Source organism: Prionailurus viverrinus, chromosome A2 (assembly GCF_022837055.1).
Source record: "Prionailurus viverrinus isolate Anna chromosome A2, UM_Priviv_1.0, whole genome shotgun sequence".
Classification (NCBI taxonomy): domain Eukaryota; kingdom Metazoa; phylum Chordata; class Mammalia; order Carnivora; family Felidae; genus Prionailurus; species Prionailurus viverrinus.
Window position 1 is genome coordinate 4,667,898 of NC_062562.1, and position 139,090 is coordinate 4,806,987.

Below are 139,090 nucleotides of genomic sequence, written 5' to 3' on the forward strand. Positions count from 1 at the left end.
CCTAGGACCCTAGCGTGTAGAGCCCGCTTAGTGGGCGTTGCAAATGATCACGTGGTGCTTGGCCCACCGCAGGGCTTCCGCGAAGGTGAGGCCTGCCATCATCTCCTTTCCTCTCTGTCCCCCAGCCCTGTGCTCTCAGCTCACCCACGGCCAGCTCACGGACTCCTCTCCTCACTGGCCAGTCCAGCCTCCCTGACCCCCCGAGACCCCTCTGCCATCCCTGCCCGCCACACCTTACCCGCACTCTGTCACTGGGCCCTCCGTTCGGCCAGCCGTCCCACAGCGGCTCCGAGGGGCACGGTCTGGGTTGGCTGGTCCCCAGCCCTGTCCCTCATCGGTTTCTTCTCCCCTTTACTCACCTCACTGCCCCCTCCCCGCTGAAATCTCACCAGCTCTTGGCCTGGACCCCCAAAGTGAAAAGCAGCCTGGTATGCCTCTTCCCGTTAGCAGCCAATCTGCTAACAGAGGAGACCCTTCCCTCCACAGGCCAGCACCAGCCCCCCTCTACGGCACCCGGGACCCCTTAACCCTACAGTCACCGGCCAGGCTCAGCAGCCTTGACTTCTTACAGCACCCGGCCTTGCTGACCAACTGTCTGGACTCTCTGAAATCCTTTTGTCTCAACGTGTACCCTGATTTGTTTCAACCAGGGATGGCCAGACACACAGAAACCGGAAGGAAGGGGTCCCCTAGGAGCAGGAGGTAGGGCATGGCCCCCACGGGGCCCCAGGGGGAAGCCCCAGGCTGCGGCAGGGGGCAGAGGGAGTGAGGGGAAACCATAAGAGAGAGCCTTTACTGTGGTTTCCGTGGGAAAAGCAAGACAGGGTGGGGTAAGATTTAGGACTTGGTGGTTTGAATAATTTCAGTGGACTCCAGAGGGTAGGTGTTATCCTTAGTTGGGGGTGGTTGGGCGGGGGAATATTGGCCCCAGGGCAGAGCCTGTGAGGGAGGGATTTGGGGTTTTGCACTGGCTGCTTTGTGTAAGAACATGAGTTTGTGGAAATTGTGCCCTATTTCTAGGAATTAGCTAACCCTGGGAGGGACAGTGTCTCTGGGATCAGCAACGCCCCAGGATGGTAAAGCCCCAGAAAATACAGAATATAAAGAGGCATGGTTAACACAGTCTTTCACCTCGTAACCCCACACCCCCTCTTCTCCGTATCTCTGCACTTGTCCCCCATGGCGGTCCCTCGCTGTCTGTCCCCCGGCCCTGACTCATCCATCCATCCCGTGCCTTCTGTCTCCCTCTTGTCTCTGCGTGCAGCCGGGCTTCTCAGAGCCCCCCTCGGCTCCCCCCACCCCTGCCCGCTCTCATCCACTCCATCAGCAAATGCTCTAGAGCAGGGTCCCTGCCCCAGGGAGTTCGCAGCCCCTGAGGCTTCAGACACTTGACGCGGGTTTCTAGTTTTTGAACCAGCTTCCTCCCCGGTGCTTCTGACTCAGCACCCCGTCCCGTGCCCACCTGCCACCAAGCAGCCAGGGAGAAGGCTCTGGAGGCTTCAAAAGTCGCTCATCCCTGCTTAGAATCCCCAGATCCCAGAGGCTTTCCTATAGCCCTCCAGCGAGCTCACCCTTCTCGTTCTTGTCTTTCTGGTTCTTCTTCAGCAAGCTCACCCTTCCTAGCTGGAGACGCAAAGCCCTTCTGGAGCTGAACTTGCTGGCCTTTGGGATCATTTGCTCATTTCTTCCACGTGGGCTTTTTTTTTTTTTTTTTTAATTGTGAAGGGAGGAGGGGCAGAGAGAGAGGGAGACAGAGGATCTGAAGCGGGGTCTGCTTTGTGGGGGGCGGGGGGCTTTCCTTATGGTCTTAAGCACCCGGGTTATACACGCACACACACACACACACACACACACACACACACACAAACACACGCAGTTTCTGCTTCTCAAGCACACACTGGGCACTTGTCTGTCTCAAGGTCACGCCCCCTCGTCCTCTCTGATATCAAGGAGCAAAGTTTGAAAAGACACCCCGTGGAGGCTGCTGCTGGAGACCTGCCCCCCCCCCCGCCCCCGCCCCCGCCAGCCCCTGGAAACAGCCGGCGGAGGGGGGGGGGGGCGGGCAGTTAGGCTCCAACCAGAAACCTGGGAACCACAGGCGCCTTTGGGGGAATATCTCCTGCACAAAAACTTGCATACGCGAGGGACTTCACACGAGGTGATTCCAGGCTGTGTCCTTTGTTGTAGCAAAACCTAAATGCCGGGCAAGCAAGGGCCAGCTAAATAAAAGCAGTGGCCCCCTCCGCAACAAACAGGACCCTGCTTGGCTGTCACGTGAGAGGAGGCAGGTCAACGCTGGCCAATCAAGCAGTCTATTTATGTATTTTTTTTAAGTTTATTAATTTTTATTTATTTAAAAATGTTTAAGTTTATTTATTCATTTTGAGAGCGAGGGAGAGAGAGAGAATCCCAAGCAGGCTCCATGCCCAGCAGAGCAAAGCCCGATGCGGGGCTCAATCCCGCAACCGTGAGATCATGACCCGAGCCGAAATCAAGAATCTGATGCTTAACCGACTGAGCCACCCAGGTGCCTCTAAAGACTTGACTTCATTTATTTAAGTTTTTGTTTTAATTTTTAAAAATGTTTATTTATTGTTAAGAAAGAGAGAGAGCAGGGGAGGGGCAGTGAGAGAAGGGGACAGAGGATCCAAAGCAGGCTCTGCAACAAACCCTCACAAACTGTGAGATCGTGACCTGAGCTGAAGTCCGACGCTCAACTGCCTGAGCCACCCAGGCGCCCCTAGAGATTTTATATTTATTTATTTATTTATTTATTTATTTATTACTGTTTATTTATTTCTGCAGAGAGAGAGACAGAGTGCAAGCAGGGGAGGGGCAGAGAGAGGGGGAGACACAGAATCCAAAGGAGGCTCTGGGCTCTGAGCCGTCAGCACAGAGCCCGACGTGGGGCTTGAACTCACAAATTGTGAGATCATGACTTGAGCTGAAGTCAGATGCTTAACCGACTGAGCCACCCAGGCGCCCCTCTAAAGATTTTATCTTATTTAATTTATTTATTTTAAGATTTTGAGTAATCTCTGCACCCAATGTGGGGCTCAAACTCACAATCCTGAAATCAAGAGTCAACTCTCCACCGACTGAGTGCCCCTATTTTTATTTTAATTATCTGTACACCGCGGGGCTTGAACTCAAAACCCCAAAATCAAGTCCGATGCTCTTCCGGCTGAGGCAGCCAGGAGACCCCAAAACAGTGCAGACGTACTGTGCTGTGATGAATGCACGACCGGTGTTGGCCTTTTCTCTTTGCATGTCCTGAAATGCTCATCACATTTCTACGTAGGAAGTGGGTGCTGCATTTCTCCTCACTTTAGGACAAGGAAAGAAACGGGGGTGGCATCGAAGGGTTAGATGACGAGCCTGGATTCATGGAAATAATAATGCAAATAATCCCTGTGCTAGGACATGTCGGTCTGCTGACTTGGAAGGATGTCCAACATCCGTCATTCACTTCAAAAGCAAGGAACGTGTTTGTGAAGTGTGAATTCATGTTTGGGGAAAAGCTGACTGCAGGGGATTCAGGAACTCTTCACCATCTTTGCACCTTTTCTGTAGACCGGCAACCATTCCAAAATAAAGAGTTTGTTAGGAAGAAAAAAATGTCTCTAAGAGTCGCTTGGGCGTCCACATTCAGAAGCCACCTAACAAAATGTGGTCCATCCACACAATGGACTATCACTCAGCCTTGAAAAGGAGGGGCATTCTGACACCAGCTGCGTGGATGAACTTTGAGAACGTTATGTTCCGTGAAATAAATGAAAGTCACATATGAACAAGTGCTGTATGATTCCACTTCCACGAGGTCCCTGGAGGAGTGACATCCATAGGGACAGAAAGCAGACCGTGGGAGCCAGGGGCTGGAGGAGCAGGCTGTGGTGGTCGTGTTTAATGGGGAGCGTTTCAGTGCCGCAAGATGAAAAGCATCCTGGAAATGGATGCTGGCGATCGTTCCACAACAGCATGAATGTGCTCAGTGCCATTGACCTGGACACTTAAAAAATGTTCTGCAGGGGGCACCTGGGTGGCTGAGTCAGTTGAGCGCCCGGCTTCGGTTCCGGTCATGATCTCGCGGTTCATGAGTTCGAGCCCCGCGGCGGGCTCTGTGCTGACAGCTCAGAGCCTGGAGCCGGCTTCAGATTCTGTGTCTCCCTCTCTCTCTGCCTCTCCTCCCCCACCTCTTGCAAATAAATAAATATTTAAAAAAAAAAACAAAACCCTTTTTTTTTTTTAATGTTCTTCATGCCCTAGTGCCGGCTCCATTCTAGGAGCTTGGGTCAATATTTGTCAATGCCATTATCTACCAGGGCATCAGTGGGGCCGTCCTTGGCTGAGGCTGCCAGGGGGCTGCGGGACAGATGGGGCTGACTTCCTGCCTGGGGCCACGCAGTCTCAGCACAGGGCTGTGCTCACGGCCAGACCACTTTGTAGATTTTCCATTAATCTTTCTCCCCAGGATGGTTTTGACTTCCAGGGGCCTGCGGGGGTCACTTGCTAGAACCCCCACTTTGTCCATTTTGGGGGTGGATGTTTCAGGAAGGCAACCGACATGTATCCAAAACTTTAATAAATGGCCTTTGACCCAGAAATTCTACTTTTAGGTTTCAATCTTAAGAAAAAAAAGACTCGGGGCGCCTGGGTGGCTCAGTCAGTTAGGCGTCCGACTTCAGCTCAGGTCACGGTCTCGCAGTCCGTGAGTTCAAGCCCCACGTCGGGCTCTGGGCTGATGGCTCAGAGCCTGGAGCCTGCTTCCGATTCTGTGTCTTCCTCTCTCTCTGCCCCTCCCCTGTTCATGCTCTGTCTCTCTCTGTCTCAAAAATAAATAAACGTTAAAAAAAATTTTTTTTAAAGAAAAAAAGACTTAAAGTTTTAGCAACATATATAATATATGCAAAGTAAAAGGTACACACCAAATTCTCTACAAGAATACCAATGGGATTCTCCAATGGAAGAGATAAAGCAAGTCAACCACAAGAAAAGAGCACAGTGAGCCTACCCTCTCTAGAACCCTTTTCATGGCCCCGCCTCCACCCGCTGGCCAACCTCTCTTCCCCAAACCCACCATCAATGTCAAAGGGCAATGCCTTGAATGACAGAGCCAAGAGGGAACTTGTAAACTATTTAGAACACAGTGAAAAGAGCACCATCTTTTTTTTGCCCTGAAAGATTTTATTTTTAAATCTCTACACCCAATGGGGGGCTCGAACTCACAACCTCAAGATCAAGAGTCACATGTTCTACCGGCTGCGTTAGCCGGGCACCCCTGAAAAGAACATTTTAAACAGTCAGAGTAGAAAAACAAACAAGATTAGGGAGATAAGGTCTCAGTGTAAGTGTAAACGGTTAAATATGAGAATCTACATGCAGCTCTGGGCAACATTCAGAAAAACCTAGAAGGAAATGAATGATCGCTGAGAAAAATGCACATTGGGATCACTTGCCCCAAGCGGAACATCCGATGAGGACAACCATGCTGTAGAAAAATACAGAAAACTCCCCGATGCATCTTTGACTTCATTTTATGAATTCAATTTCATGTCTCGAGTTCTAAATGACAGGACAGAAGAGCACAGATCAATCTCACTTAAGAACATAGAAAAATGTGGGGCACCCAGGTGGCTCAGTGGGTTAAGCATTGACTTTGGCTCAGGTCATGATCTCGCGGTTCGTGGGCTCGAGCCCCACATCAGGCTCTGTGCTGACCGTGCGAAGTCAGCTTGGGATTGTGTCTCTGTCTCTCGCTGCCCCTCCCCCACTCGCAATTTCCCCCTCCCTCAACATAAATAAATAAACTTAAAAAAAATAGCAAAATTCTGAAGGTTGCCAGATATTGTCATTTGATAGTAATGGACCAAAAAAAGAGTAGGAAATGGTCAGCTTTATTTCCAGATTCCAGAGAGGTCCAATAAAAAGCATTCTATCAAATGAGGAAAACCCGCATGGTCCTCTTAGTGTGTACGAAAAAGCATTTCATAAAATTCAGCAGTCATTCCTGACAAAAGTGAAGTAAAATTTAAAAAGAGAAAGAAATTGTGAGGCGTGTGGATGGCTCAGTCGGAGGAGAGAGCGAGGTCATGAGTTTGAGGCCCCACGTTGGGCACAGGGGTTACTTAAATAAATACACTTAAAAAATAAAAAATAGGGGTGCCTGGGTGGCGCAGTCGGTTAAGCGTCCGACTTCAGCTCAGGTCACGATCTCGCGGTCCGGGAGTTCGAGCCCCGCGTCGGGCTCTGGGCTGATGGCTCAGAGCCTGGAGCCTGTTTCCGATTCTGTGTCTCCCTCTCTCTCTGCCCCTCCCCCGTTCATGCTCTGTCTCTCTCTGTCCCAAAAATAAATAAACGTTGAAAAAAAAAATAAAATAAATAAAATAAAAAAATAAAAATAAAAAATAAAGAATAAAAAGGGAAAGATATTGCTTAAATGCAATAAAAGCAATTCCCTTAAGATCAACAGTAAATATTAGCCTAAATGCTAATCAGGAAAAATACCAATATGCAGTCTTTTACTGTGGTTATCTAACTCTGTCCTGGGGATTCCAACAAATGCAGGAGGATAAGAAAACAATAAGACATTTGGAAAGAAAAGGGGCACCTGGGTGGCTCAGTCAGTTAAGCATCTGACTCTTGATCTCAGCTCAGGTCTAGATCTCAGGGTCATGAGTTCAAGCCCCACATTGGGCTCTGGGCTGGGTGGAGAGCCTACTTAAAGAAAAGGACATTTGAAAAGAAGAGATAAGGTGAACTCTCTTTGTTCAAGTGCTTTTAGCAAGAATTTAGTAAGATGACTACCTAGAATAGAAATACTCAAAAGACTCAGAAATGAGCAAACACCACATTTATTTATTTATTTTTAAATTTGTTCAACGTTTATTCATTTTTTTTTTTTTAATTTTTTTTTTTTCTCCAACGTTTATTTATTTTTGGGACAGAGAGAGACAGAGCATGAATGGGCAAGGGGCAGAGAGAGAGGGAGACACAGAATCGGAAACAGGCTCCAGGCTCTGAGCCATCAGCCCAGAGCCTGACGCGGGGCTCGAACTCACAGACCTGCGAGATCGTGACCTGGCTGAAGTCGGACGCTTAACCGACTGCGCCACCCAGGCGCCCCAACGTTTATTCATTTTTGAGAGACAGAGCGTGAGCAGGGGAAGAACAGAGAGAGAGGGAGACACAGACTCGGAAGCAGGCTCCAGGCTCCGAGCCGTCAGCACAGAGCCAGATGTGGGGCTCGAAACCACAAACCGTGAGATCATGACCTGAGCTGAAGTTGGATGTTCAACCCACTGAGCCACCCACGCTTCCCGAGGGAAAATGACAAACTACCTGTGAACAAATTTAATGAAAACAGCACAGGTACAATACAAACAAAATTATAAAATCTCATTGAAGGAGGGAAAGCAAGGTCTGTAGTAATGGAAAGACAGTTTCTTGGGTTGACATAAAAAAAAAAAAACTATAAATTACCCACAATCTAACTTACAAATTAAAAAAAATTTTTTTTTCTAATATTTATCTTTTTTTGAGAGACAGAGCATGAGCAGGGGTATGGGGTGGGGGGCAAAGAGAGAGGGAGACCCAGGATCCAAAGCAGGCTCCAGACTCCAAGCTGTCAGCACAGAGCCCGACGCGGGGCTCGAACTCACGAACTGCAAGGTCATGACCTGAGCTGAAGTCGGACGTGTACCAACTGAGCCACCCAGGCACCCCCTAACTTACAAATTTAATACAATTGTACTCAGCATCCCAACAGAAAAAGAACAATTCTTTTTCTTGAGGAGCCAAGACAAACATAAAAAAGAATAGGGGGAGAATTCAATTGCTGAGGTATTAAAATGGAACTAGTTAAGTAGCCGAGTAGAAAAAGAACAGAAATCCAGAAACATAATCCAGCGTATATGAAAATCTATATATGATAAAAAGTGGTATGTTAATTCTCAGGGAATAAGGTGGTTTATTTTAAAAATAGTGTTGGCCCGGGGCGCCTGGTGGCGCAGTCGGTTAAGCGTCCGACTTCAGCCAGGTCACGATCTCGCGGTCCGTGAGTTCACGATCTCGCGAGATCTCGAGTGATCTCGCGTGAGTTCGAGCCCGCGTCGGGCTCTGGGCTGATGGCTCAGAGCCTGGAGCCTGTTTCCGAGTCTGTGTCTCCCTCTCTCTCTGCCCCTCCCCCGTTCATGCTCTGTCTCTCTCTGTCCCAAAAATAAATAAACGTTGAAAAAAAAAATTTAAAAAAAAACAGTGTTGGCCCAATTCTGAATATCCATCTGAAACACAAGTAGAGCCTTAGTAAACCCTTTGTTAATTGTTGAATACAATAAGCAAAAATATATTCCAGATAGAGTCAAAACTCAAATATAAAAGAACAAAAATCTTGCTAGGAAATCTAAGCGAATACATATGCAATCTCAGGACAAAAGAGAATTTCCTTGGCAGGAATGGGAACTCTAGGCGATAAAAGATACCACAAAATTTTGACATCAATAAATCAGATGGCAAGGGACATGTATAAATTGGAAAAAAGACAATTCAAATGAAAAAAAGGAACAAAGAATGTGAATAGCTAGTCTACAGAGAAATGAATCCAAGTTACCCAAAATCATATGAAAAGATGCTCAACAGGACTGGGGTTAGAAAATGCATATCGAGGTAACAGTGAGATAACCCTTTCTCAAACTGGGAAAAACTTTAAAAAGTGATAACACTCACAGCTGGTGAGGCTGTGGGGAAAAAGTGCACTCCTGCACGGTTAGTGGGAATGTGCTCGCCAAAAGGATTTGTTCTGTTTCTGAATTTGCTAATGCCATGATTCATTTTGGGTTCACTTTTGTGGGAGGTGGAAGGTGTGTGTCTGGACTCACTTTTGTGCCTATGACATCCAATTCTTCTGGCACCGTCTGTTGAAGGGACTGGCCTTTATCCATTGAATTGCCTCTTGCAATTCTTTGCCAGAGATCAATGGACTTTATCTGCGCAGGCTGCTTGCACGCTGTCTGTTCTGCTTCACTGATCTTCTGCCGACAGTCTCTGTCACCGTAGCTTTATAGAAAGTCTTGACATCGGGCAGAGCGTCAGTTCTCCAACTTGGTTCTTCAGTATCGTGTTGGCTCTTCTGGGTCTTTGCCTTTCTGTATAAACTGTAGAATCGGTTGGTTGATGTCTAGGACCTGACAACATCTATTAAAGTTAAAAACACACAAGCCCTTCATCTAACAGCTCTCTCCTAGAAATCGTTCCCTTAGAAATAGAATCATTAGCACATGGAGGTATAGGTATAAAAATATCGATTGCCGTGGTTTTTGTGTTTGTTTGTGTCTTTTTGGTAGCGGAGGGAATAAAACCTGTAAACAGGGGGCACCCGGGTGGCTCAGTCGGTGAACCCGTCTGACTTTGGCTCAGGTCGTGATCTCATGGTTCATGAGGTCGAGCCCTGCATGGGGCTCTCTGCTGTCAGCACAGAGCCTGCCTCAGATCCTCTGTTCCCCTCCCCCCGCCCCTCCCTCACTCACGCACACACGCTCTCTCTCTCTCAAAAATAAATAAAAACATGTTTTAAAAGAGGGTAATGTGCCCCCCTACAATAGTTAAAAAATAGTAACTTCTCTCTAAGCCGGCACTGGCCAATACGAATACAACTGCAACCCATGTAGATAGTCTTAGATCACAAGAAAGCAAAGGGATGTCTGGTTGACCCAGTGGGAAGGGCATGTGACTCTGATCTCGGAGCCATGAGTCGGAGCCCCACGTTGGGCGTAGAGATTGCTAAAAAACAAATAAATAAACTTTTTAAAAGGTTAAAAAAATACCAATGAAACTTTAATAATATAATTTATTTAGCCCGATGTGCCCCAAATCTCATCATTGCAACATGTCACGGACGTTTTAAAAGGCATTAACGAGGCACGTTGCCTTCTTTTTCGTCTCACGAAGGCTTCGCAATCTGGCACGTGTTTTGCACTTACATTTTGACTCGGACTGGCCACAGTTCAAGGGCTCACGTAGCCACCGTGTTGCACAGTGCGGCTCCGAAGAGAACCTATAGGAGGACTTGAGTGCCCCCTAGCGGCAGATATGATTAACACCGTCCTTCTCCGCAGCTCGATCGTCGAACTTAAATCAGATCGTGGGGCTCCCAGCCTGGAACCCTCCCAACCTCCCTGGCTGCCTGCTGCTTCTGGGTCCAACCCTCCGCACTTTACTGACCGTATCCTTGGGCCTCAGTCTTCACCTCTGACCCCGCTCTTCATGCCTTTGTCTAGGATCATTGGGGGAACTCAGTGTGATAATACGGTAACGCGTCTGGCCCGCCATAGATGCCTAATAGATGTTGGCTGAACTAATGGCATTCTGGAAGTCTGCGGGACAGGGCAGGAGCTGCAAGGAAAGACTCTGACAGCAGCTGGGAGGGGGCGGGGCGGGATGGGACTGTTGGGAGGAGACAGGCTGGGCAGATAGCGGAACCCCAGAGAGATGGTGGGTGCAAATGGCAGGGCTAAGGGTAGGTGCCCACGTCCTAACTCGCCTACCAGGCCTAACCCACACCTGGCCCAGTGGTCCCATCCCAATCGTGGCAGAACCCACTTGTGATCACCCTCTATGAAAAGCCCTCAATGGCTCCCTGCTGACTTTATTTTATTTTTATTTTTATTTTTTTTAACGTTTATTTATTTTTGAGACAGAGCATGAACGGGGGAGGGGCAGAGAGAGAGGGAGACACAGAATCAGAAGCATGCTCCAGGCTCTGAGCCATCAGCCCAGAGCCCGACGCGGGGCTCGAACTCACAGACCGTGAGATAGTGACCTGAGCCGAAGTCGGACGCCCAACCGACTGAGCCACCCAGGCGCCCCACCCTGCTGACTTTAAAAATAGCAAGGATGTCCCCACAGATCGCCCCTCCCTGCTTCTCTCCCTTGTTCCTCGCCCTCTGGCCATGGAAACTCACACATTTGCTCACGATGTTTCCCCTTGTTAGGATACTCTACCCTTCCTTTCTCTCAGTTTAACTCCCCCTTGTCTGGCCAACCTCAGAGCAAACGTCACTGCCATAGGGAAAGCCCCTCCTGACCCCCCACCCCAGCCTACGTCAGGTCCCGGGGCACCAGCAACCTCCCTTCTGTGGCAATTACCACTACAAGAACATGAATTCCAGAAATCTGTGCTTTGTTTGCTGCTGTCTCCCACCAACCCACGGCACCTAGAACCTTGCCTGGTATACAGCAGGCACTCAGTGAATGTCAGCGCAATGAACGTTCCCCAGGTTCTGCAGGAGGGCAGGATCTGGGTCTATTTCGGCTGGCCTTCCTGTCATCAGGGCCTGGTACACAGTAGGTGATGAGTAAATGTTGCAGAAATCAATGCCGGCCTCAGTCCCGGGTCACTGGTCACCCGTGTCTTGGCTTGCCATGTGGACACTGCATATTTCCACCTGCTTGATTTCGCCTGATCTCTGCAGGAAGATGGCTTGCAAAAGGCAAAGAAAGAGGGACTCTCTGTCCCATTTTGAAGAAGAGGGAACCGAGGTCTGCAGGATGAAAGGCACAGCTCAGGCACGCAGCTCCGAGTCTGTGTCTCACTCAGTCTTTGGAGCTAATGGTGAGGTTTGTTCTCCATCAGGGAAGCTTATTATGAGAGGTTCAATAATGCACCCCCTCCCCAAGGATGCCCACATCCTCACCCCTGGGATCTGTGAATAGGTTACCTAACACGGAAACGTATTTGCCAATGGGATTCGGTTAAGGATCTGGAGAAGGGAGTAGATCCTGGATTCCCTGGGGGTCCAGTGACATCACATGGGTCCTCAGAACAGAGGGGCAGGAGTCAGAGAGAGATAGGAAGGCACGATGCTGCTGGCTTTGAAGGTGGAGGAAGGAGCCATGGTGCAAGCAGGGCAGGCAGCTTCTAGAAGGTGGGAAATGCAAGGGAAGGGATTGTCCCCTGGTCCCTCCAGAAGGATGGCAGCCCCCAAGTTGCCTTGGTGTTCGCCCACTGAAAGACAGTGCAGACTTCTGACTTCTAGAACCGCAGGATAATAACGTTGTGTTTCTTGAAAGCCACCAAATTTGCCACAGCAGCCGCGGGAAATGTATACACACTTCAACCTCAGGGGAAGGTTCCAGCAGGTCAGCATCAGATGGCATCAGACAGGTGTTGCGTGACTGTCCCCTTGGCATTCAAAGTCCTACGTTCTGGGTATGACCAGCCCTGCTGCTCCAATGACTCCCAGAAACCAGTAGCCAAGTCAGTACCCCCCCCCCCCCGCCCCGCTCCGCTCCAGCAACAGAGAGAACGTTAGAACTTTGGAGATGTGACAGAGCCGTCAGAAGTACAAGAAACGCATGATTTGTGAAAAGGCAACCCTCACCTCTTTGTCCTACACCCGCAGAAACATCCAGACATTTCTCTCCAACGAGAGAGGAAACAAAAACCGAGAAAAACCCTGAGCCCTCGGTGAACCTGACATGACTTCACGCCTCTGGGGCCGCCGTGGGGAGCAGCGATGGCCAAGGCTGATGGCCGAGACCGAGGACCGATGGCCGAGGACTAGGACCGGCCAGCCCCACCCCTCCAGGGGCCGAGGCCGCAGGCAGGGAACGACCCTGCAGGCAGACGAGGCTTGGATGGGCCCAGAGGTGAAACTGTGGCCTCCACATTTTTTAAATATGTGGTGATAAAATTTACTCTCTTAACCATTTTATTAATTCTTAAAATTTTTTTCCAACTTCATTGGGAGATAATTGACGAATGTAATTGTATTTATTTAAAGCGTAGCATGTGATGATTTGATATACACATACATTGCAGAATGGTTGCTTAACCATTTTTTAAGGGTCCTGTTCAGTGGCGTTAAGGACACTCACGCTGTTGTATGGCCATCTCTCCTGTCCATCTCCAGAACTTTCTCATCTTCCCCAAATGGAACTCTGTCCCCATGAAACATGGACTCCGCACCCCTCCCCCAGCCCCTGGCTCCCACCATCTACTTCCTGTCTCCATGGATCTGACTCCTCTAGGGACCCCATGGAAGAGGAATCCTACAGGGGCGCCTGGGTGGCTCAGTCGGTTAAGCCTCCAACTTCAGCTCAGACCATGACCTCACAGTTTGTGAGTTCAAGCCCCGCATCGGGCTCTGTGCTGACAACTCAGAGCCTGGAGCCTGCTTCAGATTCTGCGTCTCTGTCTTTGTCCCTCCCCCACTTGTGCTCTCTCTCTCTCTCTCTCAAAAACAAATAAACATCAAAAAAGTTAAAAAGAAAAAAAAAACTGTCTCCCCCAGCAGCTGCCTGCCCGTTTTATTTTTATTATTTTTTAAAATTTTTTATTATTTTTTTAACGCTTAATTTAAAAAGTTAAGGCAGCCTGTCACTGACATTATTACCACTCCTTGTCTTTCGTAAGTGCAGAGTGGACGTCCGTGGCCTTCTAGCTTCTGGCAGTCACTGATGAGAACGCTCTCCCGGGAGGTCCCCTTCATCTTCAAAGTGATGACGTTCCAGAGGTGGCAGGCGTGTGTCCTTCTTGGGGGTGGGTGATGGGGGGGCATGGAGTCTGAGAGTCAGGAGCCCTTTCCTTCGGAGACACAGTTCTGTCTTCAGCTCGGGGAAATGCTTGCCCGTTACTGTTCCAGGGCTCTGTCTGTTTTGTCCGTCATGGGAGTGTCGGGAAGTCCGTCCCACTCAAAAGCTCCTGCCCTGGACCCCCGAGTGTCTTTGTGGGGCAGCCTTACTTCCACCTCTCCCCCGGGGCCAGCAGTCTGGCGTCAGCAATGGCCGTCCTTCCTTCCACGGGGGTGAGTGGCAGCTTGGCCACAAGATGGCTAAGCCACGTCTGCAGGCCTGAGATGACCCCTAATCCTCAGAGTCCCTGTCACGCCCTGTGGCTGTGGTCTTCCTGTTCTCTCGGGCTTCATAGCAGTCAGTCCCCTGGGACATCGGTCCCGGGTGCTTGGGTTCATCCCTGGTGGCTGATCCTGTCGGGAATTGTCATCTCCAAGGCTTCTCTACCCTGTCCATTGTCCCTTCAGCACACAGGCTGGTCGGGTGCAAGGTGACAGTGGTAAAATGATAGAAACTTAATGATGCATCCACGGGGGGTCACCACGCTGTCTACGTATTCTCTCTACTTTTGCAAATGCTTGACATTGTCCACAACAAAAAGGTTTCTAGGGGTGCCTGGGTGGCTCAGTCGGTTAAGCATCTGACTTCAACTCAGGCCATGATCTCAAGGTTCAAGGGCTCCAGCCCCGTGTCAGGCTTGGGGCCAAAAGCTCAGAGCCTGGAACCTGCCTCAGATCCTCTGTCTCTCTCTCTCTCTCTCTCTGCCCCTCCCCCACCCATGCTCTGTCTCTCTCTCTCTCTCAAAAATAAACGTTAAAAAAATAATAATAATAAAGATTTCTAAAAAGCCTGCGTGATAGCCAGTGTGCGAGGTGACTCCTGTATTAGGCTATCTCCTGAAATGCTGTCTGAAATGACGAAAGGTTCAGTGCCCACATGTCCATCAGCAGGTGACTAGGTAAATAAATGACAGTCCAGCTCATCAGTGGAGTCCCCTGTGGACATAAAAAAAGAATGAACAAGTTCTCTCCAAACGGACACAGAAAGAGATCTCAAGAAGAGGAAAGAGTAGGGGAGCCTGGCCGGTTCAGTGGGCGGAGCGTGTGGCTTTTGACCATGGCGTCGTGAGTCTGAGCCCCATGTTGGATGTAGAGATTACTTACAAATAAAATCTTTTTCAAAAGAGGTGGGAGGAGCAAGGACTTTCATTGCAGCACTATTTTCAATCATCAAAAGGTGGAAACAACCCAAACGTCTGTCAAATGGCGAACGGATGGGTCCACGGCTTGCGGTCCATCCATATGACAGAACACCATTCAGCCAAGCGTATGCTGCAGTGTGGACGAACCCCCAAATCATCACATACAGGGGAAGAAGCCAGATTAAGAGATTACATTGTGTATGATTCTATTTATTTATTTATTTATTTATTTATTTATTTATTTATTTTTTTGTTTTTAAGGACTCTCTACACCCAACATGGGGTTTGAACTCACAACCCTGAGATCAAGGGTTGCACGCCCCAGGGTCGTCTGGGTGGCTCAGTGGGTTAAGCATCCAACTCTTGGTTTTGGCTCAGGTCGTGATCTCATGGTTCAGGGGCTGGAGCCCCGAGTCGGTATCTGCACTGACAGTGTGGAGCCTGCTTGGGATTCTCTCTCTCCCTCTCTCTCTCTCTCTCTCTCTCTGCTCCTTCCCTGCTCACTCTCTGTCCCTCTCAAAAAATAAATAAATAAACTTTAAAAAAGAAAGAAGAGTTGTACATCCCACTGACTGAGCCAGGCAGATTCCCCTGTATGATTCTATTTATATAAAATGTCCAGCAATGGCAAATCCATAGAGACAGAAAGAAGTTTTGGTTGCCAGGGGCTGAGGGAGGGATGATGGGTACAAGGTTTCATCTGGGGATGATAGAAACACCTTGGAACTAGATAAGGTGTTAGGTGCACAACAGTCGGAATGTACTAAATGGCACTGAATCGCATACTTTAAAATGGTTGCTTTTTTTTTCAAAGTTAAAAAAAATTCTTTTTAATGTTTATTTTATTTTTGAGAGACAGAGACAGAGTGTGAGCGGGGGGAGGGACAGAGAGAGAGGGAGACACAGAATCCGAAGCAGGCTCCAGGCTGTCAGCACAGAGCGTGATGCGGGGCTCGAACTCCCGAACCGTGAGATCATGACCTGAGCCGAAGTCAGACGCTTAGCCAACTGAGCCCCCCAGGCGCCCCTTCGAGATGTTTTAAAAGTCATCTCTACACCCAACACGGGGCTCGAACCCACAACCCTGGGATCAAGTCACACGCTCCACTCACCGAGCCAGCCAGGTGCCCCTAACATGGTTAATTTCATGTTACATGAGTTTTACCTTAATTTAAAAGCAAAAAACAAACAAACAAAAAAACAGTAAAAAATCAGACAATCATTGCAAAGCACTTTTTAGTTTGCAAGTAAAATAAATTTTTACGGAGAGGAATGAAGCCAAGGATGGTTACACAGGTGCTAATATTGTGTTTACTGTTAAAGAAAAAAGAATGTACGTATATTTATCCGAGAGACACCCCTTGCCCGGCAGACTGAGGTCTGGGGCTTTGTGGCCTGAGTTCAGATCTGCCTGTGTTCTTTACTGGCTGTGTTCTTCAGTGACTCTGGGACTCAGTTTTCCCACCTGTGCAATGGGGAAGATACATAGCAAAGGCCCCTAAGGGGTCTGTTAGGAGGGTCTGGCCCAGCACACAGTGGGTACTCCATGAATTGGGGGGGAGGGGGCTTGTCGCGCCCAGAGAACCAGACAGGGAAGTCCTCGGGCTCCAGCTGCTCTCTCTGCCCCTCCTGGCCTGGGCCTGACCTTCTCTGGGTCTTACGGGGACCCACCACCCCCCAGCCTGATTCCCAGGCATCAGGCCAAACTCCCCGCCCAGCTGCTTCCTGTGCTCAGACAAAGAGAGCTCTGTCCTCAGGCCACCCGGCCTAGGCGGGCACAGCGCCCCACACTGCACAGATTGCAGGCAACCCCGCCCCCCCCCCCCCCGCCCATGTCTCTTTGTCTGTCTGCCCTGTCTCCATCCCTTCCTTGGGCCTGGGCTAATGGACACCAGGGAGTCTCCTAGCCCAGGGCACACACAGTGGAGTCGTGTCGGTGGGAGGGGACTTTGGGACTGCACAGAAAGTGGTGGGGAGGCGGGGGCGTGTGGGAAGAAAGAGCGGAGCTGGAGTAACTCAGACATTCCATCACGACCTCAACAGGGTGACAACAGTGCGGGGTGCTCAGCGTAGCAGGGAAGGGTGACAACTAACGGGAACCGGGGATGATGGACAGGCAGCGTGACGGTGACAGGTGACAAGGAGGAGACAGTGTGACAGCAACAGGTGACCATGAGGAGACAGGCTGACAGCGACAGATGACACCGTAATAAGAGAAAGCCCCTGGGGATCCGTGTAATGTTGGTAGGGAGGCTGGGATACGGTGATAAAGGACAATAAGGAGACAGTGTGTGAAAATGACAGGTGGCAGTGGGGAGGCAGTGTTGGGATGAGAGAGGACGACATTAAGACAGTCTCTGATGGTGATGGATGGTGGCAGGAAGATGTCAGAAGGTGTGACGGGAACAGGTTGGGAACGACACGGCATACAGGACCTTTGTCATCTATGTGGCCATCAGGTGACCCAGTGACCTTTCCCTGGGTCTGGGAAACGAGCCCCTCGCGAGACACATCCCCTGACAGAACCTCTAGATGCCAGATCCCATTTTCCTGGCTCCCTCACAGCAAGGCGGGGACACACGCCCCCACACTCCCCCAGCCAGTCACCCCTGCCCCCAACTTTGGCAGATGCCGATGTTGGAAGAAGTTGGGGCCCCCTCGGACTCCATTTTGCCGAGGTGGTGCTGATTTCTGGGGAGGAGGAGGGAACGGAAGGTATCTTTGTGGGACCAGATCTGTGGGCGACTTGGGCATCACTCTGCCGGCTGTGGAACCCCCAAGCTCGGGTCTCCGGCCTCCCCGGGGGGTCTGTGCGCGACCAAGAGCCCTTTCTGCGGAGGGTGACTTCTCCTGCTCGCAGTGTAAGGACGCCAGCCCTCTGGGTGATGGTGTGATCGTTCATGGGTCACAATGTCACAGCAACAGGGTGTAGAGATGACAGGGGAACACCATGAAGGTGACAGGCAGCAAAATCACCAGAACACAGCAAGGTGTCCCGTTGATGGGTGACAATGAGAGGGTGACAGCCCTGGGTGACAGTGACGGGAGGCCTTGGAATAGGGTATTGGTGATGTTACAACTTGGACAGGGAGACCGGGGCTGCTCTGCCCTCATGACAGACAGTGTTGGGGTGGCACCGGGATGCTTCTGGGACACCCCGTGCCTATCCCTGTGTCCGTGCAAGACACATCTGTTGGCTGAAGAGCAGCCCAGGATGCACCTTGACAAAGCAGCCTGGGAAGAGGGGACGGAAGTGTCCCCAGAAGCTGGCTCATCCCCACAGCCTCTGGGCCCTCCCACACTAGAATCCCACCCGTCAGCTGCTCTTCTGGTTAATCCTGGGGTTCCTTCCGTAGCCCCGCCCCCCGGGGACCCCATTCCCTCTGCCAGGATGTCCTGAACCTTGTCCCTGAGGTTTCCCTCTGTCTCGTGCCCCCCCTCCCCCAGCCCAGTTCTAACCCCCACAGTGCAACTCTGGGGCGATTCTCACCATGGGAGCCCACCATGTCCGGGGGGAGCCCCCTGAGGGCTCCTCTGCTTACCTGGCCAGATTCCCTCTTTCCCTTTCTCTGCTCCCCCAAAGCTCCAGCCTCATTCAATTCCTGCGTTCTCCACGCTCTCCTGTCTCCAGGCCTTTACCTAAGCTGTTTCTTCCCCTTTTCTGATCTGCCCCTTTCTACTGAGCCCCAAGCCTCCCATCCTCAAACAGAATGCCCCTTTCCTCCCCATCCCTATCCAGGGGGTCCCTCTCTCCTGCCCAGGAATGTTGGCGTCTAGGTCTGCCTCCCCGGAACCACACTGGGAGATTACGAGTATCTCCCTCATAGGGTTTTTAGTTACTGAACGAGATAATGTGTTACCACACGCTTAACACCAAGCCTGGCACGTCAGCATCCATTAAACATGAGCTCAAATTACTTTTACTATTTATTTATAACATTCTGGAAGTGCCGTGACGGAGACACGATCAGCGCAATCAGCTTTGGGAACGTAATAGGGTAAGCTAACAATTTGGGAGTAGGGAGGGGCTTTTAGAACAGGGCTCCGCCAGATGCATAGGAGTTTGCTGAGCGGCATTAACAGTTTCAGGTCCACCCAACTGCCCTGACTGGATCCCCACCTTGAGGGGCAGTGGTGGTGTCTGTTCTCAAAGCTGGAAAAGTGGTGGGTGGAACTTACAAGTTTTCACCGGGAATGTACAGCCCAAACAGGCAGCCAAAATTCTGAAGTCTGGGCCCCTTTGACAGGTAGAGAAACTGAGGCCCGGAAAGTCTAGACCTGTTGGATTCTTAAACTCTTCATTTGGAGAATCAGGTGAAAACCGTGGGCCTTCTCAGGAAGGCCACCTTTGCCCAATGGTTTGCCTACATTCTTAGGGGCCTCCGGATCTTGGTTAAGAACCCACGCTCCAGGCGCGGCCAGGTGAGTTTCCAACGTCACCCTTGGAATTCTCCTTGCCCGCCCGAGGGAAGGGGAGGTGGCTTGGGACGACGAAGGGCGGCCTCCTAGGTGAGTCCCGGGACCTCCCGGCCCTGGCTGGCTTCCCGGCCGCCCCAAATCGGAGCCCCGCCTCAGGGCTATCCAGATCAATTCCTATCCGAACACGCGGTTCCTGCAGCCCCACCCCCCCACCTCCCTCCAGAGCCCTGAGCCCCCCCCCCCTCCCATCTAGCCTCTCAGCCCCGGCAGAACTCTGGGTACCCCCCCCCCCCACTCCGGCTTCTCCAGCCTCTCCGAGTCTCCCCCCCACCCCGCCCCCCGCAGCCCCAGGCCCTCCCCCCAGCTCCAGCCCCTCCCCCCAGCCCGGATCCGAGCCCCCGGCCCCCGCCCCGGGAGCTTCGAGGTGCAAACGCACCCTCCCCCGACTCCTCCCGCCCCCAACTCCCCCCGCCCCCCCCCCCCCCCCAGTGGCGGCTCCGGGCTGCGAACGCGACGGGGTCGGCCTCTCGGTTCGCCTTCCCGCCCCGGGCCCCCGGCGCCGCGCGAGCCGGCCCTCCAGCGCGGAGCCCCCGCGTCCGCTCGCCGTGCCTGCCTCCACGCGCGCCGGCTCGCAGGTCGGTGTCGCGCGGGGCCCGCCGGGGCGCCCGCGGGGACGGCGGGGGGCGGGGGAGGCCGGGGCCGGGGAGGGGGAGGGGATTCCTTTGTTCGCGGCCGCAGCCCCGGGCCCACCCGCTCCCCTCTCCGCGCGGGACGGGGGCGCCGGGCGGCGGGAGGGCCGCGGCCCGCAGGTGAGGGCGGAGCCGAGCGCGGTCGCGGCCCGGGGGCCCTCGGTCCTCGGCCCTGCCGGGTGGAGAGCGCGGCCGGCGGGTCCCCCTCCTCGTCCGCGGAGCCCCCGACCGCTCGCTTCCCGCCCGGCGCCGTGCGCGCCTTCCCCGCTCATTCATTCGAGCACCTCCCGGACGCGGGGCGCGGAGGGCGGAGGGCGGAGGGCGGGCGGGGGGGGGGTAGGGGGGAGGAGGATGCCGGTCAGGGGTCAGGACTAGTCAGAGTCTCTACCCACCGCCCCCCCCCCCCCCAGCCCGGGGCAGAGGGGGCGGGGAGCGAGGCGGCGTGCGCCCCGAGGCTGCCTGGAGAAGGCGTCCTCCCCGCGCGGATTGAAGTGGGACAGCTTGGAGGCGAGAAAGGGGTGCCCCTCCCCAGCCAGGCTGAGGCTTCCCGACTCTCGCCACGGTTGACAAGGGTCTCTCCCTTCCCCGAGGACCTGGGGACCACCTGGTCAGGCTCTCTTGGCACCCAAGGCCCAGAGAGGGGCAGCCACCGGCTCAAGGGCACACAGCAGAGTTCCTGCACGTTCCCTACCCAGGACCAGTTCTTCTCTCTGGTCTGGAAAGTAGGAGCTGAAAGGGTCCCCCAGAAGACCACTTGGTCTGTCTGCTGTCCTCCAAGTATTCAGCTTCCTTCCTCCTAACCCGCACTTGGCCATCTCCTTCACCTCCGTCTCTAGCCTCCTGTCCTTCCAGGTTCTGGAGAGAGCCAGCCACCTCCTCAGAGGCGGGGTGCACCCATCCTCTCCCTCTCCCCGCCTCTGCCTGGGCTTCAGCACTCACCCACCCCCAGCCCCTCACTAACTGTGTGATGGCCTTGATTTGCTCGTCTGTGCATTGGGCACAACAGCTATCCCTTCTCTGCTGGGTGGAGGGAGTGCGCCACCCTAATGTGCATCCGCCACCTGTCCCCCCTGCCCTCGGGTCCCCTCCCGTCCGCCCTCCCAGCCAGGATTCCGGGAGTCTCCTCAATGCCTCCTGCCTCCTTTGGAACCAGCTTCCAACTCCTGGTGACTCATCTCCTCATTCGTCCTGGAATTCTGTCCCCTCCCATCTCTGGACCCCTGCCCCAGCCTCCTCACCTGCACGCTTCCTCCCAGGCCCCTGCAAGCCCTTCCACACCCCACCAAACACCCATTCTGCCTTTGTTCCTCCCTCTTCACGCCCTTCAGGGCTTCTCCATCGCCCTGGACCGCAAGTAGAAGTTCCACTCCACACTCCTCCCGCCTGTGCTCTCACTGCGCACTCTGCTCCCAGCACTCTTCTCTCAGCTAACTCTGAGACATCACACCTCCTCCAAGAAGCCTGCCCTGACTGTTCACCTGGTTTCGGGTCAGGGCTGGATGCCTCCCTGGGCTCTGGTACCTGTTCCCCGTCCCCTCACCCTCCATCCAGCCGTCCCAGCCTCCTGGTTCCCCTGGGTACTCTGTGGCTTCTGCTGCCGTTGACTCTGCTTCCCCTCTGCAGCCTCTGAGGGACGCACGATGGTTCTGAAAGGCCTGTGCTCGGCAAGGAGAAGGGCTGGGGCTTTCACCATGGCCTGGGGCCCCCTGGCTCGGCTCCTGCTGGCCTGGACGGCCCTGCTGTGCATGGTGGGTGTCCACGGCCGATGGGACAGGGCCTTGGAGTCTGCAGGTCCCGGACGTGTGCGGAGGCGTGGCAGCCCGGGCATCTTGCAGGGGTGCGTGGCTCCCGGCATGCTGACAGGCCCCTGGGGTGTGGGCTGGGCTGGGCTGGGCTGTCCCGCTGGGTGGGGGGAACGAGGCCCAGGGGATGTCCTGCAGGGCAGGGGCTCACCCGCTGTGCCGCGCTCTCCCAAAGGCCGAACGTGTGCGGCTCCCGCTTCCACGCCTACTGCTGTCCCGGCTGGAGGACATTGCCAGGCGGGAACCAGTGTGTCGTTCGTGAGTGCCATTGCCCCCTGGAGGTGGGGCGGGGGGAAGGGGACGCAGGGGGCGGGACGCCAGGGCAGCTCTCTAACCCCCTGGCAAGTCCAACCCTGTTTGCCAGCTGACTTGACCAGGAGCATCAGGATTGGCCCTGGCCTGTCTTCAGGCTCCCAGGCCACCCTGCTATGTTCATTTCCTTTGCCTCACTGCCTCCTTGTCTCTGTCCCTGCCTGTCTGTCTCCCTCCCGTTGTCTCTCCCCCCATCTGTCTCTATCTCTGCCAGTCTGTACCCCCCACCCCCCAGGTTCTAGAATCTGACTCTACCCCCAGGAGAGCCCTCCACCTCCACACCACAGTCACCGACCCAGCGTCTCCGGCTTCTGTCCTCTGTGCTCAGCCCTTCTGGCCCAAAGAGCCCCTCTTCTCGTGGCTCCCACAGAAACCCAGAGCCTTGCCTGGGCACTGGCGGGGTGGGGGCGGCACAGGATTCGGGTCCCAGCCCTGACTGACTGTCACCTGCTCTGCCCATGCCAGCCGTCTGTAGGCACGCATGTGGTGACGGCTTCTGCTCCCGGCCCAACCTGTGCACCTGTGCTGATGGGAAGCTGGCCCCCAGCTGCGGGGGAAGCCGAGGTGAGCGGGGAGATGGCCCCCCGGGGGCAGGAGGAGAAGGTTGGAGGCTCCCGGATGCCACTGGGGGCCCAGGCTGGTTTTGCCGGAGGACCGACCAGAGCCGGGCCGGGCCAGCCTCGTCTTGCCACCGATCTCGTGCATCTCGAGGGTTTGTCACCACTCTGCCACGTGTCCCTCCTCCCGTCCTTAGGGTGCAGCGTCAACTGCATGAATGGGGGCAGCTGCCGAGGGGAGTCCTGTCTGTGCCAGAGGGGCTACACGGGCACGGTGTGTGGGCAGCGTGAGTATCTCCCGTGAACACCTGGGCCCGGGGGGGGGGGGGGGGGGGGGGGCGGGGCCCAGAGGGCGGGTCTCTGCTGTCAGCTGCCCCACCCACCACCCGCAGGCCACTCTTCTGGGACCAGGGAAGGGAGGGACATACGTACCCATCGTCACAGTCTTCTCATTGGGTCTGGGCCACACGGTGGGGATTCCTGGGTGAAAATGGGCTTTTCGGGGCCCCAGCTCCCTCTGCTGCCAGGGGACCTCAGGCCACCCTCCTCTCTTCCTCCACAGCCGTCTGTGACCGTGGTTGCCACAACGGGGGCCGCTGCATAGGGCCGAACCGCTGCGCCTGTGCTTATGGCTTCATGGGGCCGCGGTGTGAGAGAGGTACCAAGCCGGGCGTGGGGTAGGGGCCTTGGGGGATGGCAGGGGGCTTCCCGGCAGCCCCTGAGATGTAACCAGGCCCTCGGAGGCTCCAGCTGGCCTCCTTTCTATTGTCCCTGATGCTGTGAAGGGCAGAGAAACTGCTGCTCCAGGGAAGGGCATCGGGGAGGGCTTCCTGGAAGAAGCGATAAGTCAGAGTTCATGAGATGGACAAGCCTCCCTTTAATGCACCCCCCCCCCCATTGTCAAAATACTCCCACAGCTGAGGTGGGGCGGGGGTCATCTGTTGGCAGGCAACGGTGTTTTGTGAAAAGTTGAATGCGGGGCAGGCGGAAATAGCTGGACAGCCGGGCCCGGGGCTGCCCCGTCCGTGGGCCCGAAGCCAAGCGGATGGTTGAGGTTCTGGCGGAAGACAAGTGAGGGTGACTCACAGTGCGCAGAAAGCACGGAGCCCAGGGGAAGCTGAGGAGAAAGCCAGCAGGAGTGGGCAGCGGTGGGGATGCCGGGCTGGTGAGGTTTCGGCTGCGGGAGCCACGAGGCTGCCCCGCGTGTGTGGCCCAGGAGCCCAGGCCAGCGGAGGTGGGCGGACCCCAGCATTGGGAGGTGCTGCTGGAGGAAAAGACCCATCTGTGGCCAAAGCCGGGGTGGGGACGGTGTAGCTATGAGTCAGAGGCTGGAGGGACTGGGAGGGTCACCTCGGTGCGAGCCGGGTGCTTTTGGGAACTGGAATTCGGGCTGACCGATGGGGAAGGGGAACAGCGTGGGGTGGCTGAAGGGGAGGAGGGTCGGTGGGGCGGGTGAGAGAGGGAGGCCTGAGTGGGTGGTGGCTGGTGAGGGCCCCAGAGAGAGGCAGGAGCCGGGGGGATTCCAGAGTTCTGGGTGAATTAGGTGAGAGTCTGGAACTGTTTGGGCTTAGTGGAGTCGGGACCATTGCTGGTTTCTGCGTGTCTCCTCCTCCATACGGGTCTAGGGGGCCCGGCTTTGCCTTCCCCTTCTGGGAGGGGCTTCCCTTGGTCTGTCGCCAGCCCCTTGATTGGAACCATCTGGAGGATGGAACCAGGAAGCCCATATCTGAGCCCGTGTACAGAGGTGGGGGCACTCAAGAGACCACCTTTGGCCGGGCTCAGGGGTCAGGGGTGTGGTGCTGTGCTGGGTCCCTCCTCGAGTCTGGGAGATCTGGCAGGGCCTGGCCTGCACTCAGGGGTGAGACAGGCTGTCCTGCTGGGTATCTATGGTCTCTGCCCAGGCCTGAGGGGAGGGTGGGCCAGGGGGAGTGGTCGGCTTCTCTGACATGCTCTGGTCTTTGTGGACTTGGAGGTCCTGGCCTCTCTTTTGGAGGTTGGTTGGGGAATGCTTTGGGGAGAAAGGGTTTTGAAGGGTGAATAGGAGTTCGTCTGATAGGGCTGGGGTACAGCATGAGTAAAGGCTGCTTGCTGTATTGGTAAAGGAGGCCACAGCAGTGGTCCGAGTAAGAGAGGTAAGGGCCCGAGCTGGGGCTGCAGGGATGACAAGTTCTGGGGCGGGGGCAGCTGAAGTAGCCAGCTACCCTGTCTCACAGACTATCGGACGGGCCCCTGCTTCGGTCAAGTGGGCCCTGAGGGGTGCCGGCACCAGCTGATCGGCCTCGTGTGCACCAAAGCACTCTGCTGTGCCACCGTGGGCCAGGCCTGGGGTGTCCCTTGTGAGCTCTGTCCTGCACAGCCTCACCCCTGTCGCCGAGGCTTCATCCCCAATATCCACACGGGGGCCTGTCAAGGTAAGGGAGTCAGCGAGTAGGGAGGACGGTCCTGGGGGCCAGAGCTGAATGGGATCCCTTGCAGCCTTGGTTCTTCCCTCTGACGGGCCTCTCATTCCCTTGCAGATGTGGATGAGTGTCAGGCCGTCCCGGGCCTGTGCCAGGGGGGCAGCTGCATCAATACCGTGGGTTCCTTCGAGTGCCGCTGCCCGACTGGACACCGGCTCAGTGAGAACAGTGCCAAGTGTGAAGGTGGGCGATGGGGAGGGTGACGACTGGGGGCCTCCTTTGGCTCCGGGCAGCTCAGGCTCCCCTGCAAGGAGGAGGAAGAGGAGGGGTACAGCTGGTGGCAGACCTGCTTCTGACTAGGCGCCCGTCTACACAGATGTGGATGAGTGTGTCAGCGTGCTGGGCCTCTGCTCCGGGGGCAGTTGCACCAACACAGCTGGCAGTTTTGTGTGCACCTGTCCCCGTGGGTTTGCCAGCAGCCTGGATGGCTCCCGCTGCCTGGGTGAGCTGGGGCCTGGGGGGTGCTGGAGGGACAGGGGGCGGTTAGGAGACAGGCCCCGTGCTCAAATATATTTGCAACCCTTCGGCCCTTGGGCTCCTCTAGCCCTCGGGTCTCTATGTCCTTCTGTCGTTTCTGGAACAGGGTTCCCTCCCCTCTGGCTTCCTGGCTCCCTACCCATTAGCCCTTGTGCTCTCTGGACCCCGGTCTTTAAGCCCCTCACTTCCGCCCCGCGCCTCACTTCCGCCCCGCCCCTCTCCCGCCGCCCCGCCCCTTGCCCCGCCCCTCTGCCCCTCGGACGCAGGACTCCGTGCCCTTCTGGCTCCCTGTCTCTATGCCTCCTGACCCTCTGGCCTCAGTCTCTGTGCCCATCTACCCATTGCTTTGTCTTCTAAAGAGACTTCCCAGAGACTTCTAAAGAGTTCCCCATCTTCCCCCACACCCTGTGTCTGAGAGAGGGAAACAGACCCAGAGGGGGAGGTTTGCTTGAGCCAACTCAGTAAGTCCAGAATATATGGCCATACCCAGCTCCCCAGACCGCCCCTCCCCATCCCCCAGCCAGGATGAGGTCCTCTGGGCCATGCCTCCCACCGAGGCCCACACTCCTGTAAGCCCCCACCCCCACCCTGGACCCCCTCCTGGGAGGCGGGGGACCTTTGGGCTCTCACTCCCTGTCCTGCTGTCCTGCTGAGCTGGTCATTAGACTTTAGACATTGCCGGTGGTTAATGAGGTTGGCCAGGAATATGGCCACTTGTGGCGGGGGATGGGCAGAGCCCTGGTTTGGGGAGGAGCGAAGGGGCTTGGCAGTTCCCCAGCATCACCAGGGCCCCTCTGGCTGGGCCTCTACCAGGCAGGGTTGGGAGTATTGTGTTTGGAGTTCTGCCAGTGTGCTGTGGCCAACACCAGACCTTCTATGCCTCTACCTCTGGGGGCCATCATGGCCAGCGTAGACGACACCTCTGGGCAAGTCCCCTGGAATAAAGGGTGGAAAAAGGGGGTCTCTCCCAGCCACTAAACAGTAGAGCCTAGATTTGAGCCAATGTCCTGGGTGCCAACTGCTACCTGAGCTGCTCACAAACTCTGTGATCTCAGGCAAGTGTCTTAACCTCTCTGTCCCTCAGCTTCCTTATCTGTGAAATGGGGATGGTGGCGATACCTACCTCTTGGAGTCGTGGGGAGGATTAAATACAATTTTGGAGTGATTTGCCCAGAGCTGGATGTGGCGGGCATGCAATACACATTCACAAAGACGAGAGAGCGGTGTAGATGGGGAGCTTGGCTGGGCCCGATCACCGTGGGTGCTCTGTGAGCCGAAGCAGCATCGTTTTTGTTAAAATCCTCACATTCTGTCTCTGTCTTCCCTACTTGAGAGGCGGCTGCTTGGTCAGATCCCCTGGGGTTTGGGTATCTGCGCTCCCATCCCTCCTCCCTCTTTAGTGGCTGTGTGACCTTGAGCGAGTCTGTTGACCTCTCCTCCTCTGGGCAGGCCTTGTCCCCCTCAACCCACCTTTCAAGGGCTGGGATGGTACCCCAGCTGTCACACGTGCACCTGGGGGTCCAGCTGGGGAGGTAGAAATGTTTGCTTGTTTTCTCAGCCCTGGGCGGGGCAGGACAGGGGCTGCTGTCCGGGGCCCTCCCTGCTGGTGGGAGAAATTTCACTGTGGGCCACTGGCCAGGATTTGTGCGCTTTTAAGCCAAAAATACTCTTGGGGCCTGAGAAATCTGATCACTGCATAAAGCTGTCAGCCCAAGAACAGAGTGGGATGTGGAAGAGTGGCCGTGGTTCTCGTGTCTGGGGAGCCTCTGGTTCAGTCCCCCTGGGGCTGCAGTCCGTGGTCATGAACCCAGCAGTCTCCTCCTTGGGCCTCTTCTCAAATCCACAGCCTCTTAGGTTTCCCCAGATTCTCAGGGCTGGCCGGTGAGGGCACACGGCCGCAGATCCTGGCGTCCTCGCTTGAGCATTCAGCCTGACCTCCCAACCCGGGCAGCCCCCCCCAAAATAAAGGGTCTTCCTCGGTGTGGTTGAATGCCCGCAGGGACGGGGAGCTTACTGCCAACGCCAGCGGTAGGCATCAGAATGCTTTTACTTGGAATGAGCCCAAATCTATCTCTCTGGGATCATTTGGAAATCTTGGCAATAAGATTCTCATTCAGTGACGATCGGTCATGTGCCCCACAGGGCGCCCTCCACTTTTCCATCCCGGCGACTTTCTTCTGAGGTGAGGTGGATGGTCTGAGCACCCCCATTCGATGGATGGGGAAACCGAGGCACAGAGCGGCAAGGAAAGCTGTTCTGCAGGTTCTGCAGTGTTGGTGGAGCTGGGATTTGAACCCAGGGCTGGTAACAGATCCTTCCCGTCCCCGTTGCAGACCACCGGGCTGGCACCTGCTTCTCGGTGCTGATTGTAGGCCGCTGTGCCGGAGACCTTGCTGGCCGTTACACTCAGAGGCAGTGTTGCTGTGACAGGGGCAGGTGCTGGGCTCCCGGCCCAGCCCCAGAGCCGTGTCCTCCGAGGGGCTCTGGTGAGTGGCCTGGGGTTGCCCCCCTCCTTCCTCTGCCCCCCCCCCCCCAGAGCTCCTGCCTGAAGACTGCGGCCCCTGGGGCACGACTGAGGGCCTGGCCTCAAACTCTGCTTCCTTGCAGATGAGTTCCAGCGACTGTGCGTGCAGGGGCTCCCGCTGCTGCCCTCCTATCCCGGCCCCTTCCCTGGTCTCCCTGGCTTTGGATCCAACGGCATGGGTCCTGGCCTTGGGCCTGCGTGGCACAGCCCCCATGGCCCCAATGGGCGTGGCGTTCCCAGCCTGGGCCTTGGCAACGCCCATATTGGTGAGGCCTGGGGCTTGGGAAGAGGCATCCAAGACCCAGGGGAGGGGGTCCAGGCCTCAGGGGGAGGGTCAGGGCCTTGGAGTGGGCGTCCTGGCCTGGGCAGTAGAAATGAAAGTACCGACAGCGGTCTGGGGGTGCGGGTAGATGTGGGATCTGGGCCTCAAAGTCAGGGTTCAGGCCTTGGGTAGGGGTCTGGCACCGGGTGCGGGGCGGGGGGGGGCAGGTCTCACTCCATGGTGAGGGTCTGGGCCCACAGTGGGGTGTCAGCGGGTGTCTGCGGCTAGGGCGGGACTCCAGGCTGAAGTGGGCGGGGTTCCAGCCTCCGCGTGGGCGTCCACACGCAGAGGCCCGGCCTAGACTCAGGTGCGCCTGCTGTCCCCGCCCTCAGGCACAGCCACCCTGAACCAGACCATCGACATCTGCCGGCATTTCACCAATCTGTGTCTCAATGGCCGCTGCCTGCCCACCCCTTCAAGCTACCGCTGCGAGTGCAACGCGGGCTACGCACAGGACGTTCGCGGGGAGTGCATCGGTGAGCGGCGGCCGGGTTGTTGGGGGGGGGGGGCGCACCCCGCCGGGCGGGGGCTCAGGGTCCTCTGCCCGCAGACGTGGACGAATGCGCCAGCAGCCCCTGTCACCACGGAGACTGCGTCAACACCCCCGGCTCCTACCGCTGCCGGTGCCACGAGGGCTTCCAGGCGGCGGTGGCCAAGCAGGCGTGCGTGGGTACGGCCGTCGGTCGGAGAGCGGGGGCGCTGGGGTTGCCCTGCCGGCGGGAGCCTGCTTGGGCGGCCTGAGCCCGAGTCTGACCGCCTGCCACCTCCCCCCGCGTCCCCACCCCCACCCAGACGTGGACGAGTGCCTTGTGGGCAGCAACCTGTGCCACCGCGGCCGCTGCGTCAACACAGACGGCAGCTTCCGGTGTGCCTGCAACGCGGGCTTCGAGCTCGGCCCGGGGGGCAAGAACTGTGTGGGTGAGTTGGGGGTGGGCAGGTGGGTAGGGGGGCTTGGGGGCCCCGGTGGCTGCCGGCGGGGCCCACCTTGCAGGTCTCCTCTGTGGCACCACCCACCTCCGTCCCTAAGGCAGAGAGAGAGAGCCCCCGCTCCCACTCCTGAACCCAGCCAGCCTGCTCGAGATCCTTCTTGCGCCGCGGCCCTGCCGCCCTTCGGAGTCGCCGCGGGGGCCCTCCCCGGCCGCAGCGACCAGGCTGGCTGGCCTGGGGCCATCCCAAAGTCCACCTGGGTCCTCGGGGTGGTCCTGCACCACCCTGGTGCGGCACCTGCCAGTGCCTCGGGGGTGGCCTGCCACATGTCCGTTCCCCCCCCCCCCCCCCCCCCCCCCCCGCCCTTGCAACCCATCACCGACACTTCTCAGAGCGAGGGGCCAGCCTGGTGCCGCCACCACCCCCGGGAAGCCCTCAGCCAACTAACTGACTCCTTCGTTCCCTCCCTCCTGCGTTCGCTCCCCGAATCCCAGCAGGGGCTGTCCGACCCCGGTCCTGTCCTGTCCTGTCGCAGTCTGGCTGAGAGCGTGGGATCAGGGCCATGGGGTTCGGGGAGCGTGTGTGAGCGCCTCGCCCCTGCTGGTGGCTGAGGGATGTGCCCGTGGGTGGAGGGGCACATCGTTTCTTCACCCCTCAGCTGGTGGACGTTGGGGCTGTTTCCTCTTTTCCCGATTATGGGTATACTGCGATTGACATTCCGCGCAGATTGTTGTGTGCATCGCTCATTCATTCATTCATTCGTTCCTTTCTGCTTTTTTAAAAATTTACATCCAAGTTAGTTAGCATATAGTGCAACAGTGATTTCAGGACTGGATTCCTTAGTGCCCCTGACCCATTTAGCCCATCCCCCCTCCCCCACCCCCTCCAGTAACCCTCAGTTTGTTCTCCATATTTATGAGTCTCTTCTGTTTTGTCCCCCTCCCTGTTTCTATGTTATTTTTGTTTCCTTTCCCTTATGTTCATCTGTTTTGTGTCTTAAAGTTCTCATATGAGTGAAGTCATATGATTTTTGTCTTTCTCTGACTAATTTTGGTTCGCATAATCCCCTCCAGTTCCACCCAGGTAGTTGCAAATGGCAAGATTGCATTCTTTTTGATTGCCAAGTAATACTCCATTGTGTATATGTACCACATCTTCTTTATCCATTCATCCAGCAATGGACATTTGGGCTCTTTCCATACTTTGGCTATTGTTGATAGTGCTGCTATAAACACTGGGGTGCATGTGCCCCTTCAAAACAACACACCTGTATCCCTTGGATAAATGCCTAGTAGTTCAATTGCTGGGTCGTAGGGTAGTTCTATTTTTAGGGTTTTTTTTTTTAATTTTTTTTTAACGTTTTTATTTATTTTTGAGACAGAGAGAGACAGAGCATGAACAGGGGAGGGTCAGCAAGAGGGAGACACAGAATCCGAAACAGGCTCCAGGCTCTGAGCTGTCAGCACAGAGCCCGACGCGGGGCTCGAACTCACGGACCGCGAGATCGCGACCTGAGCCGAAGTCGGGCTCTCAACCGACTGAGCCACCCAGGCACCCCACCCCTTTTCTTTTCTTTTTTCAAAAATTCTTTTAACGTTTATCTTTGAGAGAGAGAGTACGAGTGGGGGAGGGGCAGAGGGAGGAGGGGACAGAGGATCTAAAGTGGGCCCCCGAGCTGACAGCCCAGAGCCCGACGCAGGGCTCAAACCCACGAACCGCGAGGTCATGACCTGAGATGAAGTCAGTCGCTCAACCACCCGAGCCACCCAGGCGCCCCTGTTCTCCCCTTTTCTTTGTTTGAATTGAGGGGAGAGTCACACCACCACCTCCTTTATTAAAGACAAAAATTGCAGCAAAACATACATAGCCTCAAACCATTTTGACCATTTTTAGAGGGACGATTTGGTGGCGTTTCGTACAGGCTGGTGCAGCCACCACTCTGCCTTTGAACAAATATTTATGGAGCACCGACCTGTAGGTGGAGCCAAAGACCCCCTGCCCCCACCCGAGCGTGGCCCAGGAGCGCTCACGTTCCAGCAGACAGACTGACAGCCAAGCGGACAGAGCCAGTTGCCTGGTGGGGCTCCCAGCCCCTGGGTGGGGTCCTGGGGGCTCAGCCCTCACTCTGCTATGCAGAGGAGAAGTGAGAGGGGGGGCCGGTCTGCGAGCAGGGCCGGCAGAGCCAGGGGCCGGGGCGGGGCTCCAGCCTCTCCGGTGTCCCTAGATCACAACGAATGTGCCACCACCACCATGTGCACCAACGGAGTGTGCCTCAACGAGGATGGCAGCTTCACGTGTCTCTGCAAATCCGGCTTCCTACTGGCGCCTGGTGGCCGTGACTGCGTGGGTGAGGCCCGGTGGCCGGACAGACGGGCTGGGCAGGGGGTGGGGTGCGGTGGGGCCCGCTGGGACCCGTTGCAGAGCCTCCCCGTGCCCCCCCCCACCCCCTGCAGACATTGACGAGTGCCAGACTCCGGGCATCTGCGTGAACGGCCGCTGCACCAACACCGAGGGCTCCTTCCGCTGCCACTGCTTGGGGGGGCTGGCGGTGGGTGCGGACGGCCGCGTGTGCGTGGACACCCACGTGCGCAGCACCTGCTACGGGGCCCTGGAGCGGGGCTCCTGCGCACGCCCCTTCCCCGGGGCGGTCACCAAATCTGAGTGCTGCTGTGCTAGCCCAGACCACGGATTCGGGGAGCCCTGCGAGCTCTGCCCTGCCAAGAACTCCGGTGAGCGTCCTGCTGCCTGGCCCAGCCTGCCTTTGTGTCCCCGTAGACCTTCCAGTTCATCACCCTGGGGGTGGGCGGGGACAGGCGTCTTGGTTCCTATGGGGTGTTGGGGGGGACATCTCTCTGCTGGTCACTCTTCCCAAGAAGACACCGCAGGAAGTTGCTGTCTCTGTTGGGGGAGGCAATCGGGTCCCAGACTCTTGCTCCACACCAAGGGGTCACGTCCTTGGGAGTGGTTTGGGTGCAGCGATGACCACTGCCCCCTCTCCCCCTGTCTCTGCCACCCCAGCTGAGTTTCAGGTTCTGTGCGGCAGCGGTCTGGGCATCACCACGGATGGTAGAGGTGAGTGGCAGCGGGTGTCGGGAGAGGGCAGGGGGGCAGGGTGCTGGATGGGCACCGTGTCAGTTTGCGGAGGCTGTCGTAGCCCGGCACCACGGGCTGGGGGAGGCTGGGGGAGGCTGGGGGAGGCTGGGGGGCTTCAAGCACAGAAATTTATTCCTCCAGAGCTATGGAGCCTCCAAGTCTGAGATCAACGTGTAGACAGGGTTGGGAGAACCTGTTCCTTGCTTGTATTCCCAGCTGCCTGTGGTCACTGGAGTTTTGGTGTTCCTTAACTTGCAGAAGGAGCCCCAATTTCCGCCTCCGTCTCTACGTGGGGTCCTCCCTGCGTGTCTGAGTCCGAATTTCCCCCTTTTATGGGTTTGCAATCATCCTGGAATGGATGGGGGGGTCCACCCTAACGACCACGTTTTACCTGGATCACCTCTGCAAAGACCCCGTTTTGCCATAAGGTCCAATGCTGAGGTCCTGGGGGTTTAGGATTTTAACGTATGGATTTGGGGAAGACGCGACTCAACCCACAGAGCCGGAGATGGTGGGTGTGCAAAGCTGTGCTTTCTCCCACACCTTTCCCTCCTGAGCTGTGATTTGTTTTGCCCCAGTCGCTCTCCAACCTCCCTGATTCTTGTCATTCCCCCCACGACCGACAGTCCCTACCCTGGGATCCGTGGCTGATCTCCCGTGGCCACAGCAGGTCTCAGCCCAAGGGGCCTTATCTGTACAGGTGAAACCTGAAAGCAAAGGAAATTGCCCATGTGTGTGTCTCCTCATTGGTTTGCTGAATACACACACACACACACACACACACACACACACACACACACACACACACAGAAACAGCCTTTCTGCCTGAGTGGTAACCAAAGGACTTAGGATACAGTTGATTCTCCCTTGACCGCTGGGCCATTGGGGGAGGACAGACATCTGGACCACTACCGCCTCATCCAGTTAAAGGCACTGGCTCTGGAGCCAGATGCCTGGGTTCGAATCCCAGCCCTACTGTTTACGGGCTGAATAACCTGGGGCAGGTTACTTACCTTGTCTGTGCTTCAGTTTCCTTGTCTGTGAAGTGGGCACGATAATAGGACCTGTTTCGGGGCTGTTGTGAGGGTCAGTCGAGTTAATATGCACAGAATGGTAAGCCCTCCGCGACGGTAGCAAGTAGGACTGCCTTTGTTCTGATCGTGTCGCCGCGGTACAAGGGTTTGCTCCAGGGGCGCCAGACTGAGGACGGCTCTGCCCCCAGGAACATTTGGCACTGTTTGCAGAAATATTGGGAAGGGTGCCCTTGGCGTTTCGTGGGCGGAGGCCAGGGACGCTGTTCAGCGTCCTACAGTGCCCAGGACGGCCCCACAGCCAAGAACGGCCCCGAAGGGCCACCGCGCCGAGAAACGCTGGTTTAGAGGGAAATGAGGCGGGGTCTGGGCTGAAGCTCGGGCCTCCGCGGGGGGACCTGGCTTCTTGGAGCTCCTAGGAGCCCGAGCAGCCGCTCTGTCGTCTTCCTGCTGCAGACATCAATGAGTGTGCCCTCGACCCCGACGTCTGCACCAACGGCATGTGTGAGAACCTTCGCGGCAGCTACCGCTGCGTCTGCAACCTGGGCTACGAGCCGGGCGCGGCCGGCAAGCAGTGCGTGGGTGAGCATGCGCGGCGGGCGGCGGGCGGGTGCGCGGGCCTCCCCCCTCCGCAGACGCCCTCACCGCGCCCTCCCGCCCCCACCCCTGCCCCTAGACGTGGATGAGTGCGCGCGCAACAGCCTCCTGTGCGACAACGGGCGGTGCCGGAACAGCCCCGGCAGCTACAGCTGCTCCTGCCCCCAGGGCTTCAGCTTCCGGCAGGACACGGAGACCTGTGAAGGTACAGCCTCCGGGCACACTGCGTGCAGCGTGCACGCACACAGACGCACACGCGCTCGAACACTTACGCGTGCTGCGTGCGCCGTGTACACACGCACACACACTGTCAGACGCTCGTGCATGCTGTGTGTGCACACGGACACGCCCAGGCACGTGCTGCATGTGCTGTGTGCACGCACACACTCTCAGACACTTCTGCATGCTGCGTGTGCCTACATGCATGCACTCGGGCACACACGCTGCATGACACGCACACACTTACACATTGCATGTGGCGTGTACACACAGGCGTACATGCTCAGGCACTTGCACGCGCTGCATGTGGTGCGTGCACACAGACATGCTGAAAGACGCATGTATGCTCGTTACACACACATTTGCACTCACATAACTCGAAGACCAGTATATTCACGACTCGGTCTCACACAGTTATACACACTCATGGGTGCGTGCACTCAAACACACGCGTACCCCCATGCACACACTCACTTCTCACGTTTTACACACTTGAACTCACAGCCACACACAGTCACACCCTGAGAGGCACACACTTGTGCGTGCAGTCACTCAGTTACGCAGACTGGTACTCACTCAGGACACACACACCCATGTTCACACTCACAGACGTGCCCATGTAGCTACACACACTCAGGTGCACGCTCTCAGATGCGTGTGCCCACATCCTTATGCTTTCACACACTTAGATGTGTGTTCATATGCATGCACTTGTGCTCACACACACATGCTCACATGCATGTTCAAGCACGCGCACACTTCGTATCGATGTCCTTATTCCCTAGCAGTTGTGTGGCCGTGCCCCCTCTGCATGACCCCACCTCTCCCTGGGCCTTCTGTCTCCCCCCCCCCCCCCCAGCAGCCCTGCTCGCCCTACTCCGGAGCGACTTCTTTTTTTTTTTTTTTTAAGTGTTTATTTATTTTGAGATTGGAAGAGAGAGAGAAAGCAAGCCGAGGGACAGAGAGAGAGAGAGAGAGAGAGAGAGAGAGATGGAGGGAGAGAATCCCAAGCAGGACCCTTGCTGTCAGCACAGAGCCTGACATGGGGCTCGAACTCACAAACTGTGAGATCATGACCTGAGCCGAAATCAAGAGTCAGACGCTCAACTGACTGAGCCACCCAGGCGCCCCTGGAGCGACTTCTGTCCCCCACCCTGTCCCACCAGCTGCCTGCTACCCACTCCCCGGCCACATCCAGGCCTCTCCTCCCTGGGCTTTCCTCCTGCCCCTCAGTCGCGTCCTCTCTTGTGCGGTGACTCCCTTGAGGGCCACTGTTCCCATCGTGTCTGTCCCTCCACGGTGACATGTGCGTGCTCCTGGGACCCCGCGTGTCACCGTGCTTGTCTGAGCGCACAGCACGATTCGGTGCAAGCACTCGGGCGTGCGTGCCTGTGCGTTTCCGTTCCTGTGCACCCTGCCTGCGTGTGTGTGCCTCCTCCAAGTACATGTGTGGCCACGTGTGTACCTGGGTGCATCCTATGTCACTGGACCCTGGCAGCCCCTGGGGAGACGGGAGTCCTGGTCAGCCGGGGCTTCCCCTCCCAGAGCTCAGGACCTGGTGGGGGACTGTCCTTGCAGACATCAATGAGTGCCTGTCCAACCCGTGTGTAAATGGTGTGTGCCGGAACCTGGCCGGTTCCTATGCCTGTGAATGCGCCCCCGGCAGCCGGCTGGGGCCGTCTGGCACCGTGTGTCTAGGTGAGAGGCCCCGAGTCCCGTGGAGCAGCCGCGACCCTGCTGCCCGGCCCCGCGTCCCACCCTGGGGAAGGCCGGGCTTCTGTGGGTCGGTGTGCAGGTGTGGGCTGGCAGGTGACATGGGTGGCCACCTCCCCCGCAGACAGCACCAGGGGCACCTGCTGGCTCCAGGTCCAGGACGGCCGCTGTGAAGCGAACCTGCGCGGAGCCTCCCTGCGGTCCCAGTGCTGCGCCACCCTGGGGGCTGCCTGGGGGAGCCCATGCGAACGCTGCGAGCCCGGTAATGCCCTGGGAGCCCCCCCGGGGGGGGGCTCTTGGGGTCCTCCCGGGCGTGGCCACTGTGGTCACCTGGGTGCCCGTTGAGAGAACAGGGGTCTGGATAGAGAAAGTGACTCCTGTGCCCACTCTGGTTCTCCCAACCACAGACCCCGCCTGCGCCCATGGCTTTGCCCGCATGATGGGGCTCACCTGCGAAGGTAACTCCCTGCCCCTCTGTGGTTCACCCCTCCCCGCAAGCTGCACATGGGCCGGTGCCTGTCGTGGGGGATGCCTGGGGTCCTGAAGTCTTTTGAGATCAAGGCAGAGATTGCCCTTCCTTGGGGTCTTCCCCGAGATTCCCCAGCCCCCGAAGCTGGCACTGTCCCCTTTCCGCCTCCCCGAGGACAGCCTGGGTGTCCTGAACCCCCAGCGGGGGAGCTCCAGCCCTTGCCTCTCCCCCTTTTCCACCCCCGCCCAGATGTGAATGAATGCGAAGTCTTCCCCGGGGTCTGTCCCAACGGGCGCTGCCTCAACACTGCCGGCTCCTTCCGCTGTGAGTGCCCCAGCGGCCTGACTCTGGACACCACTGGACGCCTCTGCGTGGGTGAGTCCACGTGGGACTGTGCGGGGCTGCCTGCCCTCCCTCCGTGGCCCCCATGCCGGGGCCTGGAGACCCCTCCTAGGGACAGAAGGGACTGGGGAGGGGGTCCTCTGGGACCCTCTGCTCCCTGCTCCTCTCTCGTTGACGTGTCTTGAAAGACATTTGTTTGGGGGTTTCACCCTTTCACTTACCTGCCCTTTAACAAGCCTCCTTGCTAATGGTAAGCTCTCGTAAAATACCATCTGCAACTTTTATTTATTCTTTCTTATTACCAAAAAGGTTTACACGGGGCGGGGGGGGGGGCACCTCTAGCATGCCCAGGAATCTCCCTCAGCATCCAGGGCTCAAACACTCACTCTGAATGGTTCCCCGTCAGGCTCAGAGATCTGAGACGTTTTCCCCCGGGGTGAGGGTTTCTCAATGTTGCCACTGTCCACATCTTTAAATAAAAAAAATTTTTTTTCAGCGTATTTATTTTTGAGAGAGAGACGGCATGAGCAGGGGAGGGGCAGAGAGAGATAGAGAGGGAGAGAGAGAATCCCAAGTGGGCTCCTTGCTGTCAGCACAGAGCCTGATACGGGGCCCGAACTCACGAAACTGTGAGATCATGACCCGAGCCAAAACCAGGAGTCACACGCTTAATCAGCTGAGCCCCCCAGGCACCCGCCACTCTCCACATCTTGAAGCGGACATTTCTTGGCCAAAAGCATGCCAAGCAAACAGGGCTCTGCCCGGTTTCTCCCCACAGTTGGCTAATAGCCTCCTGGTAGGTGCCTTCTCAACTTTGCTTGGCTTCTGAACCGAGTTTTAGGGGGGTCCTCCCACTGGCCCCCAAATCTAACCAAGGAAAGAAAGGAATCGAGGAAAGAGGAAAAAGCCATCGCATTACAGGACCCGTGTGCTGAATTCGGGGCCAGGTGAACAGGGAGGTGCTGACTCCGGCCCGGTCTGCTCAGACGTGACCATTAGCCCCGGGACAGGGCACCTGTCCCTGTGTGCGTCACAGGGTTCCCAGAGGTTCTCGAGGTTCTAAAACAAGGTCTCATCTTCAAACTGACCTGCCCGATCATGCATTCCTTCGGGAAACAGAAGTTTTCCTAGACCAGGGGTTCAGCAAACGTTTTCTGCAAAGGGCCAGGGGTAAATATTTTTGGCTTTGCGGACCACACAGTCCCTGTTGAAACTACAGAGGTCTGTCGTGTAGCGCAAAAGCAGCCACAGGCAATTTGGAAACAAAGGATGTGGCTGCGTGTCAATAAAACTTTATTTACAAAAACAAGCAGCCGACCCCCAGGCTTGCAGTTAGGCTCTCTTGGACTCTTGTCTCTCGTCTTGATGGAGGCTTATCTGGCATCAGATTGTTCTGAGGGCATCTTGCAGATCAGACACACACTCTGGAGCCAGATGGCCTGGCGTGAACATGGTTCTGCCTTTCACCGTGTGGCCGCGGACAAGCTACCTAACCCTTCTGTACCTCAATTTTCTTGCCTGTAAAATGAACACGATGCTAACATTTTCATCTTGATGTCTATTTTGAGGATTGCATGGGTTGGGGAGCTTAGAACAGTGCCCTGCCCATGGCAAGCACCTTAACACAGCAAGGTATTGCCACTAAAATGTTGCATGACGTTGTTAAGGAAGCGTTACCGCTGGTGATGTAGAATGTCGATAATGGCACTCCCCTTGAGCCCTTCCTGTTGGGGAGGGAGTTTCAGACAGGTGCTGCTGAGGGAGACCTTATCGGCCATGTGACAGCAGGCACACCGTGGCAGGGGTGGGACCCAGTGACCGTCCCTCTGTGTAGACGTGCGCCTGGAGCCTTGTTTCCTGCATTGGGAGGAGGACGCGTGTGGGGCCGCCCTGCCCGGCAAGTACCGGATGGACGTCTGCTGCTGCTCCGTGGGGGCCGCCTGGGGGGATGAGTGTGAAGCGTGCCCAGAGCCGGAGTCCCCGGCATTTGCCAGCCTATGTCCCCGGGGACTAGGCTTCGCCAGCCGGGACTTCCTGTCAGGCCGGCCCTTCTATAAAGGTGTGTTCGGGCGCGGGGAGCCTGGAGGATGGGGAGAGGGCACAGCACAGGCAAAGGCCCTGTGGTGGGAAGTGTGTTTGGGGGAGAGCGACGCGTCTGCAGTCAGACGTGTGAAATCTCGGGGGCAGACCCAGGGACCCTGGAGGGGTTTGACTGACATTTCGTGCCCCCGCACCGCAGACGTGAACGAGTGCAAGGCGTTCCCCGGCCTCTGCGTGCACGGCACCTGCCGCAACACCGTGGGCAGCTTCCGCTGCTCCTGTGCCGGGGGCTTCGCCCTGGATGCTCGGGGAAGGAACTGTACCGGTATGTGCCCACCCCGGGGGCGCCTGCAGGAGTGGGGGCTTCAGATCACACATGGGGTCCAGACCCACTCTCGGTCCTGCTGCCTTCTCTGGCCCTTGGGGATTCTGACTGTGAAAGGAGGGGCTGACAAAGGTGACCTCCGGGGTGGGGGGAGTTCCCTGCCCTTCTCTGATGTGCAGCCGCCACACCTCCGTCCCCATCCCTGGCTCAGCTCGGCAGCTCGGGGCTCCCGGGCAGCCTCCTTGTCTACAGACACGGAGGCCAGCCTTGCCCCTCTCTCCCCAGACATCGACGAGTGCCACATCTCCCCTGACCTCTGCGGCCGGGGCACCTGTGTCAACACCCCGGGCAGCTTCGAGTGTGAGTGTTTCCGTGGCTACGAGAGCGGCTTCATGCTGATGAAGAGCTGCATGGGTAGGTGGCCGCAGGGCCATTGCGCGGGTGGCCCCGGGCAGGGTGATGCCTGTAGGGTCTCGGGGCTGAGGGGAGGGATGGCGAGGGCGTTGTTGTGATGGGCGAGGTGGGAGGCGCAGGTGTGGGGAAAAGCTGACACCCAGCAAATCTGGGCGCCAGGTGGTGGCATCCCCAAAGGCAGCCGGATGTCGGGTCTGTCATGCAGAGTTGAGTCCTAGGGACCCAGATTTGGGTGAGTTCTCCCAGAGCAGGTGTAGCGTGAGAAGAGGGGGAGGGCCCTGGAGAGAGGAGTTCCCCCCTTCCTTCCCTCCTTCCCTCCCTCCTTCCTTCCTTCCTTCCTTCCTTCCTTCCTTCCTTCCTTCCCTCCCTCCCTCCCTCCCTCCCTCTTTCCTTCCCTCCTTCTCTCCTTCCCTCCCTCCTTCCCTCCCTCCTTCCTTACTTCCTCCCTCCCTGCTGCCTTCCTGCCTGCCTTCCGCTTTTTTCTTCATTCAGTGAACATTTCATGCACCTCTACTGAGGGGAGCCACAAGGAGCTCAGTAGCAGACAGCCAGGCTCTCGGAGCTCATGACCCGATGGGGAGACAGATGTTGATAAAATTAATCCCTGGAGAAATGCAAAATGGCCACTGTGAGAAGCACTTGAGAGGGCCACGCAGTAGGGTAGAGTGTGGTCCCCAGGGACATGTCCTGTTCTGTGGGCCTTGAGGTTGTGGCTGAGAGTGGGAGTAAATGTGGTGAAGAGGGGCTGCAAGAGCAGCCTGAAGGGAGAACAGCAGGTGCAAAGGCCCTGGGGTGGGCCTGAGGGATGGAAGGGGTTTCTGTGCGGTGAGCCAGGAGGAGGAAACAGCAGGTGCAAAGGCCCTGGGGTGGGCCTGAGGGGTGGAAGGAGGTACTCGAGACTGGAGTTCGAGGCGGGGGGTGGCACAGCCTGCTCCTGCTGATGCCTGCACCTTGCCTCCCTGCGGAGTCCTACAGCGTTGCTTCTCAGGGCCTCCTTCAGTGACTCGAGGAGTGTCGGCCTCATGGCCCTGATTCTCCTGAGGATTCCAGCTTCCTTCTTGGGCTGACCTGCCCCTGCTCCTCTCAGCGCACACCCCGCTCCCTGGGTCATCAAGCCCAAGCCTCCAGGCTCTCCCGGCCGTGGCCAGGGTGACGGGGCTGGGGACCGCAGGGAGAAGCTTCCCACGAGCCACGCCGCGCCCACCCTGGTCGGTGCCTTCACACCCGCTCTCTCTTGCACACGCGCAGACGTGGACGAGTGTGCGCGGGACCCGCTGCTGTGCCGGGGAGGTACCTGCTCCAACACGGACGGGGGCTACCAGTGTCAGTGCCCCCCCGGACATGCGCTGACGGCCAAGGGCACTGCCTGTGAGGGTGAGTGTGCAGCAGGCATGCGAGCGAGAGTGGTGTGGTGTGAGTGAATGGTGGGCGTGTGCACTTGTGCGTGCCTGAAGTACCCCTGTGAGAGTGTGTGCGTGTGTCCGAGTGTCTCAGGGACCCCACACTAGGTCATCGCCTCCGCTCACACTGGGCCTCCGCCGGCCACGTGCCCCCCCCCCCCCAGATGTCGATGAGTGTTCCCTGAGTGACGGCCTGTGTCCCCATGGCCACTGTGTCAACGTCATCGGGGCCTTCCAGTGCTCCTGCCACGCTGGCTTCCAGAGCACAGCTGACCGCCTCGGCTGCACGGGTGAGACTGCGCCCACCAGCCCCCAGCCCCCAGCCCCAGCCACCGTGGCGGTCCTTCCTGGCCTCAGTTCCAGACCCCACTCCTGCCCTCCCCCCCCATCAGCCCTGTGCTCGAGCCTGCCCTGCCTCCCACAGATATCAACGAATGCCGCACTGGGAACGGTGGCTGTGACATGCACTGCACAAACACCAAGGGCAGCTACCGGTGTGGCTGTGGACACGGCTACTCGCTGATGCCCGACGGGAGGGCGTGTGCAGGTGCGTGGGATAGGGGATCCAACCTAGCTTGGCCCAGGCGAAGCCGGCCAGACCTGGGATAAGCCGCTGACCCCGTGGCCAGGTCCCCGGGGGCTGCTCCTCCGTCCCTGCCCGCCTACAGCCCAGCCCCCACCTCTGCTCCCCCAGACGTGGATGAGTGTGCGGAGAACCCGGACATCTGCGACGGAGGCCAGTGCGTCAACGTGCCGGGGGGTCACCACTGCCTGTGCTATGAGGGCTTCGTGGCCACGCTGGACGCGAGGGCGTGTGTCGGTGAGGAGCCAGGACCGTGGGGCGGAGGAGACAGCATCCGACCTCACACACCAGGCCTTCCCCAGGGGGGCGCGTGGGCAAGACAGACAGCGGGTCCCGTCCCCGTCACGTGCAGGCGAGGGAGACAGGCTCTGGAGCAGCACGTGGCAGTCTGCGCGTGGCCACCAGTGCCCAGGGCCGACCGCCACGCGCCAGGGCCTGGGGGCTCGGATTCACAGCAGCAGATACCCTGAACCTTGCTCTTGAAGTACATCTATCGAGCACCACTGTGTACCTGATGCACACCCCGCTCCCGGGGCTACGTCTCAAGATTGTCACACGCCGAGGCGTTTTATGCAGAGGGGGGGCCAGCTCGATGGGAAAGGGCGCTCAGAACTGTGTTTTCTGAGACCCGCTCGGGGACCACGGGCTGTTCAGGCCGTGGTTACTGCCCTCCCCTGGCTGCGGGGTGTCGCGGGGCCCCGGGAGCAGATGCGTTCTGGGTGCCCCATCAGGGCAGCGCTGGGGCCCGAGCGGGGAAGTTCCAGGAAGGGAAGGTGTAATTCTCTCCGAGGAAAGACGTGTGTGCAGCCCCAGTGCAGCTCAGCGTTCCCGATCCCGGGAGTCTTAGGAAGCCCTGAAGCACCTCGGCTCAAATGACACAGGGAACTGTTTACTGCTCCACGCCCTTCTTGCTGCTCCCTGTTGGCGTAAAGGCTCTGAAAAGGCCCGTAGGAGAAAAACCCTAACTCTGTGCGCTCTAACTGTCCTCAGCTACAAAATCCTTTTGGGAACCTGTGCCCAGTGTGTCCCACAGGGTACGCGCTGGAAAACGCGGACAAGACAGCGGTCCGGTGGCGGAACCAGAAACGGCGTGCAGTCCCGGAGACGGGCACCCAGAGCCTCCACGCGGGGGAGCGGCATGGCAGGGCACCCGGCAACGCTCGGGCACCCCCTCCGCCCTCACCTGCTTGCCCTCCTGTCACCCCGCAGACTTGAACGAGTGTGAACTGAAGCCCCACCTTTGCCTCCACGGGGACTGTGAGAACACAAAAGGCTCCTTTGTCTGCCACTGCCATCTGGGTTACATCATCAGGAAGGGGGCCACGGGCTGCTCCGGTGAGCTGGCGGTCGGTGGGGTGTGGCACGGGGGGCTCCGAGGGGCCAGCTCGGGGGTTGTGGGGTCCCTGCCCCGTCCCCCGGGGCTGAGCATGGCCAGAGTTCATTCTCCCACATTTCCGCGGGTAGGGCCTCATGTTCAAGCGGGAACAGGACCCAGTCGGGTGCCCCTGGGGCTCCCCTCTAGCCCCCAGCTCTGCGGGCCCCAGGTGTCCGTGGCAGCGTTCCCAAAGCATGCCAGCCTGATGACGCGACACCCTACGGGGGCGAACGTTTCCACGGTTCATTAGTCAACTGACTCAGGCTCCTAGCGCTGTCGTAACAAATTCCTACCAGTCTCAGGGCTCAGAACCGCGGAAACGTATTCTCTGTCCGGAACGGTTCCCGGGCCCAGAAATCTGAAATCAGCACGTCTGCAGGGCTGCGGGGGCTCAGAGGGGGAGTCTGTCCCACGCCTCTACTGCCTTCTGGCGGTGGCCAGGAGTCCCCCATGTGCCTCGTCAGCGTGTTGCTCTACTCTCTGAGTCTGTCTTCACGTGGGTTGTCTCTGTGTCTGGGTCCAAATTTCCCTCTTATGAGAATGCCAGTCGCTGGATTAGGGCCACCAGAATCCAGGATGACCCCATCCTAACCTGGTTACATCCACAAAGACCCTGTTTCCAAATAACGTCCTGTGCACAGCTTCCGGGCATTAGGACAACGCGAACGTATCTTTCTGGAGATACACTGATGCGGTTATTTTAACGCGTGTTAGAATCCGACGTTATGTAGCAGCCTCAAATCCATGACTCTTTAGAGCCTGTTGTTGATGTAAAGTTGGCTTTTAAAATACATTTACCGGGGCGCCTGGGTGGCGCAGTCGGTTAAGCGTCCGACTTCAGCCAGGTCACGATCTCGCGGTCCGTGAGTTCACGATCTCGCGAGATCTCGAGTGATCTCGCGTGAGTTCGAGCCCCGCGTCGGGCTCTGGGCTGATGGCTCAGAGCCTGGAGCCTGTTTCCGATTCTGTGTCTCCCTCTCTCTCTGCCCCTCCCCCGTTCATGCTCTGTCTCTCTCTGTCCCAAAAATAAATAAACGTTGAAAAAAAAATTTTTTTTAAATAAAAAAATAAAATACATTTACCTAAGTAACAGTGAGGAAGCATGGGAAGCAATGTTTGGGAACCAGGAGCTCACTTGGGTGGTGGGTGGACATTGCAGAGTTACAAGGGTGAGGCTGACTTGGCTGAGGGTCCGAGACGCCGGTTTAGAAGGAAATCCTGCTTTAGGGCGAGGACGAATGCGTTAGGACGGCTACTCTTCAAGTCTACCCTGAGACTCTTACGTTCCTGTTTCAGATCACTTCAGAGGGCTGCTGGGAGTCGTGCCTTTGGGGTTTGGGAATTTTCCTCCTGGGCTCTGGGTGATGGGGGATGCTCCTGAGGTGGGTGGGGGGCTTTCTGGGCCAGCCCTCCCCCAGGAGGGTCCTTGCCCTTTCCCTGTTGCTGTAGTATCTCCCTACTCTGGACCCGAAGCCCTATTTCTACAAAGCCCAGGCCTTGTGGGGGTGCCGTGTCCTTCCTCTCCTCTCCTGGTCCAGACCCTCCCGTGACCGGGTCCCTCTCCTTGCAGATGTGGACGAGTGTGAGCTTGGGGGACACAGCTGTGACAGTCACGCTTCCTGCCTCAACGTCCCTGGGAGTTTCAGCTGCAGGTGCCAGCCAGGCTGGGTGGGGGATGGCTTCGCATGCCACGGTGAGTGCCTGGGGGCAGGCGGTCTGGGCAGAGCAGCTGAGGTAGGTGGGGGGCAGGAGGGAGACGGGGCGGTGGGGGTGGGGGTCTGGGCCCAGGGGTGTCTGTGGGGGTCGGACAGGGCCGAGCTTGGAGGGTCCGCCTCCCTGCAGCCCCCCCAATGCGCACACTGGGGGGCCCCGGGCTCCGTGTCCTGCAGACCTGGACGAGTGCACTTCCCGGGAGCACCAGTGCAGCCTGAGGGCCGACTGCCTGAATGTTCCCGGCTCCTACCGCTGTGCCTGCCACCAGGGCTTCACCGGGGACGGCTTCTCCTGTGAAGGTGAGAGTGGGGTGGGGCCCGAGGGGACAGCCACAGGGGCTGGGTTCCAACTCAAACCGATCTCACCCGGTGCACGGCGCCGGGGTGCTGGAGATGCTGTGACTTCATCCCCGCGGGGCCACGGGCCAGGCTGAGTCACGGGGTGGGCCGTCTTCTCCCCTGGACTCTGAATGCACGGAGCCTTCTGGACGTGGAGCACAGGAACACTAGCTTACTTCCCGGTGGCCCTCCACCCGGGTCCCGCGTGACCAGGTCTCCTGTCTCCCCGAGTCGGGGTCTGAGTTCCCGGTACTCCCTGGAACCCTGGGTGACCGTGAAGGGTTTGACCGGGGCCCCCTGCCCCCGCCCTGCATGGGTCCCGGCCAGCTGGCCCCCAGCCCTCTGCCTCTCGGGGTCCCGCAGACAGGGACGAATGTGCTGAGGACGTGGACCTCTGTGAGAACGGGCAGTGCCTCAATGTCCCCGGCGGGTACCGCTGTGAATGTGAGATGGGCTTCAGCCCCACGGAGGACCACCGCGCCTGTCGGGGTGAGACCTGGGGCTGCCAGGCTGGGGGACACAGCAGGAGCAGGCTGCCAGGCAAGGCGGGCTGACCTGGGGTCCCCACAGACGTGGACGAGTGCGTTCTCGGGAACCTCTGTGTGTTCGGGAGCTGCGAGAACCTGCCCGGAATGTTCCGCTGCATCTGCAGTGAGGGCTATGAGCTGGACCGCGGTGGTGGCAATTGCACAGGTGTGGGGTCAGCCGGGCTGTGGGGGTGGGAGGAGGGGCAGGGCTTACTGCCTCCCTGCCCTCAGATCTCTTCTTGAATGTCCTATTCTGGAGGGGGGGGCTTGTCTGACCCCTATCTCCAGCAGTGCCCCCATTGATCCGTGTTCCCATCAACCTCTTCCGTTGGCATCTATCGTCTTCTGAATCAATGCAGTGAATGAATGAAGGTGTACTCCCTCCACTACTACCGTCAAAATGACCTCCCACTTATGTATTTAAAACGGGGGTCAGCAAACTTTTCTGGCAAACGACCAGATGGGAAATATTTTTGGCTTTCCAGCCATACAGTCTCTGTCACAGCTACTCAACTGCCTCGTAGCTCAGAAGCAGACACACACAGGCAGTATGTAAATGAGTGGGCGTGGGTGTGTGCCAATAAAACTTTATTTACACAAACAGGCAGGGGGCTCTGGCCCACCGATAATAGCCTGCCAACCTGTGGCTTGAAAGCATGTTCTAAATGTTGGGCTTTGTAGGTTGGCTGCGTGGAACTCATGACACAGGAAACTTTAAAGGGGCAAACCTCCATCCCAAGTGGAACAGAACAGGGAGGAGAGGGGGTTAGACAGGCCAGGGCAGACCCTGGAGGCTGCTGTCCCTTCAGGCTTTCTTCCCAGGGGAGGACATGGCCTCACTCCACAGCCCACATCCAACATTGAGGGCTTCAGCTTCCCAGGAGGAAGGTGGGAGGGAAGTGGATTGAGGGAGGGCTCCCGCTGACAGCATTCCCCACCCCTCCACCAGATGTCAATGAGTGTGCAGACCCTGTGAACTGCATCAATGGCCTGTGTGTCAACACCCCCGGCAGCTACCTCTGCAATTGTCCCCAGGATTTTGAGCTGAACCCCAGCGGGGTGGGCTGTGTGGGTGAGTAAGCCCTTGGCTCCAGCTGGGGATCTGATGGCAGGTGAGCTGGGCGGAGCTCAGATTTACCTGTTCTTGACAAACAGGACCTTTGCCAGCCCCTGATAAGGGCCACTGAGGATGTGTTCTTGCACACCCTTCCACTCCTGGGGTGTGCGCGCGCACGCGCGCACACACACACACACACACACACACACACACACACACAGCTCCCTGCCCAGGGACAGTGTCCCTGTCCATTTGTTCAGACCCCCCCTTCTGTCCCTGTGCTCTACACATTCATACATACATGTACACACACAGTCACATGTGTGCACATATACACGTATGCAGAGGCACAGCCATGCACACGGGCACATGTGTACACGCAGCCGCGAGGCAGAGCCAGGCACGCATGCGCACACGGCCGCGAATCAGGGCCAGGCACACAGGCACGCATGCGCACACGGCCACACGCACAGTTACGCAGAGAGGGGCAAACGCGCGTGCCCTCGTCTCTCCTGCCCCGTGCTAACCACCCCTTTCTCTGTTCAGACACCCGGGTCGGGAACTGTTTCCTGGACACGCATGACCGAGGGGATGGTGGTATCTTCTGCGCTGCTGAGATCGGGGTTGGCGTCACCCGGGCTTCTTGCTGTTGCTCCCTGGGACGGGCCTGGGGTAACCCATGTGAACTGTGCCCGCTGGCCAACACCAGTGAGTCTCCGGGTGGTAGTGGGGGACACAGGCGAGCACTCCCCAGGACTTCGGGGGTCATCTGTGCTAAGGGAGGGACACTGAGAACCAGAGAGGGAGAGGGGCTCGCCCTGGGTCACACAGCATACCTTTAGCAGTTCATCGGCTGTGCCTCCTCGCTCCACGTCTCTCTCTGCCCTCCCTTCCTGCAAATTCTCTGTGTGTTTCTATTCGCTTGCTTCCTCAGTCTGTCAGCCAGCAATCATTGAGAGTTCCTCCATGCCCTGTGCAAGGGGCTGGGGACCCAGAGCAGGATGAACCACAGCACGGCACACTGCCCCTCACCCATATACCAGTGGTCCCCGGACTGTGGGAGTAGAGCTATCCTGAGGGTTTGTCTGAGACACAGTGGTGGCCAAGGACAGGAAGTGGATAAGGGAAGACTTCTCAGGACAAAAGGCTTAAATGAGGTTTTGAAGGATGAGTAGGAGTTTTCTAGGCAGAGTAGGGGGAAGGGTCTGTGATGCTGTGGGAACAGCATGTGCAAAGGCCTCAGGTTCACACACCTGTCCACCTATTCAGGTGTGTGTGTGTGTCTGTGTGTGTCTGTGTCCATGTGTATATGTGATATCCGGGGTCTTTCTTTCAATGGGGAAGATTTGCAGTCACACTGGTCTGGTTTTAGATCAGAAGAAATCACCCCTTTTCACCCCCAGCTGTTAGCACACAGTCCATCTGTTCATATGTTGAATGTGAACACACGTTCTCACACACACACACACACACACACACACACACACACACACGCACACACACACACTGCCCCATCTTCCCAGATTGGCTGAAGTCTCTCGGTGCCGAGAGGCTGAGGAGGTAAGGGGATGGAATTGGTGTGGTAGAGAGATGTGGGACCCATTCTGGAGCCCTTTTTGGGAGACCTCAATTCCCATGCCTCCCTTGGGCTTCACCCCACAGCCCCTCAGAAGAACCTGTTTCCTTTGCAGCCGAGTATAGAACCTTGTGCCCAGGGGGCGAGGGCTTCCGACCCAACCCCATCACTGTCATTCTGGAAGGTGAGCTCCGGGCAGACTATCCACTTGCGTACTCAGTGAGCTTTTTCTCATCCCTGCCTCGCCAAAATGCACAGTTGCGGGACAGGGGCACATCCTCCCTCCCCAAGGTCAAGCAGTGAGGCTAAACTGTTCTGTTTTTGGTGAAGTTTTTGTTTTTTCTTTCATCCGTCTCTTCTTCCAACTGTTGGTTTATTGATCCGTCCTTCCAACAACCTATCCATCCACCCATCCCCCATCCAGCCACTCACCCACCCATCCATCCACCCATCCATCCATCCACCCATCCAACCACTCACCCAACCATCCATCCATCCATCCCCCATCCAACCACTCACCCACCCCATCCATCCACCCATCCATCCATCCACTCACCCATCCCCCCCATCCATCCATTCATTCATGCATCCCCCATCCACCCATCCATACATACATTTCTCATTCACACACACACCTGTCCACTTACCCATCCTTCTTTCCCTCCTCCATCCACACATATATACTCCCCCATTCACCCATCTACTCATCTACCCATCCACCCACTTCCCACTCATAAATTCCCCATCCTTAATCCTTCCCCCTTTCCTTCCTTTCTCCCACTATTCTCCCTCCCTTCCTTAATTCCTTCCTGTCTTCTGTGCATACATACATCATCCATCTACTCACCTACCCACCCACCCATCTGTCCATCCATCCATCCATCCATCCATGCACTTATTCATCTTGTTGATTCACTTCTTATTCATCCACTATTTTTTATATCCATCCATCCATCCATCCATCCATCCATCCATCCATCCATCCTTTTTTAAAAAGTAAGCTCTATGCCAATGTGGGGCTTAAACTCATGACTCCCAAGATCAAGAGTCACATGCTCTACTGACTGAGCCAGTCAGGCATCCTTCATCCATCCATCCTTTTATAAACAGGGGGTGATAAGATTGGAGAATTCCATCCAGAGGGAACTATGTGATGGATGGATAGATGGATGGATGGATGGATGGTTGGATGGATGGGAGTGTGGAGTAGGAACTGAAGAAAAAGGGGATGAATTCAGGGTGACCTTGACTCAAGAGAGTCTAGGTGCAGCCTCCAAGGTGGACCCTGGCCTGAACGCTCCAAATAGCCCACACCTCTCAGGTATTCTTGAAGAGGCAGGACTGGCTCCTCCAGGGCCTTGGAGAACCCAAGGCAGGGTGTGGGTGTCCCCAAGGCCTCTGCTTGGGTTTAGCAGCCAAGCATGGCTTCTTCACTTCTTGACAGACATTGATGAGTGCCAGGAGCTGCCCGGGCTGTGCCAGGGGGGAACCTGTGGCAATACCTTTGGCAGCTTCCAGTGTGCATGCCCACCCGGCTACCACCTCAATGAGGACACCCGCATCTGTGAGGGTGAGTATACACCTTCCTCTCTAGCCTCAGCTCCTCCTCAGGTGCCGGGGCCTGAAGTGCCTTTAGGGGCTCGACTCACCTGCCTTGCTGCCTGGGGCCCACTGGGAGGGTGGAAAAGGCTTCATCAGAATCCCCCAGCCTGCCCTCTGCTCTGCTCCCTCCCTCTCACTTCCTGCCCACTTGGAAATGGCCTGGCTTTTCTATGGCAACCACTCCCTTCCTCCTTCGGGCAAAAGCTGACCAAGTCCCAAAGCTGAGAGTGGGAAGGGACAGACACAGAAGGAATAGCCACACCATTCCTTCAAACAGCGCTCTACCTGTCTCCTTCCTCCCCTCCTTTGGGCATCACAGTAATGACCAACAGGAAACTAGTGTTTGTGACTGTGTGTCACCCTCGCACTGAGCATCTTCAGTTGTCATTTGTTCAGTCACCACAACAGCCCCGTGAGGGGGATGTTCCATTTAGGATCCCATTTTTCAGATGTAGAAACTAAGGTTCAGGGAGATGAAGTAACTTGTCCAGCTAGTAAGTGAGCAAAACCCAGCCATTCTGGTCCTTGAGACTGAGCTCTTCTAATGCAGTATACTAAGTCGGTCTGTCGACCCACCCACCCATCCACCATCCACCCATCCATCCATCCATCCATCCATCCATCCATCCATCTATCCACTACCCACCTATCCATCCATCCACCCACCCATCTATCCACCATCCACCTATCCATCCATCCATCCATCCATCCACCATCCATCCATCTATCCACCATCCACCCATCCATCCATCCATCCATCCACCATCCATCCATCTATCCACCATCCACCTATCCATCTATCCATCCATCCATCCATCCACCAATTCATTCTTTCTTTTCCTTTTAATGATATTAATTGAACACCTACATGTAGCCAGACACCAACACCAACACACAAGGACAGAATACGTATCTTTTCCCTCAGAGCAGTGCTGTTTAGAAACTCAAGGAAATAGGGAAGGAAGGAAGAGGTCTAAGATCAAAACACCAACCTCCATTGTACGTGGAAGTGGAAGCTGTCACAGCAGAATCAGAACCTAAATACTTGAAGAATGTTTTATTCCTTACTGTCTCCCCGTCTCTCGGGACATCAAGGAAGAAAGAGAAAGGTCCAATCAACAAATAAAAGTCACAGGGCAGGGAGCCTTTAACCGGATCACTGACCTTGGATGTGCAGCCTTGCCGGGCTAGAGGTGCACTTGAGGGCTGCAGTTCTGTGCGGTAGCATAGAATCCTATTCTCCAAAGGGCCCACACTTGGCTTAATGCTTTGCTGTCGCCACCTTGAAACTCTTCGTGGGTCTTGAACAAGGAAGCCCCAGTGTTCATTTTCCACTGGGCAAATTCTGTAGCTGGTCCTTGTCAGATAGTTTGTCTCACACCCGGAATCGCTGGGCTATATGGTGATTCTGTTGACTACTCTGTTGTGTTTGAGGAACTGCCCAACGGTTTTCTGCAGCAGCTACAGCTTTTTACATTCTCACCAGCAATGTACAAGGGCCCCGGTTTCTCCACATCCTCACCAACACTGGTATTTTCCATTGCTCAAAGTTACACCGTCTAGTGGGTGCAAAGTGGCATCTCATTGTGGTTTGGATTTGCATTTTTCCCCGATGACTGATGACTATGGAGCATCTCTCCACGTGCTTACTGGTCATTTGTATGTCTTTGGAGTAGTGTCTGTTCAGGTCTTTTGCCCATTTTTAAACGGGGGTTGTCTTTTTGTTGTTGAGCTGTGAGAGCTCTTTCTGTATTCTGGATATAAGACCCGTATCCGATACATAGTTTGCAAATAGCTTCTCCCATTTTGTAGTTTCTTTTTGCTTTCTTGATGGTGTCCTTCGATGCACACCAGGCTTTAATTCCGATGAAGCCAAATTTATCTTTTTTTTTTTTTCCTTCTGCAGCTGTGTTTTGGTGGCCTCTAAGAATCCATTGCCAAATACAAGGTCATTAAAATTTACCCCTATGTCTTTTTTGTTTGTTTGTTTATTTTTGAGGGAGAGACAGAGTGCGAGTAAGGAAGGGACAGAGAGAAAGGGAGACACAGAATCTGAAGCAGGCTCCAGGCTCTGAGCTGTCAGCACAGAGCCTGACGCGGGGCTCGAACTCATGAGGTGCAATATCATGACCTGAGCTGAAGTCAGACGCTCAACTGACTGAGCCACCCAGGCGCCCCGACCCCTATGTCTTTTTTCTGAGAGTTTTATCATTTTGGCTCTTACATATTTAGGTTTTCCACTTATTTTGAGTTATTTTTTGCCTGTGGTGTCAGAGAGAGGTCTGACTTCGTTCTTTTGCCTGTGGAGATCCAGTTGTGCCTGCACCACTCGTTGAAGACACCCTTTTTTCCCCATTGAGTGGTCTTGGCTCCCGTGTCAAAAGTCACGTGACACATAGTTTCCTTCTGGACTCTCCGTTCTATTCTGTTGATGTAGATGTCTATCTTTAGCCCGTACCACACTGTCCTGATGACTGGAGCACTGTAAGTTTCAAAATTGGGAAGTGTGAGTCCTCTGACTTTGTTTTTCTTTTTCCAAGATGGTTTTGGCTGGGGGGGGGGGGGGGTCCTATGTAATTGCACGTGCATTTAAGACTAACTTTTCCATTTCTTCAAAAATGAAGGCATTGGGGTTTTGATGGGGATTGCATGGCAATTCTAAATTGCCGTGGGGAGTATTGCTGTGTTAACAGTATTAAATCTTCTGATCCATGTACACAGGAGGTCTTTCCGTTCCTCTCAGTCTTCTTTAGTTGTTTTTCCGTGATGTTTTGTAGTTTTCAGTGTTCAACTCTTGTGTCTCTTTGCTTAAATTCATTCCTAAGCATTGCATTTTTTTGGACGCTGTTAGAAGCAGATTTATTTATTTATTTATTTATTTTAATTTTATTTTTTAAAAGTTTTTTTAATATTTATTTACTTTTTAATTTTTTTAATCTTTATTTATTTTTGAGAGAGAGAGAGAGAGAGAGAGAGAGAGAGAGAGAGAGAGAGAGTGCGAGCAGGGGAAGGGGAGACACAGAATCCAAAGCAGGCTCCAGGCTCTGAGCTGTCAGCGCAGAGCCCGACGCGGGACTCAAACCCATGAAACGTCAGTTCATGACCTGAGCCAAAGTCGGACGCTTAATCAACTGAGCCATCCAGGCACCCCGAATATTTATTTATTTTTCAGACAGAGAGACAGAGTGCGAGCAGGGAAGAGGCAAAGAGAGAGGGAGACACAGAATCGGAAGCAGGCTCCAGGCTCTAGGCTCTGAGCTATCAGCACAGAAGCTGATAAGTAGGGCTTGAACTCGTGAACTGCGAGATCATGACCTGAACTGAAGTCAGATGCTTAATTGACTAAGCCACCCAGGCAACCCCCCCACCAAATTTTGTTTAATATTTGTTTTTGAGAGAGAGACAGCATGAGCAGGAGAGAGGGAGACACAGAACTCAAAGTAGGCTCCAGGCTCCACGCTGTCCGCACAGAGCCCAATGAAGGGCTTGAACCCACAAACTGTGAGATTATGACATGAGCCAAAGTCAGATGCTCAACCAACTGAGCCACCCAAGTGCCCCAATATTTATTTATTTTTGAGAGAGAGAGAAAGCGTGAGCAGGGGAGGGGCAGAGAGAGAGGGAGACACAGAATCTGAAGCAGGCTCCAGGCTCCGAGCTTCAGTACAGAGCCTGATGCAGGGCTTGAACCCACAAACCATGAGATCATGACCTGAGTCAAAGTTGGACCCTTAACTGACTGAGCCACGCAGGTGCCCCATTAAGACTTTATTCTTAAGTGGGGCACTTGGGTGGCTCAGTCAATTGAGTCTCCAACTTTGGCCTGGGCCATGATCTCACCTTCTGCGGGTTTGAGCCGCACGTCGGACCCACTGCTATCAGGCAGAGCCCATTTCTGATCCTCTGTCCCCCTCTCACTGTGCTTCCCCCACCGGTGCTCTCTCTCTCTCTCTCAAAATGAAGTAAAACTTCTACTCGTTTTAAAAAAATGATTTTATTTTTAAGTAATCTCTACACCCAACATGGGGTTGAACTCACAACCCTGGGATCAAGAATCGCACACTGCACAGATTGAGCCTGCCCGGCGCCCCTTTGTTCTGTAGATTTTTTAGGATAGCTTACATATCAGATTCCATGGTTGTTGTAAGTTTTTGACTGGATTCCAGACTCCTGCAAAAGTCGATTTTGTCAGTTTTCGCCAGCTTGATAGTTTTGTGCAGGAGTGGAGGCTGATGTCCCATACTCTGCCGTTTTTGGTGATAATGCTAATATTCTGCTATCTGTTTTTATATATCTCACTAGCTGAGAATGCTTGTTACACTTAAAAAAAAAATTCTTAATGTTTATTCATTTTTGAGAGACAGAGCATGAGCAGGGGAGGGGCAGAGAGAGGAGACACAGAGTCTGAAGCAGGCTCCAGGCTCTGAGCTCTCAGCACAGAACCCGACGCGGGGCCAGAACTCATGAACCCCGAGATCATGACCTGAGCTGAAGTCGGACGCTTAACCGACTGAGCCACCCAGGCACCCCAGGTCATATTTTTTTCTTAATAGAAGTGAGGTCAGGAGCGCCTGGGGTGGCTCAGTTGCTTGAGCATCCGACTCTGGATTTTGGCTCGGGTCATAATCCCAGGGTCATGGGATCAAGCCCCACACTGGGTTCCATGGTCAATGTGGAACCTGCTTAAGATTCTCTCTCTCTCTCCCTCTCTCCCTCTCTCCCTCTCTCCCTCTGGCTCTCTTCCATGCTCACACACGTGCTCTCTCTCTCTCTCTCTCTCTCTCTCTCAAAAACAAAAAAAAGTGAGATCATAGTAAGCTTTTTCTTTTTTTTTCATTTAACACCATGTCGGATCTTTCCCTGTCACTGAAATGCCTGTGCTTTTTAAGCTAATCTTGACATTGAGCTCAAGCCCATAATGAAGTGACTCTACCAGGTCTGGGGTTGGGAGTTACCCAGACAACTGCTAGATGCTGTCCCTCCTTCCCCTGCAGACATCGACGAATGCTATGCACACCCGGGCATCTGTGGCCCCGGTACCTGCTACAACACCCTGGGGAACTACACTTGTGTCTGTCCTGCGGAGTACCTCCAAGTCAACGGTGGCAACAACTGCATGGGTACAAAGTGTGATGACTGGGGAGATAGGCAGTTGTGGGAAAAGCACTTGGGTGTGGGAAGGACTCCTAGGAGTCTCTAAGCCTCGGAAGAGTGTGGAGAGCTGTGTGTAGGGGAGTAGACAGCAGGAGGGTGAGTGTATTTTTGAGTTGCTGGTCAGTAGCAGAGAACAAGATGCAGGATTTGGGGGCCCAGGGCTGTCATGAATGGTTGTCCAGGTTGTGCACTGCCCAACAAAATCTAAAATGTAAAAGGCACCCCATGTGTGTTGGGGGAGAGGCATCAAGCCAGTATTTTTCAGCTGGACCCGTGAATGAGTTCCCAGCCGTCTGATGGCTCTCTCTTCCTCTCTTCTTTCTTCCCCTCTCTTGGCTATCTTTTACCCACACTCCTCTTCCTAACGGAACTGCAGACATGAGGAAGAGCATTTGCTTCCGGCACCATAACGGCACGTGTCGGAATGAACTGGCCTTTAACGTGACCCGGAAGATATGCTGCTGCTCATACAACATTGGCCAGGCCTGGAACAGACCCTGCGAGGCCTGCCCCACCCCTGCCAGCCGTGAGTGCTCTCCACACCCCCGCCCCCGCCCCCTTCCTTCCAGCTTCCTCCTTTTTAGTGCAGTATTTAAGGAGGCGCACCTTGATTGGGGCGCCCAGATTAGCTCTCATCCTACATTGTTCTGATGAGGGCTAAGGAGTTGAAACTACGTCCTAGGTGGCGTGTGGAAAGCATCCGTCTTGGGGTGGGCGAGGCAGCCTTCCTTGTATGTTGCAGATTTGGGGATTCAAAATGGATCAGTGAAGCTTACGTTTGTGGTAAAGGTCCTCGGAGACTCACAGACTATTTCGGGGGGAGGGTCAGTGAGTACCTGGGGCCAGGGAGGAAAGCAAAACTAGCTGGAGGCACCAGGGGCCCCGTGAGCAGGGGAAGGTGCAACCCCGGGGAAGCTCTGGGAAAAGCTGCTGAAACACTGTTTGGGATGAAGAAGGGTATTGCGGGCAGGGAACAGCACGAGCAGAGGGCTGGAGGCAGAACTGAGCAGCAGACCATGCTGGCAGCTGGAAAGAGAGCTGGCAGAATGATCTAGCAGCCCGCCCAGGAATCAGAAAGAGCCGCAGGAGTGGGGCAGTGATTGAAAGTGGACAACAAGGACGTTCCCACGTGCTGTGGGCTGGATGTGTCCCCTGCTAAACTCACGCGTTGGAGCCCCGGTCCTCAGGGCGGTGGCGTTAGGGGGAGGGGCCCCGGGGAGGGGATTAGGAGGCCCCCTGAATGGGATGGGGGCCGTTCCGAGAAGACGTGTGTGGGAGGCGATCTCCACCATGTGAGGACATAGCAGGAAAACAGCCACCTCTGAACCGGGAGGCGGCTCTCACCAGACCCCGAGTCTGCCGGCACCTTGGTCTTGGACTCCCAGCCTCCAGAACCGTGAGAAATACGCATCTGCTGCTTAAGCCACCCGGTGTGTGGCATTTTGTCATGGCAGCCCCGGCTGACGGAGACCAATAGTTTCCTCGGGCCGTGGCAACAAATTGCCACAAATTTGGTGGCTTAAAAACCCCAGAAATTAATTTTCTCCCAGTTCTGAAGGCTAGAAGCCCGAAGCCAAGGTGGCAGCGAGGCCGTGCCCCCTCCAGAGGCTCCAGGTTAGAGTGCTTCTTTGCTTCCTCCAGCTTCCGGTGGCTCTGGGCGTCCTGTGTTCCCGGCTTGGAGCTCTGTCCCCCATCTCTGCTTTCGTCTTCCTGTGGCTTCTTCTCTCCAACTGTCTGCGTGTCTCTCCTTTTCTTATAAGGACACCGGTCATTGCATTCAGGGCCCACCCTAAGCCAGGGTGTCCGCATCTTTTCTGGATTGCATCTACAAAGACCCTGTTTCCCCCGATGGTCACACTCAGAGGTTCTGGGTGGACATGAACTTGGGGGGCAGTGGGTGTCCATCCCGTGCAGGGCAGTGGAGAGGGGATCGTTACTGGGCATTTCTGGGGGGTGGGCCTGGTCTGCGTTCTAGGTAGCAAGAACGGGGCAGACCTGAGCTGTGCAGGCTGGGAGGGAGCTGCAAACAGCCAGCTCTGGTCAAGAGACTGTCAGGACAGATCACATGTCACCCTCGGTTTGGGTGCTGGGACTTAGGTACCTGCTCGGATCTCGTGCACCTGAGTCTGAGGTGCAGGTGGCGTAAGACGAGGCGGAGGTCCATACTAGCCGGTGACGCGGGTAGAAGGCCGAGTGACGGCCAGGGCGGGGACCTGGGGAAAGGTGGCAAGATGCCGCTGCCTAAATACCTGCCCGTGTCCACCTGGCGGGCCCGGAGACACCTGCCTCACCTGGGGATCGCGGTCTGGTAGGCGGCATCTCGGCATTGCCAACGGGATGCAACTAGGCAGGGTGGGCTGCCCCGGGGAAGCCCAAGGGTGGCACCATCAGCGGCTGGTGCCAGTGTGGCAGGTCGGAGGGAGCCCAAGGGAGCCTTCCCTGTGGCCGCCCTGAGTCCTCGAGGCTGGAGTGGGCTCTGCTAGGGAACAGCAGAGGGAACAGCATGTGCAAAGTTCCCACGTGGGATGGATGGACGGTGGAGAGCAGAGCCCCTCCAGACGTGTAATGAAACCAGTGCAACCGGAGGGCAGGAGTCGCTGCTGGAAAGGCAGGGCCGGGGGGTGAAGGTCTTGAAATTCAAACTGAAGAGTCTGCCTGTTCCGGAGAGGGCAGTGGGGTGTGGTCAGCGGCACTGATGCGTAGATGAGAGAGGTCGCGTCTCTGCCTCTCTGTGTTGGAAGGTCACGCCGCGCGGGTGGGTGGCTGCCTGTAGCTCTTCCGGTGCTGGTGAAAGCGGGTGGGAGGCAGAGAGACTAGTTGTCAGAGGCCGGGTGAGGGCTGGGCTACAAGGGTTGGAGGAGGCCATGGGCGGGGATCAGGAAGAGGAGGGGGTGTCCTTCCCGGGAGCCTGCAGCCCCAGCACCCTCTGCCCTGTCCTCCTTTGCCCAGTGGACTACCAGGTCCTGTGCGGAAACCAGGCCCCCGGCTTCGTCATTGACATCCACACGGGGAAGCCCCTTGGTGAGTGACTGTGTCCCCCTGCTGACAGCCTCCAGGTCCCTCTGTCCCCAGGGCCCTGACCTCCCCCTTCCACCCACCCCCGCCCCATGCTCACACTTCTGCCTTCCCAGACCAGGCCAGGAGTTAGGTCCCCAAATAGTTCTCTTTATTAAAAAAAAAAAAAAGGAAGAGTATTTTTATTGTTATTATTCATTTTTTAAAATTCTGATAACCTACGTATAACATGAAATTTACCACCGTAACCGTTGTTCAATGTCCAGTTCAGCGGCATCAGGCACACTCACACTCTCAGGCAACCATTCCTACCATCTGTCTCCAGAACTTTCCATCACCCCACACTGAGACTCTGTCCCATGAAACACGGACGCCCCTGCCCTCTGCCCCACCCCTCGCTCCCAGCATCTCCACTCTGTCTCTGTGGACGGGACTCCTCTAAAGACCTCCTGTGAGTGGGGTCACGCAGGACGTGTCCTTCTGTGACCGACTTCTGTCACTGCACGCGGTGTCCTTCAGTCTGTCCACATGGTGGCAAGTGTCAGAATGGCCTTCCTTTCTAAGCCAAACAAGGTTGTGTGCAGTTTAATCCCTGGAAGGCCACAGGTCAGCTGTGTGGTGTGGAACTGATGAACCCACTTCTGGCTGTTTTCATCCCAATAAGGATGTGTTCTCCTTATTTTAAACAACCGGGGCATGGCAGATAAGATCTGCTTCCCCTGCCGTTACCACATCAAACCTAATCTCCTTCACACTCCCAAGGTTCCCATGCTGTATGCCCCGAGGATTTCTAGTTCCTTCTTCGTGCATTTCAGTATACATAGAGGTCCCCATTGAGAATGCACGGCATTGTTTTCTGGGGAGTTTGAAATTTTCTCATTCTATAATTCCCTGCATACTGGTTTGTGACTCACTTTTCTCTGGCCACCAACGAGCCGTGAAGCCCCAGACAAGTGACTGACTGCAGTGCCCCCCTCTTGTCCTGCTTTGTAGTATTCCACGTGTGGACACGCCCCAGGTCACCAGCCAGCCCCCCATGGATGGGCACTTAGTCTGCTTCTGGATTCCTCTTTTATACAGTTGGCCCTTGAACAGCACGAGGATTTGGGGCGCAGAACCCCATGCAGTTGAAAATCTGCATATAACTTTTGACTCCCCCCTCAAACTTAACTAATAGTCTACTAATGACCAGAAGGCTTACTGATGAGGTCAACAGTAGATTAACACGTTTGATATGTTACAGGTATTGTATACCGCATTCTTACAATAAAGTAAGCCACAGTCCATAAAATGTTACTAGGATACCTATAAGGAGGGGTGCCTGGGTGGCTCAGTCAGTTGAGCATCGGACTTTGGCTCAGGTCATGATCTCACAGTTCGTGAGTTCTAGCCCCGCATTGGGCTTGCTGCTATCAGCCCAGAGACTGCTTTGGATCCCCTGTCCCTGTGTCTCTGCCCCTCCCCAACCTGTGCTCGCTAAAAATAAACATTAAAAAAAAAAAAAAAAAAAGGAAAACACATTTATAGCACTATACTATGTTTATATAAAAAATACACACAGCTAAGTGGCCCTGTGCAGTTTGAACATGTGCTGTTGAACATGTGCTGTTTAAGCATCAACTGTATAGACAACAGCTTTTTGGGGGTATAACTCACATACCACACGTCTCGCCCATCTTAAGTACAATTCAGTGGTTTTCCGTGTCTTCACAGAGCTGTGCTGCCATCACCACTAAGTTAGAACATTTTAATTTTTTTTTTTAAGTTTATCCATTTATTTTGAGGTTGGGGAGGGGAAGAGAGGGAGAGAGCAAATCCCAAGCAGGCTCTGCACTGTCAGCACAGAGCCCGACTCGGGGCTTGAACTCAACGAACCGTAAGATCACGACCTGAGCCCAAACCAAGACTGGGCACTTAACCGACTGAGCCACCCAGGCACCCCTACCTTAGAACATTTTCATCACTCAAAAAGACACCCGGTGCCCGTGAGCAGACACCCCCCGTTCCCCCTCAGCCAGCCCCTGGCAACCCCTGTTCTACTTTCTGTGCCTATGGATTTGCTCTTCCGGGCATTTGACATCAGTGGGATTGTACAATATCTGTTCCTGCATCTGGTTTCTCCCACTGAGCATCGTGCATTCAGGGCTCGCCCACGTCGTAGCGTGTCCGTGTTTCACCCCTTTGTAAGGCTGGGTTACGTTCCATCATGCGGATGGACCATGGTTCGCTACCCATTCCTCTGCTGACGCTTCTGGTTTCTTGCTCAGCGTTGTCCCAGGACCCCCCCCCCCCCATGTGGCTTCCTGATCTCGCAGGGGCTGTTGACCCCAGCAGACCCCTTGAGGCAGAGGCAGACTCACTGGGCTGCGGCGAACGTGTTTTCAGTTGAGAGACGCTCACCCCCCTCTGTTCTCTGTCTTTCGTCCCACATCTTGATCTCTTTCTGGTGTCAGAAAGACTTCAGCTGCCGCAGAATTTTTCCAGTGTGCTCGTTTGTGGCCACCCCTTCTCCCAGACTGCATGGCCCCCTGGCCCAGGGTCCCCAGGTGTTCCCTGGGGCTGGGCTGCCCCTGACGGCCGACGTCCTCCCCAGACATCGACGAGTGTGGGGAGATCCCCGCCATCTGTGCCAATGGCATCTGCATCAACCAGATCGGGAGCTTCCGCTGTGAGTGCCCCACGGGCTTCAGCTACAACGGCGTGCTGCTGGTCTGCGAAGGTGCCACCTGCCCGGCCTCCCCAGCCCTGGGTGGGAGGCTCGTCCCCCACCCCATGCCCTCTGGACAAGTCACTTAAGCTCCATAAGCCTCAGTTTCCCTTTCTGTACAGCGGGGCCGATGCCTTTCCAGGGGGCCTCCAACCCACATAACCAGCCTCCCTCTGGTTCCGGCCACTTCCGGAGGGATTCCCCGCTGCAAAGCCCGGGGCAGGGTTTGGGGTTGGGACCTGGCAAGGAAGCCTCCCGCGCTCCTGCCTGTCGGTTGTATCCCGCAGACGTGAACGAGTGTGCCGGCGGGGAGAGCCCCTGCCAGCAGAACGCCGACTGCATCAATATCCCTGGCAGCTACCGCTGCAAGTGCGCCCGAGGGTACAAGCTGTCGCCGAGCGGGGCTTGCGTGGGTGAGCGGGGACCCCAGCATGCTGCAGGGCAGGGAGCCGAGGGGGTGGGCTGTGGGACCTGGCGGGCAGGGACAAGCCCTGTGACTTGAGTAGGGCACGGCTCCGTCCGGGTCTTTCTCCTCGGCTGTGCCACGGGGTGGTTGGGGATGCCGAGCACCTGTTAATAGGGGGCTTGGAAGCGGGGGGGATGGGAGCATGGTGCTGGCAGCAGCTTGAGCGGGGGCTTCCAGGCAGGTTCCGGCTTCCCCATCACCGCACGCAAGGGCTCGGCAAACGCCAGGCGTGTGTGTGTGTGTGGGCGTGTGTGGGTGTGTGTGGAGGTGGGGTTCTGGGGACATCACACTGCCTGCCCTCCCCCAGGACGGAATGAGTGTCGGGAGATGCCAAACATCTGTAGCCATGGTGACTGTGTGGACACCGAGGGCAGCTACACTTGCCTCTGTCACCGTGGCTTCCGGGCCTCGGCGGACCACACCCTGTGCACCGGTGAGCGTCCCTTCCTGATTCCCCCCGGAAAGCTAGGCCGCGAAGCCAGAGGGACCTCAGGTGCACACGTCCCCTGTGAGGGCAGTGCTTTCATCCATCTGGTTCACAGACAGACCCAAGTTTGAGTCCTAGCACTTAAGGCCTTGGATATATGACCTTTATTCACCTCCTTGTGCCTCGGTTGCAAAACGGGAGTGATAAGTCATTTCAGGGGCTCTTTCCAGTCACCTCCCCCCCCCCCCAGGGGTCACTGCCCGTCCATCCGGACAGGGCTAGGTACAGGAGAGGCGGGCTGGGTCTAGCCAGGCCCTCAGTCCCTGAGCCGCCTGATGCCCTGGGTGAGCCAGGCGGGGCTTGGGGGCTTTGCTCTGGCAGACGTTGACGAGTGTGACCGGCAGCCATGCGGAAATGGGACCTGCAAGAACATTGTTGGCTCCTACAACTGCCTCTGCTTCCCTGGCTTCGTGGCGACACACCGTGGAGATTGCGTCGGTGAGCCCCTGGGCCGGTGGGCAGGCCTCATTGCCCCGCCCTGAAAAGTGGGTCCTCAGCTTGAGGGCGCCCCTCTGAAATAAAGGGTCTGGCCCCAGGGATCCCTTCAGAAAAACAACCCCAGTGGTCGGTGCTCCCTCTAAAATAGTCAACCACAAAATTTCCCACCCGACCCCACGGTCAGGCGTCAGGAGGTCTCTCGCTAGAGCTTACGCTTAGGGTGACGGCAGCCGGTGGACAGTATAGAGGACACAGCACAGACCGGGGTGGTGTGATGCTGCCACCTGGGTGCAGTGGTTAAAAGCATGAATTCCAAAGTAAGGCAACATGAATTCAAATCCCAGCTTTGCCACCTGCCATCTCTGTGACCCCAGATGAGTCGTTTTACCTTTTACCTCTCTGGGCTTCAGTTTCCTCTTCTGCAAAAAGGAGATTAATAGTAGTACCTACTTATGTTAATGTTAGACCAAACAGACAGTAATAACAAGAAATGTTAGCAGAGATGGAAAAAGATATCATATAAAGAGACCAATTCCTTGAGAAGACATAACAACCATAAATACATATGCATCTAACAACAGAGCTTCAAAACATACAAAGTAAAAAATGACAGAGCTGAAAAAAAAAAGATAAACCCACAGTTATGGTTGGAGACTTCAACACTTACCCTCAGTAGGAGAGGGGACAAATAGAAAATCAGTAAGGATAAAGAAGATCTGAATAACACTGTCAATCACCTAGACCTGGTCAGTATTTATAGAACATTCCAGAACACACATCCTTCTCAAGTGCACCTGGACATTTACCAGGAAAACCCATATTCTGGGCCATAAAACAAACCTTAGAAAATTAAAAAGACTTTTAGTCACACAAAGTAGGTCCTCAGAATGTAAGGGAAGTAAACTAGAAACCAGTCACAGAAAGACATCCCGAAAAATCTCCAAATATTTGGAAATTAAACAGTATATTCCTAAAGAATCCAGAGATCGAAGAAGCAATCATAAGGGAAGTCAGAAAATATTTTTGACTTAAACGAAAATGAAAACACAACACAATTTGTGGAGTTCAGCTAATGGAGTGCCCAGAGGCAAATTCATAGCTTTAAGTGCTTATACTAGAAAATACTGCTATCTGCCTCATTGGATAGTTGGATATACAGAGCCTAGCACATGAATACATGATAAATTGAAGTCCCTGCCATCAACTTAACTTCATTGTGGACAGAGTGCAAGGGAGGCTCAGAGCCCCAGGACTATGGGTGACCCCATCCGCCCATATCCCCTCTGCAGACATGGATGAATGCACCACCCTGGTGGGGCAGGTGTGCCGATTTGGCCAGTGTCTCAACACAGCTGGCTCCTTCCACTGCCTCTGCCAGGATGGCTTCGAGCTCACGGCCGACGGGAAGAACTGCATAGGTGAGTCTCGCCTTGGAGTGGGGAGTCATCTCCACCAGCCCCTGCTCCAAGTTGACGTGCAGTTCATACTTCCAAGTGATGACGGTTTCATTTCATAATCATGCACTTATTTTAAGGTATAAAAGGAAATACAACTAGCACATCACATCCATGTTTTCCCAGGATTTGTGGTTTAGGGTAAGGCTGTCTTAAAAACCTGAGTTTTCAGGGCACCTGTGTGGCTCAGTTGGTTAAGCGTCCGATTCTTGGTTTCGGCTCAGGTCACAATCTCGCAGTTCATGAGTTCGAGTCCCGTGTGGGGCTCTGCACTGAAAGCACGGAGCCTGCTTGGGATTCTTTCTGTCCCTCTCTGCTCCTCCCCTGGACACACTCTCTGTCTCTCTGTCAAAATAAGTAAACTTAAAAAATGCTTTTAAAAAGCCCTAAGTTTATGGGGCGCCTGGGTGGCTCGTTCAGTTGAGCATCCAACTTCAGCTCAGGTCATGATCTCACAGCTCATGAGTTCAAGCCCTGTGTCCAGCTCTGTGCTGACAGCTCAGAGAGCCTGGAACCTGCTTCGGATTCTGTGTCTCCCTCTCTCTCTGACCCTCCCCTACTCACACTTGGTCTGTCTCTCTCTCTCTCTCTCTCTCTCTCTCTCTCTCTCTCTCAAAAATAAATAAACTTAAAAAAAATTTTTTTTAAAAACCCTAAGTTTTCTGAAATAAAGAATAGTCAAGGTGCTACATGGATTACACAGAAATCATGAAGGGGGTCTGTAAGTGGCTTAAGATTAGGGGCCTTGCTCCTTCCCTTGGACACCACATAGCTTCACCTATAACCCCCACTTTAGGACCCAGAATATCCTTCCCAGGCTGTCTCTTTTTTCCTGAGTCTCAACTCTTCCCCTGGACCCAGGAAGACTCGTTCTGGGGCCCTTGGTCATCATGCGGTGACTACAGGTGCTGGTCCCAGTCCCAGGTGAACCCCTGTCACAGGCTGGTGCTGGGACCCCTCGCCTTCCTCTCCCCAGACACCAATGAGTGTTTCAGCCTCGCGGGAACCTGCCTGCCAGGCACTTGCCAGAACCTCGAGGGCTCCTTCCGCTGCATCTGTCCCCCTGGCTTCCAGGTGCAGAATGACCGCTGTGTCGGTGAGTGTCTCTCTGGGCCTCTGTTTCCCCATCTGTGAAATGGGAATGCCAGCTGGGGTCTTGGTGAGGGTGGAGGCGTCCTTAGCACAGCACCCAACACAGCTGTGTACACAACTTCTGTTACGAGGATTATTTCGGATGCTCGGCTCAGGGTCTCTCTCTGGGGCCCAGAGGCTTCTTCTTCATGGATCCTACAAAATGGGCATGGGTGTGGGCTTGCAGGGCCCAGAGAACTCCTCACTCTTGGTGGGTGGTGGTCAGGGACCAGTCTGGCCCGAGTTCCCCCTGGTGTAAGTCCCTGTCTGGGTGACTTTGTACCGAGTCGGCTACTCTGGACCAGTCTGGCCTAGGCAGGTGGGCTAACCTAGATCAGTCTGGACCCTCTCTTCTGATCTATTCTCTCTGGTCTCCCCTAAGTACAGTATGAGCTAACCTCATCCAGCATAAGCTAGGTTTATCTGATCCTGGTTAGCTTTGTACACGGTCAGTCTCTAAAGATGAACTTTTCCTGACCATGACCCCTGTCCCGGAGATACCTTCTAGGAAAGACTCCTCCCCCGCCCCCAACACAGCCCAGCTGGTGCTCTGGCTCACTGCATCCCGAGGGCCCCTGGCCCGTGTCTGTCAGTTCTCGGACCCTCCCGGGCTGGGCTGCCACTCTGTCCGCCCCCTCCTCCCCCGACAGCTGAGGCTGTCCTGCCCTGGCAGAGGTCCTGCCTGCACCCCACCTAGCTCGTGTCCCTGCCCCCCCAGACATCGACGAGTGCTTGGAAGGACCCAACCTCTGCCTCTTTGGCACCTGCACCAACAGCCCTGGGAGTTTCCAGTGCCTGTGCCCACCTGGCTTCGTCCTTTCTGACAACAGGCACCGTTGCTTTGGTGAGTCTGTGGTTCTCCCTTTGAGAAGAGGTGGAAGGTAGGGCGGGAAGAGTGGGGCCACCCCGAAAAGGGGGCTGCAGTTTCCTGCATGGATCTCCAGGAGCTCTGCCCAGGCAGAGGTGCTTCCCGGCATTGGTGGGGTTTTTTTAGTCCAAACAGCCTCTGCGCCAGACAAGTCACTTGCACGGAGGGCTATCCTGGTCCAGTCTGGGCTAACCTGGTCTCCTGGGCTTTGGTTGTCCTGTAGTGGCTGCGGTTGCCCTCCGTGGGCTGGCCTCACCTCAGTAGGCCAGCCTTGTCCAGTGTGTGGGCTAGCCTCAACCAATCCGAGCCAGCATCGTCTCTCCCTGGTTAGGGGCAGCAAAGCAGAGCGCAGGGCAACCCAATCAGTGTTTGTTGTTCAGACCCCAACCAGCCCTTGAGGACTTCTCAGGCTGATGGGAGTCCAGGGCTGATGAGGGGGGTTCACGATGATGATTGGGGGTCTCATGTCCCAGGTCCTCTGGCTCTCTGGAATCAGTTGCTTCGCCTCTCCAGGAAGGGGCTTTCTGAGCCACGAATAACTGGCTGAGTGTGCTCCCCTTGGCACAGCTGTGGATGTGGGGTGTCACTGGAAGGGATTCCCAGGGGTCCAGCAGAAGCCCCAGGGCTGGCCCTCATTGGCCCAGTGTAGGTCACACGTCCATCTCGGAGCCAATCACCACAATAGGGGGGGTTCTGATTGGCCACTTGGTAGGGTCTGGGCCCCCATTCTCTGGGACCGGGGTGATGATCAGGGCACTACCGATGACCTTTCTAATGTTTCCCTGGGGGGGGGGGTCACCCCACAGACACGCGGCAGAGTTTCTGCTTCACTCACTTTGAGGCCGGGAAGTGCTCTGTGCCCAAAGCTTTCAACACCACCAAGGCCCGGTGCTGCTGCAGCCAGAAGCCTGGCGAGGGCTGGAACTACCCCTGTGAGCTGTGTCCTCAGGAGGGCAGCGGTGAGCTTCCTGCCCTGTCTGTCTCCCCTTAGATTCCGCCTGCTGGCCCACATCTGTTTGGTTTCCTACACACGCTCAGGGGGGGCTCTAGGGGCCGCAGCAGCCCCCGACCCTCACCCCCTTCCCTTCTTGGTGTCCAGCTGCCTTTCAGGAGCTCTGCCCCTTCGGCCACGGGGCGGTCCCAGGCCCGGATGACTCTCGGGAAGGTGAGCCCCTCGCCCACGGGCCAAAGGCCCCTCGCAGCCGCCTAGCCCTGTCTGGGCTCTGTCTGTCCCCCGTTCCCAAGTCTCAGGCTCCCTCCTTGCCCAGTGGGTGGCCCGGACTGCACCGGCCTGGAGGGGAGGAAGAGACCCCCGAGTGTGGCCAGGGCGTGACCGATGCCGTGTCTGGCACCCCCGCCTCCCGCAGACGTGAATGAGTGCGCGGAGAACCCCGGCGTCTGCACTAACGGCCTCTGCGTCAACACTGATGGGTCCTTCCGCTGCGAGTGTCCCTTTGGCTACAGCCTGGACTTCACAGGCATCCGCTGTGTGGGTGAGTGACCAGCCTGCCCACGCGCCCGGGAGGAAGGAGCGGAGCAGACAGGGCAGAGGTCCGTTGCCCACTCAGGCCAACCCACTGAGCACGCGCATCCCGCGTGCAGCCCGGAGTTGCGCCAGATCAGGCCCGTGTGGTCGGTGGCACTCAGGGGGTGCGGACAGGATAATGTGGAGATAGCGAGGGCGGGAGGCTCTCTGCGGGTCCTGACGGCTCCCTTCCCCCCTACCCCAGACGTAGATGAGTGCGCCGTCGGGCACCCCTGTGGCAAAGGCACCTGTGCTAACGTCATCGGAGGCTTCGAATGTGCCTGCGCCGACGGCTTTGAGCCCGGCCCCATGGTGACCTGCGAGGGTACGAGCCTGCCTGCCTCTGGGCTGTGTGATGGGGGGCATCGGTGGCTGGCCTGAGGGCGGGGGTGTGGATCCCACAGGCAGACCCTGCCCAGCCCGCCCCTCCCCTGGCCTCCCCAGACATCGACGAGTGCTCCCTGAACCCCCTGCTCTGTGCCTTCCGCTGCCGCAACACTGAGGGCTCCTACGTGTGCACCTGCCCGGCCGGCTACGCCCTGAGGGAGGACGGGGCCATGTGCAGAGGTAGGATGTGCAGGAGAGGCGGGCGGGGCCCCGGGCTCCCCATACCTCGATCCTGGAGAAGACAGGGAAATGCGAGCCTGTGCCCAAGGGGGAGCACCAAGAAATGGAGTGAGGGCAGCACTGAGGCAGTGAGGTGCGGTGGGTGCTCTTCTGTGAGTGGTGCTTCTGTCGTCATGAAAATGGGGTCTCCAGTCTTAGCAGGCCAGTGGTTCTGGTGGCCTCTGCAGTGGCTGCTGGGCTCGCTCTGAGCTGAGTAGGACCGTGAGGGCTCTTACTGTGTCTCCCAGGGGACGTGTGGTGGTGATGCCTGAAGACCTTTATTTTTCATGTTTTTATTTATTTTTAAGAGAACATGAGCAGGGGAGGGGCAGAGAGAGGGGGATAGAGGATCTGAAGCTGGCTCTGTGCTGTCAGCAGTGAGCCCGATGCAGGGCTCGGATTCACCGACTGTGAGCTCATGACTTGAGACAAAGTCAGACACTTAGCCGACTGAGCCACCCAGGCTCCCCAACAGTTTTGTGGTTTTTTTAATGTTTTATTTATCTTTGAGAGAGAGAGAGAGACAGAGCATGAGCAGGGGAGGGGCAGAGAGAGAGAGAGAAGGAGAGACAGAATCTGAAGCAGGCTCCGGGCTCTGAGCTGTCAGCACAGAGCACAAGGCGGGGCTCAAACTCACAGAGATCATGACTTGAACCAAAGTTGGATGCTCAACCGACTGAGCCGCGAGGCGCTCCCTGACAGGTTTTTAAAAAACGTTTATTTATTTCTTTTGAGAGAGAGAGCAGGGGCGGGGCAGAGAGAGAGGGAGAGAGAGAATCCCAAACAGGGTCGGTGCCATCAGCTTGGAGCCCAAGGAGGGGCTCGAACCCGCGAACCATGAGATTAGGACCTGAGCCGAAATCAAGAGTCAGATGCTGAACCAGCTGAGCCCCCCGGGCACCCCTGGAGACAGTTTTCATTGTGACAGCTGGGCGTGGGGGCTGCTGCAGACATCGAGTAGCCAAGGATACTGCTGAATATGCTACAGCACACAGAAAGACCTTCCACCGCGAGGAAGTCTCTGGTCCCAAATGTCCTTAGTGTCGAAGCTGAGAAACTCTGCGCTGGGACTTGGTCCCTCCAGGGCTGTCTCAGGGTTAGCATTCCAGGGACCATGTTTAAGGCCGGACGGATTCACTGACCCTGACGTGGGCAGGGGGACGCAGGTGTTGGGACAGTCCCGACCCCTCAGCTTCATACTTTCGGTACCCAAGGGCACAGAGGGAAATGGGACCTGGGTCCCCACGGCCTGCGGCCAGGCCACGGGGCGCCTGACCTTGGCCCCCACTCTCCCTGGTCATCCGCAGATGTGGACGAGTGTGCGGACGGTCAGCAGGACTGTCACGAGCGGGGCATGCTGTGCAAGAACCTCATCGGCACCTTCGCCTGCGTCTGCCCCCCAGGCCTGCGGCCTCAGCCTGGCTCCGGGGAGGGCTGCACAGGTATGGGTGCGCTTGGGGGTGCAGGGCCCCCCCGGGGGAGACGAGTCAAAGCAGGAGAATGTGGCGGGAAGGGAGCGTGCAGGGTGAGGGGAGGCTGGCTTGCGGGGCTCCGGCCTCCCCACCGGCCTCATCCCTCCCGCCCCAGATGAGGACGAATGCCACGCGCAGCCCCGCCTGTGTGCCAACGGCCGCTGCGTCAACACCGTGGGCAGCTTCCAGTGTGACTGTGACAAGGGCTTCCAGCCCAGCCCCGCTGGCACTGAGTGCCACGGTGAGTGTGGCCACGCACGACGGGTACAGCTCTCCCAGGCCAACCCCCGCCCCCACCCCATCTCAGCCATGCCCCTGCCTCGGCCTGGAGCCGCAGGCCAGCCCCCTCGAGTCCCCACCAGCCTCCTCTTCCTCACCCAGTCCAGGCTCCAGCCTGTCCTGTCCACTTCCCTGGATGTCCTCCATCTGCTCTGTCCCCGCTGTCTGTCTGTCCGGCCCACTGCCATTCACACCTCCTCCCTAGTGTTCCCTGGCCCCCGTGCTGCCCTTGGCCGTCCGTGCTGTCCGCGGCCACAGGCGTCTCTTGACCCTACGGGTCTGCAGCTTCTGCCTCGGCCTCAGCCCCCGGAGGGCATCTGACAGTGCTAGGTGACAGCGGTCTGGAAGATTGCGCCCTGCGCCCACGCACAGCTGTGTCGGAGGCACCTGGGAGCCCTTGCTAGACTCTCGGTGCCGCTGGACCCCGGGGGGAAGGGGGCCCTGGACGGCAGGTGCCTGCCACCCACCCGCCTGCCCCGTTCTCTGCAGACGTCCGGCAGGGGCCCTGCTTCTCCGAGGTGCTGCAGGCCACGTGCCAGGCTCGCTCGAGCAGCGGTGAGGCCGTCACTAGGGCCCAGTGCTGCTGTGGGGGCGGCCGGGGCTGGGGGCCCCGCTGCGAGCTCTGTCCCCTGCCTGGCACCTCTGCCCACGGGACCCTGTGCCCCCACGGCTCAGGCTACACCGCCGAAGGCCAAGGTGGGTGGGGCATTTGTTCTCGGTCGTGTCTGTGTCCCAGAGGGGGCTGGGGTGTGCGAGCCAGTGCGAACCGGACCCCGTTCGTGGCTGTGCGCGTGCATGAACTCGAGCGAGCGGGTGAACAGGTGTGTGAGCCGATGTGTGTGTGTTCTTTGTTCTCTGCGGGCTCATCGGGGAGTGTGTGAAAAAGGGTGCAGACCGGTGTGCATTCACTGGTGTGTGTGTTGTGCGTGCCGGCCGCATGAGGAGCATGTGCCGGAAGGTGGGTCCGTGTGCTTTGGATTCCAGCGAGTTCCACGGGGGCGGGTAGGTGTGCGAGCGAGTGTGAGTGACTGCGTCCACGAGTGTGTCTCATCCAGCGTGTCAGCGAGGGTGGGACAGGTCACCCCAAGCGAGCAGCGGTGACCCCCAGGTCTGACGAGGGTGTGTCTGGGTGGGGGCGGGGGAGACAGAGGAGCCGCGGAACGTGTGTCCCTGTGATTCTGCAGGAGTGTCGGCCTGTGACTGGCGTGCAGTGTGTGTGTACCTCTGCCTGTGCTTCCGCATTTGTGTGCGTGTGCCCTGAGGTGTTGCAGTGAGGCTGCGGGAGGGCGTGTTCCCCCTGCCAGGTGCTCTCGGGGTGTAGTGAATGGAGCTGCATTAGTGAGTCCGGGGGGGGGGGGACTCACAGCCTCGGGGAGGGGTCCCTGGGGTCGGGCGGGGCAAGTAGAGGCTGGCTTCGCCCGGGGGAGAGGGCTGCCGGCCAGAAGGGTGGAGGTGTGCCCCAGGGGCCCGAGGCAGCCAGCGCAGCTGAGCCCTGCTTGTCCCCAGATGTGGACGAGTGCCGCATGCTCGCTGACCTCTGCCCTCACGGCGAGTGCATCAACAGCCTCGGCTCCTTCCGCTGTCGCTGCCAGGCTGGGTACGCGCCGGATGCTGCCGCCACAGCCTGCCTGGGTGAGCCTCCCGCCCCCATCCCCTGGCCTGGCCCGGCCCCGCTCCCTCTGCACAGCACCTGGCCTGCGCTTCCGGCCGAACCCGGGAAGCAGAGCATCCCCAGTCCCGCCCCCAGCCCCGACCTCATTTGGGCAACTTTCCTCCTGTTACTTCGTGCATCCTAAGATTTTCAGTTTCGTCGCGTAGCAGGTGTTCATCGAAGTCAGGGGTCAGCAAACTCCCTCCAGCTCAAGGGCCTAGTCCGGCCCTCTGCTTATTTTTGTTAATAAAGTTTTATTGGCAGCCATAGCTATTTGGTTTCCTCTCCCTCTGTGGCTGCTTTCCTGCCACAGAGGCAGAGCTGAGTAGTTGGAACCGGAACCATGTGGCCTGCAAGGGCAAACATGTTTAATCTCTGGCTTTTTACAGAAAAAGCATCCATTCCTTGTATAAGCCCATAGATTCTGATTGGTTCGGGCCTGGGAAGGAGGCCTCAGCAGGACCTGAGTGGAGACCCCAGCCCCTGACCCCCCGGGGGGGACATCTGTCTGACACCAACCCCCACCCCCACCCCACATGCTGCCAACCCTCTAGATGTAGACGAGTGTGGCCAGGCGCCCACGCCGTGTACCTTCCTCTGCAAAAACACCGAGGGCAGCTTCCTGTGCACCTGCCCCCGAGGCTACCTGCTGGAGAAGGACGGCAGGACCTGCAGAGGTGATGTCCCCCCCCCAGGCCCTGTGTGGCTTCGTCCCCGACCCCCCGGGGATGCCCCGGGCACATCCCCGGCCGCTCACCCCCGGCTCTTTCCCCTGGGAAGCCCCCGGCCCCCGGGGGGGCCCTGCCCTGAGCCCGCGGGGACGTCTATGCTGCAGACCTGGACGAGTGCTCCTCCAGGAACCACAACTGCCAGTTCTTCTGTATCAACACCGTCGGCTCCTTCACCTGCCACTGTCCCCCCGGCTTCACCCAGCGCCACCAGGCCTGCCTCGGTGAGTCCTCTCACCCCTCCCAGCCCCTGGCACGTGACGCTGGCCTTCGCTCACCTGTTCTCCAAATAAGCGGCAAGCCCCCCGTGTGTGCCAGACGGCGGGGACACAGAGGGGGTCAGAACAAAGCCCCTGCTCTGTTGGTGCCCACATCCTGCCAATGCCTAGGACTTCGGTCTCCTTCCTTGCCCTAGGGACCTGGGAGGAGGAGTCCCTCCGACCTCAGCCCAGGACGCTCACCTTTGCCCCTCACCGGTCCCTGATGGGTCTCTCTCCTACGGTCTCACGGGGTCCAGAGCGGAAGTTGGTTCCGAAGCCAGAGTTGCAGGGGCAACTGTCACTCCCATCGCTTTTTAGTGTCTCGTGGCCTGGGAGAACCAGACCTCCCCTGGGGGCCAAGCCCAGCCGTGGGTGGCCCCATTCAGGCTCCCACTAGTCCACTCAGCCCACACCTACTGAGACCTACGGTGGACCAGGCTGTGCTCTGGCCGGGAGGTCTTTGGACTCCAACCCTCAGGTCAGGCCTGCCCAGCCCCCGACTTGCTTCTGTTGACAAAGTTTGGTCGGCACACAGCCACGCCCATTTATTTGCATAGGGTCTGTAGCGGCCGTTGCGCTAAAATAACAGAGTCAGAGCCAAGTCGTTGCCACAAAGTCACACGTACCTCCTAGCTGTCCCTCTACAGGAGCTGTTTGCCTCGCCCTGTTCTAAACCCTGAAGGTGCAGCAATGAACACAGGAGGCAAGCTTGCTGCCGCCATGGACTGTCCCTGCTAATAGGGACTCCAAATAGACACAAACAGCAAAGGCGCGCCTCGGTGGCTCAGTCAGTTAAATGCCTGACATCGGCTCAGGTCATGATCTCGAGGTTCGTGGGTTCGAGCCCCGCGTCGGGCTCTGTGCCGACAGCCCAGAGCCTGGAGCCTGCTCCGGATTCTGTGTCTTCCTCTCTCTCTGCCCCTCCCCTGCTCCTGCTCTGTTTCTCTCTGTCTCTAAAAAACAAATAAACATTTAAAAAAATTTAAAAACAAACAAACAGTAAGCTAACACCATAGCCTGTTGGAAAGTGATGCATGGCATGAGAGAAAGATAAAGTGAAGCAGAGTAAGGAGATCAGGAAGGCGGCAAGTTTTCCACTAGGGATCAGGAGAAGCCACATCCAAAGGGACTTTTGTACAAAGAGCTGACGGAGGTGAAGGAGGGAGTCACGTGCCCGTCTGGGGAAGAGCCTTCCAAGCCTTGAAACAAGATGCGTTTCTCTTTTTCTGCACATTCAAGTTATCTTCCCTGTTTCCTAAGATGAGCACGTTTAATGTGGCATCTGTATGAGTTTGTAGCTGTTTGCACGTACACATGCGGGCCCGTGTGCCAGTGCAGATGCCCAGCAAGCTCCCGTGGGACTTCTCTCTCTGGAACAGAGTTGAAATTCTCAGCCAGGCTCCCCACTGCGTAGTTACCAGGGATCGAGGGCTCCAGATCATTCACGGTTCACATCTGTGTAGCCTATACTCCTGGTGGGTGGTCTGAGGCTAACTAGATCAAGGGTCTGCAAATTTTTTCTGCAAAAAGCTCTAAGGTTGGGGCGCCTGGGTGGCTCAGTCAGTTAAGCAACCGACTTTGGCACAGATCATGATCTCACGATTCGTGAGTTTGAACCCTGTGTCAGGCTCTGTGCTGACAGCTCAGAGCCTGGAGCCTGCTTCAGATTCTCTCTCTCTCTCTCTCTCTCTCTCCCCCCTCTCTCCCTCTGCCCCTCCCCAGCTTGCACTCACTCTCTCTCTCTCTCTCTCTCTTTCTCTCTCTCTCAAAAATAAATAAATAAACATTAAAAAAAATAGCCTTGCCATTTTAGGCCAAAAGCAGTCATAGACAACATGTCATAAATGAATGGGCATAGCTGTGTGCCAATAAAATTTGTTTACGATAAGCAGGCAGTGGGCCAGATTTGGGTCTCAGGGCCTCTGTTTGCTTATGATTAAACTAGAAGATCAAACTTATATGACCACAGTATGCCCCCCTGACCCTTGGCCTGCTTTGTGGATGCAAGGGAAAGAGACCATAGTCGTGCCAGAGGCCTCTCTCTGGTGAAATCCTGGCAGGAATCCAGGGCTAGTCTCTGTGGCCCCTCAAAGGACGGCTCAGGCATGACGGATGACACCAGCAGCAGATACAGGAGCCACTCTGGCTGAGGAGCCCAGGTCCCCAGCGTCTCTCATACCCGAGAGAGATCCCAGGTCCCCAAAGGGAGGCGTCTGGTGTCAATCTTCATTCCCTAGGGAGCCAAAATGAGGGTTCCCCCCGCCCCACCCTGGAGATGCACTGTTCACTCCCTAAACTCCCAGCATGGGCCATTAGCACGGTAGCCACACTGTCTGGTAACCAGCCCGTCTCTGCTCGCACTGATGGCACAAAACACCACAGACTGGGCAGCTTGAACGACAGACACTTGTTGCACGCGGTTCTGGAGATTGGAAGTCCAAGGCCAGGGTGCCGGCCTGGTGGGTTTCTGGTAAGGGCTCTCCTCCGGCTGGCAGATGGCTGCCTTCTCGAGGTGTGCTCCCATGGCAGGGAGAGCAAGCTCTCTGGTGTCTCTGCTTACAAGGGCGCTGACCCCGTCCTCAGGACCCCACCCTCACGGCCTCATCTAAACTGAAGCCCCTGCCGGAGGCCCCACCTGCAAACACCATCACTCTGTGGGGTTAGGGCTTCAACATACGAATCTGGAGTGGAGGGGGGACAGCCACTTTCAGTCCATAATCCAGGCTGACGTGTCATGATGGTCCGGTGTCCGCGAGGACAGAGTGCACTGTTACCCCCAGGAAAAGGGGTTTTGTTCATCCCTGAGTCCCGTGCTGAGCACTGTCCTGAGCCCTGTGTGTGACTGGATTAATCTCCCAAAACCGCGGTGAGGGAGGTGTTACCATCTCTGTGCTACAGCTGGGGAGACAGGCCCACAGGGGGTAAGTCAGCCACCCCGGGCCACACAGCTTTGAGGTGCCGCAGACAAGATTCAAAGGAAGTCGTATACGTGCTTCATCTCAAACGTTCAAGGCAGTTCTGTGATGTGGGACCGCTATGGATCTCATTTCACAGAAGGGGAGACTGAGGCACGGAGAGGGCCAGTGACTTGCCCGGGAGCTGGGTAGGCCCAGCATTGTGGTGCTGGCCGTGAATCCCCTAACCGCTAGGCTGTCCTGCCCGTTCCCTGTCCTCTGCAGACACCGACGAGTGCTTGGCCCAGCCTGGCCCGTGTGGCCCCCGGGGGCACTGCCTCAACACCCCGGGCAGCTTCAGCTGTGAGTGCCACCGAGGCTTCACCCTGGACAGCTCAGGCCATGGCTGCGAAGGTAGAGCTGGGCTTTGGGAGGGCTCTGGGCCTGGGCTGTGGTCCCCAGGGCCACCGGGCGAGCCCTGCCACCCGGTCTCTGTCTCGCAGACGTGGATGAATGTGACGGGCCCCATCGCTGTCGGCACGGCTGTCAGAACGAGCTGGGGGGCTACCGCTGTGGCTGCCCCCAGGGCTTCACCCCGCACTCCCAGTGGAGCCAGTGTGTGGGTGAGTGTCAAGGGCCCCCCATCAGGATCTGTTGGGAGCAGGCAACTAGGAACCGCCCCTACCCGAGATGTTGGGATAAAGCACAATGACCTAAAGTGCTTCTGGGCCGGCCCGGGAGGTAGTGAGGTCCCCACTGCTGGGGAGACTGGGGAGTCGGGGGGCTGCAGATAAAGCACGGCCAGGTTCAAGCCCATTTCCTTGGGAGTGGTGGCCTGGAGGGCCCAGCTGAGAAGGATTCTGAGTCAGCACCTGTGAACACTAGGAAAGAGTTCTGCGATTGATTGGTGATGCCTGCCGTGGGTGTGGCAGTAGCAGATGGGAGCCGTGCTGTATCTTTGCCTTAGCTGCTCCCGAGGCCCTCAGTTTGGGGGACTAGCCTGTGCCCCAGCCTCCTCCATCGCATACTTCCCTTTGTGCTCCAAGCCCTCCTAATGACAGCCTCGTCCTTACCGCCTCCGTTTGTGCCTTCCGGACAGTCTGGCTTTCGCCCTCTACCCTTGGGCCCACTCTCTCCAGGCACCTCCACCTCCGCTGCTCTGGGCACTGCTGCCTGCCCCTCCCAGACGCTCTCCTCCCTCAGCCTCTCTGATTCACGGTGCCTTCTCTCTGGTTCCTCCTCCTCCCCTGATGGTGGGTCCTCAGCTAAGTTTCCATCTTTCCCCTGCTGTGTGGCATTCGGCCCCTGGGGACCACACACACACACACACACACACACACACACACACCCCTTCGCCTCTGCTGCCGGTTCTCCTTCTCAGCCTGCTTCCCCCTCTGCTTTCTCATTTGCTCACTCCTTCTGCAGTGGGCTGTCCGGGGTCTGTCTTGCGTCAGGCCCTGTGGATACAGAAGTGGGCCAAGTAGCAGCCTCTTGTCTAGTTAGTGGTGGGGAGAGGGATGAGTTAGGCTCATGGTTCTCAACTGGGAATCATTTCGCCCCCTCGGAGACGTTTTGAAGCGTCTGGGATACATTTTGCTCGTCACGCCTGGGAGGTGGGAGCTCCCGGCATCTAGTGGGTGGGGGCCAGGGATGCTGCTTAATGTCGTGTGGTACACAGGACAGCCCCCACCACAGAGAATGGCTCGGTCCCAGATGTCAGTAGTGCCAGGGAAGAAACCTCGTTCGAGATCATGCCACCATTTAGGATTTCTGGGAAGTTCCAAGAAATGCTTGGAAGGAGAATTACAGGGCTGGGGCAGACCTCGTCCCGGGGCTGATGGGGAGCCTGATGGAGGTTGACTTTGACCCTGGGCTCTGGAGGAGGAGCAGGACTTAGTGGGTGGAGATCAGGAGGGCTGTGGGCGGGGGGCCTGGGGGTGCAGAGGCCACCCCCTGCCCCCCGCGTTTCCTCTCCCCTCTCCCCACTCACAGACAAAAACGAGTGTGTGCTGTCGCCTGCGGCCTGCGGCAGTGCCCCCTGCCACAACACGCTGGGTGGCTTCCGCTGCGTCTGCCCCTCTGGCTTTGACTTTGACCAGGCCACGGGAGACTGCCGGGACGTAGACGAGTGTGCCGCGCAGGGCAGCCCCTGTAGCTACGGCTGCGCCAACACTGCCGGTGGCTTCCTGTGCGGCTGTCCCCAAGGCTACTTCCGGGCTGGGCAAGGGTGAGGGGCTTGCGTAGGGCGGGCACAGATTCCCAAACCCTGCGAGAGCACGCGCACACGCACGCACGCACACACATACACACAGGTGGGCCCGTGTTCACATGCATTTTACACACGTGTGCACGGAGCCCTGAGCACACGTATGGGTGTGCACACAAGCGCACACCCGATTCTGGCATAATTACCTTCGTGGCAGGTGAACCCACCCGGTAGATGCACACTTCTCTGTAATACACTTGAGCACACGGCTCACACGGATGCCAGCACGCCTGCGGACCCCTCTGCATTCGCATATCCCAGTGTGCACATGTGTGCACATACACATCAGCATCCTGGGGTGTGAGCAGGTTTGCACCTAGGCCCCGGTCAGCCAAGGGATGCGTGCACACAAGCGCACATCCCTTGTGTGGGCACGCGCAAAGGCACAGCCACACATTTACACACCAGCACCTGCGCCCGTGGGCAGTGAGGCTCAGGGTGGGGGCTGGAGGGGCTGGCTGGGGAGATCCTGCCAGCCTGCCCCTGAAGGCCTACCGCCACCTTGTCCTGGCCCAGGCACTGCGTCTCTGGCCTGGGCTTCAGTGCCGGGCCCCGGGACACGCCAGGAGAAGAAGAACTGATTTCATCTGAAGCCTGCTATGAGTGCAAGATCAACGGCCTCCCGCCTCGTGACCGGCCACGGCGCAGCGCCTACGGCGGCCACCAGGTCAGGAGAATGAAGGGATAGGAAAGTTGGGTCGGAGGGGCGCTCGCTATTAGATTAACTAAATATGAGCGCATTGCTTTGCCTTCTTTTCCCCTCTTGTTTCTTCCCCCCCCCCCCTTTCCTGGAAAAACAGTGGCTCTATATGTCATCCCACTGTTACAAATATTTTCTGTAAGCTTCGCAGGGGTAGGGCCCTGTGTCTGTAAGAGTGAGGGGAGTGGTTGTCAGGGCTCCTGGGATGGGCGCCAGCGGATCTGGGCACAGGAGGGCCGGGCGGCCCCATGGCTTTGCCTGCAATACTCATAGACTGCCAGCAGGTGTCAGCAAGGGCACGTGTCTGCGCAACACGCTGGGGAAGGGCGGAAGTGTCCAGAACCCAGGGGCAGGGAAACAGGAATAGCTTTCACTTTAACACAACAAGGGACCCACCCCTCAATATGTAAATTAGGCGAAACCAACACCAAGGAGAAGAAAACACAGATAACCTCCTGTGGGACTGGCTACGTCACCAAGCCCGGGCTAGCCTGCCATTGAGGCCCCTGGCTTATTCAGGGCCCTGTCCGGCTGCCAGGACCAGGAGCGCGCTCACAGCAGTTCACATAAAGAGGGGTTTGTCATCAGCACACAGGGTGCTCTCAAAGAGCCCAGATGCAGGAAGTGCAGCAACCCCCACCCCCACCCTGGCACCGGAAAGCAGCTCCTCTCTGGTGCAGCCAGGTCTTGTGTTTCTCACTGTGGCGGCTTCAGCGTCGTGGGGACAAGTGGCCGCCTATCTGTCCGTCTTTGCTTTCCCCTGGGGAAGCCGCCTCCGCCGTCACGCCTCTGTCTGTGGCCCAAGCTGACGGTGGGCCTTGTGATGGAGGGCTAGATGGAGGTCAAAGGCGGAGAGTGCCCCAGGTTGTCCTCCGGTTTAGAGACTGGCTGAAATCTCTCAGCCGTGACCCCGTGGTCCCCTACCCACTGCGTTCCGACGCTCCCCACCTCTCACCGTCCTCTGCCTGGTCTTTCTCCACAGGTGAGCCTGGCCAGCCTTGACTCAGAGGCCCCACTGACCTTGGGCCTGAACCTCTCGCGCCTGAGCCAGGCCGAGCACATCCTGGAGCTGCAGCCAGCGCTGGAGAGCCTGGCGGGACGGGTCCGTTATGTCATCGCCCGTGGCAATGAGCAAGGTTTCTTCCGCATGCATCACCTCCGTGGCCTCAGCTCCCTGCAGCTGGGGCGTCGGAGGCCCGGGCCTGGAACCTACCGGCTGGAGGTGGTGAGCGTGGCAGGGCCCTGGGGCACCTGGCCGGAGGGGCAGCCGGGACCAGGGGGCCGGGCCTTGCGGCTGAAGGTGCAGCTACAGCTGCTGTAGTTGGAAGGACACCCCCTCCCCCCACCTCCTGGCAGACCCCAGGCCCCTCCCGCAGCCCCCGTTCCGGACTCACTGCATGGGCCCTGCCCAGTCCTTGCCTCGTTCGGCGGGATTTGGAGGAAACTGAGGTCACCGAGCTCACCGCACACCGCAGGGAGCCCCCGGGGTCCCTGGTGAAGCCCTGGACTCAGCGCGCCCTGGCGCCCCCCGTTCGTCCTCCTCTCCAGAGCTTGGGACGGACCGACCCCACCAGCAACGGGGTCACTGACCGGGAGGAGCCCCAGAACTCAGGAAGAGTAAAATGCTGTGCTGCGGCCTCAGGCGAACCCAACCTCTGCCCAGGGGGACCCCAACACTCAGTCTCCCCTAGAGACGGCTGGAAGCTGGCGCACGCACCCTCCTTCTGCAACAACCAGGGTCACGGAAGGGCCTGTGATTCGCCGAGTCCGGTCAGCCTCAGGCTTCCACTTCTGCACTGCACCGCGGCTCACCCCCCGGGGGTCGATGGGCCATGGAAACGGACAGCTGGGGGTGCACCTGGGGCTCGACCCTCCGAGCCGAAGAGCCTGTGGGGCCCCAGCCAGAGTTGGTGACACCGCCACGCTCGGGCCCCCAGTGGGGTGGGCTGGGGTTCCAGGATGCTTTTATATCAAAAGCAGAGACCACAGTAAAGTTATTTTGGGTTAAGCCGGCCTCTTTGGCGTGTTCTCGAAGTAACGAGACTCTGCCCTCCGCGGGGCCGGGCTGGGCTCACAGGTCAGGGAGCGGGAGGCCCCAGAGCTTTGGAAGGATGGGCTTCAACCCGGGGCTCTGGGGGGAAAGCGTGCAGCCGAGACGCAGGTGAAGGCCGCCTTCCAGCTGGGGGTGGGGGACACGGCACCCAGGCTGCCAGCGGGTTCTGCGAACCTCAGACCTGCGAGTGGCACAAAGCCAGGCTGCCGGTGGCAACCACCGAGGGCCCGGGTGGCTTCACCGGGGCCGATTCCAGCAGCTCACGCTCCCTGACCACGTACCGCGTACCCGGCACCGTTCTAAGGACCGTTACTGACCCGCTTGGTTGTCCTTGCAACTCCGTGGAATAGAAGCTGTTGTGTTCGGCCCGTTTTACAGATTGGAAAACAGGCTTACGGATGGCAGGCCGCTTGGCCAAGGTCACTCCAGGTTGCAGGTAGCAGGTCACCCTGCCCCGCTCGCATCCTGCCTGGTCCCAGGCTGAGCCGCACCTATACCTAATCTGACGGCCTCGCTGGATGCCAGGGGGCCGTCGATAACGCGGTCGGTGTGTGTGTGTGTGTGTGTGATGTGTGTGTGCAGACGGTAGTGTGTCGGTTGTTTATTGTCGTCTCTGCACCCGGCGCGGGGCTGGAACTCCCAACCCCGGAGGTCAGGAGTCCCACGCTCTGGCTGCGCCAGCCAGGCACCCGGTGGTAGTGCATTCGGTCCCCACTAGCTTGTACGAGGCAGGCAGCGATATCACCCATTGTACAGCAGGAGGAACCAAGGCTTAGAGGGTTTGTAGAACTGGCCTGAGTCGCCTGCATAGCCTAGTGGGGCCTCGGTGTGACCCCTGGCCCCAAACCGCCTCTTGTCCTCTAGAGATGAAGCGCTGGGTTTTCATCTGGAATGTTCTCTCTCGTGGTGGAAACTGAGGCTGCCCGAGGATGGGACAGCTGGATGGCTCGAGTCTAGTGCCTGGCTCCGGGGCTCTATTCTTGGCTGGGTTCCGGGCCACTTGACTTATCGAGAGTGTTTCTGGACCCCTGTCAGAGCTTGCACAGGGCTCCTCCGTGCATTAGCCAGGCTCGCTACAGCCCAAGGGTGTGCGCGGAACAAACGCGGCGACCCCCATTTTACAGGCGAGGAAAGAGATGCCAAGAGAGTGCGCGGTTTGCTCAAGGTCACCAGCTGGACTCACACCCTCGCCTGCAGCCAGCATGCCCCCCACCCCCGGAGCCGTCAGCTTGAGGGCTCAGCACAGATCCTGGGGTGGCATTCACGTGCGATTCAACACAGGCTGGGATAGCAACTCACACCCCATAAGGAAATGTGACAGAGACAGGAATGACATCCCACCCCAGGGATGTTTTAAATAACGTTTATTTAAAAATCATAGAAAAGCATAGTCTGGGAGGAGCGTCCCGGGACGGTCGGGAGCTTTGCAAGGACCCAAAGGGACACAGGCAGGCGTGGCCCAGGGTGGGTGGCAAGAGGCTGCGGTGGGTGACAAATCCAGAGGATCCACTACGAGACCCGCTGCTTACGGCTGACTCTGGTTCCTGGAGCAGGCAAGGGGCCTGAAGCAAGGTCAGCTCTTTCCTTCCAGCTGCCTGAGGAGCAGGATGTGGCAGGAGCGATGGGACAGAGCCAAGAGCAGGCCCAGGCCCGGGCACTGAGGTCTGGCCTGAATGACAGGCTGGGGCACCTGGAGCCTCAGGGGACAGTTGTGGTGGGGAGAGGTCTGGCCCACCTTCGTGCTGGCTAATCCTGGAGGTGTTCGGGCTCACGGATCTGCAGGGTGGGGGTGGGGGGGCGGGATTGGAGAGGTCAGCAGGTGATGGGGACTGGAGTAGGAGCTGGGGACCCTGCCCACCTGACACTTCGTCTCAGCACTTGCCGAACCCCCCACAGCCGGGTTAGGGTAATGAACAGCCACCCGAGTGTCAACCGGCAGGACTGACCACAGAGTCAGCCCCCTCGGTCCCGGAGTTGAGTCCCCTCCCCCAGCCTGTGCTGCTCTAGAGAGCCCTCATCCCTCAGCAGTGGTGGGGGGGGGGGGGCGCGGAGGGATGGTCACATGATCAGAGTCCTCACCTGGATGAGCTGTCGTCCGGAGGGCAGTTTTCGTCTTGTTGCTTCTGGGGGGCCCGCTAACCCCGGACGGGTTTCTCAGGCGGCTTCTGTGATGCTTTGCCTTCCGCGCATCCAGGAATTCTGTCCAGTACTTCACCCTCTTGTCCCGGGGGTTGCCGCACACCATCCTGTGTTTCCGCAAGAAGAATCTGGCGGGGGAGAGGGTGCCAGGTTGGGGTGTGAGCCGGGGGCAAAGTCGCGTCTGGGCCCCGCCCCCCGCCCCGCCTCCCAGGCCCCACAGCCCCACTCACATCACAGCCGGCAGGTTGCAGCTGCCGCTCACCTCCTGGCGCTGGTACCCCAGGGCGCGCTTCAGAAAGTCCAGGCTCTCGAGCCGGTGGTAGGCTAGGCAACAGTCCTCCGAGACACCTGCGGCCGCGACCCGCGGGCTCACATCTCTGTGCGCATGCGCGTGGCCAGCGACGCACACGCGCCCGCGCACACACACACCTGCCGCAACCCTCCCGAGGCCCGCGGAGGCCAAGAGACAGCCCAGATGATAAGGAAGGCACCCGGCTCACCTTTGGTCCCCTGATAAGGGGACCGCTGGCACGAGTTGGAGGGGGTCCACGGTCCCGGGCTGGGAGGGGCCCAGGACCACAAAACGAATGAGGGATCAGAGTGAATGAGGACTTCCACGAGGGCTCTGGGGCAGAGGAGGGCAGACGCCCCGAGGAGGGGCCAGGGGACATGGCTCCCAGCCCAGGCCCTTCGAAAATGAATGGGCTGGCCGGCTGCTCCTGATGTCCCCGCTCCTGCTCCGGGCTGGCCGTTCCCCACCTAGGGCTATCTCCAGAGCCTCCTTTCTGTCCCCGTCAGAGTGACCGCTTGGTCACCAGACCAGAAACCAGGAGGTCTCTGTTTGTCTACTCGTTGCCTGACAAAAGCATTTTGGGTTCCTACTAAGGTGCCAGACGTGTAGACAAACACAGAGGGGAATTGGACCCAGGGCTGTCACAGGGATCCCCCAGCCTGGTGGGGACACCCAGAGGTCGATCTGTGCCGGGAGGGGGAAGGGCAGGGACCTGGGGGTGGTGTCTTGGAGGAGGGTGCCAGCAGGGCCTGGGAGGGTGGGCGGGTGGAGGTGATGTGAGAGACAGTGCAGCGGCCTTCAAGGCCCTCTGGGACCCATCTGTCTGCTGACCCCCCCACCTCCAGGAGCCACACCCAAGGTCTGGCAAAGTGCACTGGGAAGGATGGGGGAGGAGGGCGGCTTGAGCCTGCCCTGCATCTCCAAACCTTGGCCCCAGAGGGCGAGGGGCAGTGGTGTCAGATGGACCCTGGGTTTCCGTACCAGGCAGGCAGGGGACCACTCTGCCCCTAGGATCAAAGGGCCCCGGGCTGGGCCTGGCCTCTGGAATGGGTCTCTGATAGCAGGACAATGGGAATGAAGCCCAGCCCCATCTTGGGCAAAGGCTAAGGTCTGCTGGAAGCAGAGGACTAGGGCCTCTCAGACCAAGTGAGGGCAGGCGGGGCAGGCAGGGTGGGGGGTAGGGATGGTGCTATGGGGTTTGGACCAAGCCGGGGACCCTGCTCAGCCAGCTGCTGGGCTCAGCCGCTTCCCCCGGGGCCCATGGGGATGCAGGAAACAGTGGCGGGACTCCTGGGGGACACTGTATGCCCAGAACTGGCCTTTGGTCACCAAATCCTCAGGTGCCCGATGCAGGGAGAAGTGGGAAGGGACTCCCCGTGAATAACAGTATGGTTGTCATTGTTATTGCCGGGCACCGGGCCAAGAGTTTTGCAAGTTACCAGCCCATTGGAGTCTCATGTCCTATCTGTGCAGCAGGAATCCAGAGGCCCCACTTTGCAGATGAGGAAACCGAGGCTCATAAAGACTGAGTAGCAACACAGGTAGCCCAAGGCGGGTGGAGCTGGGACGGGGGACCCACTCCCGTTGGTCTCCAGGGCTCTACAGGGTCATGTCACTGCAGCGTGTCCCCGGCAGTAACTGGCCATGCCACCACTGGGAGCCATACTCTGCTCCCCACCGTGTCTGGGCTGACTGGAGTCCTGGCAGGGAGGCCTTGGGTCACGGACGGTGGAGGAGGCATCACAGGGGCTCTGGAAGGAGGGACTGGGGGGCCTGCACCCGCAGGGAGCCGCAAACACATGCCAGGAGTTTCTGCATGACTGGGGCGGGAGTTGTGCATCAGAATTCAGTGGTGGAGACATAATGGGTGGGGGTTGGGGAGCTTCTGGAGGAGGGGAGGAGCAAATGGGGGAGGGAGGGCAGGGAGGATGGATGGGGAGAGAAGGGCTCCAGGAGGCTGGGTAGGTACGGCCCACGACGTTACCTTGAGCGTGGACAGGACACCAGATGCCCACAAAGCTGGCTGCCACCACCAGGCACAGCGGGAGCCACAAGTTCATTGTGCACCGGTTGGTCCTGCTCCCCAGGTGTCTGCAAGAATAACGGGAGAGGTGGGGGTGATGAGGACCCCAAACGGACGGCAGCAGACCCTGGGAACACTCCCATCTCAAGCCAGGCCCCAGGGCCCTCTGCAAGGGAGGCAGGCGGCCCAGGGACACGTCAGGCTGGGGGGCCTGGAGGCTGGTCGGGCTGGTCCCAGCCAAGACTGGGGGAAGGACTCACCAAAGTCCGAGGGATCCCAGGGGCTGGTGCCTGCTGGGGTGAATCCAAGCTTTTCTGCCTGCCAGGCCAGCAGGCTGGGCATTTTATAGATGGGGCCCCACCCTGAGGCCACCTGCCCTCCGCCACCCTCCCTCCTTCCACCTCCTCCCCTGCTGGGCCTCCAGGCTTCTCCCCGGTTTATCTTTCTAGCTGCTTTCTCCAAAGTCAAGATACACCTGCAGGGCATTGTAGGCACCTGGGGACAAGAGGACCTACATCAGAGGGCTGGCAGGAAACACTGACTTTCTCAACTACTTGGATGTGAGACAGACAAGGGTTGGCTCCCTTGGCGGTGGGAGGCAGAACCACACAGATGGACAGACCCAGCCTGCCCAGGCCACTTGAAGGCTGGCTGCCCTAGGACCACCCCCCCTCTTTCACTTCCTCCCCCATCCAGTCCTCCCCTGCTTTCTCCCCGAAGGGCCCCTTGTCCTCCCAGCATTCCCTCTCCCGCCACACACCGGGGCAGACACAGCCTTCCTGCACAGGGGCCTCAGGCTGCCTGCTCCCCGCTCCCAAGCCACGTGTCCGGTGGGGCCCTGACTTCACCCCACTTTTCCCTCCTTCCCCACAATGGGGGGCCTTACAGTTTCATAGAAATGCCCTGGTTTTGCCAACAGGCAAATCCATTGAAACAGAAAGTAAAATCAGTAGCTGCCATGGGCTGGGAAGGGAGAATGGGGGGCGGGGAATGCGCAACTTGGCGAATATTGTGAACGCAGGGAAACTTGCACTTTTTGTTGTTGTTTTTAAGATTTTATTTTTAAGCAATCTCTGCGCCCAGCGTAGGGCTTGAATCGGCAACCCCGTGATCGAGTCGCGCGCTCCACTGACTGAGCCAGCCAAGCGTCCCCGGAACCTTACACTTCCGATGGGGTGCAGTGTAAGGTATGTGAATTTTCTCGACTGTTACCTTGAGAAAAATGTTATTAACATCCACCACAACAAAGGAATGCTCTGGTTTTGGAAGAAATGCCTGGAGCCCTAGGTAGCCGCGCGCCGGCGGGAAGCAAAGCAAAACCCACCTAGACGGCATATTTTTCTTTCCCTGGGTCAGCGTGGCTCGCCTGGTCAGGGGCTCCACGGGTGGGAGTGGGCGGTTGCAGGGGCAACGGGGCTTTGCAGAGACCTCACAGCTGATTGGCTTGAACTGTTAACTTTTTATTGCTCGCATCCTTAGCTGTAGAACGCTCCAGGTATTTACCACACCCGTACCCTTCTCATCTCCCCGCCCCACTAGGAGCCCCTGGCGGGGGCCCTTCGGAGCCCCCAGGGGAGGAATCCTGTGGATTTGGAGGCGTGGCTTACACGAGGGGCGGGGCTTACAAGTCCCGCCCCTCCCCGCTCTGGGAGCGGAGACTCCCCGCGGCCAGGCCCAGCGCCTAGTGGTCCGCGGAGGTGGCTGTGGCAGCCCCCAGGGCCGGCTCGCAACTCCGGTTCCTGGACCTCTTGCTCTGGGTGTGGGGCGGGAGGGGGGGGGGGGTGCGCAGGCGGGACGAGACGCGGCTCCGCGTGGCTGGGGGCGTGGGGACGCGGCGTGGCGGGCCCGGCCTGCCTGTCTGCTCAGGCCCACTGCACCTGCCTGTCCCGTCGCCCGAAGCCGCCAAGACGTGGCGTGACCCAGACTCGCCTGAGGTCCCCGCAAGCGATCCCACTTCCCCTCCCCGCCCCTCGGGGTTTGTCCCACCCGCAGCCTTCACCCCGGGCGGGTGTCTGAGGAACCTGGGCGCAGGGCAGGCAGGGATTTGCGTGATCTTGGACCCGGTGCAGGTGTCAGGGAGGGGGGCGGCGTGCTCAGACCCCGGTGAAAACCCGGAGTTCTGAAGCCCGCAGCTGCTGAGTGTGAGGGCCGCATCCTCACGGTCAGGGCCGAACTGGGAAAGGGGAGGCCTCTTCTGTTCCTACAGCTGCTGGAGGCGCCCCTGTGGCAAGAGCGTAGCTGGGGGGACAGAGGCCTCCTCCTGCCTCCTGGCCACCAGCCCTGACGATGGGGGCCGTTCGGGGTGGTCTCCGGCCTGAAGCTGAGCCAAGGTGAGGGACTGACCACATCCCACGGCCTGCAGGTCGGAAGGGCAGGCAAAAAGCCTTCCTCAGGCTCAGCTCTTGGAGGCCCCCTGGGGAGGCCACCGCTAGGGAGTGCACTCAGAGGGTCCCCTGCAGAAGGGGTGGGGGGTCTGGGCTCTGTGAGGGGAGATGCCAACCGCTCCCTTGGGGTCAGTTCCTCGGGGGGCCGGTTCGCTATCATTTCTGTGCTGGAGAAGCCCTCCCGGGTGTTCAACTCTGGCCCTCTCGACAGAGGGTCGGGGAGGCTCTAAGAGTCATCGGGAGGGCACAGGGGCACTGGGGAGGTGCCACCAACTGAAGCCGGGGCCCTCCTGCAGTTGCTGTTGCACATCAGGTCCCTCCTCTCCCTGTGTTGCCCACCGCTCTCCTGGCCGTCTGTGCCTCCAGGCCCCCCCGCTCAGGCGGCCCCTGGAAGCAGCAGCTGGGGCCCTCCCTCGCGCACCTCGTGTTGACGCACGTATGGGGCACGTACCGGCCCCTGTCTGCCGGCCCCCATTGTGCCTAGCTGCCTCTTGCTCAGACACACAGTGGTTACCATGCGACTGGAGGAAGGGAGGAAAAGGGGTTTTTCCAACATGCCTTTCGGGGACTTCATCTATGGTCTCTGTGACCCCTGTCACTGTGTTCCTGATGTGGTTGGCCCTGCCGCCTCCTGGAAGGCTGGCTTGGAGGGGCTTGCCTCCCCAGGCTGACCAGGGGTCTCTGTGTTCCCTAGGGTCACCGCGGCGACCATCTGGGCAGGGGCCAGGCCCACCACACATTCTTGGGCCATTGGCACTGGTTGTATGGAACCTTGGCCTCTGTCCTGGTGCTTCCCCGGCTCTTAACTGGACATGTGGGGGACAGGCCAGCTGGAATGCCCCAGCTAGGAAGGTGGCCTATTGCTGGTCCTGCCAGGCTGGGCTGGGGCAGGGTGTCAGCAAGGAGGAAGGGCAGTGGGCTCTGAGGGGAGGGTCCCACAGGGCCCTCTTGGGAGTCCCTCTTCGAAGTGGCTGAACTCCATTCACCCCTCCCACGCAGGTTTTCTGGGTGCCCTTTACAAACCAGCCATTTGCTGGGGCCCCTGGGTGATGGCAGTGAGTAAGCAGATGTGTCCCAGCCATGAAAGATGCCAGTGATGTCACTGGTCCTCACTGAACATCTGTTGGGGGCCATTTGTCATCATGCTCATTCAGCAAGCACTTAGTAAGTACCTACTGTATGCCAGACCCTGGGCCGGGTGCCAGGGAAAAATAGTGAAGGAGGCAGATGGTCTCAGGGTAGAGCAGAAAACACAAGCAGCAAATAGTGAAGCAGGATACTACCTTGAGATTAGGAAGGATGACACTGGGGATGGGCTGGGCTTCTTCAAAGAGAGTGGCCCGAGATGACAACAGCCCTATAGGATCAATAGTTATCCCCATTTTCCAGGAAAAACACAACCAACTGAGGCCCAGAGAGGTTAAGTGGTCTGCCCAAATCAGCGGGGCCGGATTCCACGCTCAGGTCTCACCCCTTCATTCCACATGAGCTGTTAGGGTGCTGTATTAAAAAACTTTTTTAGGGGCGCCTGGGTGGCTCAGTCAGTTAAGCGTCCGACTTTGGCTCGGGTCTTGATCTCGCAGTTTGTGAGTTTGAGCCCCGCGTCAGGCTCTGTGCTGACAGCTCAGAGCCCGGAGCCTGTTTCCGATTCTGTGTCTCCCTCTCTCTCTGCCCCTCTCCCACTCATGCTCTGTCTCTCTCTGTCTCAAGAATAAATAAATGTTAAAAAAAATTTTTTTTAAACTTTAGTACTGTATTTTCTTTAACCATATCTATAAAAATATTATTCCCACAGGCAATCAAATAAGGATGATTTGTGAGACATTCCCTCGTTTCTTTTTTTTTTTTTTGGCATAGTAGATCTTGATTGCACACTTGTAGCACGTTTCAGATGCCAAATAGCCACATGTGGTGGCTAGCGGCTAACCTTGGGGAGCAGTGCGGTTCTAGCCACAGATAACCGTCAGGCCATAAGTTTGTCCTGATTCTTTCTTATGTTTATTAAGACTTTTTTTTCTGGGCAGTTCAATTTTCCCAGCAAAACTGGGGGGAAGGTACAGAGATCTCCCATATACCCTTTGCCCCAAATGGATATTTGCCCCAAATGGATATTCCCTGGTTATCAACATCCCACACCAAAGGCTGCATTTGTTACCATCGACGGGCCTGTGCTGACAGCATTGTCATCCAAAGTCCATAGTTTACGTTCGGGTCCACTCCTGGTGTTGGACATTTTATGGGTTTGAGCAAATGCTTGATGACCTGTACCCATCATTATGGCCTCATACAGAGTACCTCACTGCCCTGAAAATCCTCTGTGCTCCAAGCATGTCTTGTGTATCAGGACGTCTTGACAGCTGGCGCCTACCTGATCACGGAAGGACTGAGTGCCCCTCCCGGGGCTGGCAGATCCTAGAGAGAGTAAATGACTCGTGAGTGCACCTTCCGCAGGCAAAGCGGCCAGTCCGGAGCCCGCACCCAGACCCTCTCCTTTATGGGGCTCTCACACTCAGGGCCACTGTCCCCGGCCCTGATCACCCCAGAGCCAGGTGTCAGACCACTAAGAGACAAACCCTGTACCCCGGAGCCTGCGGAAATTATGCAAAGTAGCCAGTCCTGAGCCGCACGGGCCGCCTCACCCATTCCCTCCCGCGGACACCAGACTACAGGCTCTCACCCACGTTTTCCCCTCACTCCCTCTACCTCCTGGCCAAGCACCACACGGTGCTTCCCCCTGTGGCCCTGTGAGGACGGCGTGCCCCCTCCTCTTGACATCTGTGAGTAGCAAAGTATCTTTTTCATGACAATCGTCTCCTGGTCTAGTGGCCTCACCACCCCTGAATAGGCATAAAACCTACATTTTAAAGCAAATGCCAAGTGATGTGCAGAGAGCTGGAGACAGAGGGCAGATAATAGATGTACCGTGCCCTTGTGACGCTCACCGCCGGGGGGACTTTCACAGGATGCACGGTCTGCATTCTAGAGGAACGTCCACACACAGGCTGTCGGGATGCACAGGGCACCCCACCAGGGCTCCAGAGAGAAGGGAGACCTGAAGGGCAAGCAGGTGTTAGAGGTCAGAGCAGGACGCCAGAGGGACCTGCCAAGTGTAGGCTGGCTGGGGCGGGAGGAGACAGTCTATTCGTGGCTTCGTGTACCGAGCCAAGAAGGGTGACCTTCCTCGAAAAGGCACTGGGGAGCTGCTGAGGGATTTAGCCAGGGGAGGACTGCGGTCAGCCCTGTATCTGAGCTTTGCCAAGGTCATGTGGAAGACGCAGTGTGGCGACATGGGTCCGGGAAAGAGTAGCCTCAAGACTAACACCTTGTCGAGGCGTCTGGGTGGCTCGGTTGAGCGTCCGACTTCAGCTCGGGTCCGGTCATGATCTCGAGTTCGTGGGTTCGAGCCCCACCATCGGGTTCTGTGCTGACAGCTCAGAGCCTGGAGCCTGCTTCGGATTCTGTGTCTCCCTCTCTCTGCCGCTCTGTCTCCCTCTTGTTAAAAAATAAACATTTTACGGGCGCCTGGGTGGCGCAGTCGGTTGGGCGTCCGACTTCAGCCAGGTCACAATCTCGCGGTCCGTGAGTTCGAGCCCCGCGTCGGGCTCTGGGCTGATGGCTCAGAGCCTGGAGCCTGTTTCCGATTCTGTGTCTCCCTCTCTCTCTGCCCCTCCCCCGTTCATGCTCTGTCTCTCTCTGTCCCAAAAATAAATAAACATTAAAAAAGTTTTAAAAAATAAATAAATAAATAAATAAAAATTTTAAAAAATTAAAAAAAAAAAAGATTAACGCTTGTCTTCCCATGAGGGCTGGAGGAAGACCCTTTCCATGCTCTAAACAGCAAGAAATACAGGAAATGTTTACCAAGATCTACTGGGTGCCAAGTTGAGTAGTTACAACACCTGACAAGACAGACTTAGTCCCTACTGCCATGGAGATGTTTTAGTTTTATTTTTCTAACAATGACTTTACAGTGGCATCTGATGAATGCTGAGATGACACAATACAGGGACCCGGAAAAGAGAAAAAAAACAAATAACTAAAATCAGAAATGAAAATGGGGGAGGGGTGCCTGGCTGGCTTGGTTGGTAGAGCACGTGACTCTTGATCTTGGGGTTGCGAGTTCAAGTCCCGTGTGGAACGTAAAGATTCGGTAACAATAAATAAATGATAGATAGATAGATAGATATTAAAAAAAGAAAATGGGGGACACAACTACTAGCCTTACAGAAGTTTTTAAAAAGAATTAGAAGAGAACATTATGAACAATTACACACCAACTGATTAGACGATACAGATGAAATGAGCCAATTGCTAGAAACAAACTACCCAATCTGACTCAAGAATAGAAAATCTGAAAAGGGCTAGCAAAGAGATCGAATCAGCAATCAAAAACCTCCCCACAAAGAAAAAATCCCCCCAAACCCCTGATTGAACCACACAGCCCTACTTATTTTCATCTGTTTTCTTTTGGTGGGTGAGGGGTTCTGCACAGCATTTGACCCAGCAACCCCCAGACTCACCATCGGGTGAGGTGGAGACATCAGGACTCGGGGCCGAGTGAGGGGCAGCGCCAGGCTGGGTCTGCTGGGAGGGAGGACAGCAGCCAGAGGGAGCTGTGGGTTCTGACGGAGTCCTGCCTGGGTGGCAGGAGGAAAGGGGCTGGTCCCGCTCCCATCAAGATGGCCCTTGGCTCCCTTTTGACTGGCTCTTCAGCGTCCCCTGCAATTCCATACGAATTTTAGGGTCTGTTCTCCCATTTCTGAAAAGTGTTCATTGGTGTTCTGATAGGGATTGCACTGAATCTGTAGACAATGTTACGTCTTCTATGGACGGGGAGAGGTCTTTCCAATTACCTAGGTTTTAATTCTTTTTTTTTTTAATTTTTTTTTCCCAATGGTTTTTATTTATTTTTGGGACAGAGAGAGACAGAGCATGAACGGGGGAGGGGCAGAGAGAGAGGGAGACACAGAATCGGAAACAGGCTCCAGGCTCTGAGCCATCGGCCCAGAGCCCGACGTGGGGCTCGAACTCACGGACCGCGAGATCGTGACCTGGCTGAAGTCGGATGCTTCACCGACTGCGCCACCCAGGCGCCCCTTAATTCTTTAAGCGTATTTTGCAGTTCTCAGCCATAAGTCTTGTACTCCCTTACTGTAACTTATTCTCAAGTATTTTATTCTTTTTGATGCGATTGTAAATGGAATCTTGCCATTTCCTTGTCAATGGCTCATTGCTATTATATAGAGTGCTACGTGGAATTTAAACACTTAAAAAAAAAAAAAACTCCCTTTAGCATACAGCGTTCTCTTAGTTTCAGGTATACAATATAGTGACCCACCCCACCCCATTTACCCCAGATGGGTGGCGACCCTTGGGCCTCTGAAAAGAGTTTGAAAAGCTACTGCGTTGGGGGGAGTCCCTAGGGTAGCACATAGAACTGGTCAAATTTTCTATTTCTTCTTGAGTCAGTTTTGGTGTTTGTTTCTATGACTTTGTTTGTTGCACTCAGGCTATCTAATTTGTTGGCATTTGGTTATGCATAGAATTGTCTTGCAAACTTTTATTTCTGTGAGATCCAGAGTTTTGTCCTCACTTCCATTTCTGATTTTATTTAATTTTTTAAAATGTCTGTTTATTTATTTTGAGAGAGAGCATGAGGGGAAGGACAGACAGGGAGAGAGAGGATTCCAAGAAGGCTCTGTACTGCCAGTGGAGAGCCCGATGCAGGGCTCGAACTCACGAACTGTGAGGTCATGCCCTGAGCCGCAATCAAGAGTCGGACTCACCCAGGTGTCCCTCATTTCTGATTTTCGTTATTTCCTCTTTTTTCCTTACCCTAGGTAGTTTGTCAATTTTGTCATAAAACTGTTGGTTTTGTTGATTTTCTCTGTTGTTTTATATTCTCTATTCCACTTATCTCCACTATAATCTTTATTATTTCCTAGCTTTGGGCTTAAGCTTACTCTCCTTTGTCTAGTTAAGGTATAAAGTGAAGTTATTGATTTGAGATCTGTCTTCTTTTTTAATGTAGGCACTTATATTCCCTGAGTACTGTTTTGTTGATTTTTTTTTTTTTTACATTTATTTATTTTTGAGAGACAGAGCACAAGTTGGGGAGGGGCAGAGAGAGAATGAGACACAGAATGCGAAGCAGGTTCCAGGCTCTGAGCTGTCAGCACAGAGCCCGACGCGGGGCTCAAACTCACGGACCGCGAGATCACGACCTGAGCGGAAGTCCGACGCTGAAACGACTGAGCCACCCAGGCGCCCCCCAAGCACTGTTTTGTTGTGTCTTCATTTCCATTCATCTGCAAGTATGTTTTAATTTCCCTTGTGATTTCTTCTTTGACTCATTGGTGTTCAACAGTGTGTGGTGTAAGGCATCCAGATGGCCAACAGATCCACGAAAAGATGCTCAACGTCACTGATCATGAGGGAAATGCAAATCAAAACTACGATGACGTATCACCTCATACGTGTCAGAATCGCTAAAATCAACAACACAAGAAACAGCAGGTGTTGGTGAGGATGTGGAGAAAGGGGAACCCTCGTGCGCTGTTGGTGAGAATGCAAATGGGTGCGGCCGCTGTGGAAAACGGTATAGAGGTTCCTCAAAAAATTAAAAATAGAGTTAGCATATGATTCAGTAATTCCACTGCTGGGTATTTACCCAAAGAATAGGAAAACACCAATCCAGTGTGTGTCGCAGCACTGTTTACAATAGCCAAATTATGGAAAGAGCTCAAATGTCCACTGATGGATGAATGGATAGAGAAGTGGTGTAGGCACCCCTGGGTGGCTCAGTGGGTTAAGCATCTGACTTTGGCTCAGGTCATGATCTCGCAGTTCACGGGTTCAAGCCCCGCCTTGGGCTCTGTGCTGATGGCTCAGAGCCTGGAGGCTGCTTCAGATTCTGCGTCTCCCTCTCTCTCTCTCTCTCTCTCTCTCTCTGCCCCTCCCCTGCTCGCACTCTGTTTCTTTCTCTCAAACATAAATGTTAAAAGATACATTAAAAAAAGAAGTGGCCTATGTATATACAATGGACGATCACTCAGCCATTAAGAAGAATGAAATCTTTTCATTTGCAATGACATGGATGGAGCTAGAGGGTATAATGCTAAGCAAAATAAGTCAAAGAAAGACAAATACCATATGATTTCACTCACATGTGGCATTTAAGAAACAAAATAAATGAACAAAGAAAAAAAGAGACAAACCAAGAAATATACTCTTAACTACACAGAACAAACTGGTGGTTACCAGAGGGGAGGTGGGGGTGGGTGAAACAGGTGAAGGGTATTATGAATACATTTATCCTGATGAGCACTGAATAACGTATAGAATTGTTGGGTCACTATATCGTATACCTGAAACTAAGAGAACGCTGTATGCTAAAAGGAATTAAAAAGAAAAAGTGTTTAAATTCCACGTAGCTGAGAATTTTCCAGGTTTCCTTGTGTCACTGATTTCTAGCTTCATTCCACTGTGGTCAGAGAAGATAATTTGCATGATTTCAACCTTTAAAACATTTTTTATTGTTTTTTGAGAGAGAGACAGAGCATGAGCCGGGGAGGGGCAGAGAGAGAGGGAGACACAGAATCCGAAGCAGGCTCCGGGCTCTGAGCTGTTCAGCACAGAGCCTGACGCGGGGCTCGAACTCACAAACCGTGAGATCATGACCTGAGTCAAAGTCAGACACTTAACCGACTGAGCCACCCAGGTGCCCCTGATTTCAATCTTTTAAGATTCATTGAGACTTGTTTTGTGGCCTGACATAGGGCCTATATTGGATAATGTATTGCATGCATTTGAAAAGAATGTGTGTTCTGCGGTTGTTTGCTGGAATGTTCCAAATACATCTGTTAGGTCTGCTTACAACCAATATTGAAAATGGAGTACTGAAGTCACCAGCTATTATTGTAAAAGGGTCTATTTCTCCCTTCATGCTGCCCATGTTTGATTCATGTTTTCTGGGGCTCTATAGTTTGGTACATATATGTTTATTTATTTTTATTTTTAAACATTTTTTAAAAAAAAATTTTAAGTACTCTCTTCACCCAACATGGGGCTTGAACCCACAACCCTGAGACCAAGAGTCGCGTGCTCCACCCACTGAGCCAGCCAGGTGCCCTGGTATGTATGTGTTTATAATTATTGTATCTTCTTAATAAACTGGCCCTTTTATCAGCAAGTAACGTTCTTCTTTGTTTCTCATAACAATTTTTGACATAGAGTCTATTTTGTCTGATAGTACTATAAATATGCCAGCTCTCTTTTAATTACGATTTACATGGAATTTCTTTTCCCCACTCTTCATTTCCACCTATTTGTGTCTTTGGATCTTTGTGTCTGATGCTCTTGTAGAAAGTATATAGCTGGGTCAGGCTCTTTTCTCCTCTGTCTGCCTTTTCTTTGGAGGGTTTAATCTACTTATCTTTGAGGTAATTACTGATAAGAAAGAACTTACTCCTGCTATTTTGTTATTTGCTTTCTTTTTTAACCTTATTTGTTTCAGAGAGAGTTCACGTGCAAGCAGGGGAGGGGCAGAAAGAGATGGGGAGAGAGAGGATCCTAGGAAGGCTCTGCACAGTCAGCACTGAGCTGGACGTGGGGCTTGAGCTGATCAACCGTGAGATCGTGACCTGGGCCGAAATCAAGAGTCAGGTGCTTAACCGACGGAGCCACCCAGGTGCCCCAGTGTCAGACATACCTTTAAAAGAAATAATAAAATAGGGGTCCCTGGGTGGGTCCGGCGGTTAAGCATCTGACTCTTGATTTCGGCTCAGGTCGTGATCTCATGGTTTGTGAGTCCGAGCCCCACGCCGGGCTCTGCTCTGGTAGCAGGGAGTCTGCTTGGGATTCTGTCTCCCTCTCTGCCCCTCCCCCCTCATGCGGTCTCAGTCTCTCTCAAAATACATAAATAAATAAGCTCTTAAAAAAACAAAGGTATGGGGGCGCCTGGGTGGCGCAGTCGGTTAAGCGTCCGACTTCAGCCAGGTCACGATCTCGCGGTCCGTGAGTTCGAGCCCCGCGTCAGGCTCTGGGCTGATGGCTCGGAGCCTGGAGCCTGTTTCCGATTCTGTGTCTCCCTCTCTCTCTGCCCCTCCCCCGTTCATGCTCTGCCTCTCTCTGTCCCAAAAATAAATAAATGTTGAAAAAAAAATTTAAAAAAAAAATTTTAAAAATTAAAAAAAAAAAAAACAAAGGTATGTCTTATACCTATTTTTTTCCTTAATTTTTTCACTACTACTTTCTTTTGCATTTCATTGATTTTTTTTACAGTGTACCATTTTGACTCCCGCATTTCCTGTTCTGTCTATATTCAGTTATTTTCTTACCATTTACCTAAGATTACAATTAATATCTTCAACTTGTGACACTCCGGTTTGAATTAATACCAGCTTGGCTTCAAGAGGATACAAAACTCTGCTCCTGTACAGCTGCTTCTCTTCCCCTTTATAGTGTTACTGTCACAATTACATCCTGATATATTCCATTCCCATTATCATACCTTTGCAATTCTTGCTTTAGGCTCTTGTTTCTGAAATCACACAGGAGGGAAAAAGAGTTGCAAACTAAAAGTACAAGAACACCGGCTTTTATATTTACTTATGTAGTTGTCTTTCCGGTGCTATTTTCCATGTGGCTTTGAGTTGCTAGCTAGTGTTCATTTCAGCCTGAAGGACTCCTTTCAGTCCTTTTTTTTTTTTTTTTTTTTTGTAGGGTAGGTAGGCCAGACACCGAGTCTCTTAACTTCTGTTTATCTGGGCATATCTCTATTTCTCTTTCATTTTTTTATTTAATTTTTTTAACATTCATGTATTATTGAGAGACAGAGAGACACAGAGTGTGAGCAGGGGAGGGGTAGAAAGATGGGAGGACACAGAACCTGAAGCAGGCTCCAGGCTCTGAGCTGTCAGCACAGAGCCTGACGTGGGGCTCAAACTCACGGACCCTGAGATCATGACCTGAGCCAAAGTCAGCTGCCCAACCAACTGAGCCACCCAGGCACCCCTCTCTTTCATTTTTGATGGATAGTTTTACTAGAGACAGAATTCTTGGTTGACAGGGTTTTTTTTTTTTTTTTTCATTCAGCACTTCATTTTCTAGAAACAAATTTTTTAACGTTTATTTATTTTGAGAGAGAGAGAGAGAGGCAGAGAGAAAGGGAGAGAGAGAATTCCAAGCAGGCTCCATGCCATCAGCACAGAGCCTGATGCAGGGCTTGAACTCATGAACCATGAGATCATGACCTGAGCCGAAATCATGAGTTGGATGCTTAACTGACTAAGCCACCCAGGTGCCCCTCGTTCAGTACTTTAACTGTCATTCACTGTTTTCACAACATCCGGTGAAAAATCTGCTGTTACTGATTGGAGACCCCTTGTATGTAATGAGTCACTTCTCTCTCGCTACTTGACAGGTTCTCTTTGTCTTTATTTTTCAACAGTTCAATTATAATGTCCTGGTGTGGATCTCTTCCAGTTATCCTGCTAGGAGTTCGCTGAGCTGCTTGCACAGATGGATGACCGTTATTGAAGTTGGTAAGTTTTTTGGGGGGCGCCTGGGTGGCGCAGTCGGTTAAGCGTCCGACTTCAGCCAGGTCACGATCTCGCGGTCCGTGAGTTCGAGCCCCGCGTCGGGCTCTGGGCCGATGGCTCAGAGCCTGGAGCCTGTTTCCGATTCTGTGTCTCCCTCTCTCTCTGCCCCTCCCCCGTTCATGCTCTGTCTCTCTCTGTCCCAAAAATAAATAAATGTTGAAAAAAAAATTAAAAAAAAAATAAAGTTGGTAAGTTTTCAGCCATGGTGTCTCTGAATAGTCTTTCTCTTTTTCTCTCCTGCCTCTGGGATGCCCATGACTTTTCTAAAATATTTTTTAAAGACTGTATTTCTTGTTGTGTGTGGTCTCTGAAGCGTCAGTTCCTTTGGCTTCTAATCAGCTAATTGTTGGACAGAACTTTCTTAAATGCCTGAAAGAAGAAGACAGGAAGGACGAGGAGGGAAGAGAAGGAGGAAGGTGGAAGAGGCGAGAAAGAGGAAGAGGGGAGAATGGGAGAAAGGAAAGAGGAGAGAAGAGAGGAAAGGAGACAACGTACTTTCCTGTTCTTTGCAGACTAGTCTGGGTTGGGGCGCTCCTGCAACACCAAGCCAGGTTGTTTACCAATCTGCCTTGGTCTTTACTTCCTGCTTGTGGTGAGCCTGAATGGGGGGAACACCTAGGGGTTTCCACAGTCTTTTCTGAGCATGCATCCGGACCTGGGCATGGGAGGCTTTTCAAAACCAGTATTTCCCCCAAGTAACTCCTCCCAAGCAACTCCCCCAAGTAAGCTTCCCCCCAAGTAACTCCTCCCCCCAAGTAACTCTCCCCTCAAGTAATTCCCCGAAGTAACTCCAAGTAACGCCTCCCCCAAGTAACTCTCCCCCAAGTAACTACCCCCCAGTAACTCCTCCCAAGTAACCCCCCCAAGTAACTCCCCCCCCCCGCTGTAACCCCTCCAAGTAACTCTCCCCCAAGTAACTCTTCCCAAGTAACTCCCCAACCCAGTAACTCCTCCCCAGGTAACTTCCCAAATAACTCTCCCCCCAAGTAATTCCCCCCCAAATAACTCCCCCAAGTAATTCCCCCCCAAGTAACTCCTCCCAAGCAACTCCTCTCAGGCTTTCCGCACACCTATTGTTTGTCCCAGCTGTAATCTTGCCCCCCCCCCCCCCCCCGTGGGAGCACCTTGCTCATCTGCGTTCAGTGCGCTCAAGGAAGACCTTCCACACAGTCCCTTCCTGCTTTGAGAGAGTTGCAACTGGGCAAGACAAAGGCCAGTGCCTTGTCATCGCCTCAAGGAACCCCCAGACGGGGCACACCAGGCACATGCGGTTCCTTGGGAACAAGGGGTTTCTGTTTCGTTTCGCTTCGGGGGAAGGGGTAGCCAACGACTTTCTTTGAAAGAACGGTAAGGGTAAAAGAGGTGACGTGGACGTCCCCCTGCAGCAGAGAGAAAAGGGAAGGACAAGCACAGCGGGCACACGCCTCCTGGCACGGAAGCCACTCGCGCGGCCGTGGGGAGGCCCACCGAAGGCTCGGCTAGCGGCACTGTCCCGGGGCGTCCTCATCAAAAAGACACCCAGGGGCTCTGGGGCCCCAGCTGGCGCAAGCTGCTTACTTACGTGGCCACCAACTCTTTGGCGGATTTCACTCTCTCGGCGCAGTTACGTGAGTGACTCGGCCATTTGCGCGGGGACCGCTCTGCGCAGCTCTGGTTGTGAGCGGGTCACGCGTTTCTGCGAGCCTACCCCACGCGCCTCCGTGTCCAGCCTGCTCTCCCGGCCACCGCAGTCCGGTTTCCCGGCACCCTGAGGAAGGCTCGGCCACCCCGTGGGTCCTGAAGCTCCACCAGCTCCTCAGCACCCTCCCCCCCCCCCACCGTGAGGTTGGCGAGGAAGATCGATCGGGTCACCGTTCCTCAGAGCCAAGGCTGTGGATGGGCGGATGCGGGAGGCACAAGGCTCCGAGTGGATCCGCTGGCAGGCCTAGCCTCCGGGTCCCGCAGGGGGGCCTGGAGTAGGGGGACACTGTCGTAGTCACGGCAGGTGGCTTAGGAGGGCTGGTGGCCTCGCAGCCCTGGATCTGCACGGCAGGGGCCCTGGCGTGGTCAAGGGCACTGCCAGCAGGGGTCAGGACTCTTGGACTGGGACGGCCTGAGGACCACACCTGCTTCATGAGTGCCTGTCACGTGCCAGGCACTGTTCCAGAGTGCAAGGTGGCCGGCTGGCTACATGCCGGGTCCCGTCCTGAGGAACTTTATATCCATCGATGTGACAGCGGAGTCGGTCACGTGCCCAAGGAGTCAGGGCTGACTGCAGTACGCCAGCACCCCCCCGGGCCACTGGGCTATGCGGTCCCTCGGTTAAAAAAGAAGGGACGGGTCAGCCGAGGAGCCCGAAAGCCCCGCGGGGCCCCAGGCTGCACCCGAGTTGACCGCAGCAGGGAGTCAGGACTGGGCAGCTGGGCGGCTGGGCGGCCTGGTGCTCGGCCGAAGCTGCTACGCGTCTCTCCCACGGCTGCCTACGGAGGCCCGTCACCAGGCGTGTGTTTGGGTGCCGCGGGGTGGGGCTGTGTCCGGAGGTGAGTGGCAGCTTCTTCCGAGGCTGCCTGCCGGTGCCGGCCAGTGCCGGCCAGCACGGAGGCAAGGCCTGGTCCTCCAGGGGCTCCAGGGGTGGGGCCCGCAGAGGGCTAAGGTGTGCCGACGGGTCCAAAGCCGACGGGGAGTCCTGCGAGTGCCGAGTCTGGATGATGGGACCCGTTGGGTCACCTCCTGTACGCGCGAGCTCTTGTGGGCTTCAAGCTGAGCGATCAGTGCCCCTCCTCCAGCGTCACCGAGACAAAGAGACCCGAGCACCCACTCCCCCTGCCTCCTTTGTACCCCGTTTTCTCCTCTCTGCCCATCTCCAGTGACAGATCTGTCCCTCAGTGTTTTAAATGTTGGTTTTATTATTATTCAGGTATGGTGAGGCCAACAGATCAAGAGACAGTTGCCATCGGAAAGACAGTTGGTGGGTGACTTGGTCGGTTAAGCGCCCGTCTCCTGATTTCGGCTCAGGTCATGATCTCACAGTTTGGTGGGTCTGAGACCCTCATCAGGCTCTGCACTGACAGAGTGGAGCCTGCTTGGGATTCTCTCTCTCCCTCTTTCTCTGCCCCTCCCCTGCTCGTGTGCACGCTCTCTTTCAAAATAAGTAAACTTTTTTTAAACAGTTACTCACAGATCCCACGAGGAGGGCACACAGCACACCATGCAGGGCCCCACGGGGAAGCACCAGGGGCTGGCAGGAGGCAGAGACGTGGGCAGGAGCCTTTACTGTAGTTTCTACAGGACGAAAAGGCAAGGTGGACAGATTTGGGATTGGCTACTTTGAATCATCTCGGTGGGCTCTGGGGTGGAGGGGCAAGCCTAGTTGTCGGGGACCTGGCCCCGGGGAGATCAGGGCAAGTGGACCCTGCCTCTTGGCACGAGGCCACCTGCTAGACAGGGGCTCTGATTGGCTGCTTTGCACACATAGGTGCTGTGGCAGGCGAGGGCTGTGTTATCTCTAGGAACTAGCCCGGCCTGGGCAGGGCGGTCCCTCCCGGAGCAGCGAGGCCCCAAGATGTCAAAGCATCAGAATATAGAAAAGAAAAACTGGAATTGACACAGTCCTCACCCCTCGGCTCTCACTGCCCACTCTCCCCTCTCGCCTGTCTCTGCAGCCGCCCCCTTCGGCAGTGGATGAACACCAGTGATGTGTCTCTGGTCTCCTCGACCCAAAGAAGCGCGGCCTCGCTGACCCTTCCTGCCTCACTGTCCCCATCACCTCCCACTTCTGGACTCCTGGCTCACAGGCCCCTGGTGGCTCCGCTGTGGCTCCTGCCTGCTTTTGCTGCACAGGTACACCTGCTTTGCGTCCTTCTCCCCTCCCCTCCGTCAACTCTGGGACAAGAGCATTTTCTCAAGGTTCTGTCCCTGATCCCTTTCTCTGGGCTCAGGATGAGGCCACACAACAACCCCCCTTTGGTATTTTAGCTGCTGATGAAAGGGCTGTTGGTGCCTCACGGGCCGTGTATCCACTTGTGAATCCCTGGATGCAAAATTCACTTGCCCTTTGACATTGGCTATAAAAGTCAAAGATGTCTCCTCCTGGGGATGGGGGAGAAAAGAACTGGGCCCGGGACACCTGGAAGAAACATGGGAAGCCTTTCAAAGTCTGCAACGTGAAGCGAAGACTGGGGCTTTTTGGTCTTTTTAGGTGTAACTTTTGGGGGTGTGGGGTGGGAGAAAAACATGGTTATTTTGTCTGCCATCATCTCAGTGTTCTCAGCCTGAGAAAGCCTGATGCACCCAAGCCCTGACCCCCAACCTTCACGCGAGTCTTTGGCATCTAGTGGGAGAGACAGCAGCCTCCGGATACAACACAGCTCGTACCCCAAGAGAGGCAGGTGCCAGCCCGACCGCCCAGTGGCCCTCCTGGCTCCGGCTCCAGAGTGCACACCTATCCAGGTTCCCTGTCGCGGCTACAACAAATGACCTCAGCCACGGTGGCTTAAAGCAACGCAGATTTATGAGCCTGCAGTCCTAGAGGGCACAAGTCCTAAAATCAAGGTGTTGGCAGGGCCAAGATCGTCCCGGAGGCTTTGTGGCCGATCTGTGTCCTCACCTCCTCCGCCTTCTAGAGTGGCCTGCACGCCCCGACTCATGGCCTTCCTCCTCCTGCAAAGCCAGCCACGAAGCACCTTCCGGTCTCTGCCTCTGCAGCCTGCTTCTGTCACCACTCTCCTTCTCTGACCCTCTGGCCTCCCTGTCCTCAGGACCCTTGTGATGACATGGGGCCACCTGGATAATCCAGGATCATCTCATCTCCAGAGCCTTAACCACATCTGCAGAGTCCCTTTTGCTATGTAAGGTGACATATTCTCAGGTTCTGGGGATCAGGACAATGGACATCTTGTGGGGGGGAGCATTATTCTGCCTGCCGCAGCACCCATGGGGGTCACACTTCTGAGACAGGTGCCCACGAAACACTTCTTCAGGGAAGGGATATGTGGACCCAGTTCTGGAACATGGTGGGTCACCCAGATGTGATCTGAGGGCCTTTGACATCAGCCCGAGAAGCCAGGCAAGGGAGACCCCTTTCCAGGCTCAGTTCTGCAAAGTGAGGGATTCTCACCCGGGGCAACTCTGCCCCCAAGGGACACCTGGCAACGTCTGGAGAGAGAGGTGGTTGTCACAGCAGGAGAGGAGGGACGCCCCCTCACCACAAAGAATCCTCTGGCCCAATGGCCAGTGCCCCTACAGCACAGCTACTAGCCCGTCTCCTGGCCAGGTCTCCAAACCCCGAGGGGCTCCACCACCCTCTTGGAGGGTTTCTGCTCCATGACCTTTGGCCTCTGACACCAGTCCCGCCTTTCTTGAGAAAAGCAGTTTTCAGTTTCTCCTGACCCTTGGCCTGCACTGGGTACATTTGAGTGGGTTGGACACTCCTAGCTGGGGAATTTGAAGGCCCAGGAAGAAGAGGATGGAACAGGAGCAGTGCTTTCCACCCACCCCACCCCACCCCACCCCTCCCCACCCCTCCCCACCCCATCCCTCCCCAGGCTGACTGCCCTGGCCTCTGGGTCCCCATGCTGGGAAAGGGAGGCAGATGGTGTGCTAAGGACACTGGTCACTGGGTGGGGACTAAGCTAGTTCACTCACGCAGCACAGGGCAGCAGGTGACAGACCCGGGACAAAAGGAGGGAGTTGGGGGTGAGCTGTCCCCCTCCAGCTCCTTGTTGCTGCTGCCCTGTAACACAGTCAGCAACAGCCCTGGAGTCAGATGTGTGGTCACTGGGCCGGGGCAGGGGTGCAAGGGCCCCCAGCTTCGGGGGCCTGATTTGCTGGTGGGGGCGGGGCTAGAGGCAGGCCCTGCCAGAACACGATCAGCCCAGGCTAGGGTCTTGGAAGGGCCTGCTTCTTGTCCATTCGGCCAGCAAACCTTTGACACCTGCCGGGTGCCGGGCCCTGTGCTGGGCAGTGGGCGTGACAAGACTCAGCCGGTCCCTCAAGGGGCCACAGTGACCAGGAAGAGCAGGGCTCATGCTGGTGACTGCTTACCTGAGCTAGACCCCGTGCCGGGGGTCTCACCGCTGCTTTCTTCGTGGCATGGTGGTGGGGGTAGGGGGACAGACTTACTGCCCTTCTAGGGGAAGGGACGGGGCATGTTGGCCAGGGAGGAGGGAGGCGGAGGTCTGGGCCGAGCAAGCCCCCATGCAGCAGTACAGAGAGGGGGAGGAAGGACAGCATGTGTCCATGGGGGCTCCCCTCGGTGTGAGACCGAGAAGACCCTTGCTCCTGGGGATAGGAGGGTTGCTCTGGGAAGATGGCCGGACCCCACTTTTACTCCTTGCTGCCCGTAGCTAATCTGGCCGGCCTCTGTGGACTTCCATGTGGCTGCTCTCTGGGCTGGAGTCCCTGATGTATGGCTCCCCATCCCCCCACCGGGGCCCCAGGTCAGCCCCATCCACAGAGAATGGGGTGTCCAAGCCCCAGAATCCTGCTTCCTGAAGCGTGGAAGGCTGGGCGGTGCCCACGGATGACGAGGGGCCGCCTGAGCTCCTGGGCCAACCCCTGCGGGAACCCGGGGGGCTGTGGCACAAATCACACACTTCCCTAGTGTTGTGGACTGAATGGTGTCCCCACGTCCGGAACTCATGTGTCACAGCCCCACCCTGCAGGACCTCAGAATGTGACTGTGTTTGGAGAGAGGGCCTCTAAAGGAGGTGATCAAGTTAAAATGAGGCCATCAGGGTGGGCCCTGATCCAGTATGACTGGTGTCCTTACAAAAAGGGGAAATTAGGACACAGATGCGCACCGAAGACCGTGTGAGGACACAGGGGGGTGGGGGGGGGGGGGAAGGCGGCCATCTGCAGGCCAAGGAGGGACGCCTCAGAACAAACCAGCCCTGCCCACACCTGGATCTTGGGCTTCTGGCCTCCAGAACGAACCAGGAGGAAATATTTTTTTAAACGAGAAGAAGACTGTATTTAAAACATACCATCAGATACATATAATAGTATCAACCATTTATTTAGGGGCGCCTGGCGTGTGACTCTTGATCTTGGGGTTGTGGGTTTGAGCCCCAGGATGGTGTACAAAGGACTCAAAAATGAAATCTTTAAAAATACAACCAAAAACATTTATTTGATGTTTTCAGCGCGAGGAAATAAATTTGTTGTTCATAAACCACTCAGACCGGGCTGCCTGGTTATGGCCGCCAGAGCAAACACTACGTCCAGGGTCCAGGACGTACCTGAGACAGCGGCGTATCGGGTGCCTACGGATGTGGGGAAGGAACAAAGATCAAGACAGACCCTTCCTCCATGGCCATGGCTTCTCCACTCTCCTGTGTGGACCTGGTGCTTTAACTGCACTGAGGAGGGTCCTTCCCTCTAAACTCAACCATCTTAAGCCACTGGGCCCCAGTTGAATGGGGGAGTGGAAAGAACGCCCCCCAAGATGCCACCATGAGCCGATGACCCCCCACCCAGCTGAGCTCTCCTTCTCCACAGTGGTCCATGCAAACTTTCTCCTCCGGACGCTCCTCTCTCCTAGACCCCACCCACCTCTCATCTGCATCCCACTTGGTCTTTCCTACTGTCCATCCCCTTGGGCCCGTGCCCTACTCTCCCCCTCATTTTTCCAGCCTGGGGTGGAGGGTCACGTGCAGTGCAGGTGCGATTCTGTGCCCCACCTTGTTCCTGTACATCATGAGCTCTTTATTTAGCACCACGGTCCCAGCCAGTGGCCCCTCTCTGCCGATCTCTGGGAACGTGTGATCCTGCGCCCACTTGATCCTTCTGTAAAATGGGGCTAAGAGGACCCAGCTCAGAGGCTGACTGTGAAGACTGAACTGCATCCACACAGTGGTCCGCCTGGAGGCGGGGAGCCCCTCTTATTCCATACGGTTGCAGGCCTCCTGTCTTTTCTAGCGGACGTGCAATTCACCGAGCCAGCCTCACCTCTGGGCATTCAGGTTGATGCCAAGCCAAAGGTGAGTCACTGAAGTCCACGAGAAGTGTCCTCCGGGGGGCGCCAGGGTGGCCCAGCCGGTTAAGCATCCGACTCTTGACTTCCGCTCAGGTCACAATCTCGCAGTTCCCAAGTTCGCACCCCATGTCGGGCCCTGTGCTGTCAGTGCAGAGCCTGCGTGGGATTCTCTGTCTCCGCCCCTCCTCCTCTAGCTTTCTCTCTCTCTCTCTCAAAAATAAAAAAATTTTTTTTTAATTTATAGGAGAAAAAGTAACATCCTCCTGCAGACAGCCCTTCCACGGGTGACTCAGGATCACTGTGAGTGGTACGACCACAGGGGCAGAATATGAACCCTCTTCTGTGCTGCGCAGGTATCTTAAAATGGGTGTCTTCCCAATTTAATGGGGTGCCGCCCCCGAAGAGAGCCAACGTGGGGGGTTCTGGCATGATCTTCACCTGGACTAGCCCTCATCCTTGGGCCTCGACAACTCGGTGGGAGAGCTGCTCTGAGGTTTGTTGACTCTCCCCTCCTGCGAACTGTTTTTGATCTTTGCTCCTTTGGTTCTTATCGATTTGTGTGAGCTTTTAATAGACTGATAACCCCTGGCTTGTTCCTATCACACAACTGGCTCTTGACACAGAGTTCAGGGTGCCCAGAGCGCTCCGAGAAAGGCTGCTGGGTGTGCTTTGGGTATTTTGTCTGGGGAGCTGGGAGGTTTGAAGATTTTTTATGATACAGGGAGTGTGAGTGTTGGGGGGGGGGGGGCAGAACCTGGTAACAGAAACATCCATCCTTTGGTGCTCCTGCCCCAGCTCGTCAGGGGCGGGTGGGAGGCACCGTGCACGTGGACTGCGGCGAGTACGTGAGTCCCTGGCCTGCTCCCTGTGAGCTGGAGGAAGAACAAGGCTGGAGAAGCGTCGCAGAGGCTACCTCCCTGCCAGTGACTCGCGAGCACGAAGTCTCCAGCTCATTTATAAAGACAAGATCAGGGAAGCCAGCCTGGTTGTTTCTTAAAAAGTTAAACATAGCGTTACCATGTGACCCAGCCATTCCACTGCTGGCTGTACACCCAAGAGCGTGGAAACCATGTTCGTAGGGGCGCCTGGGTGGCTCAGTTGGTTAAGCGTCTGACTTGAATTTGGCTCAGATCTCGACCCTATGGTTCATGGGATCGAGCCTTGCACTGGGCTCTGTGCTGATGGCACGGAGCCTGTTTGGGGTTCTCTCTCCCTCTCTCGCTGCCCCTCCTTCCCTCTCTTTCAAAATAAATAAGTAATAAAATACATATATACGTATATGTATATATGTATGCACACACACATATATTCACATATCTCGTGGTTCATGGGTTTGAGCCCTGTGTCAGGCTCTGTGATGACAGCTCAGACCCTGAAGCCTGCTTCAGATTCTGTGTCTTGCTCTCTCTCTGCCCCTCCCCTGTTAGTGCTCTCTCTCCAAAAATAAACATTAAAAAATTTTTTTAATAAATAAACATTAAGAAATATTAAAAAAATAAAAGAGGGGTGCCTGGGTGGCTCGGTCGGTTAAGCGTTTGGCTTCGGCTCAGGTCATGATCTCACAGCTCACGAGTTCGAGCCCCGCGTCGGGCTCTGTGCTGACAGCTCGGAGCCTGGAGCCTGCTTCGGATTCTGTGTCTCCCTCTCTCTCTGCCCTTAACCCCCTCACATTCTCTCTCTCAAAAATAAACAAACATTTAAAAAAAGAAAAGAAAAGAAACATTCACAAAAATCACTGCAGAAAACCCAACAAATACACGTGAAACATCTACAGGCAAAGCAAGAGACCTCGTTTGGCACAGAAAGGAAAAATCAGAAATCTTAAAAATGAAAAACAAAAGTGAGAGTGGCTACTCAGGTCACTGTAGAAACGCGGGTGACCGAGTGCATACACCTGGAAGTGAAAGCGATCGCTATGGGCGATACGCCAGGACAAGAGGGGAGGCCAGGCCACTCCGTGACCCCGGGAGCCAGAGCTACAGGGCCTTTCCTAGCCTTTGACCTGATGAGAGATAAAGCGTCCAGTGCCCTTCTTGCAGGGGAATGCTTACAGGTCAGTCAGATGCAGAGAGATCGTTCTGGAAAACAAAACTTGCCAAGCTCGCCCAGGTCAGTGACCCACGTTATCTCAGGTGGTGGCGGTTGAGGAGCCGCGGTTTTCAGACGAGAAGCGGGGCCGTGCTGCTCTTTGGGGCGTTAACGGCGCCACGTGCTCTGCCCAGTGCCCGCTCCCCCTGTGTCCCTGAGCAGGTGCTGCCACCTGCCTTTCACTAAGAAGCAAACAGAGGCGCAGGGAAGTTACTAGCACAGTGGTTCCTGAAAGACAGCCCCGCATCTCTATGCCTGCTCCAGGGACGGGCCTTCCAGGTCAGAAATGTGCGCAAATGGGAACCACAGGGCACCGACACCCAGAAGGAGCCTTGGCTACCTGGTTTTCCAATTCTGAAATGATCAGGGACCTGAGCTCCAAACCGTGGCTCACCTGAAAATAAATGCTGCTGCCTGAGAAGAAATATAGCTTATTTCTTTACACAACTGACCTACTCAGTACTCGAGATGGAATCAGACCGGAGTTGGGGCTGTGAAGTGCATGAGTGCCCGAAGGTTCTCTGGGCTTGTCCAGGCCTGCCCGGCCTCTGTTCTCAGAACAAATATCTGCTTTGGTGCCTCGGCTCTGGGAGCTGACCAGTGAACGGCTCACTGGACAGCGACACCCATTTCTTATGGCACCAAAATAGCCCCCACCCACTTTGGGAACCCTGTAAATGGTTCAGATGTCACAGCTTCTGATGAGGTCAGCACAAAGCCCGCTTAGGATTCTCTCCCTCCCTCCCTCCCTCCCTCTCTCTCTCTCTCTCTCCCTCTCTCTCTCTCTCTCTCTCTCTCTCTCTCTCTCAAAATAAACGTACATACATACATACATTTCTCTTTGGCTACAGGACAAATTCTTTTACATGCTCACTGCCTATGGCAGGTGTACTGGTTCCTTGAGGCTGCTGTCACGAATGACTGCGATCTTGGTGGCTTGAAACAACACACATTTATTCTCCTACGGTCCTAGAGGTCAGAAGTCTGACATCAGTCTTGCCAGACTAAAATCAGGGTGTCAGCGGGGCTGCAGCCCTTCTGGAAGTGCTAGGAGGAAATCTGTTTCTGGCCTTTTCTAGCCTCTAGGGGCTGCCTGCATTCTGTGCCTCAAGGCGCCTCCTCCACCGTCAAAGCCAGCAACGGGATCACCGAACTCTGACCTCTGCTTCTGTCATCACATCTTCTCTGACTCTGATCCTCCTCCCCCGCTCTTGTAAGATCCTTGTGATTACATGTCCCATGCAGATCATCCACAATAATCTCCCCCTCTCTAGATCCTTAATGCCATCTGCAAAGTCCCCTTTGCCAGGTAAGGTCACACAGTCATAGGTGCCAAGAGATTAGGACATGGACATCTTTGGGGGCTGTTATTCTGTCCACCATAAGAGAATTCACATACTTGTTCTGAAGAGGGCCAACAGTAAATACTGTAGGCTTTGGGGGCCATCTGGCCTCCGTTACCAGGACTGGCTACACAATTTTCAGGGCCCAGTGCAAGATAAAAAGGAGGGGACTCTTATTCGTGTGTTATTAACAATTTTAGAACAGTGGGGTGCCTGGGTGGCTCAGTCGGTTAAGTGTCCGACTCTTGATTTTGGCTCAGGTCATGATCCCATGGTTCACGGGTTCGAGCCCTGCGTCGGGCTCTGTGCTGACAGCTCGGAGCCTGGAGCCTGCTTTGGATTCTCTGTCTCCCTCGCTCCCTCTGGCCCTCCCCCGCTCATGCTCTCTCGCTCTCAAAAAATAAGCATTATTAAAAAAAAAGAATTTTAACACGGGGACAGAAGTGCAGAGCCCTATGAGATTATACAGTTTGCACAGCCGTGACGCAGGCCCTGCCTGAGCAAATCTGCTTCTGTTATGGCCGGAAAGCAGCCGTGGGCCACATGCAGACAACAGGCGTCGTTGTGTATCAAACCTGATGGCGACAAGCAAACTGTGATTTCCTCGTGTCACAAGATGCTATTCTGCTTTTGCTTCTGGTGTTGTTTAAGTCGGCTCCACGTCCAACGTGGGGCCTGAACCCATGACCCTGAGACGAAGAGTCACATGCTCCACCGACTGAGCCAGCAGGGACCTCCTCTTTCGTTATCTTTTCAACCACTTGAAAATGGAAGCATCGTTTTTACGTACAGGCCGACAAAACCAGGTGTAGGCTGAACTGAGCTATAATCTGCCAGCTTCTGGTCCACAGGATAAAATCCCATCTCTGCCTGACTCGCCAGGGCCCTCCGAAGCTGGAGACTGGCATCTAGTCCCACCTCACAATCTGCATCCAGCACTCCTGACGGTTCCCGTTCCCTAACAGATCCCCCAAGACAGATGATCGTGCCTTCTTGCCCTCGGGCCCCTCCATCCAGAAACCCCACGTCCCACATGCTCCCACTGTGTTCCAGCTTGGACGCTGCCCTCCACGAGGTGGCTCTGTGCCTATCCCGTCACCCTGGCTGGACTTACATGTCTGCATGTCCTCCTCTCCTTCAGGGAGTGATGTGTTCAAGTGCGGGGGTGCAGGCTAAGTTATCTTTGGGTCTCCTGACCTCACGGGCCCTCCGAACTTAAAGTGACACCAAGAAGAATCTAGAACTTTGGTAGCTAGAGTGTACTCAGATTCCAACCCCTAAAAACCAAAACTACGCTTCTTACCTAAACCAAAAACCAAACAAACAAAACCCCAGAGCGAGAATTTCCTACCTTAAATTCAGACCAAGAAAATAAAGATCCCTGAGACCAAGCTGACCTGGGTTCCAATCGTGACTGTCCTTGCGAGTCATGTGCCTTTGGACAAGTCACGTCCCTTGCGCTTCAGACTGAGTCTCGATTCGCCACGCTCACCAGGCCGTGTGACTCGCCCCTTCCAGCCCATGAGTCTCCTCTCCTGCCCCTGTCTCCACCACTGGCCTTTTCTCAGTTCCTAAGTGTGCCAGGTTCCCACCTGCCTCAGGGCCTTTGCACTCGCTGTTCTTGCTGCCTGAAACATTCTGTCCCTGTTTGCCTGGTGACCTACCCTTCCTGACTCAGCTGCAACCCCACTGACCTGGAAAGTCTTCCCTGGTCACTCCAAAATGAAGTCGGGCTCTCCTGCTACATGCTTTGCTGGCACTCTGAACCTCTGCAGACTGTAATTATTTTGAAATTTTGTAGTGATAGTCATTGTGTGATTTCTCATCACTGTTAACAAGAATAGGATTTAATAAGTACTTCATGCCACACTCTGTTCCAAAGGGTCTAAAAGTGGGTGATTTCATTTAATTCTCCCAGTGCCTTCACAAAGTATTATAATCACCCCCATTTCACAGAAGCTGAAGCTCAGAGACGTTAAATAACTTACCCAAGGTTGCACACCCAGTCGATGTCAGAGTTGCCCTCTTAAGCCTGTACCCACAGGTTGACTGGGACTTCCGTGAGGGCAGATGCCCGTTCTAGCATGGTCACTGTTGTATCCCCAGGGCTGAGCATCTGCACCGGGTACACTGTGGGTGATTAAGAAGTATCGATGACCTAAGGGGCACCTGAGTGGCTCAGCCGGTCGAGCATCCGACTCTTGATTTTGGCTCAGGTCATGATCTCTGCTGACCATGTGGAGCCTGTTTGGGATTCTCTCTCTCCCTCTCTCTGTGCCCCTCCCCTGCTCACACTTTGTCTCTCTCTCTCTCTCAAAATAAATAAAATAAACTTTAAAAAAAAAACTTTCGATGACCCAAAAGAAACAACACCCCAGTAGCAATGAGCATTCCAAGTGCCCAGATCTTGGTTTCTTTTTATCTTATTTTTATTTCTTTACCGTTTATTTATTTTTGAGAGAGAGAGAGACAGAGTGAAAGCAGGGGAAGAGCAGAGAGAGGGAGACAGAATCGGAAGCAGGCTCCAGGCCCTGAGCTGTCAGCACAGAGCCCAATGCGGGGCTCAAACCCACAGACTGCGAGATCATGACCTGAGCTGAAGTCGGACGCCCAATTGAATGAGCCACCCAGGTGCCCCCAGATCTTGGTTTCTAACACTACTCTCTAATAAAAGGAACCAGGCTGGGAGAAATGACTGATTCTAGGACTGGGGCAGGAAATATGTGAGATAAACCCGAGGCAGCCTGTAGTACCAGAGTAAGGAAGTGCTCCCAAGAAAACCAAAAAACCCCAAACCAAATACACAGACGGGAATGTGTCGAGGAACCACAGGAGCCAACTGAAAGCACCCTCAATGGCCAAAGCTGGAATAATTCAAATAAAATAAAGTAGTATTGGGTTATAGCCCAGAGAATAAAATAAATATCTAGAGATCACACTGATATAATCACATAATGCATAAGCTGGGGGGCGCCTGGGTGGCTCAGTCGGTTAAACGTCTGACTTCAGCTCAGGTCGTGATCTCGCGGTTTGTGAGTTCGAGCCCCGCGTCAGGCTCTGTGCTGACAGCTCGGAGCCTGGAGCCTGTTTCGGATTCTGGGTCTTCCTCTCTCTCTGCCCCTCCCCTGCTCGTGCTCTGTCTCTGTCTCTGTCTCTCTCTCAAAACTAAATAAACGTTAAAAAAAAAAAAAATTAAAAAACAAACCAAAAAACTCCCATCTCACAGAGCTTTTGTGAGGATTACACAGAAGAATGCACATGAAGATTCAGCACCAGATTCGGAGAATACGCCACCACATTCTACTAAATCCACGCCATCCACTAGAGGAGCCGCAAGCTCTATGTCACTAAATTAATTAATTTATTTATTATGGTACTAAATTTAAATTAAGTAAAAATGAAGAATGTTAAAAATCCAATGCTGTGGTGGCACCAGCCACACGTCAAGTGCCCCAAAGTCACCTGGAGCTGATGGCTACTAAATGAGCGGTGATAAAGAACATGCCCATCGCTGCAGGAAGTTCTACCAAACAAGGCACTAAACAACGAATGGCATAATTACTTGCTCAATTCCTGCGATCCCTCCGCACTTGCCATCTTCTCAACCCTCCCCACCTCCCTCTTTCAAAGGGCAACCCCCGCATTCCCCATACTCCCCTTCCCCAATGTACTTTTTCTTCTTACCCCTTTCCACCACTTGATGGGGAATCCGCTTCATTTCTTTTCTGTCTCCCCAGCTAGCATTGCAGGGTCCAATGCAGGAGCCACGTGGTTGCTGAGCTCTTGAAACGCAGCCGGTCGAACCTGAGATGGGCCCTACGTGTAAGACATACAAGATTTCAGAGACTTGTGGGGGAAAAGAAAAAAAGGATGTAAAAGACCTCTTAAGTTTTTATATTGATTACACGTAGAAGGAACATCTTGCACAGACTGAAATAAAACACATCGTTAAAAGTAACTGTTTTTAACTTTTCTTTCCCCTGACACAGCTACTAGAAAATTTAAATCACGCCCCTGGCTAACATTTGGGGCTAGCATTTTTGCCTGTTCGCTGCCCATACAAGTGACTGGCGTATAGTAGACACTCAATAAAACTTTAATGACTAACTGCTGAGCTGGGCCTCTGGGAACCCGCTAGCTCCAGTAGTCAACGCTGAATTAAGGCTGACCACGTCCCATGCTCCACCTCCTCACCATACCAGATAAGGAAACTGAGGCCCGGAGAAGTGACGTCAGTCCCTTCCCAACGGCACGTAGTGCGGAAACGTCGGGGTCGGGATTCGAACCCGGGTCCTGTCCCCACAGCCATGGCGCGCTGACCATTACTACCTGGCGGGGCGGCGGCGGGAAAGACAGGCGCGGGTCACACAGCATGCGCTCCACAAGGGGCGCGGCTCTTCGGCCACCGCCTTCCGCCGGCCTCCGTGGGCTGGGCCCCAGCCGGCCCCCACCGCGGCCATCGCCGGCCACCCGCGTCTCCGCCGGCCGCCGAGCCCTTCGCAGGCGGCGCCAGCCGGAAGTCCCGCCTCCGCCGCGCGCCCCTGGGCGCCGAGACAGGCACGCCGGCCAATGAGAAGCGCACCGTGGAGGACGCCGGCCAATGGGCGCGCGCGCCGGGGGGGCGTGTCCGGGCCGCGGGCCGGAGCGGGTCGTGCGCGCTGAGGAGGAGCCGCCGCCGCCGTCGCCGTCGCCGCTGCCGCCGCCGCCGCTACCGAGGCCGAGCGGAGCCGTTAGCGCCGCGCCGCCGCCGCCCGCCCGCCCCGGAGCAGCCCCGGGCCCGCCCGCCCGAGTCCAGGTAAGGCGGGGGCCTTCGGCGGCCCCCGACGGGGTAGGCCGCGGCAGGCCTGAGCTCGCTTGGCCCGGCCGCGGGCGCCCGCGGGCCTGCACCGGCCGAGGCCCAGGCCGCACCGGGCCGGGAGGGGACGCGCGCGGGCCGCCGCGGGCGGGCGGGGGCCGGCCGGTGTGGGCGCCGGCGACAGGCCCCGGGCCGGATTCCTCAGCCGCCGCGAGGGGCGGGCGAAGGGGACACGGCGTGGGCACGCGCCTGGCGGCCGGGCTCCGCGGCCGGGGCCCTAGTAGTCCTGGGAGCCGGGGAGCCGGGGGCGGGAGAGAGAAGCCAGAGGCGAGGGAGTGGGGTGAGCGCCTTCAGCGTGCAGAGGTCACGGCCCACAGGCTCGCTCCCGGGGGAAATCCTACAGATTCTTTTGTGGTCGTTGTCAGAGGACCGCGGTCGAGCGGAGATCCTTTTAGAAGTGTGCATACCCTTCAGGATGTATGGGAACCCTAGGGGGAAAAAAAAATATTTTTTGAACGCCATGTCTAACAAAGCTGTTTTTGGGGCGTGGGACGTTGGGATTTGTAAAATGTGTGTGTGTGTGTGTGTGTGTGTGTGTGTGTGTGTGTGTGTGTGTGTTGAAAACACAACCTGCACGCATTTGAACAATGGGGGATGGATGCTCTTCCTTTTCCGGTCTCCTCTGATGCTAGGCTTCTGGGTTTTGATACCTACTGTGTGCAGGGAAGGTGGAGAAGAACTTTTGCTTGTGCTGTCCCTGGAGGGACAGAGCCCCCACCCCCACCCCCCGCCCCTTAGCAGAAGTATGCACATAGGATCCATATGGCCATTGCTCCAGAAGTGGGAAAATGAGAAAGATGATCCGACCACGGTAGGGTTTCTCAACCTGGGCACTAACATTTTAGGTCTATCACGCTTGGTTTGGCAGGGGGAGGGCTGTCCTTTGCATTGTACGATGCACGTTGTAGTATTTATTGACTAGCATTCCATCAGATGCCAGCAGCATCCCCCCCCACCCCCACCCCCCCCCACCCCCACCTCCCCAGTGCTGAAAATCAAAAATGTCTTCAGACGTTGCCAAAAGTATCACACACACACGAAAACCACTACGGGACTAAATGATCTTTTACTAAAAGTTCCTCCAGCCACAACGCTGATGCCTTGGTATCCAGGGCTCCCAAGACCTTGTACAAATTCAACTGTGGGAGCCTTAGTTTTCTTATCTGTAAAATGGGGTGGAAAAATTGCTGTGTGGATTTGAGAGTGTGGGAAGCTCCTAGCAATGGCCTGAGCGTGGGAAACACTGAATAGGTAAAGTTTAAATAATCGCCAGTATTTAGTGAGGGTTTGCTACGTGCTTGTCACTTCACAGAGCTTTATCCCCAGCCCTTGAGATGGGTGCTTGTGTACTTTACATCTTCAGGACAAACAAACCGAGGCTTAGATGGGTCACTGGTTTTGACCAGGCTCGCACAGTAGGGTAGCTGAGGCGGGATTTGAACTCAGGTCCTCAGACTCAAAGTCCTTACTCCTAACTACAGAATTTTATTGCCTTTATGACCACAAGTGGCCGGGAGAATTCCGTCCAGTTGTCACTGAGCATCTTCTGTGTGTAAAGTGTTGGGATCCGTTAACAAAATTTTGTGACCTCAAGGACCACAAAGAGGCTGAGACATAGGAATACCTCAGAATGTGGAAATAAATAATGTTTATGTTGAAGCACTGGTTTTGAGGAGGCACAGTTTCAGTCTGGGTGTGCTGAGCGTGAGGTCATGGTGCAGCAAGTGGAAGACGAGAGAATTGTGAAAACACTGGCTTTTTGCCGCTTGCTTATTGCTTCTCTTGTTCCCCACTTCCCATTTGCATGTTTTCATACTCCAGCAAAAGTTGTCTTTTTTTACTGCAGATCTGATCGTGTCACTCCTGATTAAAAGTTTTTGGGTGGAAGAAATTTTAATTTTTTTAACCTCTGTAGGTGACTTTAAAGCTAAAGTTTGGGATCCCAGGTCTTGCACATTTTAACCCTCCCTTCCTTTTGCATTTCGCCTGCACCTAGACCGGAACCTCTGACCCTCTTTGCCTGTTGTCCCCACTGCCTGCCACGTCCCAGTTCTCCTCCACCTAGAGATCCTTTCCTCATGCTCTGTGGCCCCACTCAGAGCTCACTCACCATTTGCAGCCTCCTCTGATTGCTACTCTCCTTCTCCTCCCCTCTCCTCCGCCAGAATCAACTGTTCCTCGCTTGTGTCCCCATCCCATTCAATGGAGTCAAATGTTGAATGGTGAGGGAAGTGCAGTTGCTGCCTTTTGCCCCTAGGTGGCAATAGTGAGGCAGCGAGGCTGACCAGAGCCTGTAAGTCAGGGGAAGACCAGAGGAGAGCAGCCTACAGAAGGGAAGTGAGTCCTGCTCCCCTCCTTTAACCAACTCTCCCGCTCCACTGCCAGGCTCTGGGAGGCAGTGATGATTACAGTGTGTGGGCAGATTGTTTCAGTTATATACTGACTGGTGTGGAAGCACAGGAAAGGAGACTGTTAACCTAGGCTTTGGTGTGCAAAGGAGATCACAGAATGCTTCCTGGAGGAGGTGGAGTGGGGCGGGGAGAGGGGTTAGCCAGGTACAGACCACAGGGAACAGCTTTGCACGATACAGGAACAGCATCTGCAAAGGCACGGGAGTGGGAACCTCTTGGTTTGTTCCGGGAACCACGTGGAGTCTGGTAATTCGGGGGCAGGCAAAGTGAAGTAAGCAGGGCACGAGGACTCGTGCGGCCGCTGTGCAGAGGGGTTGGATGTTGTCCTGCAGGCCAGCCATGGATGATTTTAGGCCATAAAGTGAAGAAGTCAGATCTGCTTACAGTTGGAAGAGTCGGAGGGGGATGATGCTGAAGGCCAGCACACCAGTCAGGAGGTGATCGCTTCCCTCTATGTAGGAAGAGCTGTGAATGTGGCCCAGAGCTGTAGTGGTAGGGAAAGAGGGGGGTGGGTTTGAGACGTGGCTGGGTATGTAAGAGACACAGGGCTCAGTGGGTGTTTCGATGTGGGACGTGAGTGAGCAAGAGAGGACAGCAGTGGACGATTCTGGGTCTCTCCCTGAGTGACGAGTAGGAGGATAGTGGTCAGTAAGAGAAACAGCGAAGGCAAGAGGAGTGGTTGGGAATGTGGACGTAGACAGGAAAGTGCCGCTGGAATAGAACGCACGTACATGGACATGCTGCGAAACAGGAAGGGGCAGAAGGTGTTGGGGGGTCTCACTTTTATGATAACTGTCCATCCCCACTTGACCCCGGGCCTCTGGGTGCCTTGGCCAAGTCAGTGGTCGTACTTTTGTAGATTCAAGACACAAAACGCAACTGTTTGCTCATTGCCTGGGGAACAGGGAGAAAGGGAAAAAATTGCCTCCTTGAGGAAATTCTCACCTGAGTTGGGGAGAAAAGACCTTTATAGATGTAGAAGATGAGGTAGCAACCGGGGGAAGCAGCGGGTCGTGACAGCATTGAGAGCGTTGAGAGAGATGGTTGTCTGCTGCTTGGTTCTTGTGTTTGATGAAAGAGCTGCTGTCCATACTGGTTGTTGTGATCAGAGAGGCGTGGGCAGGAGTTTTCAGGCGCAGCCAACAGCCCCGGGTGAGTGAAAGGAGAGCACAAAGAGGTCCGGAAGCCTGGGTGGACTGGTTTGGGCAGGCAGAGGGGTCAAGAAGGTGAACTCGGAGATGAATCTAGAAAAGTATGTCCGGATCAGGTGGTAGAGGGTTTCTGGACACAGTCAAGAGGTGATCTTGGAAGTTTGTGTTTCTGGGGGAAACTCCAGGATGGACGGACTGGTCAAGAGGCTTTTGTGGTACGAGGTGGTGGGTAATGGCCCGAATTTGGGGGCTGGGATGGGTTCTGTTCCTTTATCTTATATACCCCGAACCTTGCTCTTTGGCTGGCACACGTTCGGCACTCTGTGTATACTTGGGAGAAGGAGGGCCAGAAGGGGGCTCGGGAGTGACTGGATCCAGCCGCCCACCAAAAACGACATCTCTACTGGAGGAAAGACATCTCTACAAAGGAAGGAAACAGTCCGGGATGATCCAGTGGCAAGACTGATGTCACCATGAACAGAAGTAGGGAGACAGGAGGTGGAGAAGTGATTTGGACGGAAAAGACCTGATTGCGTTTAGAGAGATTGGGTTTGAAATAATCATGTGGCAGGGAGACCACTTGGGAGTCTGTCTAGGCAAGAGATAACAGGGACCTGAACAGAAACGATGGCAGAGACATGGAGGAGAGGGCGACATATCACTGATGTGCGTCTCGCAGAACTTGGTGCCTACTTAGGTATGGGGGACAGAGAGAGGTGGCTTGGGAGATACATGTGTCCTGCCACCAGAGGAAGTAATTCAGGGGAGGAGGAGGTTTGAAGAGGGGGGCAAGGATTGGAGGAGAGGGTTTAAACGTGTCTGCGGTTGGGCACAAAGAGGTCAGGGAGGCGCATGTCCCCCTTGATTTTGTTAATGAAGTAGGAGTAAGGAGATGGGGTCAGAATAAGGTTGATATCTCTATTGGGCAGATTGAGAGGCGAGCTGACCCATAAGCTTGCGTGTGCGGTTGATGGTGAGGGAGCATAGACCACCAACCAGGTCTTCCACGTGTGTGGGGCTGTAGTCGTGAGCTCTGTGACTTCCCTGGAGTCCCGGCCCATTAGAAACGGCATCAGAGGTTTGGATCACTTCCAGGATCCCAGGGGCAAAGAGGCAGAGTGCTCCTCAGTGGACCTGGAGGCGGTGAAGTGGCCACTTGCCGAGCACCAGGAAGCGTGCCAGGCGCTGTGAAGCAGGCGGCAACATCCCCATTTTGCGGACAAGGAGGCTGAGGCTCCAAGAAAGGAAGTGCCATACTCCACGGTAGTGTAGCTGATTAACAGTAGGGTTAGTGCTGGAGCTCAGGTCTGTCAGACTCCGCAGGCCAGTCCTTCCTGCCATGCCGTGTTGCTTTGCAGTTCTGTATGAGAGCCCTGGAGTGGCCTGGACCAGCCAGAAAGAAGCTGGAAACTCTAGCAGGGCCGTGGAGCCGATCCTGTCTCCTCAGGCCTGTGGAGCACTTGGACTGGGCCAGACACCAGCCTCACCTGACCTGCTGCTTCCCGGAGCTTCTCAGCCTGGTGGATATGTAATTGCTGTGACGTAGCCTTGGCTGGCCCAGTCAGGTGGCTTTACCCGCCAGGGGCTGCAGGAAGTGGCGAGTAAGGAAATACGTACCATGTTCACTTAAGCCCTCCCCTCACAGAGCAGTTGTAATTGGGTCAGGTGGTTCGTTCACTTTTTCTCTGGCACCCCAGAGTGTTTCCTGGGTGACCTTACATTCCTGAGGCTTCTACCTTGGAGAACTCAGAGTTTTAACATCTGGAAAGGACCTTAGAAATAATTGAGTCCAAGCCTCATCATGTGATGTGTGAAGTGTCAGGATTGAGCCTGAGGATCTATTCGACTGTTCTAGTTTGGCTCTGGCTGGAGTAGTTCAGCACGCCTGCTCTGGTGCCTATAAAGTGAGACGGATTCTCACCGGGGCATGATGGGAGCTAGTCTTGCTGCTTGACCTGTGTAAGTTTTTTACACACACATCTTGCCTCTGTACACGTAGTGCTTATACGACTGATGTGAACAGTGTTGCTGGAGTCACGCGGCAGCTAGGGTTGTTGAAAATAGTGCAGTGGGACTGAAGACTCTCAGAGATCATCCAAGCAGGACTTCTCCGTAATGTATGCAGTTACTGGAAACGTTTCCAAATCACCAGGAATTGCTTTGCTAAACGAAGTTTCCCCTTTTATTCCCCATGATTGAGTTTGATTCTGTGGGATGGGATGGATGATCCCAGAAAAGTAAGGTACTGAATGAATGAGTACGCTATTAATACAATTTCCACCCGCCCTTTAACATCAAGTGGCAAATACACAATTCCCAGGTGGGTCTGAGACCCAGTGTCTGTCTGTCCTCCGTCACCCCCAGCCCCCCCCCCCCCCCAACACACACACCGTGTGTGCCTGGATGACTTATCTACAGTTTGCCGTAGTGTGGGTTGGGCGGGGGCCCTTAGGGGACACCACTGTAGGTTTGGGCCCCCAGGCTGTCAGCCATGATGTGGGTGAAAAGCAAATAATTAGGTGTTAGAGTGATTTGCCCATCAACAAAGGTTTGGGCTGATGGTGAACGGGCCCAGGGAACTAGGGCGACCTACTGTCCGGGGGGGACTTTTCACAGATAAGTGAGGAGGTGATGGAGAGGGCAGACACTCTCTGCAAGAGGAGCAGCCATCACAGAGACACGGCGACAAGGTCTGCAGCTTGCTGGGGAGGAAGTTGGAGCCAGGGGCCCCATCACGAAGGGCCTTATGTTTTGTCCATGGGAGGCTCTCTGGAGTGACCATCAGAGGCCTGGCTGGCCCTGCCGCTTCTTAACAGCGGGATGACTGACCCTGAGCAAAGTCATGAATCTCCGAGCCTCAGTGAGTGGGGACACCACTGACAGGGAACGCCCAATGCGTTGACCGGGAGGAGTCCACGTGGAGAGACCGCTGAGTGAGAGGGCACGGCCTGGTGAGCTGCGAGGTGGCCAGAAGTGGCTATGACTTGGAAGTCACTGATGGTCAGACAGAGATGAAGGCCCAGCTGTGATTGGTGCTCGCCAGTAGCTAGCTTGGGCTGGGTTATCGATGTGGATTTGGAAGGGTCAGGGGAAGGGACCCAGAGAGCAGGGTGGGGCAGCCCTGAAGCATCGAGAAACCCTGCGTTTAGAGTTTGCGTTTCTCCACTGTTGCCGGTTGACCAAGAACTGGGCCCGCAAGGGCTACTCAGCCTCACCCAGGGTGTCAGGAGGAGTCAGGGTCCTGGGGGATAAGGTCCACTCTTTAAATCTTTTAAAATTTATCTTCCAGTTCGCTCCTTTTGTAGAGTTCTTTGAGTTTTGGCAAATGCATAGAGTCGTGTTACTACCTCCACAATCAAGACCTGGGAAAGTTGCACCCCCCCCCCACTCCCCCCACGAAGCAAAAATGCCCCCTGGTGCTCCCGCTGTGTGCTCTATGCTGCCCTTGCTCCCTGCCCCTGGCAACCACCGATCCATCCCTATGGTTTTGCCTTTTCCAGAACGGTCTCATGTGGTATGTGGCCTTGGAGTCGGGTTTCTTTCACTCCACAAAATGTATTTGAGATTCATTCAAGTTGCGTGGATAGGGAATGCTGTTTTATTGGTGAGCAGAACCACATTCTGCAGCCTTCCATAGTCTCGCCACTGATGGCTTGAGGGGCGTTTGAGCTGCGCCCGGTTAGGGTGTTGATGAATCAAGCTGCTGTAAACACTTGTGTGGGGGTTTCTGTATGAGCACAGGTTTGCATTTCTCTTGTATGACGACTAGTATAGGATTGCTGGGTCTTACGGAAAGTGTTTAACTGTCAGGCGCTGCCCAACTGTCAGGCGCTGCCCGTACATTTTCCAAAGCGACTGTAACATTTTTACATTTTCCACCAGCGATGCACGAAAATTCCCCGGTTTCTCCACATCCTCACCAGAACTTGATATTGTCTGTTTTGTTGTTGTTTGCCTGCTTTTGTTTTATTTTGTTTTACGCATTTTAAATGGATTGGGAGTATTCTCATTCCGGATGAGTAACGGTATCTCAGTGTAGTTTAAATTTGCATTTCCCGGGGCCCCTGGGTGGTGCAGTCGGTTAAGCGTCCGACTTCAGCCAGGTCACGATCTCGCGGTCCGGGAGTTCGAGCCCCGCGTCGGGCTCTGGGCTGATGGCTCGGAGCCTGGAGCCTGTTTCCGATTCTGTGTCTCCTTCTCTCTCTGCCCCTCCCCCGTTCATGCTCTGTGTCTCTCTGTCCCAAAAAATATATAAACGTTGAAAAAAAAATTTTTTTAATAAATAAATAAATAAATAAATAAATTTGCATTTCCCTAATAAGTAATAATGTCAAGCATCTTTTCACATGTCTGTTTGCCATCCATATATCTCCTTTGGTGTGTTGTTTGTTCACATCTTTATCTTTAAAATTAGTTTAGTTTAGGGGTGCCTGGGTGGTTCAGTCGGTTAAGTGTCCGACTTCGGCTCAGGTCATGATCTCGCGGTTTGTGAGTTCCAGCCCCGCGTCGGGCTCTGTGCTGACAGCTCAGAGCCTGGAGCCTGCTTTGGATTCTGTGTCTCCCTCTCCTTCTGCCCCTCCCCTGCTCACACTCTAACTCTCTCTGACTTTCAATAATAGATAAACATCAAAAAAAAATTTTTTTTTAATTAGTTTAGGGGTGTTTGGGTGGCTCAGTCTGTTAGGGGTCTGACTTCAGCTCAGGTCATGATCTCATGGTTTGTGGGTTTGAGCCCCGCATCGGGCTCTGTGCTGACAGCTCAGAGCCTGAAGCCTGCTTCAGATTCTGTGTCTCCCTCTCTCTGCCCCTCCTCCATTCTCTCTCTCTCTTTCTCTCTCTCTCTCTCTTTCTCTCTCTCTCTCAAAAATAAATAAACATTTAAAAATTTGTTTTTAATTGGTTTAGTTTAATTTTTTTTACCCCTCCCTTAAAATTAGGTTGTTGTCTTGTTAAGTTTTGAGAGTTAAAAAAAAAAAGTGTATATTTTGGATACAAGTCCTTTTTCAGATACGTGATTTGCAATTATTTTCTTTCAGTCTGTAGACTAATTTTCCTCGCAGTGTCTTTTGCAAAGCAGAAGTTTTACATTTTGATGATACTCACTTTATCAATTTTTTAAAGTGGATTGTGCATTTGGTGTGGTGTCTAAGAAATCTTTGCCTCACCCAATGTCACAAAGATTTTCTCTTAGAAATTTTCTGTTTTGGGGGTGCCTGGGTGGCTCAGTCAGTTGAGCATCCGACTTTTGGTTTTAGCTCAGGTCATGATTTTGAGTTCGTGGGTTCGAGCCCCACATTGGACTTTGCACTGACAGCATGGAGCCTGCTTCAGATTCTTCAGATTCTGTGTCTCCCTTTCTCTCTGCGCCTCCCTTGTACATTCTCTCTCTTTCTCTCTCAAAAATAAATAAATATTAAAAAGAGAGGGGGAGGCATCTGGGTAACTCAGTGGGTTAAGCATCGGACTTTGGCTCAGGTCATGATCTCACAGTTTGTGAGTTCAAGCCCCATGTCAGGCTCTGTGCTGACAGCTCAGAGCTTGGAGCCTGCTTCAGATTCTGTGTCTCCCTCTCGGTCTGCCCCTCTCCTGCTTGCACTCTGTCTCTTTCTCTCTCTCTCAAAAATAAATAAACATAAAAAAAATTTTTTTTTAAGAGAGAGAAATTTTCTGTTTTTACATTTTAGAACAGAGGTCGGCACACTTCTTCTGTAAAGAACCAGATGGTAAATATTTTCAGCTTTTTGGGCCATATGGTCTCTGTCACAACTACTCAACTATGTCACTGTAGTGCAAAAGCAGCCACAGACAATACATAAACAAAAGAGTATAGCTGTGTGCCAATAAAACTTTATTTGTAAAAACAGGTGGTGGGCCGTATTTGGTCCACAGACCATGGTTTGCCAACCACTGTTTTAGGAAGTCATCTTTTTGGGGCACCTAGGTGGCTCAGTTGGTTTATCTCCAACTTTTAATTTCAGCTCAGGTCATGGTGTCATTCATGGTTTGTGAGATTGAGCCACACGTTGGGGAGGGGGGCGCGGAGGCTCTGTGCTGACAGCGCAGAGCCTCCTTGGGATTCTGTCTCCCACCCCTGCCCCTCTTTTGTGCACGCACTCTGTCAAGTAAATAAATAAACTTAAAAGAAAAAAAAAGTCCTTTTTTTTACCAAACAGAGAGGACACTCCACTCTGAATAATGAGAATGGGATAATTATTGCCCAGTCCATCACTGGTGAAAGCAGGGGGAGGGAGAAGGCAGAACAGTAGGTGCCTAACTCAGAACAAAGGTGAGGAGAGGGAGAGAGAAAGGAGAAAGGAAAGAAGATAAATGTTTGAATCACCTTTTGAGCAGACTTCCTTGTGCATTTTAATTTTTCAGAGTTAACCCTTGCACTTTGGTTCAGACGTGGTTGGTTGGTTGGTTGGTTTTTACGCTAATCTATCTTAAAGACTCGTGGCTGCAGATGCTTTAACAGATTCGTGGAGTTTTTCATGAGTGAGTCCATTATTGCTGGTGGTCACATGCCTTTTACTGAAAATTGGTATTTATTTAACCATTCTCTAACTCATATTTCGATTCTGTCTACCATCTTATGAGCTATGGGATCATGGATTCCTCACATACTTCCCTGCATGTATGTGATTATTCCTGGAGAACAGATTCCTACGGTTCTGAATCAGAGGGTAGCATTTGTATTAAAAATTTTCATAGGGGCGCACCTGGGTAGCTCAGTCAGCTAAGCGTCCGACTTCAGCTCGGCTCCTGATCTCATGGTTCGTGAGTTGAAGCCCCACGTTGGGCTCTGTGCTGACAGCTCAGAGCCTGGAGCTTGCTTTGGATTCTGTGTCTCTCTCTCTCTCTCTCTCTCTCTCTCTCTCTCTGCCCCTCCCCCTGCTTGCACTCTGTCTCTTTCTCTCTCAAAAATAAATAAACATAGAAAAGTCAAAAAAATTTTTTTCATAGACACTACAGGTTATCTGCCAAAAAGGTTGTACCATCATATACTTGTATCAATGGTGTGTAAGGGTGTTTTCCCCCCTGATCCTTAGTCACATTGGATTTTATCCATTCTGGGTGGTCTTCTGTCTGACTGCCAGAAGGTGGCATCTTTTTTGACATTTTCCTCATTATTCATGAATTTGAGCTCTCCATGGTTTATTAGCCATTTGAATTGCCAGCATCTATTAGTTGTGGCTCATATCCTTTGTGCACTCTCTGTTAGTGATGTGTCTTTTTTCTTATGAATTTGTAGATGCTCTGAATCAAGTGGTCTCAGCCTTGGGAGTATTGACATTTGGGGCGGGACGTTTCTTGGTTGCGGGGGCCATCCTGGGCCTTTTGAGATGTTTAACAGCATCGCTGACTTCTACCCACTAGGTGCCAGTGGCACACCACCACCTGTATTCGTGATAACCAAAAGGGTCTCCAGACCATGCCCGGTGTCCCCTGGGAGCGCCAGGTCACTCCAGCTGAGAACCACCGACCTAAATAATATAATAGGTGTAGCACGTATTTTCTCCAAGTCCGCTGTTTGTCTGTGTATGGTGTCTTTTGCCATACAGAAGTTCTTAATCTTATGAAGTCTGACTTTCCAGTCATTTCTTTCGATGCTAACCTATTTTATAGAGAACAGGGAGCATAGAACATTTTCAAATAAATAAAAGAAATGCTGGGAGAGTGGACTAACTTTGCACGTTGTGTGTGGTCGGAAGCAAATTAGGAAGTGGGAAGGTAGAGAAGAGCCAAATGTTTCCAGCAGGAAAAAAATAAAGTAATAAAATACAAAACACACCACACCTAACTCCTCTCTCAGTGCTGACTCAGGGGGGGAGGTGGGAGCTGTGTTCAGGTTTTTACATAACCGCAGGCAAGGCTATTTTTGAAGAAGGCTGCGTGAGTGCTCCTGACAGCGGGCACCGGGTTTTCAAGCGTAAAAGCAGGGCTGGGCAGGAGGGATCTGGAGAAAGGGGTGGGCCGCCCCCGAGACCTCCCGGCTGGTGGGCAGCAGGGCCCCTTTCTCAGAGATGACACTTCAGCCCCATGGGAGCGAGTGCCTGCATAGTTAGAGGCAGGGACGTGGGACACCTTAGATGTGGCAGCCGCGTGGCCAGTTGTGCCTCCAGAGGAGCCGTCCTGGTGCTCTCGGCTGCATTGATCTGGACTGCGCTCTGAAGCCATCTCTGTGCTGTGATGCTTCCCGCCGAAAGTGAAGGCTTCTGCGGGCGGCCAAGGGCATTCCAGAGCCTGCAGCCTTTGAAGACCAAGTGCCTCTGACTGGTGGAGAAACCCTAACCTCTCCCAGTTCCGTGGCTGTGGCCTTCGGAATAAAGGGATGCAGATTGCCGTCGTCTGCCTGCCTGAGGCCAGACAGGCCGTCTGAGTCAGGGTGCTCAGGTGCACATCGCGGGCCCCTTGGTACCCAGCTACACCAGTAGTGCACGCGGAGGTGAGAGAAGGCTCTTGAGATGACCCGAACACTTTTCACAGGAGCTTGAGTTACGGCGCTAGAATTGTTTGTGGGTGTTGTTTTGTTTTGTTTTTTAAGTCAGCTCTGTGGAACTCATGACCCTGAAATCAAGAGTCACACGCTCCAGGGGCACCTGGGTGGTTCAGTCATTTAAGCATTGGACTCTCGATTTCGGCTCAGGTCATGATCTCACGGTTCATGGGGTCGAGCCCCCTGTGTCAGGGCTCTGTGCTGATGGCGCAGAGCCTGCTTGGGATTCTCTCTCCCCCTCTCTCTGCCCCTCCCGCACTCGCACTCTCAAAATAAATACAGAAACTTAAAAAAAAAAAAAAAAAGCCACTTGCTCCACTGACTGAGCTAGCCAGGCCCTCCTATTTGTAGGCTTTTAGAAGCTCCTTAGGAAGAGAAATGGTTGAGCTTGAAGCTGCTTTGTTTTGTTTTAGAGCGGCTTTCGGGTCACAGAAAGGTTCCGCCCCCAACGCACAGTCTTCCCCGTTAGTCACATCTTGTGTTGGTGTGGTGCTTTGTTAGAACTAAAGAATCTGTACAGTTTGCCTTAGAGTTCCGCTCTTTGTGTTGTACGTTCTGCGGGTTTGGACAGATGTGTGATAACACGCACGCACCGTGAAAAGATCACACAGAATAGTTTCGCTGCCCTAAAAATCCTCTGTGCTCTGCTGTTCTTCCCTCCCTCCCTCCTAACCCCCGACAACCACTGGTCTTCTTACTGGCTTTAGAGTCTCGTCTTTTCCACAGTGTCACATAATTGGGATCAGACAGTGCGTAGCCTTTCACACTTAGCAATGTACATTTGAGGCTGCCCCAAGTCTCCGACCCCGTAGCTCATTTCTTCCTGTCACTGAATAACACTCCGTTGTGTGAACGCACCAGACAGTTGGAGTCTCTTTCTCCACTCGCCTGTCGAAGGGCATGTTGGCTGCTTCCGGTTTCCGGACAATTACGAATGAAGCCGCTGTAAACATCCGTGGGCATGGTTTTATGTGGACCTGAGTTGAACTTGTAGCGTTGAAAAGAAAACCCCGACGTGCCAGTCATGGTGTTTTGCCTTAATGTCCTGCAATGTGGACACTTGGAATTTACTTGACTTTTTTTTTTTTCTTCTCTGTCTCAGATTTTTAAAAAATACAATGTCTAATGGTTATGAAGACCACATGGCCGAAGACTGCAGGGATGATATCGGGAGAACGAATTTAATTGTCAACTACCTCCCTCAGAACATGACCCAGGATGAGTTACGGAGTCTGTTCAGCAGCATCGGTGAAGTCGAATCTGCAAAACTCATTCGGGATAAAGTAGCAGGTAAAGGAACCGAGAGGGTTTGCGAGGGGAGCTCGTGGCCCTCCCGCGGGGCACTGCCTCCTTGGCCGGCGGCTCTGCAGTGCTCCTTGGTGCAGAAGGGGCCGCAGCCTTGAGCCGATGGCTGTGAAGTTTCGTTTTTATCTCAGGCTCTACTTTGCCCTGGCCCTGGCGTTAAGATTTGGACATAGGTTCCCAAGAGTTCATCGTAAGCCAGAGTGCGCGTACATACAAAGTGCGGTGGTGGGAGGGGAGGGAAAACGAGGAAACCCCCGCAATGAGGACCGCTCAGAGCTGTAAGAGACCAGAGGATGACAGCCTGGCCCGGCTCGGTCCCACCTGTGGAAGCGACGCTGGCCCGTGGCAGAACATGGAGCGTCCCCCTGGGCGGCCCTTCCTGGGCTGTGGGCTGTGCTGTTTGCTGTCACGCAGTCACATCAGCTGGAACGTCTGAGACGCACGGAGCTTGACCTCTTGTGGAGCCGGAGCAGGGCAGCCGATCAGCAGGCAGGCAGTAGAGTCGGGTGCCGGCTGCAAACCCCGCTCTCCCGCTGCCTCCATGTGCGACCCCTAAGCCTCAGTGGCACCCGACGTAAAGTGAGGATGGTGGCTCCCGCATCCTGATCCTTAGTTGCCTCGAACGGGTTTGCAGACACCTGGGAAGGCCATCCTTATGGAGCAGCCTCCGTCCTGAGAGCATGGTTTCAAGGAGCAAAACATGGAAAGACCAGGTGCTACAAAGCACTTCCTTCCTTTTGTCCCCAGGGAGGAGCATTGTTTTAGGGAGCTGCCCTCCTCCTCCTCCCTCTTCCTCCTCTTCCCCTTCTTTCTCCCCTTCTTCCCCCCCTTCTTCCCCATGCCCCTGTTCTCCTCCTCCCCCTTCTCCTCTTCCTCCTCCCCCTCTCCCTCCTCTCTCCCCTCCTCCCCCCCCTTCCTCTCTGCTCTGGTGAGCTGAGCAATGGGCAGTCCCCCCAGGAGGGCTCTGGCTGCCACCCTGGGCTGTGGGGCTATGATTCTCTCACTGAAAACTAATTTAAAACTTAAAAAAAAAAAAAAAAAAAAAAAACCTTTATTACGGAAATAAGATAATACCTTGTTGTATTCAAATCTACATAAAAGTAGAGTAACGTATGGGACCCCAGGTACCCATCGTCCTACTTCATCCACTCTCAGCTTTTGCTGGTAACCTGAAGATTCCTGTCCCTGGGATAAGTCCTGGAGAGGCCAGCTGACTGCTGTACAGGGAATTAGTTCCTCAGAGGGGGCATTGAATTCAAGTCTTTTAAGGACTCTCCCAATTCTGAGAGTCTGTGATTTTAATAGATATCTTCTAAGTAGGAATTGTAGCTAATACCCAAATTGAACAGTGTTAGAATGTTCTAGAAGCCATTATATTTCTCCTGTTTCAGGAGACCATCCTGAATAAGAGAGTCCTTGTTCAGAGGCATTTTAAAATTCTCCTATGCTACTAACAAGTCTTGCCTTTCTCCTTTTGTGTTCTGGTGGAAGGGAATTTTTAGCCCCGTGGATGTTCCTGAGCCTTGCATTCCGATTTTGCCAGCATTCTCGTGGTACCTGGCTTCTTTGTCTGTTCACTTGTTGTGGTTTTCAAAGGAATGTGAGCTATGTTAATAGGAACACCTAGGTTTGGCGAGATCAGGCCAGAGAGAGCTGGTTCGGGAAAGGAGGTAAAAGCAGCAAAGAGTAATTTGGAAATTATTTCAGTTCAGAGATAAACTTTTTCTTCTCTTCGGGCAAGATAAGTAAAGGGTACCAAGAATTGTGGAGGAGGTGAGCCCAGGCTCGATTTCAGCTCAGCATCTTGCTAGCAGTTCCTTAAATTGGATGACCGGACCTTCCCGGAAAGCTTACTGTGTGTTCCCACCTCTGTCCTGCCGCTAGCGTGTGAAAACCTCGCCGGCCTTGCTGCCCCTTTGTCCTCTGTTCCGCTGCTCTGGTGAAACCCCAGACACAGATACGTTCACGGCTTCTTCCTCCTGGCCGGAGAGAGTCCTGCATCCAGACACACAGGTGCCCCGTGGAATCAAATTCCCAGCTGAGCTCAGCCTGCCACACAGGCCTCCCTGGCCCTCCCAGCAACCACTTCAGGCCCGTTTGCACCCTTCATTCTTGGCCCATGACTGCCTTTCACCTTGTAATGAAAATAACAGCCACCTCTACCTCTGTTCTATGCTGGCGCTTCTCCATCCCGGGAGCCTCTGGCCAGGCAAGTGCATGCTTGCCTGGGTCTCTTTGGGGCCGCCTGAGCAGCGTTCCGACACGCTCCAGCATCTGTCCTCTTTGAGAATCCTTGCTGAGATTCTCTGACTTCCTCTAGCCCAGGATTTTTCCACTTGAGCACTCCTGACATTTGGGACTGGATCATTCTTGGACGGCGGGGGGGGGGGGGGGGGGGCACTTGTGCATTGTGGGACGTGGAGCAGCATTGCTCGCTCCCACCTGCTATGTCCCGTGGCATCTTCTGAGTCACGACAACTGAAACATGCCCCAGACATTACTGGGTGTCCCCAGAATCCTCCCCCTCCTCCCTGTGAGAACCACTAGTTGTTGTCCTCCCTCCCCTCCCATTCATAGAGCTGTCAGTGGACTGTCTCCTCTTCCTTCTGGAAGCTTCCTCTCGCCCTTGGCTCCCACGAACCACCTGCCTGAGGCCTTGCTTTGCCTCTCCTGCAGCTCCTTCCCAACCATTCACTTAGTCTTTCGGGTTATTCCCATGCTGCTTCTCCCTAAGCCCGTCCTGGGGAGAGCAGACGCCCCTCCATAGCTTCACTTTATCCTCAGTCTGCTGCCTGTGTGTCAGGGGAACTACTCTCCCGAGCTTCACACCCCTCGACCCCTCAACTTCAGGGTTTTCCAGACTGACCTGGACTCTGTCCCACCAGCTGCTTTCTTGTTTCTCAGCATCTGCATCTTAACAGACGACACCAGGTTCACTCAGTGCACTCCAGTCAGAGATCTAAGCATGACCTTTGAAGCGTGTCCCTGGCATTCATCCTTCTGGGTGCTTCCGCCCCTTTTCCTCCCGCCCACACCCGCTGCCTCAGATCTAGATGAGGCCACATCACTGTCTGCCTGCACTAGCGTTCTGGCCTCTTAACCAGCCATCTGTGTTCCCTCCAGATGGTCCTCTTCACCGCGGCAAAGGAATCTCTGTAACACTCCACATGTGACCCTGTCACTCACCTGCTTTAAAACTCTTAGTCCCCGGCCCTGCTTGCTTTAGGGCACCTTCTCTGCTCAGCCATGTCAGCATTAGATGCTGCTCCTGGTCTGGGTTCCCATAGCAACCAGGCAGCTGGCAGTGTGGGCTTCCACACTGTATTGAAGTTAGAACTTTTTGGTCCAGTAGGTCCGTATGGTTCTCAGAAGCAAAAACCCCATATGTCCGTAGATACGACCATAATCAGTGCTTGTTGAATGGATGAATGAATGAATGAATGAATGAATAGGTCTAGCGATTGGAGAAGAATGCAGATCAGCATGGACATTGATTTGCTCCGCAAATATTTATTGAGTGCCAGCCATTGGCCAGGCACTGGTGACGGGAGGAACGAGGAACGGGTGGTGGCTGGGTTATCGGGAATATTTGGGAACGTCTGACACGCTGGCTTCCAAGATGCAGCATGTTTCTGGCTGGCCAGGTCCCAGCCCCCGTGTTGGGGACATGTATTTATTGCTGCCTGTTCCATCCACAATCCCTAGCTGGCCCTACTGTGCAGCCCTGTCCCACTCTCCGCCTGGGGTCTGGTCCCTCTGCAGATGCCATATGGCCCAGGAGCCAGCTTCCACCCTCCTGGACTGTCTGTCCTGCTGGCCACTTGGTCCCCAGCCTCCAGCCCATTCGCTCAGCTTCTGGCTCATGGCCATGCACCTCTGGTCAGGATAAAGCCCACACTCCTGCCTGTGGCTCCCAGGTCTCTGGGGCGCTGTCCTCCTCCTCCCTAGCCGCTGTGCTCGCCACTCACCCTCCTCTCAGCCCTGACTGAGCTGCTTGTCACTCCCCAGACAGACCCTTCTCTTACAGTCTCACGATTTTGCAGATATTGTTCCCTCTGTAGGAAAGCCCTTCCACACCAAGCCAGCCTGACCGCTTTTTGTTTTCTTAATGTGAATCACCTTTGTTCCGTATATCAACAACAACAGTGTGAGGCAAAAAGGAAAAGTTTAAATTACCCCAAATTCCACCACTGTTAGCTTTGTGGTTTGTGTCCTTCCATACTTTTTTCTTTCCACATTTGTGGTCATAAGCAACTACGTGTTTTTAGAAAAATGGGCTTGCACCACTCAAGCTGTGCTGGAAACTTTTCTTCCTGTACCTGTGAATGCTTTTCTATCATTGAACATAAAGCAGTCTCGTCAGAAGAGCGGCACAGTGTTCTGTTGTATGGAGATTCTGAGTTCACTGCAGCTTGTGACCACATTTCCGTATTTACAAACCCCACTGAGAAATATCCTGGTGCAAACCTTCAGTCACCGCTCGTTCGCATTGGGGGTCTTCTAGAAATGGACCATTAGATGGGAGGGTGTGGACCTTCCTGGACCCTGTCACCAGTTGACACTCGTGCCGTCGACTGGGCCAGGGGGGTTTCTCATCTTGCCCAACCTAAGTCAAAAATGACATCTGATTGGGGTGGTCATTCACTCTAGTGACGTTCTAGTGGCTGTTTGTACTCTTCTTTTATAAAATACCCTTCTTGTCCTTTGCCCATTTTCTTTCTTGTGGGGGCATTCGCTGTTTCTTGCTCATTGTCTCATTAACTCGCCCAAGACCTACTCCTCCTGCTGTGAAGTCTTCCCTTGAACCCCTGCAGACATCTAAAAAGGAAGAGCTCTAGGGGCGCCTGGGTGGCTAGTCGGTTAAGCGTCTGACTCTTGATTTCAGCTGAAGTTGTGATCTCACCGGGTTCGTGGGATCGAGTTTTGCGTTGGACTCTGTGGACAGTGCGGAGCCTACTTGGGATTCTCTCTCTTCCCCTTTTTCTCTGCACCCTCCCCCCCAAATAAATAAACTTTAAAAAAAAAAAAAAAAAGGAAAGTAGTTTTAAAAAAATAAAAGTAAAATTTTCTTTTAACGTTTATTTATTTTTGAGAGACAGAGCACTAGCGGGGAAGAGGCTGAGGGAGAGGGAAACACAGACTTCAGAGCAGGCTCCAGGCTCCGAGCCGTCAGCACAGAGCCCGACGTGGGGCTCAAACTCACAAACTGTGAAATCATGACCTGAGCCAAAGTCAGATGCTTAACCGACGGGGCCACCCAGGCACGCCTCAAATTTTTTTTTAAATAAAGGAAGAACTGGGCTCTACGGGCCCTCTCACGTTGCAGGTGAGTGCCTGTCCTCAGGGTGTTCCCCTCCCTCAGCTGTCCACCCCAGGTGGATTTGAGAAACACTGAGGGATGAAAACATTATATCTGGCTGCTCTGGATGGCAAATGTAACACGAGATGCCAGGGCATTGTCTCTAGGTTTTAACCTCGTCTAGGGGTGCCTGGGTGGCTCTGTTGGTTAACCGTCCGACTCTTGATCTCGGCTTGGGTCGTGATCTCGCGGTTCATGGGTTCGAGTTCTACATCGGGCTCTGCGCTGGCTGCTTGGGATTCTCTGTCCCTTTCTCTCTGCCCCTGCCCTGCTCGCTCGCTCGCTCTCTTTCTCAAAATAAATAAATAACCTTGTCTGGAGAGAGTGGTGTTTGGAAATGGAAGAGCATTGGCTCAGAGGCCACCCGGCAGGGCATGAGTAGTGCTCACAAGGGGGCAGCCTCCATATTCTCCAGGCAGCGGCTCTTGGCCTGCTGGCCACCAGGAGAGACCCTAGTGTCAGGCCCTGCCCAGGCCTGCTCAGTCAGCCAGTCTGGGCTGTTTGAACATCTGTGATGTAAGCTTTCTGGAGGACGGCAGTTCTGGTTCAGGACCAAGTGAAAGAAGCCGACCTCTTCCTGCAGTGCGGGGATGGCGTGAGCTGGGGGGAGCACTGGCTTCTGGGATATCCCTTGGCCTCAAACCCAGAGTTTATTCATGCTTCATCCTTGGCCGTTCTCTTTCTCATCTGCTGCCCCCTCCCCCTCCCTTAGATCTTCACCCTGGGGGTCTGCTTGACCTCCCCTGCCAGCACCGACCCCAGGCAGGCCCTGTCTGCCCTCTGTAAGTCCCAGCAGCCTGTGCAGGATCCGTGCCCTGCCTGAGCGCTGCCCCTGTTCCACCACCAGGCCTCAGACCTTCCTCTGTCAGGGCTTGTCTTCCATTGCCCTAAATGAGGGAGCAGCACCTGATGGGTCTTCGTGGCCTTGATTCTAGCAAGCTCACCGTGTCTGAGGGACAGGAGAATCATCTGTAAGGAGATTGGAAGTACACCTGCCTGACCTCTTGGGTCCTTGAGCTTGAGACAGGCCCTCGGGAGCTGTGTCATTACCCTGCACGGCTTATAGACCCTGTTAGAGAAACAGGAACTTGGGGGCCTGCTTTGGGAAGTGAGGGCCTCCCCCAGGTGCCCACTCTGAGTATAGACCATTGAGGGTCTGCAGAACTGGGGAGCCCCACTCTTCCTCATTCACTTCCAGCAGCAGCTCTCAACCTGGGCTCCACATTGGGACCGCTGGGGGGCTTTAAAAACTGCTGAAGCCACCCCCACTCTTACTACACCCCACCCCCATGCTGATACTGGTTCAGGTTCTGGCCTGGGCAGTGATAGTTTTTAGAAACTGCTCTGGTGATTCTGGCAAGCAGCCGAAGTCGAGAGCAGTTGGTTTATGGTGAGCGGCCAGGTGGAGGCAGGGACTCGGCACTGTGTTAGGCACTTTCGCCAGTGGCCTCATCCGGTGGGTGCAATCCAGGGCTCCTCTTCACTCCTCACCTGCCTTCCCTCCCACAGCATGCAGGTGCCCGCTGTAGAGGGTTGGATAGACTCTCAGGGGACAGGGCCAGCCCAGAACAGGGTGTACAGAGATCCCTCCCCATGAAGCTCCCTCCTACAGCAGCCCATCTGTGGGCCTTTCGGTGGCTCTGCCTTCTGCTGCCCGCCCCCCGGCACCTCCCTACCCAGCCTCGCTCCCGGGCTCTGCCTGGCAGCCTGTCCCCACCACCCCCACCCCCACCCAGCAGCCACCTCTGGGCCATTCCCCAGCTCGTCTTGTTCAACTGTGCTGGCTGCCTTTCGTTTCCTGGAACACACCAAAGTCTCCTCTGCCTCACGGGCTTGGCACCTGCTCTTCTGTCTGGGCTGCTTGCCGCCAGCCATCCCAGGGTCATGCCGCAAGTGTTGACTCCTCACTGGGTGCTTCTGACCACCCTGTCCACCATGGGCCTCACACCCATGAGTCCCTCACACCACCACAGAAATTTTCCTTATAGCCCCCCGGGCGGCAGTTTTGTTTGTTAGTTTCTTGCTGCTTTGCCGTCGGCTGGCCCATCAACCGTTAAGGCACAAACTGCCTTCCGCTGTGATCATCAGACCCCCTGGCCAGCCTGGCCTGGGGCCTGGCACATAGTAGGTGCTCACTTAATACTTGTCAACTCATTGACAAGAACCGGAGGGGAAGCAGGCCTAGGAAAGGAGGCAGTGGCCACTTGAGGGTGTGTGACTTCCTGGGTGACGTTGGCAGTTTGTCCTGGGAGGCTACCCAGGAAGAGTGTGGCTGGCACAAGAGCCAAGGCCAGAAACCTGGGGGTCATCTCAGTGGGATGGGTAGAAGACTAAGCTTGGGAAGGGACAGCTGGGGAGAAGGAAAACCCAGAGAAAGAAAACCTGGCGTTGCTGTTCCATTCTGGGGGAGGTGACCCCTCAAGTGAGTTGGCCGTGCCCAGTGCTGCTGAGAGCTCGGGGAGCTGCGTCCTGACCGTCTCTGGGGGTGGCACCTGATGGTCGGACTGCCTCGGTAGACTGGCAGTCTGCAGTGACCACCCTGGGGCGGGGCCACCAAGTGCCTGGGAGGCGAGGAATCAGGACCCGAGAGTCGGGGAGGACCCATGTTTATATGCCAAGAGCAGCCAGCTGTGGCTGAGACACAGGAGTGTGGCCCAGGTACGAGTCCTCATCAGTGTCTGGTCTCCCCTAGCAGGACTTGGGCCACCTGTGGCACTGGCAGTGGAGGAGATAGGTGGTCTGGGGTTGGGCTTGGCCTTGTGGGAAGAGCAGAAAGATGAGAAGACACAAGTGTGGGTCGTGCCGACCGAAGAGGCAGAGAGTCCATCCTGTGGTCAGGCCAATGGGCTCCATGGCCTGGGCGTGGTGACAGATGGGCAGAGCAGGGGTTGGAGAGCAGGTGTTTGGGAGTAAAAATCCCAGCAAGCCTGGAGTTCAGTCAGGAGTCTATACCATAGACATTCTGCATTCTCAGCTTTAATGTTTGCAGTTTGGACCTTTTGCGAGGGCCCTAAAGATCCCAGCCTGGAGCCAGTTGTGGTTTTCTGTACTGTTTTCTGAACTTCTGATTCTGACTTTCTTGCTAGTTGGGCGCCAGCCCCACAGCCCCGCTGCTCCGGGGTCCTCGCTCTCTGGGGTTTAGGAGCTAATAAGTCTCTGAGACCCATGGGGTTTTGTTAGAAATATGGTTGTGGAAGGGCAGGTTTGGGTTTGTTTCTTTGAAAAGGAAAGTGGCCCGTGCAGCACTGCAGGTGGCTTGTGTAGTTGCTGTGCCCTGAAGGAGGGAGTACACCTCCGCGAGGTGCTCCTGGGGCATGGGCCACACACGGACTTCCTTCCAAAGCCTATGGTTTTGGGGGAGGGGGGGACTTTTCAGTGGAGGAACCGCCGGCCTCGGGGGATCCTGGCCAGCGCCAACACCAACAAAGCGATAGGTCATGGTGACAGCACGCAGCCCCCAGTACGATGTCAGGAGGAGGGCCCCTCGCTCTGGGGTCTTCCTCCCAAAACCCGTCACCCACTGCAGTCTCGCCATGAGAAAAACATCTGACGAACCCAAGCTGCAGGAGAGTCTACAGAATTCCTGACCAGTCCTCCTTGAAACTCTCAAGGTCATCAAAAACGAGAAAAGTCTGAGAGCTGTCCCAGCCAAGAGCAACCTAAGGAGACGTGACAGACTACATGTCACGTGAGATCCTGTGTGGCCTCCTGGGACGTAAGAGGACTTTGGGGGGAAACTGAGGCAATCTAAATCAAGTGTGGACTGTGGTTAATTGTAATGTATCAGCATTGGTTCCTCGGTTGTGACAGATGTCCCATCCGGATATAAGATGTTACCACCGGGGAAAACGGGGTATGGGGTCTGTGGGAACTCTTTCTATTATCTTTGTAATTTCTCTTTAGATGCAAAAAAATAAAAGCGTTTAGGGTTTTTTTTTTTAAGAAGTGGCAAAACTGGGTTAGGCTCTCTGCTGGGTTCCACATCTCATTATCCACCTGAGGGTCTGGGTTCAGCCGGCACCCAGAGACCCCCGCCTCATGCGGCTCAAGGCCTGGCATGTTTTCTACCTGCTTGTTATCGCCCTCCACCAACCAGAGGAATGGAGCGAAGCTCACCACTCTATCTTTGTGCCCAGAGCCGTGCCTAGCATTCGGTGGCTGCCCGCCAGCACGGCGTGTGGGTGGGTAAGCAGTGGGCATGTCGGTTCTCCTCTCTGGGCCGCCTCCTGCCTGTCCTCTGTAGCGAAAGGACAGGCCTCCTTCCACTGGGCCCCTCGGCCTTGGCTGCACTCTGGGCTCCTGGGAACCCACAGCCCCTCCCCTGCTGGGCTGCATCCCTCCCGTAGCATGCCGTTGGCGGTCACTCCTGCCACTTCAGTGTTTCCCAAAGAAGAGGTGGGGACACCCACGCGTAACCTTGGCTTCCTTTGGGAAGAGCTCAGGTGTTGTTATCCCTTGGACTTGGGCTGATGGTGCTGTCACATGACAGCCGCTGGCAGGGGAAGCCTGGAGGCCTGGCCGGGGCCGTGAAGGCAGGTGCACAGCCGGCCGGGACTTCCCTCAGCTCCAGCTTCCCTTTGTGCTCCACGTCATCTGCTTTTTAGCTGGGTTGTAGGTGTTCGGGCAAGTGAGGGAACCAGCACTGGGTGGCACCAGAGCCCAGCAAGCCTTCCCGCTGTTGGGGTGCAAGCAGGGGAGAAACCCCTGGACGCAGACGGGTGGCCGTCATGCAGCTCTCCCCACCTGCCCATCTCGCCCACTCATGACCGTCCTCTCTCCTCACCCTTGGAGTCCCCACATCTCAGTCAGGACTGGGGGCACCGATCATCATCATTGCTTTTGTGATGGTTTCCACGGGATGCCGTTAGTAGCACAGTGTTTCTTTTTAAACAGCCCTTTTAAAGAAAAAAAAAATTAATAAAAGTAACACTTGTCCATTGTAGAAAATTTACATGTCGGCCAAAGAAGTGTGATGGTGACCGTGGGTCTTCTAACCCCACTTCCAGGAGGCCATGGCTTTTAACGACCTTGTCCTTTGGAGCCCAGTCGCACATGGTCCTGTTCACCCTCCCTGGCTGTCGGCCGGTTTACCAGTGTGCACGTGTTCTCCCACACAGGGCACAGCTTGGGCTATGGCTTTGTGAACTACGTGACTGCCAAGGACGCGGAGAGAGCGATCAACACGCTGAATGGCCTACGGCTCCAGTCAAAAACCATTAAGGTAAAGAGCTGCCATCGCCACCTCGTTCCTGGCCTCCAGGGGTCTGTGCTGGGCCCCCCGGCCTGGGGGAGCGACCTCCCTGACCTCACCTGGGCGAGGGATCTTCCCCTTACTTGACCATCACTATCAAGGGGACCATTGGCTTGGCCATTTCTCGGAGCCCTGGTGCATTTGGGGTATCTGGGGTGCCTCCTGTCTGCTTAGAGTTGAAGCATTGCATGTCAGACCACCCCAGGCCATGCTGGTGCCTCTCAGCCTCCTCAGCCTCCTCAGCCCCGTGAGCAAAGGGAGAGTCACCGTGAAGGGCACTTAATCGAGGGCAGCCCTCTCCCCGGCCCAGGGTGTGCTGTCCTTGTGCCGAGCGAGCATGTGTCTGGCCTTGCCCTCCTGTTCCCTCCTGGTTTGTTGCCGCAGCGACAGCAGCAGCATTGTCCCTCACGCCCTCCCTGCCAAGGTCTCTCCCTTCCTCCCCAGTCACAGCCAGGTCAACAAACATGCATTTGCTAATGTTTCTTGAGTACCTGCTATGTGTCAGACAGTGAACAGATGAATTCCTGCTCTCATGGAGGGGCGTATGTGTGTGTACACGCATGTGTGTGAGCACGTTCCAATAATAAACCGAAAGTCCCGTGTGGCAGAGGTAAGTGTTGCGGAGGTACATGGCGGGGGATGTTCTGGGGGGTGGCTTCGTGTTGACCGGTGACTTGAGGGATGCAAGGGAGCCACCAGAGTCACTCCCAGTTGAAGGGCTGTGGTGGCTTCCTGGGACAAGCGGGCAGGTCCCCCAGGCCTCGCAGGACAGCTTCCCCCGCCCTCATGTTCTCAGCTGCTGCCACTTACCCCCCCTTCCTGCTCTTGGTCCAGAGCCCCGCCTCCTCCCCACCCCCAAGTCTCTGTCCTCTGGCTCATGTGATCTTGTGCAGCTCCAGACCCAACCTGGACGACTTTGGTGTTTTCCCGACCTTTACTCCCTACTGCACCCTCCTCGAATAGGCCTCCTCCCACTGCCCCAGGCTGGTGCCCTGACCTTGCTTCTTGCAGTAGCCTGGGGTACCATGCCCACCCACTTCACCTGTAGATCTGGCAGGTCAGCCGTTGTTCCTGAGACGCATGCGGGCCGGCGTCCTCTCCCTCAACAGGAAGCCACGTGGAGTGAGATTGCCCTCTGAGCCTTTGGACCTGCCGGGTCCTCTCACCCCATCTCCCATCCCTCCGCTTCATGTGGGTGTCCAGAAAGGTCCCTCTTGGGCCTTATATCAGGGCTGGGCTTCCTAAGCTTCCCTGGACATCAGAGCCACCTGGGGTACTTTTGCCATAAAGGTTCCCAGGGTTGTGGCTTGGGCCTCCCCAGTCACACTGTGGGGTGGCCCTGGGAACCCGGATTTCTTCCTGCCTGCCAGGGAAGTCTTGCAGTCTGGCTGTTCGCAGCACATGTTCATTTGGAGGGTGGTGTTCCATTTCTGCTGTTGAAGTGTTTGTGATATGGATTGCTCAGTGGTTTAATCGTCCCTGAACCCCCCCTGTGGACTAGACCTGCGTGCACACAGGCCCTGTTGCGTGGTCCCCGAGGGCAGGAGCGCTGCCCACACATCTCTGTGGCCAGCACGGGCTCCCAGAGGCTCCTTCCACTGTGGAGCCTGGTGA

At 55.4% G+C, this 139,090-nt stretch overlaps 3 protein-coding genes and 1 long non-coding RNA gene across 5 annotated transcripts in view; 2 read left to right on the top strand and 2 right to left on the bottom strand.

Moving 5' to 3' along the window:
• The first annotated feature begins 21,515 nt into the window (after positions 1 to 21,515).
• FBN3 (fibrillin 3) lies at positions 21,516 to 79,765 on the top strand. The gene is made up of 66 exons (XM_047851035.1): positions 21,516 to 21,712; positions 21,853 to 21,935; positions 22,455 to 22,553; positions 22,744 to 22,833; positions 23,109 to 23,223; positions 23,635 to 23,711; positions 24,760 to 24,957; positions 25,063 to 25,188; positions 25,322 to 25,447; positions 27,816 to 27,968; positions 28,090 to 28,272; positions 28,661 to 28,804; positions 28,879 to 28,998; positions 29,121 to 29,246; positions 31,480 to 31,602; positions 31,709 to 31,984; positions 32,274 to 32,327; positions 33,836 to 33,961; positions 34,056 to 34,181; positions 35,774 to 35,893; positions 36,033 to 36,170; positions 36,316 to 36,366; positions 36,627 to 36,752; positions 38,554 to 38,778; positions 38,959 to 39,084; positions 39,370 to 39,498; positions 40,747 to 40,872; positions 41,063 to 41,188; positions 41,323 to 41,445; positions 41,593 to 41,718; positions 42,691 to 42,816; positions 44,427 to 44,549; positions 44,746 to 44,868; positions 45,271 to 45,396; positions 45,478 to 45,600; positions 46,384 to 46,506; positions 47,038 to 47,199; positions 48,183 to 48,251; positions 49,512 to 49,637; positions 54,664 to 54,789; positions 55,200 to 55,349; positions 57,773 to 57,844; positions 60,432 to 60,557; positions 60,833 to 60,958; positions 61,319 to 61,444; positions 61,820 to 61,936; positions 63,226 to 63,354; positions 64,367 to 64,486; positions 65,240 to 65,365; positions 66,196 to 66,348; positions 66,489 to 66,554; positions 66,757 to 66,882; positions 67,120 to 67,239; positions 67,359 to 67,481; positions 68,828 to 68,962; positions 69,108 to 69,233; positions 69,761 to 69,967; positions 70,778 to 70,903; positions 71,477 to 71,599; positions 71,758 to 71,874; positions 75,090 to 75,218; positions 75,308 to 75,427; positions 76,797 to 77,031; positions 77,587 to 77,737; positions 78,753 to 78,995; positions 79,319 to 79,765. Exons 1-66 carry the CDS (start codon positions 21,516 to 21,518, stop codon positions 79,682 to 79,684), a joined length of 8,943 nt encoding a protein of 2,980 aa, XP_047706991.1. The 3' UTR covers positions 79,685 to 79,765.
• Positions 79,766 to 81,222: 1,457 nt separating this feature from the next.
• CCL25 (C-C motif chemokine ligand 25) lies at positions 81,223 to 84,619 on the bottom strand. The gene is made up of 4 exons (XM_047849431.1): positions 84,239 to 84,619; positions 82,193 to 82,310; positions 81,903 to 82,090; positions 81,223 to 81,599 (listed from the first exon to the last, which is right to left on the bottom strand). Exons 1-4 carry the CDS (start codon positions 84,312 to 84,314, stop codon positions 81,592 to 81,594), a joined length of 390 nt encoding a protein of 129 aa, XP_047705387.1. The 5' UTR covers positions 84,315 to 84,619; the 3' UTR covers positions 81,223 to 81,591.
• Positions 84,620 to 88,344: 3,725 nt separating this feature from the next.
• On the bottom strand, positions 88,345 to 113,149 carry LOC125160796 (uncharacterized). Of its 2 annotated transcripts, XR_007150376.1 has the most exons (6): positions 112,977 to 113,149; positions 112,332 to 112,463; positions 110,636 to 110,777; positions 100,420 to 100,523; positions 89,520 to 89,713; positions 88,345 to 89,073 (listed from the first exon to the last, which is right to left on the bottom strand). It is a non-coding gene; the product is annotated as an uncharacterized LOC125160796 (long non-coding RNA). The 2 variants fall into 2 exon arrangements; XR_007150375.1 differs by lacking the exon at positions 100,420 to 100,523.
• Positions 113,150 to 113,338: 189 nt separating this feature from the next.
• The window catches only part of ELAVL1 (ELAV like RNA binding protein 1), a 39,312-nt gene continuing 13,560 nt past the window's right edge, over positions 113,339 to 139,090 (top strand). The window contains exons 1-3 of the mRNA XM_047842969.1: positions 113,339 to 113,442; positions 126,664 to 126,851; positions 137,343 to 137,446. Coding sequence (XP_047698925.1) covers positions 126,680 to 126,851; positions 137,343 to 137,446 — 276 coding nt within the window. The 5' untranslated portion in view covers positions 113,339 to 113,442; positions 126,664 to 126,679. The remainder of the gene's footprint in view (positions 113,443 to 126,663; positions 126,852 to 137,342; positions 137,447 to 139,090) is intronic.

Bases quoted from the DNA above. Each gene is read 5' to 3' on its own strand.
- FBN3 (XM_047851035.1), top strand. From the start codon at position 21,516: ATGGTTCTGAAAGGCCTGTGCTCGGCAAGGAGAAGGGCTGGGGCTTTC. The intron at 31,985-32,273 runs GTGAGCGTCCTG...CTGCCACCCCAG, and splicing joins CTGCCCTGCCAAGAACTCCG to CTGAGTTTCAGGTTCTGTGC. The intron at 45,601-46,383 runs GTGTGGGGTCAG...CCCCTCCACCAG, and splicing joins CGGTGGTGGCAATTGCACAG to ATGTCAATGAGTGTGCAGAC.
- CCL25 (XM_047849431.1), bottom strand. From the start codon at position 84,314: ATGAACTTGTGGCTCCCGCTGTGCCTGGTGGTGGCAGCCAGCTTTGTG. The intron at 82,311-84,238 runs GTAACGTCGTGG...TCGCGGCCGCAG, and splicing joins GTGTCCTGTCCACGCTCAAG to GTGTCTCGGAGGACTGTTGC. The intron at 82,091-82,192 runs GTGAGTGGGGCT...CTCCCCCGCCAG, and splicing joins TGCAACCTGCCGGCTGTGAT to ATTCTTCTTGCGGAAACACA.